This window comes from Arvicola amphibius, chromosome 9 (assembly GCF_903992535.2).
Source record: "Arvicola amphibius chromosome 9, mArvAmp1.2, whole genome shotgun sequence".
Classification (NCBI taxonomy): domain Eukaryota; kingdom Metazoa; phylum Chordata; class Mammalia; order Rodentia; family Cricetidae; genus Arvicola; species Arvicola amphibius.
Genome location: NC_052055.2, coordinates 74,051,224 through 74,195,402, shown reverse-complemented (window position 1 = coordinate 74,195,402; position 144,179 = coordinate 74,051,224). Strand labels below are relative to the sequence as shown.

General features: G+C 43.4%; 3 protein-coding genes and 1 non-coding gene across 6 annotated transcripts; 2 read left to right on the top strand and 2 right to left on the bottom strand.

Annotated features, from left to right (window-relative positions):
* Nucleotides 1-831: 831 nt before the first annotated feature.
* Tdrd6 (tudor domain containing 6) lies at nt 832-16,080 on the bottom strand. The gene is made up of 5 exons (XM_042055757.1): nt 10,035-16,080; nt 7,032-7,159; nt 5,436-5,525; nt 1,145-1,321; nt 832-981 (listed from the first exon to the last, which is right to left on the bottom strand). Exons 1-5 carry the CDS (start codon nt 16,078-16,080, stop codon nt 832-834), a joined length of 6,591 nt encoding a protein of 2,196 aa, XP_041911691.1.
* Nucleotides 16,081-26,047: 9,967 nt separating this feature from the next.
* Slc25a27 (solute carrier family 25 member 27) lies at nt 26,048-52,544 on the bottom strand. Its single transcript, XM_038343521.1, has 9 exons — nt 52,281-52,544; nt 49,515-49,706; nt 47,356-47,440; nt 43,357-43,479; nt 40,420-40,530; nt 36,281-36,367; nt 33,693-33,785; nt 33,004-33,106; nt 26,048-27,751 (listed from the first exon to the last, which is right to left on the bottom strand). Exons 1-9 carry the CDS (start codon nt 52,384-52,386, stop codon nt 27,680-27,682), a joined length of 972 nt encoding a protein of 323 aa, XP_038199449.1. The 5' UTR covers nt 52,387-52,544; the 3' UTR covers nt 26,048-27,679.
* A 242-nt stretch (nt 52,545-52,786) lies between these two features.
* Nucleotides 52,787-140,299, top strand: LOC119823934 (24-hydroxycholesterol 7-alpha-hydroxylase). Of its 3 annotated transcripts, XM_038344068.1 has the most exons (13): nt 52,787-53,150; nt 61,030-61,165; nt 63,013-63,187; nt 64,360-64,509; nt 66,829-66,922; nt 71,370-71,474; nt 80,978-81,068; nt 111,679-111,812; nt 120,479-120,574; nt 121,437-121,525; nt 130,975-131,031; nt 136,439-136,526; nt 139,366-140,299. In XM_038344068.1, the coding sequence occupies exons 1-13, from the start codon at nt 52,974-52,976 to the stop codon at nt 139,435-139,437; spliced, it is 1,464 nt and encodes a 487-aa protein (XP_038199996.1). In that variant the 5' UTR covers nt 52,787-52,973; the 3' UTR covers nt 139,438-140,299. The 3 variants fall into 3 exon arrangements, with proteins under 3 accessions (XP_038199996.1, XP_038199997.1, XP_038199998.1); XM_038344069.1 differs by lacking the exon at nt 130,975-131,031; XM_038344070.1 differs by lacking the exons at nt 130,975-131,031; nt 136,439-136,526; nt 139,366-140,299 and adding an exon at nt 121,908-122,213 and having other exon boundaries at nt 52,959-53,150.
* LOC119824142 lies at nt 77,896-78,084 on the top strand. The gene has a single exon (XR_005287065.1). It is a non-coding gene; the product is annotated as a U2 spliceosomal RNA (small nuclear RNA).
* Nucleotides 140,300-144,179: the final 3,880 nt, after the last annotated feature.

The window sequence follows — 144,179 nt, the reverse complement described above, 5'->3', positions numbered from 1 at the left end:
GACTTGTGAAAGGCAGTCTCTGACTGGCAGGTCTATATATTCAGAGTTGAATCAGCATCACCACCACACTCCTCTGAAACAGAAGAAAGGTCTGAGTCAAGAAAGCATCCCGACAACAGGGCAGGAAGGAAGAAGGATGGCCTAAGGGGTACCCAGAATCAGTATAAAGAAGTAAGGTGTTTTCTTTCTAACACTCCGGCTCTCTGTGCCTCGTACCAACACTTACATAAGACACGATGAAATTAGCTCATTTCATCTCTTTCTAGAATGAGGAGGGCATACAAGGTGACCGATCAGTTTGCGGATTAGCCATTACAGTCACAAGGGGCCGATTTCCTTCTGAATGTGCTGTGATTCTAAGACCTAACATGCTGGCTGGCCTAGTCTGTTTTTACTTTATCTAGTATGTGTGTGTGTGTGTGTGAGCGCGCGCGTGCGTGTGTGTGTGCATGCACACATGTATGGGAATGTGTGGAAGTGGAGACAACTTGGCAGGAGTCAGTTCCTCCTTACACCATGTACTGATTAGGTGGTTTTTTTTTTTTTGTCATGCTGTTTATCAGCGCAATTGAAAGCAAACTGGAATACATCATGTGGGATCCAGGGACAGAACGCAGGTCAGCAGGGCTTGGCATTGGGCCGCTATACCCACTGAACCATATGGCCACCCACCCAGGTACTTGTTTGTGAAAAAGAAATGTGAAGTTCTGGGAATAGCCAACAAACTGAATCTTGTCATGGAGATAAGCTAATGCTAGAAAGAAATTCCAAAGATTGACAGACAGATAAATTCAATATTCTATGTATTGTTTTGCGGGATGAGGAAAATGGCTAGGGTACGTGCACAGCCACGGGTGCACAGCCCACAGGCATGGAGGTCAGAGGACAATTTGCAGATATTTCTCCTTTCACCACATGGGTCCCTAGGTTTGAACTCAAGTGCTTTCCTCCTGCTCGCTGATGCCAGCCATCTTGCTTGCCCTGAGAAAACCAATCCACACTTTTTAAAATGTTAACTTGTCAAGTACAGAAGTTAACTTCCAAGACATATTCAAAACACCAACAAAATTCCCTCGGACATCTTAACAAGTCTTCTTACTGACCCCATCAACTGCATTTAAACATTTTATCACCCCACTCTCACCCCCGCCACCACCTGGTTCCGCTGACACCCACAGACGCTGAGAGATTTAAAGCTAATGCTGTCTGACAAAGGGGTTGTGGCTTTAGACAGATAGGTTAAGACAGACAGGTTACCTGTGACGGCCGTGTCAACCGACGCCACGAAGGAAAGCTCCTTTTCCACTGTTTGGAATGTGGCCTAGCAAATGGAACCTTTGAGTTATTATCATTATTAAAGTTGTAAACATGCACAGAGTAGTTTATAGTCAGAACCTCACCACGGATGATGAGAAATGCTCAGAAATTCCTGATGAGTGGTTGTGGTTTGGTGTCAGAGCCAGGCATCGGGATCATAAACACGCCTCTGTTTGCCAAGCTCTCCCTCCCAGTCCCATCTCTGTGGGAACATTCCACGCAGGCAAGAAAGTTCCTTTTGTGGATGTATGCTCTCCCAACCCTGGTGGCTTTGTCTGATGAAGGAAGAAGAAGGTGTTTGTGCAAATGGGTGTGCTAGTGTGCACCTATAGTCCCAGCACTTGGGGGAGGAGATAGAAGGGTTAGAAGTTCAAGGTCATCCTCCACCACAGGGAGTTCAGGCCAGTCTGGGAAGATGCAGTGTACTTGGCCCTAATGGGAACATTCACACTGTACCCCCTGCACTCCAAACTCAGATCACTGCAGAAGGGAGCAGTAAGAGCAAGAGTAAGAAGGCAGTGCTTGGCTACATGTGTGTTCTCAACCCAGCAGGGCAGCTGCACACACAGAATCGTAAGACAGCATGCACAAGTCCTATGCAAATTCAAGTTTGACCAAGCCCAGCACAGAGATGGGTGTTGAGCCTTAAATCTCACCCCTAGCCATGGGGACACTGGCAACTGGGAGAAGAGGAGATAGTTTTCTCTGGAGCCAAGTGTCTGCTAAGTCAACTCTACCCCAGTGCAAAACACACACTCAGTGCCTGGGCAGCACAAATCCATTTCGAAGGATTCGAGGTTGGGGGGAGGGGAGAGGACCTGGAAAAAGCTGGGAAAAGGGGGGGGGTTCAAGGTTGGGTAGGTGGGGGAGGGGATGGTACCTGGAAAGAGCTGGGGAAAGGGGGTTCAAGATTGGGTGAATGGGGGAGGGCAGTGAGTCTGGGAAGAGCTGGGGAAAGGGGGGATTCAAGGTTGTGTGGGTGGGGGAAGAGGATGGTACCTGGTAAGAGCTGAGGAAAGGTGGTTCAAGGTTGGGTGGGGGGAGGGGAGTGGACTGGAAAGAGCTGGGGGAAGGGAGGTGAATATGATCAAAACACATTGCCTGAAACTCTCAATGAACTGAAAAAAGAAAAAGAAAAAAGAAAAAAAATATAAGCCAAGCTTTGAAAAAAATGGGAAATGGGCCATCACTTTTCAAATAGCTACCACCATTTATGGTAAGACTCAAGTTATTAATGATATGGTCCCTTCAATAACAAATAGCATTATATGCAAGGGAAGCTTATTGGTAAGACATTTTGTGGTAAAACTAAATCAGACAAAAATTCTGAAAAGAAATCAGAAAGACACCTAGACACGAATGGCTTCATGTGTCGTAAAGTAATGCACAGATGACTCATAACACTCGTGTAAGTGGGTATTATCTGAGCTTGCCCACTTTAGAGAGAAGGTCATTTAAGTCCCATCAAACAATGGTGACACTTTTCTCCTAAGTAGTTTCTCAGTATCTGCTAACTGGCTTAGTTAAGGCCACCAGCAATTGTATCTATGAATGTCCCATTCAGGTATTCCTAAGTAGGTCCTCCCGTTCGGCTTTGGCTGCTACAGGCATTTTATCTAACTAGAATTCTACATACCTATATTTGAGTATGAACTCTTCAAAATCCACAGTGAGAGCCAAGCAGAAGGGGAAAGAAGGGGAGTAAAACTGTAACCGGCTGCTGTGGTCCACAAAGGGGGTAAAGAACAAAGCCCACCACGTTAGCAACCACACACTCCGAAGATGCTGCAGGCCCTGTATGTCATACCTTGCTTCCGGTCTTCTGGTTGCAGCCAGTATGGAAGTAAGCTGGCTCCCTAACCTCTCTTTTCAACTCATCACAGCTGTCCCTTCTGGACACAATGAAAACAGGCAAATACTGGGCAGACAATGACAAGAAAACTGGGGCGTGGTAGGTGGGTGTTTTACCCCCCATCCCCACCTGTATTACCTTTGCATTGAGGGTAGGCCTGTGTACGATTATGTCACTATGATTGAGTTAATAAAAAGCTGAATGGCCAATAGCTAGGCAGAATTTCCAGGCACAGAGGATTCTGGAAAGGAAGATGGAGTCAGGAGAAGACACAGAGGAAGCATGCTATGTAGGAGATGAGTTAACAAGCCAGGAGCCATGTAAATGAGTAGAAATGGGTTAATTTAAGTTATAAGAGCTAGAAACAAGCCTAAGCTATTAGCTGAACTTTCATAATAAGTCTCTCTGTAGCGATTGGGAGTTGGCTATCAGGACAGAGAAAGACTCACCACCAACCTGCGTTCGATCAACAACATTCATATAAAAAGCAAGGTATGGCAGAGCATGCTTGTAGTTCCTTTGTAGACAGTGGCAGAGATAGGCAGCAACCTGAAGCTTGGTGTCTGGTCAACACAGCCAAACTGAAGAGCCCCAGTTCCCAGTGAGAGGCCCTGTCTCGAAACCAAACCCATGGGGGGAGGGGGAAATGGCTCCTGTGGAACACGGGGCTCTGCCCTCCATATCCAAAAGGGGACACAACACAGAGGAACCCTCAGGGCTGAGGAAGCACAGGCTTAGCCCTAGCACCAACTATGAGCTATGGTGAAGTTTCAGAACAGCCCTGCGTTGTGCTAGGCCAGTAGCCCAGGAGGTTCTCATGCCTGTCTACCACCGTGTAAGTTCCAGAAATACCCCCAGTAGCTGAAGTACTGAGCACACCTGAACAACAAGGCAAAGGTCTTGGAAACTGAATGGACATGGAAACCATGAGCCATAGACAGTGGCGATCACAGCAGGAACCTCTGTCAATCAACTACTGAAACTACAAAACCCTCAGCCTTCTCCAGGGGATGAGGCTTAAAAGACTCGGAATGTTCAGTACATTACCCAGAATGACCCAGCTCACAAGGAAGTAGGGAAACCGGAACCATTTCTCCAGGGAAAAGCCAACCGACAGAGGTGAAGTGATGACCAGGCGTTGCAGAGAGTTCAAATGCAGCCATCCAAACACACAAACTTCCCCACCCAGGGACACATCCCCGCGGCTGTGGAAATCGCCCACCATTACAGTCCTCACAGACCATGATGCCCAGGCTGCAGCATCACCCGTGTTTGCGTGTGTGAAAGAAATGCTTGAAATTCTGCATGAGCAGTAAATGGTGACGGGAACCAAAGCTCCAGCCTGCTTGGCTTCACAGAGGGCAGACTGCAGAGGCTGCTACCTTTTCATATTTAAATTTTAAAAACAGCTCTTTTGTTTATGTGTATGGGTGAGTCTGTGTGGGTGTGTGCAGGATGAGTGCAGGTGTCCTTGGGGCCAGAAGAGGGCGTCAGATCCCCTGGAGCTGCCCAACCTGGGAGCTGGGAGCCCAGTTCAGGTCCTCTGCAAAGCAGCAGGTGATCTTAGCTCTGAGCTACCTCCAGCAACTTCGATTTAAATTTTGTCCTATTTTTTGTTCTTTTAAGCAAAAAAATACACCATATGAGACATCAATACCATTTTCTTTCTTTCTTTCTTTCTTTCTTTCTTTCTTTCTTTCTTTCTTTCTTTCTTCTTTCCTTTCTTTCCTTTTTTCTTTCTTTCCTCCCTCCCCCTCCCTCCCTCCCTCCCTCCCTCCCTCCCTCCCTCTCTTGATCCCTCCTTCCTCTTCGTTTCTCCTTCCTTCCCTCCCTCCCTCCCTCCCTCCCTTCCTCCCTTTCTACCTTTCTCCCTTTGTTTTTGTGAGACAGGGTTTCTCTGTGTAGTCCTGGCTATCCTAGAACTCACTCTGTAGATGACCAGGCTGGGCTCAAACTCAGATTCTTCTGCCTCTGCCTTCCCAAGTGCTGGGATTAAAGGCAAGGACACCACCACCTGGCTCATTTTCTTTTTCATTCTTTAACCTCAAAGTGAAAATTCAAGGAGTAAACCATGAATGTTTAGTTTCCCAAAGCGTACGTGACCTCCAATCCCAGAGACATTTGATACTGATGTTCTCAACTGTTGTTGATACAGTTTTTTTTCTCCTTCATTTTTCCTAACACCAGGGCTTTGAAAAGTGCTTGTCCAACTGTCTTGAAAAATGAATAACAATGCTTTCATTAGTTAATGCTTACACAGTCATACCTCAGAGGGGTTCTTATCTACCTTGGGGATACCATTCCAGACATTCTCAGGGCTTACTGTCTCCTCCACACCACTTGAAAGGTTCAAAACCTACAAGAGGAAAGAGACCACTTAGTAACAAAACCAGGCAAAACCCACAAACTGGAGGAGTGAAAACAATTTCATCAGCGGCTGGTTCATCAACGGCCCTGTTGGTAGGAAGTTTGCCTCTCATGCAGAGCTCTAGACTCAGCCCCCAGGGGTAGCGATGCATGCCTGTCACCCAGGGCTCGAGAGGTGGGGGGGCTTAGATGCTCAAGGAAACCCTTTCCTACATATAGTTTCAGACCAGCCTGGGTTACATAAGACATTGCCTCAAAAGAAAAGAAAATGGTTATATTAAATTTTACCCTCTATTTTAAATGCACTAGTATAAACACGTTGAATATGTATATTAAGAGATAAAAAATAATTAAAATTTAGACCTTAAGTGTTCCAAATTTGATGGAAAAAGATCTACAGTCAGGCAAAGACAATAGAATGTAGTAATACAGTTCTGCCCCCCCCCCCCCAAAGTCTGCTTCTGCATGCTCAAACACTCAGATATACAGCTTTTTCTTGGGAGTGGAGTTTGAAGCTATAGGGAAATCTACACAGTAACAGCAGAGTGTTTCTCAGAAGAGGAAATGGGTAAAGGAAATATTTAAAGAGAATTTGGAATTAATTACGTGGTGAGCCAGATGTGGTGGTGCACACCTTTAATCCTAGCGCTTTGGAGGCAGAGGCAGGCAAATGCCTGAATTCGAGGCCAGCCAGGGCTACACAGAGAAATCCTGTCTCAAAAAACAAACAAGATAAACAAATCTACAGAAACACTCAGCAGAGTGTTGCCTGCGTAATATTTAAGGAAATCCATGTACATTCTACACACTGGTTCTCCTATTTTAAGATTAGTTTATTTGTGTTTGTGTGTGTGTGTGTGTGTGTGTGTGTGTGTGTGTGTGTGTGTGTCTGCATGTCTGCTTGTCTTTATACGCACCATGCACATGCAGGGCCAATTCATTAAGGTCTTGGATATGCACGTGAAAAAAGGAATACAAGGCATTTTTCTTCTGGGACATACGACTAACATACAGCCAGAAGAGGGTGCCTGTTTTAGTGGAGCTGGAGTTACAGGTGGATGTGAGCTGCCTGACAGTTCTGGGAACCCAGCTGGGTTCCTCCACAAGAGCATAAACGCTCTTAGTCTCTAAGCCATCTCTCAGTCTTAATGGTGTAAAAAAAAAATGTATATTCTTGAATCCCCAGCTCCAGAAATTCAGACTTGGTAGGTCAAGGCAAGGCCCAGGAATTTAAAGAAGCCAACAATTTCAGACTATCTGGTTTTCCAGACTGCAGAAAACAAAACAAAACAATACCACAACCAACTCGAAGTCCCTAAATACCAGTGTTTCCATTAAAAAGTGAGGCAGATTTGATTCTCACAAGCTTCATCAAGGTGCCAGGAGAAATGAGCAGGGATAAATGAGTAGCCCTGGGATCTTAGACAGTCTGGGGACACCAGTAAAGCTCTGACAGCGTGCACCCCTTGAAATAAAGTCCTTTGCCTTCCCTTACCCTTGTTCCTTCTTCGGCCAGTTCCAGAATCTCACACTTAGACCACGTGTTCCTTAAGCTTGACCACACGACGCACTTCGATCCCACAGAGAAGCCTTTCAGAGTGTAGGTATTCTGTAGCTGAACTGCTAAATTGAATACAGGAAGACTCAGTGTGCATAGCCTAGCACCTTAGCGTGAGACATGCAAGAGAAGCGCCTTCCTAGTCTAAGTTTACTGTCCGTGTTTAATCAGTTACATGTAAGGCACATGTTAGTAGACTTTCTAAGTATCTCTTTCCTCAATTATATAGTATATAATATTATATATAATATATATAATACATGTATGTATGTATGTGTGTGTATGTGTATGTATATGGGGCCCCAACTCTATATAATATTAACTATGTCCACAAAACAACAAAACTAAAAACCACCATTAAATTTGACCTCTAACAACTTAGGATTACTACTGAAAGCTGGTACTGTCACTACCAGTGAAAGTGTCCCAGCTTCATGGCCTATGCCCTACCAGATACACATATATGAACCTTAAAGTCTTGGATATGCATGGGAAAAAAAAGGATACAAGGTATTTTTCTTCCCACTCTGGGCTATGTGGCTAACATAATGATCTCCAGTTCCATCCAATTTTCTGCAAATGTCATGATTTCATTTTTCTTTGTGGCTAAATAAGATTCTACAGAGTATGTTTACCACATTTCTGTTGTTGAATCATCTTCTGATGGACAGCCAGATGATTCATTCACAGCTCTTTGTGGATAATACAGCAATAAACACGGATAAGCAAGTGTGCCGGCTAGTTTTATGTCAACACAAGCTAGAGTCATTTGGTAAGAGGGACTCTCAGTTGAGACAATGACTCCCTAAGAGCTGCCTGTGGGCAAGCCTGTGCTGCATTTTTATGACTGATGAGGACATCACAACGGGCCCATCCCATTGCTGGCGAGCCATAGGGAGCAAGCCAGGCAGCAGCACCCACCTGTGGCATCTGTACCAGCTCCTGGCTGGAGATTCCGGCCATGACTTGCCTGGATGAGGGACTACAAGCTAGAAAACAGAACAAACACTTTCCTCCCCAAGTTGCTTTTGGTCAAGGTGTTTTATCATGAAACTCTAATCAAGGCAGCAAGACCGCATGGGAGGACTTAGGAGCCCTTTGGGTACACACCCAGGGATGGCTGTATTTATGACAGTTCCATTTTTAACTTTTTCAGAAATCTCCATACCAATTTTTACAGTGGCTATACCAGTTTCTACTCCCACTAGCGGTGCATAAAGGCTCCTCATTCATCTCATCTAGGCCAATGTTTGCTGTCATTTGTTTTCCTGATGACAGCCCTGGGACGAGGAATTTCAAAGTACTTTTGATTTGCCTTTTCCCTGATGGTCAAGGACATTAAATGTGTTACAATATTTTGTGTCTCTTCTTTTGAGAATTGTCTACTCAGTCAATTGGTCAAGTTATTGTTCAGAAAATTTTGTGGGTTTTAAATGTTTAAATTTTAAAGATCTTTGTATATTTCAAATGTTAGCCATCTGTATGAAATACAGCTGCCAAAGAGTCTCACCCATTCTGAACATCTTTTAAAAGATTGGAGTTTCATTTATATTTGAACCTGGGTATACATATGTGCACACGTGTGGGTACCCAGAAACCAGAAGAGGGGTGGATCTCTTGGATCTGGGTGGTTATGAGCTCGAGTCTTCTGCAAGAGCACTGTGTACTACTGACCGATGAGCCAGCTCGCTACCCCCTGAATGGGCTTTCAGGGCTTAATGCACAGGCTTCAACCCTGGATGACAGTATAAGATGCCTCTAACTTGTAAACTGTTTGCGACAGGGACTAAGACACGGCCAGAGGAGACTGCACCATGGTGTCAACACTGAGGATTTCTTGGTAGTAAGAATCTGTGATTTTCATTCTCCTTAAACTGTTACTTTCTCTAGTTTTGTATCATGGTTAAAATCCAACAATATAAATATAGATATTTGACAAGCGCAGGGTTGATCACAGGAACCATTTAATGTGACTTTCATTGTTTTGTTGTTATTTTCTTGGGACTAGAAAGATGGCCCAGTAGTGAACAATGTATACTGGTTTTTCCAGAAGATTGCTCTTATTATTTAAACTAATAATAATTGTGGGAGTTTTGTTGTTTTCTTAAAATCTTTTTAAGAAGCAAAGGAAAAAAAACAAGTAAGACAGTTAATCTTTATCCATTGCACTCTGAGGTTTCTCCCGACTATTGGCTTTTTTTTTTTTTTTTGATTAAAAGAAGCTCTCTAAATCTAATTTTTGTTTAAAGGTTTCTACATGAATGGCAGAATCAACAGATGATACAGTTAGGTCCAGGAAAAAAACGCAACAGGCAAAGTGATCCCCACTGTAAATTTATTTAGAGGCATCCTTGACTAAAGGAAGGCCATGTTTTTAAAACTTAGCAAGACGTTTACTGTCTTGACTTTAACATATAATTCCTTACAGTTCACATGGGATTGTCCTTTTTTAGACACAGGTTTTAAAGTATTTATTTTGTGTGTAAGGGCCTCAGTGTGTGCATGCAGGAACATGTGGAGGTCTTAAAGCGGGGTCAGATCCCCTGGAACTGGAGATACACCTAAACTCCCAGCCTCTTAGTCATTTTAGTTTTAACCTAGAATGAATATTCTGTCATTTCATTCAGCATTTGTCATTTCACACTGATTTTACAACTGTGTTTTCCATGCTTAAAAATGTCCTTCCTCCTGAGGCACAGTGGTGCAGGCATGTCATCCCGGCACCCAGAGGCTGAGCCAGAAGGCGCAGGAGTTCATGGTTAGTCTGGTGTACAGACAGATACTCACTAAAATCCAGACAAGCAAAATGCAAATCTGAGTACTTTCCTTGAATTTAACATTTCTTGAAAATTATAAGTAACTCATGTAATAGCCACCCTCCATGTTTTGAGAACAAACAAGAACCACTGAAAGACTCCAAGTTGAAAGTGATCAACACACCTGGTACAGCGCTCCCGCACTTACTCCCATCTCTGGCGTCTTCCTCGGAGAACAGCGGGGCCAACGCAGCCGTGTTATCTCTGTTTTCAAATTGCGGAGACTCCTCTTCGAATATGTTCATTTCCTCTTGTGTGGGGGAATCGCTGCTCTTCCCGTGGTGGTCGAGTGGCAGCATGCTCTGGCCGCCATCGGAAGAGGCCACACAGCTGGATTTTCTCTCATCCTCGGCACACCTGGACTTCTGGAAGTCCTGACTGACAGTTGCCGATAAAGGACTTATACTGTCATCCAAAGAAAGCTGGGGTGTGGGGAGTTCCAGTTCTAGCTGCTTCTCAACCTCACAGTCCAGGGGAAGTTGCACCATAAATGGCTCTAGAGTGGCTCCTGCCTCACAGCCTGGGGACAGCGGTGCCCCCGGAGGCCCCAGTCCTAGCTCCTCCTTCTCTTCCTCCCCGATAGGAGAGTGCTGTAACTCAATGGATTCCAATTCTAGGAATTCTTTGCAGTCCTCATCGGGGGAGAGTGGTACCTCTAGTGAATTCAGTTCCGATAACTCCCTCGGCTCACTCGCGTGGGACATTATTGGGTTAAATCCTGAAATGGGGTAGCTGTCTTCAAACCTGGTTCTGTCCACAAAATGGTAATCCATGCTACCTTCCAGCCTCTCAGAACCCATTTTCCCTTGGCGTGAGGTCTCCAGAGCTTCGAAAATGTTATGGGTGCTACGTTCGTAGAATTTACTTGCCTTGGTTTCGATGTTCAAATCCTTTTCAAGTCTCTCCGAGAACTCACCTGCCCGGCCTTCCATATATAATGTCTTCTCGCGTGCCATTTTATGACCTGGTTTCTTAAGGTGAAGGTCAGGGCTGGTGGGCCCAAAGCCTCCCTTTCTGTCTGGGCCATGCTTCTCGTAGTACAGGTCATTCTTGGGAGTGCTCATCTTGGCATATTTCTTCATCTTTTCATTAATGCTCACACCCTTGCTTTTCAGCTCCACAATTGCTAAGGGGATGGCACAAACATCCCTTCTGATCTCCAATATTGTTATTTCCAACACATCTTCTGTAACTATCTCATAAAAATAATCATTTCCCTCTTGAGGGCACACCCCGCCGGAGACGGTGAATCCAGAAAGGCAGCATGGGAAGGCTTGCATGGGGACTGTCAGGAGTTCAGACGGGATGTTCCACAGTGCTTTCGGGTCCACGCAGTCTTCCATGTTCCCGAAATCCACCAGCCTGACGGATACAAGGTGATCTTCACATACGTTAGTGATGAGGGCTCTGTAATAATGGCCGTCTTCTCTGTACCTCACGATACATGGGTCTCCGATTCGGGGACACTGGAGACAGCTTTTCCGGTCCGCCGGCTGCTTTGCAGCACTCTGAACCTCGGTTTCCAAATACTGCAGCTTCTCAGAATCAGCAAACTGACACCAAAAGTACTCGGGTCCGTCTATCACGGTGGCATAGGCTCTTACCGACTTGGCTTTGGGATTATACCAGTTAAGGAACACTGAAGTGTCAATGCTAGGTTTGGCAGTAGACTTTGAAAAGTCCCCTCTCAAGATTTGGGCAGTAAGTCCCATTTGAGATTTTTCCTTGAACGGAAACCTGCTAATCATATCTTCAGCTATGATTCCATGCTCATCCGCAAGAATCACTTCCCAGGTGCCTTGGAATTTAACAAATTCACATCTTATCTGAACCTCATCCGTCCTTTGGGAAAAGTAGTTCACCATCTCCTTGCAGTTCACCATGTCGGGTACCAAAAGCCCCCTTAAGGAGCAATGGAGGCACAGTGCTGGGATCACGGCATCGATGGGGCCAAGCTTACCCGTTTTGTTAGTGTGGACCACAGACATGTTGCCATAATCTATAAACTGTACAGAGAGAAGGTCATTGGGTTGTTGTTCCAGGACCACTGCTCGGTACCACAAGTTATCTTCGGAGAAAATGGCACATATCACATCTCCACTTTGCCAAGGCGGGCCTGTGTGACATGGGGGCCTTGTTCTGACATCATTTAATCTCTCTGAAAGACGATTGATCTCACCTTCATCTTCCATCAGCTGGATGTAAAAATCTGAAGGGTCATTAATGTGCGAGACATACACAGAGGTCTTAAAACCAGGCACTATTGTCTTTTGCGGGAACTCACAGAACTTTGGAGGCAGGTCTTTGCTGCCCGGTTCCCCCATTCTTCTCTCAGGAAGGGCGGAGTCTAGTTTGGGAGCACTCGTGGGTGAGCTGCCAAACAGATCTTCTTTCTTTTCCCTCGCTAATGGAAACCCTCCGTCATTTTTGTTTCCCACAGGGTCCTGATAGGTGACTAGATTGGCCTTTGAGGAGCCCTGTAAATACCTGAGCTCCTTACCTGCGGGACTGATCTTGGGTTTGCACGATTCACCCATTCTCTCTCTACTGCGTGATCTGCTCTCTCCCAGTTTACTCAAATACTCTGTAGGGGATGACTTCACGTTCTCATTTCTATCTTCAGGGGTTTCGGTCACACAGAGGATTTCATTCTCTCTGTCATTTTTTCTTGTGCTGTTTCTGTAACCAAGGAACCCTAGCTTCTCATTAACACTCGCGTTAATTTGGACACTTTCATCATAGAGCTCTATAATCAGTCGTCCGTCTGGGTCTTTGGCGACGACCAAAGCCTTCAACGACTTATCTAAAACAGTCTCCTGAAACCACGCTGTAACCTCTCCTGGGATATGAGGAGGAATGTCAGATAATGAGCATTTAATGGCTTGCATGGGTAAAAGCAGAACGTCATAGGCATCTTGAGGGATTGGGAGCAGATGGTCACTTGCTACATACGTGTTTCCAAAATCAACAAAGAAGATTTTATTTGGCTCTTTGTCTATTACTCCCCTATACCAGTTACCATCGGTATATTTGGCCAGGCACAAAGTTCCAGGGATCAAGGGGGATGCCTTTAAATCCAGCAAGGCTTTACTTAGCTGCATAATGTTGTATGATAGTTGTTCCAAAATATTCGTATTTCGTGCGAGTTGGCAATAAAATGTCCAAGGGTCCTCAACATGTGTTACGTACACCAATTCTTCACTTCCGATTTTTAGGTCATGTGTAGAATAGTAGTAAGAATGGAGCTGAACAGAGGGCTCCAGAGGCTTCTGAAGTTTGACTGGCCTAGCAAGTCTCTTGTCTACTAAAAAATGGCAGGCACTCTGAAAAGGTGTTAGCAAGTCCACAACATTGAACCACTCTTCATCATGCCTTGACGCCAAAGCAAAGATGGTGCATTTTAATTCTAAGTTGTTCTGCCAGGCATCATCTATAAACCCACTAAAAGCCTGCACCGCCTTTTCATCCCACACAAAGGGATTGTCACCAGTTGGCTGAATTAAATTGTAAAGACTGCACCGGAACGCCTGAGCTCTAACCTTGAGAAAGGCATCATTAACGGAGAGTATGTTCTTCACGGAGATCACATCTTTGTCTCCATAGTCTACAAACACCACCCTGACCTGCTCCAGAGACGGCACGCCACTGATCACAGCTCTGGACCATCTCCCGTTTGCTGTTCGTATGGCCAGACAAGCGCGTGTGTCCCCCTCATATGGAGCCGGCTCGCTTTTGCAATAGTCCTCAATATCACACATCAGGGTTTGGAATCCCTGTGCATTCCTCATCAGCTGACACCAGAAGGAGCCAGGGGTTTCGATGTGAGACACCTTCACTTCCACGGTACTGCCCACTTCCAGCTCTCCTTTACCACAGCAGTCTGGCATCGTTTTCAGGTAATTCAGCGTAAGGAGAGAATAATCGGTTGTTACCTTCTCTCTGTCCTGTCCAGTCTGTCCTGTGAGAACATTCGAAAGGCTCACTGTATTGGTGAAAGCTTCAGAAAGAGATACGGGTTTGTTGTCTTTCTTGGCTCTCTGTTCTTCGACATTTTTGGCAGAAGATATTTTGTTGGTCTCTGCAATAAAATGACCTGAACCGTGCCCCGGGGAGTGGGCACTGAGTCTGGCGTTTCCTTTCATTTCAAACTCCTGGTACTTGGCATATCCAGCTTGAGCGATGACTTTGCTAATGTTTTCTTCCCCCGTTCTGGATTCATCAAGAATCTCTATGACATACTGATGATCCTGTTTATCAAGAATGTGGACCACTAATTCTTTGTGGAGTACTGTCTTTTTAAAAAATGAAATCGCCTCCTGGCTCCAACTTTTCCCCAAAGGCCAGATGTCAGCCAAGGAGCACTTCAGAGCCAATATTGGCAGCTGCCTAAATTGGGGGAGCAACATCCTCACGTCACCCCAGTCCATGGTCTCTGAATTACCTCTGTCTACCAAGAACACCTCCACACTCTTGCTGATTAGCCGGGTGACCATGGCGCGGTAGTAGCCATTTTCTTTCCACTTGACACAGCAGGGGTCATCGGGCTCCGGCTTCAGAACGACCCCATCCAACTTACTAGCCGACGAGTAGAAGCTGCACATCCTCTTCAGCAACTTGCTGAAGGTGCTCTTGTGCTTTCTCAGGCGAATCCAGAACTCAGAAGGGCTCTTAACAAACTCCACCTGGGCGTCATAGAAGGCGTTCATCTTCAACCTGATGTGTCTTAAGGAAGGGAGGGAAACTTCCTCTTCCATATCCTCAGCAGGGGACTGAGACTGGAACGTCGTCATCTCCGCTTCCTCCTCCTCTTCCTCCTCTATCCCCTGGCTCTGAAGAAATCGGTCAGCCAAGCAACAGGACTGTACTCCGAAGGCACTGTTAAGGTTAATTCCGTCTTCCCCGTACAGGGTGACATAATACATGTGCTCAAAGGAGCAGTAAAATTCAATCTTCGCATTCACTGCCTGGCCCAGGATCAGAGCTTTCAAGTCACCTACTTGTGACCGGGACCAGCCTCTCCCACAGTCCCAGAGCCCATACAGAGCACAAGGGTAAGTCACCACGGGCATTCGAAAATACTCGGGCAGCAAGTAGCGAAGGCTGCTGCAGCTCACTAGCTCTTTTCTGCCGTAATCGACGTGAAGCACCTGGGCACAGCGCTGAGGCCTGAAAGTCTCAAGCAAGAGAGCCCGGTACCACTGTCCGTCTAAGCCACAGGAGGCACATGGAGACCCCGGCTTGTCTGGGCTCTCCTCCCTCTCCTCCCAGGTGGCACTGCCCGAGTTCTCATCCTCTGTCCCCGTGGGCGCCCGATATACCTGAGCCATGCTCTCCGAGAGGCGGTGGATCTCCTGCGACAGACTCCGAAGTTGGCAGTGAATGCGGTGGGGATGGCACACTTGGGTTACAACCACAGGCTCCGTCACTCCCAACTGCAGTTGGGGATAGAAGTAATCCAAGCCAGGATGCTCTTGTTTGGGGGCGGCTCGCGGGAGAACTGGAGCTCCGGAGCAGCCCAGCCCAGCTGCAGTCAGGTAGCGTTTGAGCAGCGAGCAGAAGAGACTGTCGGGCACGTGCCTGGCCAGGCCCAGCTCTTCCATCTGCTGAGACACAGCGGGCACCTCCAGCAGCACCAGGCGATGGAGGAGCAGCACGTCCAGGACCCGTCCGTGCACCTCCTTACCCTGAAGGTTGCTAAGGAAGTCCACGGCACTGGGGGACCAGTGCTGGGGTTCGCCACCGCCGGTGCCACCGCCGCCCGCGGGCACCAGGCCGGCCAGCACACAGCCCAGAACCTCTGAGGGCAGGTGGAAGAACTCGCTGCGCCCCGGTGCCAGCGAGCCCGCGCCAGCCGTAATGGTGCGGCCCTCATCCAGCAGGAAAACGCGGCTGTCCTGCGCCTGGCGGCTGACCACGCGACAGCGGTGCCACATGAGTCCCACTTGCACTAGGCACAGCTCTCCGGGCGATGCCGAGGCCCCACCCAGAGCCCACGGGCCTCGCGTGGCTGCGGCCTCCTGGATCTCCCGGCTCAGCCGCACGTACTCTTCCCGCCGCTGGCCCACTAGTCCCCAAAGCTGCACCGGGATCACCTCGGGATGCACGTCCACGAAGGACACCCGCAGGGCTAGAGAGGCCCCCGGGGTGGGCAACCCTGGAGTCGAACTCATGTCTGCGGCTGGCACAGAGCTGCCCCGCGCGTCCGGAGACAGTCCCACCTAGCCAGGCTGGGGCCACCGACGCAATGGAAAGGACGCCTGGAGAGGCGACCCTTCGGCCAGGCGCCCAGCGTAGGGCCTCGGGGACTCGTGACTGGTAGCAGCCGGCGGCCGGCCAACCGCCCACCACGCCTCGCTGGCTGGCAGCGCGTGGCTGCTCGCCTTACCGGCGCGGGGGACCTCAACGCTGCCTGGACGGTAGCCTCCCGGCACAAGGGACACCCGGGGTCCGCCAGCAAGCCTGGGGGAGGCAGGATTAGACTGCTGCTTCCTTCTTTCCAGGACGCTTTGACTCGGGGATGCTCAGTGGGAGGGACTGACTGAGATCCACTAGGAGGGCAGGGCCTGGGGGTCACTTCCTTTCGGGTTTTCCTGCAGTGGATGGAGCGCTGCGCGCCTGGCACGGTGCGAGCCATTGAAGTTCCTGAAGAGCCACCGGGAAGGAAAAAAATGGAGGCGCCAACGGTGCCTTCCTGGACGTTGAGGCTGGAATTTTGATTGCTCTAGGCAAGGCCTAGCTGAGGCTCAGCAGTGCGCTTGCGCAGGGCACAGATCAATTTCCCCTTTGTTTGGTGCATTGGAGACCCCGAACAGGTTGCTTTAGCCTCTCTCTAATCTACGACCCTGTTTCATGTATGAATGACGGATTCCTTGGGGTCTTATGATTAAGCCTGAGGTCAATGGTTCCTTCCCAGCACTTTCTCTGGTGTGGCTTCCTTCCCTGTCTTGTTTTTGATGGATTCAGGATCCATCAAAAGAAGATGCGGGATGGGGTGGGGGTGGAGGAGCCAAGTGTACTGAGTTATTTCTTCAACTCTTGCTGTGTCTGCTATATTAGATTTCTTCTCCCCCTCCTACCTCTTAACAAAGAAAATCATAGAAGTCGTTGTCAAAGAGGTGGAAGTGGTGTGGAAAATGCAGGTGTAATGCAGGTATAATGCAGGTATAATGCAGGTATATGCAGGTATAATGCAGGTGAGCCTAGCAGACAACTGCATTCGATTTGTGATGCATTCACAAGGCTGCATATGTCCCTCGGGGACTTTTCAGTTTGTCCATACATCTCATCGCATTGCAGGTTTCAGAATACATAAGAACACAAGACAATACTTAACTGTGGTCCTGGCCCAACTAAACTGCAGCATGTTCCAGATTAGAAGCTACCAGGGTTCTACATCTCCATCTCCCTGAACTCCTTCTTTCCCCATTATGCTGCAGTTTATCACCTGGTTTCCCACTAGCCTGCTTAAAAATGAAATACACCTTAGCTATTGAACGAACAAATTTGATTTCTCAGAACTTTTACTTTTCCATGATGTTCTTATCCTGAAAAAAGTCAGTTCTATTTTTTTCTGTAACTCTTTTTTTTATTATTATGGAAGAAAAGCAAACATTAAATTGAAAAAATAGCAAGGAGCTGGGGAGATGGCTCAGGTTTTGAGTACTCACTGCCCTCACCGAGAACCCAGTTTTCAATCCTGCCACCATGGGTGGCTCATAACTGCCTGTAACTCCAGCTCCAGATAATCCTATGCCCTCTCTGGACTCCATGATCTCTCTCTCTCTCTCTCTCTCTCTCTCTCTCTCTCTCTCTCTCTCTCTCTCTCTCTCTCTCTCTCTCACACACACACACACACACACACACACACACTATCTTGGGGCTGGAGAGATGGGTCAAAGGATCTGGGTACAGCCCTTATCATCTGCATGGCTATTTACAGCTATCTGTAACTCCACTTCCAAGGAATCTGTTGTTCTGCAGGCACTAGGCAAGTACACTGAGCACACACACACATGCAGGCAAAAATATTCATACACATGAGAGTATGAATAAAACATTAAAACAGTATGTAGCAAGAATGTCTCTTCTTGGTGACTCTGTTATTCACCAGACAGAACTGGTTGTTCCTGCCTTTTGCACAGTGCCAATGTTCAGGGAGCCCACCATAGATGACCATCAGACACTGTTTAGAGACAATTGAGTCTTTATTCCAGCTGTTTGGGACTACACTCAGGTATTGCAGACACAGGTGTAGCACCAAGTGTCCAGAGCACAGGGTTTTTGAAGTCAGAAACTCTGGCATTTCCCTTGGGGTAGGGGTGGCAGTGGGAGAGGCAATTTCATGTAAGCAAGTAATATGACAGTAGCTGAGGTTAGTGGTTTGTTGTGGAATGTTATTTTAAGGTGTGTTACGTTTGTTTACGCTGTGGAACATTTGTTTTAATGATGCAAAGTTGTGTTGCATTCTTTTATGTTGCGTTTGTTTAACTCTGTGAAGTTGTAATTCTTTGCCTGTCTAGAACACCTGAGGGTCTAACAGCTGAACCGCCAACAGTGAGGCCAGAGAAAGGATGGGCAGGGCTGGCAGGCAGGGAGTATAAACAGGAGAAATCTGGAAAGAGGAAGGAGCAAGAGAGAACAAGGAGAGGAGGACGCTAGGGGCCAGCCAAGCAGCCACCCGGCTAGCCATGGAGGAAGAGTGAAAGTGGATCACAGAAGTAAGAAAAGGAAAAAGTCCAGAGGCAAAGGGTAGATGGGATACTTTAAGTTAAGAACAGCTGGCAAGAAACAAGCCAAGCTAAGCGCCTGCATTTATAAGAAAGAATAAAACTTGTGTGTAATTTATTTGGGAGCTGGGTGGCAGGTCCCCCCCAAAGTCCAAAGAGTCAAAAGAGTAAAGAGTATGGCAAGAAAAAAGAAAGCAAACCACCACCACCAGCGGTCAGCGGAGGGCTCTGTACACGCAGGCCGTTTAACAGGAGCTAAGTGAGCTAGGGCATCCTTGGGTTCGGTTCCTGGAATAGAGTTGGATAGTGTTCCTTGGGCTGCTCCATCAAAGAGATCAAGTTCTAGTTAAACTTGAAAAGGTCTCAGCAAGAATACAAGATGGAGGAACCTCTGCCCTGTCTTGCCCCATCACACTACGTCAGCTATGATATTCTGAAACTGTTGGCTATGTCTTCTTACTCTCTCATAGTGTGAAGTTCATCAAAGGAGGAACTCTTCTCATTCTGTCGGTATCAGTGCCTCATACAGTGCTGGAATGCTGGCAGCTCCGAGCTAAGAGCTGTGCCATAGAAGTGGGCGGTTCACCCTAAAAAATGGTAACGGAGATTCCAGTACTTCAGGCACAAGCATATATATTAAGTAATACAACCAAATATTGTACACCAGAAACTTATAGATACGAGTTCTTGTTGAAGCACCGATATCATAGGTGCTTGCAGTTTAACCTATGGCCTTACATGGCAAGTACACCATGAGCTGCACCCCAGACCTTTCTTCCCATTTAACCTACCCTCTTGCACCTCTCCATGCCTAGGTGTTATTGAACTTGGGGGTCAAAGACTGTTCCAAGCCAGATTCAGCTACCAGTCCTCAAAAAGACAATATCAAGAGTCAAATCAATAGTGGAAAGAAAAAAAAATATCCAGTTTGGCCAAATTGGGAAGAGGGACAAAGAGATCCAGTGAACCCTGAAAGCCCATCCATCTTTGGGTTCCTGAAGTGAGATTAGAGTTTAAATAGAGGATCAGTAGCTAGCCATAGTGGTGCACGCTTTTAACACAGCACTCAGAAGGCAGAGGCAGGCGCACTCCCATGTGTTTGAGGCCAACCTGGTCTATACACTTGAGTTCCAGAACAGCCAGGGCTACATAGTGAGACCCTGTATCAGAAAACAAAACAAAAAATCAGAGGGCCGGGGATGCACATTTAAGCAGTCCTGGCCAAGTGTGGCCCACTCCAATAAAGACTTGTCAATGCCTGGGCTTCAGTCTCTTCCAGCAAGGTAGCCTGACACATTGTTAGAGCAATGTGAAATCTCTTCAAGGAGGTAAATCACCCCCATCCACTCCCCCTACCCCTGGTTGGGGCCTTTCCTCCTCCTAGCTTGAGACTCCCAGGGAAATTCCCATTTATTTTGAGTCCTTTGTTTCTGATAGTCAAATTAAGAGGTGCAATATCTCCATGTCTTCCAGGCCCCTTACAAGAAGGTCTTAACCCTGCAATGTCAGGGAACAGCCACCATGTGTTGATATCCCATTGAGTATTTCAGTGTTCTTCATCTGTTCCTGGAGTAGGTAGTTTTACATTTTTCTTTTGTCCTATTCTGCTGTAGGAAAGAGAAGTGAATTTTTTTTTTTAAATACTGGTTCCTTTCCACTATTATGATTGAGCTCCAATTAAGTTTTCTCCTTTCTTTATCATACACAATATTTTCAGTTCTATTAAAAAGTCTAAGTTCCCCTCCCTCCTATTAGTCCTGAGAGGCCTCTACCTTCAGGGAAAGGGGATATTTGAATTCTAATCCTATATATAAAAGCCAAAGGGGGAAGGCTAGTTGAAAGTCTTTATTCCATCCAGCTGAGAATATACCCAGGTATTCAGGACCTAAGTGTAGCCCTGACCGTTTAGACCAAAGGGCTTTTTTAAAGGCAAACCCCACATCATGGCATCTCGCTCAGCAGCTGCAGAGAGGGCTGCATAAGCAAGCAGTTAGTTTATCAGAAGCTAAGTTAGCTGGGGCATCTTAACCTCAGGGCTAAGTTAAACCTGAAACTATCTCAGCAAGAACACAAGAATATATATTGGATGCCTATTATGGGTTTGGGATGGTCAGTTCAGTGTAGAAGTCACAGAAACTATGTTCCTTCATAGCAAAAGTGAATGAGCCGTGAAGACCACAGCTTTAAGGGCTGGTGGCTAGGAGAAGTGACAGGGTGGGATGGAGGAACCTCTGAACTCTCATGCTCTGTCACAAACGTCCTTCTTAAATCCCCAACCAAGACCTTTCAGCTAAGAGAGCGAAAATAAAATTCAAAAGACTGCATGCTGTAGATTGTCATTAAGTTGTATTATTAGATCTACAAAATTACAGCAACAGAGAGGTTGGCAAGGATAAAGAAAGCAAGAGTTCACCTACAAAGGGAGGAAGCTGTATGCTGAGATCACTATTCAGACTTGTGGATGTGGCAGTGGCTAATGAGGCCATGCAAAGATGATAGGGTTGCATGGAACAGCCCCTGCATCTTCCCCTCCTGTCTCTCAAACACATGCAAATGCTTGTGAACAGGTGAAATACATACCGGATGCCTACTATGGGCTTGGGATGGCCAGTGCAGTGTAGAAGTTGCAGAAACTGTATTCCTTCATAGTGACAGTGAGCAAGCCCTGAAGACCAAAGCTAGGGTTGGTAGCTAGGAGAGGTGACAAGGACAGAAAATGGCATGCCAACCCCATACGGGATAAGAAAAAGGAAGCCAGGCAGTGCAGGAATCAAAGCAGGGGTGGTGTCAGACTCTCCCATTCTCCAGGTGAATGCTGAATGCCATCCCTCTGCCAGTGAACTTATGCAAAGAGTAACTGGGTGAACTGGGTGTAATGGCCTGTCCTGCCCCTTCAAGAGACAAGCCCCACCCACTCTCTCTCCCAGTCCACTGAGGCAAGCAGATCTTCCTTCTGCTTCCAGTCTGAGCTCCTTCCTTTTCTGTCTCTATCCCGAAGTGGCAGCTTCTGCCTCACTCCCTTCTCCCCACTACTCCACTCCCCTCTCTCTCTCTCTCTCTCTCTCTCTCTCTCTCTCTCTCTCTCTCTCTCTCTCTCTCTCTCTGTCTCTGCCTCTCTCTGCTCTTCTCTGCTCTTTCCCCCTTTCCCCTTTCCTCTTCTCCCTTCCCTTCCATAACCCATTAAATAAATATCCAACCTCACTCTGCATGGCTGCCTTCCCGGCCCACTGTGGTCTCATGGCCTGCTGCCCACTGCTGCCACTCGGGCATTTTACCATCACTGGGAATACTCATAAAACAAAAAGCTATAGCCATGAAATATAACTACCTCTTTGCTAGTATTGAATACTTCAAACCCAACACTCCAAGTCAATTTCAAATTCCACGATGAACAGTAAAATTTACAAAACTCCCTAATTTTTTGTTATCTCGAAGCTATAACTGGGTAGAAAATAACCACTAACTCAATCAGGCATTTAAAAGCATTTATTTTTAAAATTCAGAATAGCACTCTTTATTTACTCACAGGTTCCTGTTTGTTACCAGGTATTTTCAGCAAACAGATCTCTTTAAGCATCTTCAGCTGCTTTAATCAAACCTTCAAAGTGGCTCCCGCTGCTGTTGGCAATCACAGCAGCCTGTCGGGGGTAAAGTGCAAGGAGAGAAAAATTATCTAATGTACGCCTCACAGTTCAGAAATACCAAGACACTTGAGTGGGGCAAACATGCATTTGTCTGTCTGGTTTAAATGGAAGCTGAATTTCCAGACGCGCTCTAAAATGATGTAATCACGTCAGTTTTTTTTAAAGCTATTAGTCAACTAATTAAACGTTGTATTATTTAAAACTACCCAATCCTAGCCTATATGGGAAGCATTTATTTTACTTTTAATGTGTGTGGGGGAATGAGTATGTAACGGTATGTGTATGGAGGTCACAGGGGTCTGTCCTTTTCTACCATGTGGGTTCCAGGATGGAACTCAGATTTTCTATCAGCCTTGGCAGCAGGTGCTGTATGCACAGAGCCATCTTGCCAGTCCATTGTGGAAGGTTTTTAACTGATGAAGATGGAATTTCTAAAAGATTATAATACACTTGACACCAGTATCTTTTCAGTGGGAAGCTGAGCATTCGGTAAATACCTTAATGAAGTTCAGGGTGTTATTCAGCATCATCTTCTGAAGATAGAAGGAAAATAAAATATAATCATCTGTCCATAAATGTTTTTCTTTCCGTTTCATTAAAAAGAGAAAACCCTTCCAATTTAACAAATATCCTCTACAAGGCTCCCAGAGAAGTTTTATAGAGTCCTTGCTTTCGGCAAGCTCTCCGATGTAGGGCACAATGGCACTTTTATCCACTTAGTAGGGGAAGCAATGGGACCCATGGGTGCCACAGTTCTTGAAAGTTTCTGATAGACAAAATCTGGACCTAAATAGCCAACCAGAATGGAGGATGGGCGGGGTGATCAGATGGAAGTTAGGTGCAGGACACCCAATGAGGGCTGCATGATGCACAGGCAGTGGAGCCCGTCTGAAATAAGCAGAGAGCTGAGCATCTGATGGGGAGGAGGTGGAATGCAGGGAGAGCAAAGGTCAGAACAAGTGGGTGGGTTCCACAGAGGACCTGGAACACCAGAGAGTGTAACTATAGTGTAGACACAAAGGAGCGACTGCAGGTTATACTACTTGGTAATGCATCCCAGCTACTGAAAGAAATAACCCCACGATAAACAAAGTTCACGGTGAGACAGACCAGTGCAGGTGCTTATGTTACGAAGTCTGAAAAAAGCATTTCCAGGGCTGGAGAGATGGCTCAGAGGTTAAGAGCACTGGCTGCTTTTCCAGAGGTCCTGAGTTCAATTCCCAGCAACCACATGGTGGCTCACAACCAGCTATGAGATCTGGTGCCCTCTTCTGGCAGGCAGGCATACATGCAGACAGAACATTGTATAAATAATAAATAAATAAATGAAGTAATTAATTAATTAATTAAAAAAAGCATTTCCAACCATGGACTATGAGGAAATAATTACACTCAGGGAAATGCAAATCTATTTTTTTTTAAAAGTAAGATATCGAAATAATGGGTCCTTGGATAATGTAGGACCCAGCCATGAGAAGCTCAATAGTGGCCTGAGTCTCAGTAGTTTACCCTCAGGCAATACCTGGTTGCAAGAAAGATCACAAACTAGACTACCCAGGCACCACCGGGGAACAGACCATCCAAAGGAAATTCCTAACTTACCAACCATTGTAGATAGGATCACCTGCCAGAACACACCCATCGCTTTTCAACAGGATACCCTTAGACAAATGTCAGCCAATCAGGAGTTCTGAACCTTAGAAATCCCTCACCCCCCACCTTTGCTACTACAAAAACCCAACCCTAACTGACCTCAGGGCTGTCCAATCACTCCAATATGTTGGACACATGGAGAGATGGAGTTTGCAAATTTGTGAAAGACAAAAGCTCTTTGCTCTTACATACAGGACTTGGTATCCTAGTTGGTTTTGTGGGGACTCTGTGATCTGGGCATAACAGATACAGACTAGGTAAACATACAAAGAGTAGCAGCTTCTCAAATCTTCCTACAGAGTAGTGACTCCTCCGTGTCTTCATATAAAGAAACAGTAGCCTAGAGATGCAGAGGAGTAGACTACAAAGAGGAGTAGTGTCAAAGTCTGTTCTGTCGAAAGATCCCAGACTTTGAGGGAGGTTCTCAGATTTCAGGGCCAGGCTTCCTTCCGCATCAACTGGCACTCAGTAACAACATGTAGTTGTCTGGTAATCACCAAAGAGGAGCTTTGGTTTAGCAGGGGGAAGAGAATGGCTTACTTCCCAAATATTTTGTTTGTTTGGAGACAAGGTCTTTCATGAGGCCCAGGCTGGCTTTGAACTTACCAAAGAGCCAAGATGATCTTGAACTTCAATCCTCTTATCTCCACCTTCGGAGAACTAGGACGACAGGTGTGTGCCACCATGCCATGTCAAAATCCATATTTGAATAATCAAATATTAAAATTGTGCATTTTCCCCATGAGATGCCTTGAAGAAATCTGCTTGTGTGCATATAGGAACAAAAGTATAACTCTCTCAATTGCAAATAAATATATTTAAAAATTTGAAGGTTCAATAACAAATTTTTCACTTAAATTTCCTACAATTTGATTCCTTTTAAAATTAGCATGGCAAAAGAGACATTTCAGATTCACACGACAGCTGCAGTCTTAAAATAATGAAGGTGAAACTAATACATTATTTGTAGCAAAAAAACTTTTCTGGAGGACAGACAAATAAATACAGCTATAAATGAGGGCAGTGATTCACATAAAAACAGATCTACCTAGTCCTATCCCTGAAGGATTATAATGCAATAGGTCCTGGAGTTCTCTAAAAACATATATTATTCCTAGGGCTGGGAAAATGGCTTAGTGGTTAAGAGTAATGGCTGTTCTTCCAGAAGACCTGGGTTCAACTGCATGGTAGCTCACGACCATTTGTAACTTTAGTTCCAAGGGATTCAATGCCCTCTTCTGACCTCTTCAGGAGCCATATGCAAGTCATACATAAACACACATGCAGGCAAAACACCCAGACATGTAAAATTTTAAAAAAGTAAAATCCTATGTTATTTCTAACTAAAATCAGCCTTAAGAAATTCTATTCCTTTAGTTAGATATACTTGTTGATTTGCTTATAAAGAACGGAGAACTATTGATAACAAAAATATATTGATTTCTCAAGAAGAAAAAGTATTTCATGAGAGAAAAATGTGAAATTTAAAGAAAGAAAACCACGCAGAACCATTAAAACTGAGCTGCAGGAAACTTGAGAAGTGCCAGAGCTACACAGTAGGAAAGTGAGGGAGTAACAGACAGGAATTCTTGGATGTGTTCACTTTTGGAAAGGACCAAGCATATTCCAAGTGGGTACCAAGAACCAACCATGCTAGGAAACCATGGGTGTAATGGGACATCAGTGAGAGACAGCCAGCACCCAGAGGATGCAGGGGCTTAGGGTTCAAGTTCATCTAATCCTGAACTTCATGCTGCAGGCATGAGACAAAACAACACCGAAATAAAACACTAAACAAAAGCCCGGGGATGACTCAAGAATCTGAGGGTTGCCATGGAGCTGGTGCAAGTTGCTTAGGTACCTAATTAGTGTAGAGATGGTCCACTGGAATACCCATAATAATCAGGACCTTCGCGCTTTGCAGCTCACGCAACCTCCTTTCTCTGGGCTTCAGTCTCCAAACTTGTAAAGTGACGGAGTTTGTTCAATCAGATGATCCTGAAGGATAGTGTCAAGAATTCAAGTGGATTAAGAAAGCAAAGAACGTGTCGGTGCCTAAGCGGCATTCCAGTCCCAAGCCCCCCAAAGAATAAAGCTACGCCAATTTTTAATAGTTCAGTTTGCATATAATTATTTAATTCCATCTTTGCTTAGTCATAAACATTACAAAACATAGGAAAACCAAATTTTCTCCAAAGTGATTCAGTTTGTGGAGCAGAATACTTGGGGACTTAAGCACATAATATAGTATAATAGAGACTATATATATTTAGCAACTCAATTACAGATTGACGAATACAATGGAAAGGTAAGCAACCTGAAGACGAAAAGGGATCGATCTCCGCCTTCTGCAAATGAAAAAAATGAGAGGGTTACACACATTGAAAGGTCTGTAGACGTGTGCTTCCTCCTTTAAAATGGCAGTGATTATCCACCCACACAGTCATGCTGACGACAGCATGGATGTCCATCGTGACATCTATCGGTTGGCTCTGAGGTCTACCTTGGGCCTGAGTGGTTGGGGTTTTCCTAGTACCATCTCCAGCCTGTACCCCTAGCTGTAGCCATCCATCCTAAAATGCCCTATGTCTGAGGCTGGGGGAGCAGGTGTGCGCAGGTGAATCTGGAGCAACTGTTCTAAAACAAGCAAAAGGACCAGATGCAAAGATTGAGAGATTAGCATGACCTACAGATGGTACACGCTTGTCACATCTTATGCAAGAATGAGCAAGATTCAAAACGACTAATCCTTGGGCTTCTGAAAGTTCTAAAACGGCATCTGAATTGTCTCTCTTCCTCTCTGTGATAGAGGGGGCAGGTACAGAAAAAGCCACATCAGAGTGAGCTGATTTCACGTCATTCTTGCTCCGAAAACACCCAGGAAGAGCTGATGACGTTATGAGGTGCTTCCTACAACGACCCTGAGAGCTGAATCTCAGTCAAATACATTGTGGTTTCCATTGGTGACGATCCTCTCAGAGTTACTGACAAATGCGAGTTGTCGTGGAGTATGCTACAGGCGGCAAATGCTCTGCTCTCACTGTCAGGGTAAGTACCTGGCTCTAGCTTGTGTGGAGGAGTGACATCCGGTAAGCACACCCGTAAAGGTGGGTCCTGCCAGCAATGGGCCTCTGCCCTTGCAATCCAAACATCACTTCAAGTTCCCTCTTTAGCTTTCCGTCCTCCTTGCCAGAATGGTAAAGCAACTTCTTTCAGCACTAGGGAAACGCAACATGTTTATTCTTGCCCTTTCCTTTGCCTCCTGCAGTTTACGATATGTGCTCTAGTAACAGAAAAGAGAGTTGTCACGCCACAACAAGAGATACTGGCGCACAGGTTAAATGTGTTTCCTAAGCACTACACAGTTTTTCACATCACTGCCGTCTGTCCAGGTCTGAGGGGCTGGCTCCCTCTGGGGCTCCTCTAGGCAGACACTTTTGCAGGGATCAGCAGCTCAAAGTCTTAAACCTTTGGGTCCAAGGTCAAAGTGGTCCAGGTTCCATTCTTTAGGAAATGCCGAGCTGGGTCTCAGTGGTTGGTCTTGAGAGACTGGGACCAGACAGATCCCTCTTAGATAAAGAGTAGAGTCAAAGAGAACTCTGGTTTCCGTAGAAAGAGAAAGTGCTGCCCCCTGTAAATCGTAATCTCTGTGGAGTAAAGTACCTTCCTAAAGAGGTAGAAATAATAGGGGGCGTGTGTTGCAGATGTCCTTGTTCGGCAACGATGAGCACTCTGGCTTTAAGGGCTTAAAACGGACTGACTCCACTCATCTCTCTGATTTTTTCATAGGTGAGCCAGAACACCATTGACCAAGGGGTCTGAAAGATTAACCAAAGAGGTTAGTGCACATTTCAAAGCAATTTTAAATATTCTACATATTACATAAACATCTTTTAATGACAGAGTCATTTTTAATCCACTTGTTAAAAAAGCAAAACAACCCCCCCCACAAGTATCTTACTGTTTACCTTCGTAAATAACCTTGAAATTTAAAAGCATTTTCATGTCATATTGATCACAGATTTCCCTAAAAACAACTTGCAATAGGAAAAAAAAAAAGAGATCTTATCCCCATTTTACAGATGAGAATGCTGAGGCTTAGCAGTCCATTGCCCACTGACATGGTGTGGAATTAGACCACAGGGCTCTTTCTACTGACTGGTTCGGGCTACAAGGCTATAATAGGGGGCATCTTGACTTCTGTACTAAGCTGCTCTCCAATTAGACATTCAGGAAGTGAGGAAGACAAAGACCAGCCTTTAAGGGCTGCGTCATAAAAATCCCAGTCCCAGATGTCTTGCAATCTGCACAACCGAGTTTGTCCTACATAGAAAAAGGGAGCTCTGGGCTCAAAATGGCTTGGCCTTAATCTGAATGACCACACCCACAGGAACCAGGGAGGGCATGGGCTGAAAGGAGGCATATATACTAGCAAGGAGGGATTCTCAGAGAATGGGCGGGCGCTTGGATGGAAGTCCTCTCTAGTTTGGTTCTCACCAGTGCCTAGAGATGATTTCCATTCTATAGCAGTTAAGCAGTTAGAATCTAGACAGTATTTGCTAAATGTGTTTGTAAAGGAATGCATATGCCTGCATGTGGGAATTCTAAACATGTTATATTGGCAGCCTGAGGACTTACTCACTAGTGATGAGCTGATCTGCACAGAAATAGCTGATATCATAACCACAAAGCTGTGAATGTACCATATTCCCGAGCTGTCAGGGCAACTGCAGAGACCAAGGAGCCAGGGATCCTGGTTAAGAAGGACCCTGCGGCAATCTCTAATGGTGTGGTTGTCAGCTTTGCTTTTTTTCATATGAACGCAACAGTACAGGTTCGAAACTGCAGGGGCTGGGTGAAGCAATATGCCTCCTTTGCCTGGGGGAAGGGACTGCGGCAGGGTTTAGGGGAGCTACTGAGTGAGTTCAGGGAGAGATGGTGTAGCCAACGTCTATGGGGAGCTAGTGGGTGGGGCTGACTGAGTCTCTGTGCATGCATGTTGTCTGTACTGAGCTCCCTACCAGCACGGTTATGTCAATAATCCAACTGCATATGGTGCGGTGTTGCTGCCTCTGGTTTATCCTGGGACCGCTGAAGTCCTTACTCTTTCCTGTTTCTGCAGAGCTCTATACTCAAAAGCTCTTTTTGCTTGATATCTTTAAATCTTAAATTTGCAAATAAGCTCCTCCTGCTATGATGCTTGGCAGGTGACCTCCCAATGCTAACCTAGGCTCATACAGGGCTTGAGTTTATGAAGAACATGCTGGCCTGGAGGCAGCAGTTACTTGTATGATTTACCAAATGTGATGTGTGGCGTCAATATCCCAGTTATTCTGACCTAATCAAAAACATCAGAAGTCAGCTGGGTACTTGAAGGCGCTGATGAGTCAGATGTCTGGGTTCAGTCATGCACAGCAACAACCCGCAGGACAATAAACAAGCACCCTGGTGATGTTTGTTGGGTAGGGAGCCTTTCTTTGGCACCAGTCCTCCATCTGTATACACCCCTACTTTCTAGTTTTCCTTATGTGTGTGGTGAGCATGTGTGTGTGTGTGTGTGTGCGTGTGCGCACGTGCACGGGCGTGTGTGTTTGTTTGTAGGTATGCATGTGGGAGGCACCCAAGATTGCTATCAGGAATCATCCTCAGTTGCTCCTCTGCCTTATTTGGTAAGGTAGGGTCTCTCAATCAAACCTAGAGCTCACTTATATGGCTAGTCTGGCTAGCCCACTTGTTCCGAGGATCCCCACCTCTGCCTTCAGAGGCTGGAATTACAGAAGGCCAACACACAGAGATAACGTTTACATGGGTTTTAGGATCTGAAGTTTGGACTGCACACTTATGTTGCAAGCACTTAGCTACCAAGCCATCTCCCCGGCCCCCATTTCTTTATATTCCTTTAAGATTTCTGTCAGCTAGCTAAAGGATCTCAAGGAACTCAGCACACTGAACCAGTAAGGAAAAGGGAGTCAGAGTCAAAAACACCTGGGAGGCAATTCTGCTCTGCCACAACTGTATGATCTTGAGAAAATCTCTTACACACCGAGATCTGGTTTTCCCACCTGGAAATGTGAATGATGGAACCTGCCTTACTGTATTCTCGCGCGAATTTAGAAATGATTCTTGTGCGTGAAGCACTTAGCACACAGTGGGTGCTTTAAGAAATGCCTGTGTCACCTCTACCTCCACACATGATGCTGACGCCCACGTTACTCCCTCCTCCGTCATTTGACAAATGCCTACAGAAACATCACAGCCCAGAACAAATGGCAACTCTCTGCAGCCTTTCGTGGCCCTCAGACAGCTAACGGTTACAGGCATGCTTTCTGCACTACCCATATGCCCCCACAGTATTGTTCATGCCGCTAACAGACACAAGTGACTTAGAAAGATGTCCTCCAACATCACACTGCCTGGGGCTGATGCTAAGAAATAGTAGCTAATGACCTAACTTGGTTACGTCATGCAGATGCTCTGCCCTTATTTCCTCCTCTGTAAAGAGGGACACGACGACAGCTCACTGCGTAGATAGCTGGGGGAACTCAATGGGCTGAGCCACGGTTATAAGGAGGACAGTGCTGCACATGCACCAAGTGATTCGCTGGTGCTCACCACTTTGATAACCTTTAACCACTTACCGAAAAGGACTGTCTTATTCTTGAGTGTGGCCAGTGCCTCTAACAGCTCCTTCTTTGCATAAGCCCAATAAAAAACAAATAAAACAAAAGAAACCCTATAGTTTAAGTGAGAAATATTCAATTTTAAAATGATTTTAGGCTAATCAAGACCACCCAAATAAGGTGGGGCTCTGTTGCTTATTAGTTCTAGTACACTTTGTAACATGGTCTGAATCTACAGTGTAAGATGATGGGATCATGGGAGGCACTGGCCCTATCATTAGACAGTTAATCCATTCATTAGGAGGGAAGGCCTGGTTGGAGAAAGTAGGTCACCAGGGGTGTCATGTGTGTGTGGGTATTGTATGGATGTGTGTGCACATGTGTGTGCACGTGTGCTCAGCAGTTGACTGTGTGTGAGAAGCCAGAGTCAATGCTGGGGATCTCCTGTAGTTGCTTCTCTAACTTATTGAGACATAGTCTCTCAATGAGACCTGGAGCTCAGCATTTCCGCTAGACCAGCCAGCCAGGGAGTTGGCGAGGTATATCTGCTCACGTCCCCCAGTGCTTGGGTTATAGGTGCAAATACCACTGCACTGGCTTTTTACACAAGCGCTGGGGATCCAAACTCTGCTTCACACTTTACCCGTGGATCCATCTCCTCAACCCCTGGACAGGGGGTGTGCGGGGAGTCTGAAGGATCCACCTGTCCCTGGCCCCTTCCTGTAGACAGCTCTCTACTTTGCTCTGCCACATGCTCCTGCCAGGATGGTCTGCCTCACTAGCCCACAAGAGCAATGGAGTCAGCTGACCACAGACTGAACCCTCTGAAACCATGAGAGCAAATGAACTCTCTTTTTCAAGTTGTTTTGTCCAGTATTGGGTATTCTGTTATAGCAAACAAAGGCTGACTGGCATAGTTATGTCAGACACTGCTAAGAGCTTCTGCTGTTAATTTCTTCTTAATAACCAGCTGCTATCCCATAGTGACAGACAGCATATATTCCCAGTTGCCACCTGGGAACGGACATTTCTTACACTCCCTGCATCTCCATCCCATCTGCATCTAAGATTCTGATTCTGATCTAATTCTGATATTAGGGTAATCTTCTGTTTATCTATCCATATGTCCTACAGGCACCTCAAAACTATCTGTGTCAAAAATTAAGTTTATTGCAGCTACAGTTTTCTTGCCCTACAAATGATGCCCATTTGCACAAACTGTTGTCAGCTCCTGTTGCCCAGAGCCTGTTTTTCCCCGTCTTCTCTGGTCATTCTGCTGTCCTCATCCGATCAGGCTTCTATACCCCAAATACCTATTAAAAGGTATCCTCTTCCCTCACTGCCCAATTCGATCTGCTCCACCACCATGCTTCCTCGGTCACCCCAGGCCTTTTCTCAACTCAGGGAAGACAGAATCATCTCAAGTGGCTAAGCTTCGGCCTACCCCAGTGTGCACAGTTCAGCAGGCCCTCTCCAGCTGCTTTCTGCCTCTGCTCTGCTCTTTTCCTGCCTCCTCAATTTCTCCATCTTGGCCTTCCTGCCTTCAGGATCTCAGTCTACCCCAGCCCTCTCCAGAGAATGTTTTCTTGCCATTTTGCAGGATCAAACCTTATTCACTTTTTAAATCTCAGTTCAAAGGTCTCTTCTAGGGAGGCCTTCTCAATTCCCCTTATAAGCTGTACCTACTCGCTGTGTGGCTCCACAGCACTGGCAATTCCTCCTGTGAACTCACCATTTACAGTTTCTCATTCAAGATTAAGTCCTTACTACATGGCATGCATTCAAGCATGGGTAAACAGAGTTATTTATGTCTTATTATATTATGCTGATTTTTGACTCTTTGAGTTTCTAACCTCATAACCCCAGCACATTTTCAAATACTGTTAAGTACTTACAACAGCTCTTTGCATTTAATTCTATTTATTCCATCACTAACTCTACCTAACGCTGTGTCTCAGTGCACTGTAGTCAATGACAGGAGTATTGGCATAGTGCTTTCTCCTAAAGCAGGGTCTCTGATAATACCTGGGAAACTCTGTCATCAAAATAACACGTTCCAAAGCAGCAAAATTTCCTCAGAAGAGCTCCATTCTGGAATCTGTACATCCACCCCAGCCCAGGATATTTTAGATAAGAAGACACACACAGTAAATAGCTAAATAGTAAATAGTATGTCTCTATCTACTTTCATAACAGATTATCAACCTATTTATTAATAAATGTTGACCGGTTCATTTAGTTGTTGTCTGTCAAGAAAGGAAACATGATTCTAAGGAGAGGAGAAAAAAAAACTAAAAAATATTTTTAAAAAGCAAGGATGGATGGGCCTGTTGTGGAGGCAGGGCCAAACCACACACCGGAAGAGAAAATGGAAAATATCTGTAAAATACAAGTAATTTAAATACAAAGAAAACAATAATAAAGGATAAAACAAAAGACAGCTTCTTTACCATTCTCAGCCAGGATGGTAGAAAGCCTTTATACAGGCTCAGGAAGCCTTCCCCTTGGACAGCCTGGATCAAGCAGTCAGTTGATGACTTATATAAAAGTCCCCTGCAAGGACAAAGAGACCCGTGTCACATTTCCTCCTGTGTAAACAGAGGTGAAAATAAAGCCATCTAGGGAAGGTATAGTAAACCAAATGCTTTCTGCTCGTTTAGAACAAACAGTATCAGTCCTCCACTGACATAGGTATCTTCATTTGGGTGTAGGTCTCTCCTTGCTGACTCTTTTTTTCCCCATCACCCCCTTGGTCCTCTCTGAGTTCATTCCAGCAGACCTCTTCCAAAGAGAACACAGGATTTTATACTACATCGCATTCTGTTCCCTGAAAGGCACAGGCTCGGGTCAGAGTGGTCGGTCTGCAGGTTCTCAGCAGAGGAGGCTTTCCAAACCTTGGAAAACAACGACATCACAGTAGCTACTTTGTGTCTAAATAATATGACTGTTCACTCAATTCCTCAAAGGCTCAGTATATTTGCATCAGACAAAGAGAAGGCAATTTCACATGAACGATGGCCCCATCGGACAGGAAAACACACGAAAGCATCTGTGTTGCACAGACCTATAAGAAACCATCTTTGGAACACCAAGACTGCTGCCGACACTCCAGCATGTGGGCACTAAGGGCTTTATCTACCTTCCCTGCTTGTCTCGAGGTTGGTTCATTATTCGGCTCTTAATGACATCAGCCGGGGTCCCCAGAATAGAAGCTACGAGTCCCGAACACAAACTGTAGACACAAAGAAATGAGAGTTAAAGAGAATACTCAAATAGCTCCCGAACTCTAAGAAAAAGCACGTAACATCGAAAAAGAATGCAGTGCAAAATACTATTTGAGATTAAAATTAATGTTTAATTCTGTAAAGAGACAGAAAATATTTAAAGCATAGCAGCCAACAGGTATGTGCCTCCCAGTGCCAGGCTTCCTGTCAAGGAGGGAACAAGAGAGATAAGAGTCTCCCCTTGGAGACAGCTTGGGAAATGAAAGATCTTGTCAGGCAAGCTTGATGACCTGAGTCCTGATTTCAGCCCAGCAGAGGAGAAAGCTGACTCCCGTAAGGTGTCCTCTGACCTCCACAAACGTGCTGTGGCATGCACACACAGGCACGACACACAGTCACACCCCTACCCTCCCACTCACACCCCCCACCCCTACCCACACAGTCACACTCCATACCCTCTCCCCACCCACACAGTCACACCCCATACCCCCTCCCCCAACACACAGTCACACCCCATACCCCCTCCCCACACACAGTCACACCCCATACCCCCTCCCCACCCACACAGTCACACCCCATACCCCCTTCCCACCCACACAGTCACACCCCATAGCCCCTCCCCACACAGTCACACCCCATAGCCCCTCCCCACACAGTCACACCCCACACCCCCTCCCCACCCACAGTCACACCCCATAGCCCCTCCCCACACAGTCACACCCCACACCCCCTCCCCACCCACAGTCATACCCCACACCCTCCCACTCCCACTCCCCGCCCCCACAGTCACACCCCATACCCCCTCCCTACCCAGAGTCACACCCCTAACCTCCTCCCCACCCACACAGTCACACCCCATACCCCCTCCCCACCCACAGTCACACCCCTAACCCCCTCCCCACCCACACAGTCACACCCCATACCCCCTCCCCACCCACAGTCATACCTCACACCCTCCCACTCACACCCCCCACCCCCACCCACACAGTCACACCCCAAACCCCCTTCCCACCCACACAGTCACACCCCAAATCCCCTTCCCACCCACACAGTCACACCCCAAACCCCCTTCCCACCCACACAGTCACACCCCAAACCTCCTCCCCACCCACAGTCACACCCCAAACCCCCTTCCCACCCACAGTCACACTCCAAACCCCCTCCCCACACACACAGTCACACCTCATACCCCCTCCCCACCCACACAGTCACACCCATACTCCCCCACACCCTTACTCCTACTGTTATGCTCCACTCACAGACAGACCAAGGCACATGGCTATCTTCAGATGCTGACCAGTGCCAGGAAAAAGCAAAGTGGGCAAATGTGATAGGTGTGAACCAGTAAATCAAGTGACAGGCAGGTAGGGAAAGGCTCTGGGGGTGGCTGAGTCACCTGTCAGAGCAGATCTGGAGGAGGTGTTACAAGGACAGAGAGTTTCATGTACAAAGAACTATTCTTGGGTCACATACAAATTCATATACACACACACACACACACACACACACACGCACAGAGATAAAGAGGGAGAAAGGGAGGGAGGAGAGAAAAAGAGGGAGGGAAGGAACGGAGAAAGGGAAAGGAGAGAGGGAGGGAGGGGTGTAACTCCATTATCAACTTGAGAATATTAACATTACTCCACATATCTAGGGTCATCTCAATAGCATACAGGGTTTGAGATTCTTTCAGTCTTTGGCAACAAGACCAGGAGCCAGAGGAAACAAATCACTGTGCCATGAAGGACAGCAGACACCAGTCATTCAAGTGGAGAAGCTAGAATTGTGTGTCAAAGGGAAGGACCATCGAAGAGCTGATCTGTGTCCTCTGGGTCCCTTCCCTTTGTTCTTGCTCTTGGTCTCCCCGAGCCACTCCTTTGAAGGTTCTAATAACTCATTTTCCTCCTCTTTATTTACTGCTCATAGTTTTCACACTTGTCTAGTTCTCCCTGTTGGTGAGCTTCCTGGGCAGGGCCACTGCAAAATCCAGACAGACACACGTAGCCCAGAAGGCCATACATATCTGCTGCACCATCAGAAACTGCCCCTGGGGCAGCTGCAAATCAAGAACAAATCTTGGCTGAGTACAGTCTGAAATATGGTGTAATTTTATCTGTCTCTTTCACATTCTAACTGCAACACACTTGAAGAGAGTGATTCTTTCAAAACAGCATCGTCCTTCTCTCAGGGTGACAAATGACATTCTTGACCAAAAGATCCCCAAAGGTAGAATTTATGTCAACTATTCAGGACAGGGTCATATATGTGTTTAGAGAGATGGCGTGGGGCTAAGAGCTCTCACTGCTCTTGTGGAGGCCCAGTGTGTGGTTCCCAGCGCCTGTGCCTCCAGCTACAGGTGACACGACACACTCTTTGGGCCTCAGGAGCCACCTGCACTCAGATCTCCACAAACAGACACAAATGCACACACATAATTAAAAATAAAATTAAGCCCTAAAAAGAAAAGGAAACAGAGAAAACAAAATGCCTCGAAAGAGCCACCTACCTGGATAAGCCGTGAGTGGCGATGTTCTCCTCTAGCTGCGTGTTCAGTACCAGGTAGTGCTTCACCGTATCATAGGTGGTTAGGTCTGGCAAAGGGAGAAGGGTTGAAGTTTCATTCATTCAACAGTCAAGAATACGCTGGGCTTGGGGTTGGACTGTGTGACAATGAAGGACACCATTCTTGTTTTTAAGCAGAGGCAAGCAGAGCTACAAACAGTAGCAGAGGAAGAGTGGAAGGAATGGGCACCCACTGTTTCTAGCTATGTATGTTACTCCCTGGAATGTTTGGTCTTTGGACTAAGATATGTCTATCTGAACCTGTGTTAACACCCTGACAGTTATAATCAACAGATCTGGACTACTGTTATACATTACACTTGTATACCTTTTTTTCTAATGACAAATGAGAGCTATTAAGGGACTTAAACAGGAGAGGTGTACCACAGTGCTGGGGTTTGTATACCACAGTGCTGGGGTTTATGGTGATGACCCACACTGGAGTGGAGAGGCAAATGAATGGTGATATGGCGAGAACAGACAGGCTCCTTTTCTAGAAGTCTGGGAAAGTCGGTAAGATGAGCATCTTTGCTCGCTGACGGCATATGAAACAACAAGCTAAACAAACCACCGGATGTCCAGATGTCAGCAGGTTCCAAAGCCAGTACTCTGCAGACAAGTGGGAAAAGAAAAGGGAGCCCAAAGAACAGACAATGCGATGAAATCTTCAAGTTCGGTGAAAAAGGAAGGTCTCTTGCTAAAATGACACCTACCAGAGACCCAAAGGAAGCACATTAAATGACTGTTTAGATAGCTAAAAGAAACTCTCTCGATGAAAGGAAAGCATTGGCCACAAGGCAGGAGCTGGCTTGGGATAAGAACGATGATGCAGAAGGCTGGGGTGGCAGAGCAAGCAAGGGAGACAGAGAACTGCAGGGCACAGTGCTGGCCCAGGCTATTGTGGAGAGGCTCAGAGGTCGCACCGTAGGAAGACAAGGGGACTACATATGAGACCACAATGCTAATCCTAGTAAGAGATGATGCTGGCTTGGTTATGGTGTTGTGAGCAGCCCTGCTCAGCTTCTGCATAAATTCTGAAAGCAGAAACAGCCAGCATATCTAATACAGAGAAACAAAAAAAAGATGAAAGCATGCTTCTAAGTGTGAACAATTTAAAGGGAATTGAAGATAAAGATAGAAGCAAATATTATTATTATTATTATTATTATTATTATTATTATTATTTACAAGACAACAGCATTGGTCACCTTTGTAAAGCCAGTTCAGGGATGGTGGGGGCAAAGTGGCCATGGGATGTCTAAGGAGGGACCATCAAGGAGGCTTTTGTAGTGGCTACAGAGGATGCGGTAAGTCATCTATGAACCAAGAAGCTCCGGTGATAAAGAGAAGACAGAATTAACCTCACTCAGTGACTAATCGACCCAAAGGACAATGGAAGAGATGAAACTCATACAACAAAATGGCTTGGGGGGTATTTTGACAGAATGGAAAATGGGAAAGAAATGGTTTGATTAAGAGGTCTGATTTAGATACCTTCAAAGTGAGACAGCCAAAGGAAGGCCCTGGGAAAGCACCTGGAACTTGGGACAGAGTTGAGGCAAACTCTGAAGGAACAAATTGAGGAACTACAATCTCAAGGATTTCTGGGGAAAAACATTAGCTACTAATGAGACAGAGCAGACGTGCATGGAGTGACATAGAAAACGGATTTATTCCTTCCACATTTAGGTGGTCTGCTACTGAGATTCCCCAAAACAATTCCTTAGAGACATATTTTCCATCCTAGAAAAATTCTCTCACCGATTAAGCCCTGAACATTTGATGATTCCTATAAAAGATTGGGGGAAAAAGATGGGAAAAACCATGCCACTGCCTTCAGGGGTTCACCATGTAGAGAATGACAGCGATGGCCTCAGAGAACTACAGATATTGAAACGGACATCCAAGGTGACCGGGCATGGGGAGGGCTCGTGAGACCATGAGGGTCAGGAACGATGCCTGGGGAGAGACAACAGATTAGCTGAGTATTAAAGGGATTTACAGATGAAAACTGAGCACAAGAGGGGCAAGACTGAAAGCAGCGGGGAGAAGAACAGCTCTGTGCCTGCAGGGGTGTGGCCTCTAAGCTCATGCTTTCTGCTGTTCTCCTGCCAGCAGGCACAATGAACCGCTCAGGGAGCTGACAGCACCTGGAAAGTTCTGGGGGTTCCTACGTCATGTTCCAAAATTTCCACTTGGTTATCTAGTGAGAGGCCAGTGGAAGGTGACGAGGACACGGTCAGTGACAGGAGAAACCTGTCTGGATAGATCTGTGGACAGCTTAGGGGATGAGCTCAGTTAGGGGATTGAGGCAGGGGCCAAGCTGGGAGTTGGTTTGATGGTTTGCCCTATTGGAAGCTTACAGTGGTGTATGGCCCCTATAGACTCCCGTGTGCTTGTATGTTTGGCATGTAGGGAGTGGCACTATTAGGTGTAGCCTTACAGAAGTAGGTGTGGCCTTGCTGGAGGAAGTGTGTCACTGTCGAGGTGGGCTTTGAGGTCTTATAAGCTCAAGTTTCACCAGTGTGACATACAGTCTCCTGTTGCTGCATGTGGGTCAAGATGTAGAACTCTCAGCTCCTTCTCCAGCACCAAGTCTGCCTGCCTGTGGCCATGCTTCCCACCATGATGATAATGGACGAAACATCTGAACTGTAAGCCAGTTTCAATCACATGTTTTCCTTTATAAGAGTTGTCAATGTCACCCTGGTCTACAAGAGCTAGTTCCAGAACAGGCACCAAAGCTACAGAGAAACCTTGTCTCGAAACAAACAAAACAAAACAAAACAACAACAACAACAACAAAAGAGTTGCTGTAGTCATGGTGTCTCTGCACAGCAACAAAACCCTAAGGTGGTTACTAAAGATACTGAAGTAACAGGTATTGTAATTGGGGGCTTGGCTTCAAATGACAGGACAAGGAAGAGGCTGGTAGCTGTGACATCTAAATTCCAAGGCCGGCTCTGCACACACATGAAACGACTGTCCCTAGAGATAAAAACCTAGGATGACAGGAACACATCTTTCATTTCTACACCCTAAATTCTATATTCTTAACAAGACAGGTAAGCTGCTACTTTACTGTACGCTGTCGCTTGGAATCTTTCCTATCCTCTAATTCTCGTGAAGCTTTCAGGTTCATTTTGGAGAATAAACATGGCTGGCATACCAGTACCCATGGCAGAGACATACCCACTGTACATCTAAAGCACAGATATCATCAACTTCAGGAGCATCTGCCTGGTGGTGGGATGGCCTCTCGATGCTATGAAATGCTATTTTTGTGTATGTTTATAGGCTCTAGATTTTTAAGTTATAAAACTGGGCATATATACTTAAAATAATCTATATTCTTAGGGAAGGCTATACCTAGCTTTTCAATAATGGTATCCGTCAGCACATAGCTTTAAAATGTTCTCCCTCTCATGTTTTCTCTAATAGTGTGAGTGTAGCATGATATTAGCAGTGTTTCCTAAATAGGAATATTCGGCTGTTATGTCTTAATTTTCTTGACACAATAAAAAATTTATTTTATGACTCAGCCTGGCCTTGAACTCACAGCCTTCTGACTCAGCCTTTCAAAAAATGAGTTTTACTCTTTTCTAGAGCTTTACTCTCTTCCTTGATATATAATTGTCCAGTGGAAACTTTATGGTTATGGTATTTAAAAAAGAAAGTAGAAATTAAAAATAAGAGGCAAGGAAGGAGTAGAGGGGAATTGTGGGGGGAGTGTTCACATTCCCAGGCTGCACGCCATGCTGTTCAGGGCAGAGCCACAGCGAGAGAGACCTGGGCGTCTGGGCAGAGTGACTGTCAGGCAGTTCCACACGTCAGTTTCATCTCAGAGGACCATCTGGACTGCGCAGAAGGCCTCAGATAGTTTGGCCTTTTCTGCTTATGGGGACATTGCTTTCTGTCTTTGGTCCTTTTTGTACATCACTGAATGAGGATAAACACTCAGTTATTGTTGCTGATTCCTGTCACTGAAAAGCACTACAATGCCTTCCACACCCTGACGTTGGTAGGCCCGTAACTTGTTGACTACGGCTTTAGAGAGTCAAGAAGCTTGTTACCGGAGAGAGTCCCATGTTCACAAGCGCAGCTCTTTGAATATTGGGCACCCAGCCTGCCCACAGCCCACGAATTCCTCCTTCAGCCAAGATTTTTGCAAACGCATGATGTACTCCACGGAATCTAAGGAAAATAACAAAGAAATATTAGTCTATGTATTCTTGTGTATGGATGGCAGATGTGTAAACTTTACCTTCTGCTGATCTGGTCGGGACACAGGCAAAGGAATGGCTCATGGTGAACAATGCCTGGTGGAGCCATAAGAGAGGCTCCAGGAAAAAAGGCAGAGGCTCTGTCTTTTACCTCAGGTGCATTCTGCTCCCTGGATTGTTCTCAGATGTGATTTCGTGCCTCCTGCAACACATACTTGCATTCAGTTTATAAAGCATGTCTATTCTTGTTGGATGTTGGATCGTAGCTAAGGAGCCCAATCCCGTGAAAGGATATGCCAAGTGCGGTCCTCAGTGTGCCCTGGATCTGAATATGGCCTTCTGCCTTGTTTCTGTGCTTCCCCAGAAAGAATCTATAGTACATGCCAGGTAACTGTGTTTAAACTGGTCTGTCCTCAGAAGGTTCTGGGAAAGGCTGATCTGTTAAGATTTAGTGTGTGCTTGCTGACATGTATGTACATGTTTTCCTGAACTCAATCTTGCTGTCTCTGTTACGTTCATGTGTAAGAGTGCAGTGGAGCTGAAGTAGAGTTGCCTGCAGCGTTAGAAGGTAGGCTTGTCTTCCTACAGATTTCTCAGCCCACAGGATCTTCGGGAGCCTTGCAGGCCCTGTGCTAAACAGCAAAAGGCAAATGTGACCTTCAGCAACCATGGAGGACCCTGAGGAGTAGCTCTGGGTGTCAACCAAGTAAGTTCTCTGTCATTTTTTAATCAATAACTCAAGTAAAATTTTATCCTTCTCAAAGATCTCTGATGCAGTTTGACAGCTGAGAGGTTTTGTTAATTTAAAAGGACAACCTCACCAAACGAATTTCAGTAAAATACAAATCCAAGACCTACAAGTTATAAAGGTGTGAGAACAAACACAAGTTATCAAACTTCTCTCTCATTGTGCCTTCCATAGTCTTAAAAATACTTTTCATTGTGCAAAACTATCTGTCACAGTCATTCTGACAGAAATCTGCTACTGTTTATACCATGTATGTCTAAAACTTCTGTTTTCACAAACCCAAAGAATTCTTGTGAGTTCCAGGGAGCCGAATTGAAGGATCCACCTAAAACAGGTCAGATACATCCCCTTCAATTCCTTGGTCCTAAAATTTTTTTTCCCTTAATTTAACTCTGTTCTGCCAATACCTTAAACAGGTGTAAGACAAACCAGACATTTCCATACCACAAACACTGGAGAGGAGTAAAGAGACCAGCTATGCCAGGATGTGGCCAGCACCCAGCCTTCTCAGGTTCCCCCCAAAAGACGACGCCCACAAAATAAGCAGGAAGAAGGTCTTGAGAATCTGGCCTCCCAATTCCTTTAACCTGGAGGTGCCTAACCTTCCGCCTTTTATTATAAAAATAGAGATGGGAATGTAATAATTATTCTGTCTCTTTAAGAGACAAGCCATGCCCACTCCCTCCCCCATCAGCTGAGGCAGGCAGGTCCTTCCTTCCTTCTTGCTACCCTTAGTCTTGCTCTCTCTTTTCTGACTCCCTCTCGCTGCCAATGGCTCGCTGCCTTCGAAGACTGGCACCGTGGGTCTCGTGCGTCGTACCTGCCATGGATCCACTGGCCCCTGCCTGCCACCACTTGGGGACCTGAAGCATTTCTGCTGCCTGCGGCTGGCCGGGAATCCACAGCAATTCTTATAATTCATTACATAGATGCCCACATGTCCTCCTGGGTTTCTGCTGCGGTTTTCAGAGATTTGAAAGCCTGTCAGAAAAGTGATGGGACTGGGGCCCTGGGACAGTGCCACCCCTTGCTAAGTCAGAGTGCCGTGTTTTTTCTGCCTGCTGTGGAGTCCACTCTAAGGCTGCAGGGAGTCCAGGCTACTGCGGGCAGGCTAGAGAGGGCAGGGGCGCAGTGGTCCATGGTGAACGCTCAAGGAAGGCATCGGCCCCTCCTCATAAAGTCCAGCCTCAGCTGGAGAACTGTTCCCAGGAGGCACACTTCAGACTCAGCTCAGATCTCCTATACCTTCCTCTCTCCTAGGAGGGGTCTGTCTGGCAGAGCTCGCCTTTTCCCAGGAGAAACAGGCTACAAGAATCTAGCAACACTGACCTCACTACTTCTTCCAGGGGAAAATTCAAGATGTTTAGAGACAGTAGTCTTAATCATCAGGAACCATCTTTAAAAATGAAGACACAGGGCTGGGCCACTTGGGAGACAGTGGCAGGCAATCCTCTTTGAGTTTGAGGCCAGCCTGGTCTACAGCGTGAGTTCCAGGACAGCCAGGGCTACACAGAGAAACCCTGTCTTGAAAAAACACAAGACAGACGGACTGTGTGATAAGTGACCTTTAGGAAGCCATTCCACATCGGGTGACATAGGATGATAACGTTAGGGTTCATACCAGGACAGAGGGCAGATGACCAAATTCTCATTCTCTCTCTTTCCTTTTGAAACACAGTATCACCTGTAGACTAGGATAGCCTTGATTTCACTATGTACCCCAGGTTGGCCTCCCATGTGCCGAGATTACAGGCTCGAACGACAATGTCCGACTGCCCAAATGCTTTACAATCGATGTGGAACAGGGTTTTCAATAGGAGGAGGAGCAAGGAGTTATACACAGTCCATCCAATACGGAGCCCACACACATCATGATGCACAAGAAGACCCGGGCTCGCACACCTCTTCACAGTCGTAATTTCAAAAGGAAAGAATCAGTGTTAATTCCTTCAGTAGAGGTTAGATTACAAATGGGAGGCATTAGTTAAATGTCCAAGAAACAGGTGACAGAGAAAGGAGAAGGAAGAGTGAGTTTCCCGGGTGACTCACCTCAAGGGCTTCCCTTCCAGCTTCCGTTTTCCTTCCATCTGCATCTGGACTTTCACCAGGTCGGTGGGGTTGGCCAGAAACTGCCCAATGACCCCAGCCATCATCCCTCCGATGACCGATTTCCTGAGGCAGAGGAGACAGTTGATTTGCTATTTGGCTTTAATTGCCCCTCATTTCACAGATTTTTACCAGGGGAACCACACTGAACTGGCACAGGCCCTGGGTGGAAGGGTAGAGAGAACAGACGAAGGAGAGAAAAGAAGACGGCCTGTTTACTGGTGGGTAGGTCCGGGGAGCAAAAGGCGCTAAAGGGCGAATCTGAAATCCTTCCACCTGAATCAGGAGGGAAGGAAAAATGGGTTTCAGCGGCAGGCACAGACACCTAGACTGATTACTTCTCTGCCCCTGGCATCTGACTGAACAAAACAACAGAGATGCAATCGCCCAAGGGGAAAAGGAAGGGAACCACAATTTCGAGCCCTGACTGAGGCTGGTTTCCCCAAGTGAACGGACCTGACAAGCATTCCTCTCTCTGGAGACACTTGCGGCCAAGCTCCTCTACTCTCCAACAGTGAGCAGGACTCAAGCATGACAATTAGTGTCGCATCCCAAGTCATGCATTAGAAGCTTTAGTAGGCAGTGCATATCATAAAAGGTTCCATTGTTTTACATTTTCACAGCACTTTAAAGGGAGTTTAAATAATTTAATTGCTCCGTTTATTAGTGATGCTACTTGTTTTTTACATGAGTAATGAACATTTATACTTCTTTTGGGAACTGGGTCTCTGCACACCCTTTCCTTAATTTTTCTTGTGTGCTACCTATGGGTTTTTATCTGTCTGTTTTGTTTTAATAGTACCAGTATGTATTATTTATGGTGAACTATTTTAAAAATATTTTTCTTTAATCTCTCTCTGTGTCTCTGTTTCTCTCTGTCTCTCTGTGCGTGTTTGTGGTGCCTGAGGGGTCGTCTAGAAGAAGATCCCTTGGAGCTGGAGTTACAGGTGGTTAGAAACTGCCCATTGGGGTGTTGAGAACTGAAGTCAGGTTCTCTGGAAGAGCAGGAAGTGCTCTTAACTGCTGAGCCTCTCTCCAGCCCCCGTGAACTACTCCTTACATTTCTTGGAACTTGCTTTGTAGACCAGGCTGGCCTCAAACTCACAGAGATCTGTCTGCCTCTGCTTCTCATGGCCGAGCTATACATTTTAAATTTCAAAGCAAGAGGCATTTGTACATTATCTCACCCAAAGGCAGGCGTCGCTGCCGCGGTGAGGAGAGCGGAAGGTGGAAGAGGTGAGGCAGTTTCTCTATGTTCCTCAGTAAGGGACAAAAATGGGATGCAAGCCCATCTCTTCACAACCAGAGCTCTACAAAAGGAAGAACACACATGGCTCTGCGGAGAGGCGGCCACAGGAATTCTGATCCTACAGAGCTGACAGTCTTGGAGGGTGTGTGTGTGTGGTGTGGTGTGGGTGTTGGGTGAGAGAGAGAGAGATATATCCGAGAGAGTGCAGACTATGAGAGAAGAGAGAGAGAGAGGGAGAGAGAGAGCAGAGAATCAGAAGCAGAAGAGTAGAGAGAATCAGAAGAGAGACAGGAATCAAAACGAAGAGATAGAAGGAGAGATGAGAGAGGAAAGAGAGAGAGAGAGAGAGAGAGAGAGAGAGAGAGAGAGAGAGAGAGAGAGAATCAGAAGACAATTTTTGGCTTTTTGGCAGTCAGATCCCCAAGAGTAACTCAGGTCATCAATCCTGACAGCAGGCGCCTTGATCTACCAAGCCATCTCATTGGCCTGCTACTGTGGTTCTTAATAATAAGCAGTGACATGGCGGAAATGTTCATCTTTAGCGTGAACAAAATGAAAGAATGTAGCACCAAACTTGAGTCACAGAGACAACCTGGAAATTGGCATCAACTCTGTGCATGTTGATTCGGTTCTCGGCCTGTATGTGCAGTCAAGGCTACAGGGATGCACGAACACACCAGCATACAGAGAAGAGAGATTACGATTCCTCAACATTCAGGGATAAACACGCATCCTCACAGCATGGGGCTCGTCCTGCGAAACACTGATGACTATGGTTTGGTCTTTGCCTTGGCCCTTAGTCAGCTTGCAGCCCATGGAAGAAGAAAAAAGAGAACCAAAGAGATGTTCAAAGGGTCAAAGAGTGCAGCGTCCAGGAAGCCAAAGAAGTGAGTGACTCAAAAGGACCAGAGGCACCTAACACCCAGGACAATGAGGATCTGGTTTAAAGGACACGAAATGCATTTGTCATTCTTACATCTTGGGAATGGAGTACATTAGTGTATGGGTTCAAGTCCCACAACTGTTAACGCTCTTTTCCAAACTTCTACATTTACAACCTAAAAACAAAAGAAAGAAAAAAACATATAAAAATGAAAAAAAAAATGGACAATAGAAAAAAAATAAGCGACAACCTAAACCCCAGGGAACAAGAAGCTTTGATTATAAAGCCATTTGCTAAACATGGTTTGGCAGAACTGACAAAGGGTGTTTCTTCATTACAATGTCTACCTTCTGTTATAAAAAGGGTCCAAAGAGCACAAAAGAAGTTTCTGCGGGAAGCCTGCTGTCCTTTACAGGACTGAGGAATCTACTTCCTACTACTGAGTACTTCTTTAATAAATTTCACATGATTCCCAAGGGAGGCTGTGCTAGCCAACCATCTGAAAACAAGAGTCATCCAGTGCAGAAGCAGTAGACGTTACTGTCAGCCTCTATTCAGTAGAACTGATACAGAAAATGGGAATCATGGTTTACTTCCTGGACACAGGCTTTACAAACTGAACCACTCAAAAACTCCTAATAATACACAAGCCAGACTCTGAAAAAAAAAGAGAAACAAACATGCATTTAATCACAAGTTGGCCTGCCTCTAGAGAGAGATGGTAGTTTATTCTCGGTGATGTTTTCTGAGGGAGTATTTTTCCATCCCGAAATTTAATTTTGGGATTAATGGTATCTAAATAAAAGGCACATGGGCAAATGCATTAAGATGTAAAGGGTTTGAAGGACTCTATCAGTTATGTGATGCCTCGAATTTACCAAAGCATTTCTGAAAGAGACCGGTGTCTTTTGATTATAATTACAAAAGTACATGATAATGCAGTGATTTAATGTGCTACTTTTATATTCATTAAAACAGACTAGCTATACTGAGGGTCATATATGGCTAGTCCTTTATCAACTTGGCACAAGCTAGAGTCATTTCAGAAGAGGGATTCTCAATTGAGAAAATGTCTCCCATCAGACTGACTCACAGGCAAGTCCGTAGGGGCAATTTTTTGATTAATATCTGATGATCTGAGAGGGCCTATCCCACTGTGGGCAGTGCCATCCCTGAGCAGGTAGTTCTGAGTTATTCAATAAAGTATGCTGAGCTAGTCATTGGGAGCAAGTCAGTAAGCAGCATTCCTCTGTGGTCTCTGCCTCAGGTCCTGCTTCCTGCACTGAGTTCCTGCTCTGAGCGCCCTCTGTAATGGACTGCTACCTGGGACTGTAAGTGGAGTAAACCCTTCACTCTCCAAGTTACTTCTGATCATGGCGTTTTATCACAACAACGGGAAGCTAATTAAGACAATGGCCTTTGAAAAAGGATGTCCCAATAGAAGATGTTCCAATAGAAGTCTTTATTATTATTATTGTTATTACTTGATTTTGAGACACATACAGCAGAGACTGGTCTCAAACTATCTTCTGCCTTCACCTCTTAAGGGTTGGAGTAATAGGCATGTACCCTCAACCCAACCATAAATTTGCTTAGATTAAAATAGTAAATAAATATGAATAATTCACGAATGCATTTCTGTTGTGTCTGTACAGAATACGTACAGAACTCTCAATTTTTTAGATGTCTATTATTTATTAAGTTTGCTACTAAAAGCAATTTTAGTACAAATGGATAGTTTTACGTAAATATAATTGGTAAAATCAAAGTCTTTGTGGTCACAGTGTATTGTTTTCAAAGCAAAACTTACCAGAGGGGATAATGCTTATCTTCACTTTTGCCAAACACAACCTCCCGGAGATGCTCATAGGTGACCATCCGACCTCCCGAATACACTGCATAAAACGCGATGAAAAACAAATTCAGTCTTGTATGTAATGAAGTAAGAGCACCTGTGACCTGGCCTCATTAGTCTTCCAAAGGAGGAATTCTTCCTGCTTCTCTGATCCCTCTAGGAAAGCCTCCCTTCTCGACTTTCTTTACCCCTCTCCATCTTTTAGGACTCAACTCACTATGTTTTTCAGATAGTTGCTCTTTGACCACAGCATCCTTGGCCCACATGGCATGTTCTAACACAGCAACTATCAAATTTACTAGCAATTAATTTCTTCTTATTATCTCCCCTCAGGGCTTCTCCAGGTGGGTTCTCAGTGTTGGTTATATTTTTCCTTTTGACAGACACCGATTCACCAAACATGAGTCCATTTATTGACTTACACACAACTAACCCCATCTAAGTTCAAGGTTGGAAGGGCTTCTGAACGCTAGAGCTTGAAGTAAGGTTAAGGAAGAAGAGCTATTCCTGTCTTCTTGTTTCAGTTCTGACCATCTTGAGCATCACCACAGGAAGGAGAGGAGAAACAGAATGCAAAGGAACCCCACCAAATAGCTCTGTGAGCTGACTAACTCAAACACCAAGTAGGAAGCTTGACATACAGAGGATCTTCTCTTTGAATAAACACATGTAACCGCACTAGAGAATTCATTAACATTTCTTCCCTTCCAGGCTTTAAGCACCCGAGAAAGATCTTAACTGGAGAACAACAAAGTGGCCAACACACGTGAAAGAGATAAAGCACAGAACAATAATGGGGTCCAAAGACAAACAGTTTAAAAGGTAGAAATTGGCATCATTAAAATTAGTACATGATGCCATCCAAGAGAGTTCTTGATGTGAAATACCAAACTTTCAGGAAGTTTGACTTGGTATTTCATAAAAAATAATAACAAATTATAAAACAGTATACGTTTCTGTGCATAATCTGACTCTTAAAGATCCTATGCTAACCTCCTCATGTAAAGAATGGAATATTAACAGCAAGCCAGCACATGATTAAAATGGATGCTTTCTGGGCCAAGGAAACAGCACGAAGGTGGAGGGTGGAGGGGCAGAAGGCCATGCCATCTCAGCATCTCCTGGGGACCAACTTCATGTTCTCCTGTCTACAAGCCGACAGGTCAGTGACCCCCATTCCTGTGAGTGGTGCCCTGGGAGCAGGGTTAGAAAGGTTCTCTCTGTGATGTCACCACTAATAACCCACAGAAATCGTTAGCCTGGGAGCAGAGGCAAGGGCAAGTCCACCTGTGCTCCCTCTACCCTGGATAAGTGCCGCAGCTGGATAAGGCAAGGTTCCTTGCTCGCTGTCACGTCAGCCTCGCTGGGCTCTGATGCACAAGTCAAAGACAATATTTTTTAACCTTTGAAGACCATGAAAACATTTACCTGAAAGCTCATTCAGGACTTTGGATTTAAAACCTACTTCAATTTTTACTGTATTTGTGGTTTCTGAAGTAAGGGGAAAATGACGTAAATTATTCATGTTTCTCTGTCTTATGCCATTAAAGAACTTACAGGGAAAAAAATACCCAAACATACAGCCAAGTAGAAACAACTCTAAATCCCTTTACATCAAGATTAAGTAATAACAGTTGTTTGACTTTGTTCAATTATCTTAAAGCACTTTATAGATATGGTGGTAGTTCTCTGTTTTTCTCCATGTGTGTAGATGTGTGTGGTGTGGTTGGTGTGTAGATATGCTCATGTGTGTAGAACCATTTTAGTGTGTGGGTGCGCATGCACGTGCGTGCACGTGCCAAGGTCTGAAGCTGACATCAGCTGTCTTCCTCCACACTTTCCCCGTTATTTCTGGCTCACCACTTCCAGTTAGCCTGGCTGGCCGGCTTGACCAAGGGTCTCCTGGACCGTCTAAATGCTCCCGTATGCATTCTCAAAACTTAGGGCGCTAACTCCTTAATAACAACTGGAAATATTTTCTTCTACTGATTTATTGAATCAGTGGGAAAAATAAAACAATGTCCTTGCTGGATTTTGGGTACAGCTGAAGAGAAAAGCAAGAATACAGAACAAGAATTCATAGCAAACTTACCAGTTAGAATCAAGATAAATACCTACGTGTCTGTAAATGGCGGGCGTCACTCCTTGCCACAACTTTAGGAAGCCTTCCTCTTGGACAATTCCTAGGGCTGTGCGCACCATGCCCCTATAAGGGGCAGATTCCGTTGCACCATCTCCCAACCTAGCAAGAGCAGCTTCTCCTTGCATCTGGAGTCGGGTTTTGGTGAGATCGAGGGGAAAGGTTGCTAATGAAATGAAAAACAAACGAAGGGGAGGAAAAACCCAAAACATTCAGACAAACCAACAAAACCCCTAAAATCATAGGATTAATACTCTCCCATGATTAGGAGATTCTGAAGTATAAGAATATAGCAGAATTGGCCAGGGAATCTGTTAAGAAAATATACACTTCCTATCCCATTCCCAGGCATTCTGAATTAGTAGATGGGTGATTTAGAAAGTAGATTATCATGTCTTGGCAAATCAAAAACTCACTGCCTAAGAGCATCCCAGAGCATCCCCAGATTAAAAAAAAAGAAAGAAATCAAAATAATCCCACAAAGTAGGACAATCCTTGATCTCTTTTCAATAAAAACGTACAATATTAAATCCGCTTCAATTTTCCCAGTGAGAGATAGCTTATAGTAGTCATATTCTGCTGTGTCTTCTTGACCATAGCCGCTGTCATTTGAGAGCTGCTACAAATTTAGAATAAACTTGAAGCCGAATTCTACGATGTCATGGGTGGTTTTCCAATGCGAATGAATCACAGAACTGATGTTTACCATGCAATGAAGTTAGAATGTCTTCATATACGGAGGTGGCAATGCTCAACATTCTTCAAAGTGAGGCAAATATTTAATTATATTTTTCTGAATTGATAAGCTTTACACAGTGCTTTCATAAGTTCTTTGTAAGTCCCAACTTTATTCATTAGAAAATGGGTTTACATGTCAAATTAGAAACAGACTGTTTTTATCTGAAAGCATATTTTAGCTACTCAACCCACATGAGGAAGATGAGATTTAAAATGTCACAATACAATTTCCCAAATTACTCTAAGAGGGGTATGGAGATGAGCTTATGAACATCACTGACAGTACTTAAGATTTTTCAGTGACCAATACCTGATCCAGAATCCATGAATACGTTTTCTAAGATGGAGGGGATGAGTAGAGGGGGTGTTACATATTTCCCACTAGATTTTGAAAACACTTAGTATATAGCCAATAATTTCCCTAAGCGGGTGTGTCTTGCACATACATACTTTAGGAAGTGTTTTATGGACACATAAAACAAACAAAAAAAATACAAAGAGGGAGGATCTTCTATCCACATACAAATTCTACTTCCCAAAACATATTTTTGTTTTGCTTTGATTCTGGTTATTCCATAGTTCCGGCTCTCCTGCTGAACTGGTCTGTATGCCCCTTCGCCAATGAACTCTGTTTCCCAAGCCTCTGATGCCTAAGCATCTAGCACCTTTCCCAGAAATGCTCCTGGACAGGCCAGGGAGCTGCAGTGAGGAGCCAAACTGCTAACGTATCTATCACTCAGCCATCTGACTTTTGATGTCTGTAAAAGTTGGTGAAGTTTATTTCAGAAAGTAGATGATAAAAAAAATATGTTCCACACTAGCTGTGAGAGAAGAGAGATAGAGACGGGCCAGAGAGCAAGAAGGCAAGAGTCTGAAGGGCAAACAACAGAGAGTGCTGGCAATGCTAGACTAAAGGGAAATAAGCCTGCTAGAAGAAGACTGAGTAACATTTTCAAATGACTAAATACACTAGAGACATCCTCCTTTCTTTCTTTCTTTCTTTCTTTCGTTCTTTCCTTCCTTCCTTCCTTCTTTCTTTCTTTCTTTCTTTCTTTCTTTCTTTCTTTCTTTCTTTCTTTCTTTTTTAATGGACAAGAAAATGTAAGGGCAATCTGAAATCACTTCACAGAGACCACAGTTTGAACTCACCCCACCCCTAACCCTGGCTCATGCCATCAGCTCACGCCAAGGTACCACAATCCACTCTAGGTGGTCTGTCCATTTTTTGTTATTATTTCTTTGGACTCATTTAGATGAATCTTTTTTTTCTATGATGTTCTTGTGACACACAAAAATAGCTTCTCTTGCAACAAGCAGCAGTTGTAAATGTCTCTCTCTGAACGTGCCCCCACTGGCCTGGAAGAAGGCCACACAGGGGTCTTTGCAACTGTATAGCCAGGACCCACTACTGTATCGACTGCATTAATGACCCAGTTAAATAGCTATCTTGCCTTGCATTTACCATTTTTATAAAAATTACTTCTCAGGGTTCCTCCTGTAAGGTAAACAATATAGGGGTCAATATGAGGTGGCCGGCTGACTTTAGACAGGTGTTCAGGAGGAATGGTTAATAACTGAAATCCTCCAGGTGCTCCCTCCCCCAACTCGAATCTTAAAAAATTCTGAGGCTGTATAAGGCTATAAACCATGAAAATAGACGATCCCAGAGATGATGAAATATATGTGGAACAAATGGATTATGATTCCAAAAAGGTCATCCTCACCAAAGGGGAAACGTTTCCTAAAGAGGCAGGAGGGCTCATGAAGAGCCCAAGAGTACTCACTCAGGCATTAGACATCATCCCTCGGGGTGGGAAGACAACCCTGGAAACCTCCAATCCATGCTCCTCCCGAAGCTGGCCTACTGGGCACCTGACCACATCCTTGCGAGAGTGCAACCTCTGAAGATGCTCCAGCCTGGAGCGGGGCTGCCCGCCCATCCCTCCCCCAGCGCGATGCCACGGCCACTCGCTGGGGATACCGAGGCGGGGGCGGCTGGTACCTAGCTCGGCCACGGTTGCGGCGCAGCCGGACAGTAGGAACTTGCTCATCCGAGGCCATCTCTGCGTGAGCGGCAGCAGCGTCTCCTCCTCCTCGGGGACAGACATTCAGCAGCAGGTCAGGACCACTGGGCACTCCTAGTCGCCTGTGCACCTGCCACCCTGCGGGCGCCGCCCCTCTTCAGTTCAAGAACGACCGGGGAAAGACCATATGTGCTTATAAGGTACAGCAAAGTCGCCTCCTGCTTAGTAGCTGGACCGGTCTGGGGGGCCTCAGGTACTGAAAAACAAAGCGGAACCCAAGATGCTTCTGGGAAATGTAGTTCTTGGGACTCCAAGACGCCTCTGATTGGCTGGCAGCTAGGCGCCCTCTGCAAACAACCAGCTACTGGATAGCTAAGGCTTCGGTGTGTGTTCCCGCCCACCCGTCCCAACCCAGGCCAGTAGTTCAACTGATTGCTTTTTTTTTTTTTTTTTTTCCTAAAGCAATGCGAAGGTGGAAGGGAGCCACAATGCAAAAATTGCACAAAAATTGGGGCGGGGCAAAGGAGCTACAGTTGCGCAAGAGAGTTGGTTGCCGAAGTTTCTGCTTAAAGTTTGGAAGACCCGGTGCGTTTTCCTCAGTCTGCAGGGAAGGGGGAATGCTCTGGGAGAAGTACGTTTTCAAACGTCTGTGATTCTGGAAGGCGGGCGTCATGGAGTTCTTTTCACCAGTAGTATTGGCCGTCCTGGGAAGCTGTGTTCTTTTCTTATTCTTTCGGTGGAAGAATTTGCGTGGACCCCCGTGCATCCAGGGCTGGGTGCCCTGGATAGGAGCGGGATTTGAGTTTGGGAAAGCCCCTCTTGAATTTATAGAAAAAGCAAGAATCAAGGTATGTAGCTGTGCCTGGAGGTGGCGGTGGGGTTGGAGGGAGGTAGTATTTTATTTTCAAATTATGTTTTTATTAAGCGCAATGTTAAAACATTGGACATAAGCGTACTTCCGGCAGTTAATCCCGTCGGTTGTTTCTCTACACATGATCTTCAGCTATGTCCTAAGCAAGATATCAAGAAATGAAAGACAACACAGCTTGTTGGAAGGAGAGATGTCTTTTGAGTGTTAGTAACTTCCTTGAGCTAATTCTAAGTGCGTGTTTATTAACATAACACATAAGCGCGTTGTACTTGGGGAAGATAAGTTTACATGACTCCGGTTTGTGAAAATGAGTAATAAATCTGTATCACAAATAGAGGTCACGCTACGATTTTGTAAACTTGTTTTGCTAAGTTGGTCTTTGCAGATTCAAGGTTTGCCACTTTCTTTCTTTTTCGCCGCCCCCCCCCCACTACAAGTTTTATTGATGAGTCCTTTCTTCCCATACACCCCGAGGAGATAACTAAGGGTGCATTTAATAAAGGTTTTTGTCCTTAAAGCAGCTCTTGAATGTTGAGCACTTTAAAAGAGACTCTTTAATTGGCTTTTTAAAAAAATTTTACTTATATTTTAACTGCCAAGATCTTCTTATGCTTGTGGTTGGGATGATGGTTCAGAGGGTGAAGTGCTTTTGCACAGTACGAGGGCCTTAGTTCAGTTTCCATCACCTGTCTTTAAGGTGTGTGTGGGGGGAGGGGTTGGAGAAAGCAAACACGTGGATGGGAGAATGCTCAGCTGTTCAGAGCACATACTGCCCTTGCAGAGAGGACCCAAGTTCTGTTCCCAGCATCCACATTGGGTTGGATCCCAATCGCCTACAGTTTCAGCTTCAGAGGATCTGAAGCCTCTGTCCTCCCATGACATCCATGCACACGCACACACCCATGTATAGAAACATATATACATACAAATAAAATGGATCTTAATTTTAAAAAAAGCCAATGTGGCCAAATTCACCCCAAATTCCAATGCGGGAGAGGCAGAGACAGGAGAATTCGTGGAGCTCACTGATCACCAAGTCTAGGCCAAAGACCGAGCTCCAGGTTAGGAAGAGAACTTGTCTTAGAAAGTAAGGTGGAGGGCTGGCAAGATGGCTCAGTGGGTTAAGGTGCTTGCTACCAAGTCTAACGTCTTGAGATAGATCTCTAGAACCTATCTGGTGGAAGGAGATAACCACGTCCCTCAGGTTGTTCCCAGACTGACATCACGTGGATACATGCCTGTACACATATAAACACAATATATAAGATATAATATTTCTTTATCATTAAGTGTTTCTCTCAGTCTCTGTGTGTGTGTCCACTCGTGTGCAGGTGCTTTTAGTCCATGCAGGAAGGAGCATGTGGAGTTCAAAGACTGATACAGGGTGTCTTCCTAATTCCCTTCTCTTCTAGATCTTGTTAGGACAAGGCCTCTCTCTGGATCTGGAAAGCATTCTTTTGGCTAGACTGGCTGGCTGGAGAGACTCTGCTTGTCTCTCCCACAGTGCTGGGGAGATAGAGATGTGAGCGTCTTATGCCTGGCTTTTTTTTATGGGTTCTGGGGATTTGAACTCTGAACCTCATGTTTGCACAGCCAGCACTTTGTCCACTGAGCCATCTCCAGTCTTTAATGGCTGCATTCATCAAATAAGGATAGGATATTTGACTTAAATCTCAATAGTTTATACAGGTTGTTGCCTACTGCTTTCCATTGTTTCAACCAATACCTCAGTGAATACTCTTAATAGTTTTGGTTGTGAGCCTAGCCTTTAATTTTTGAGCCATCTCTCCAGCTCTCAACGAATAGTTTGTGTGTGTGTGTGTGTGTGTGTGTGTGTAGTTGTACATTTAAAGCTTATTTGACTATTTCCTCAGAACAAACTCCAAAAATAGAGTTGCCTGGGGGCAGATGCACAATTATTGTATTATTGTACTGCTTTGAAAAAGATGTAATATGTACTTTTTAACCTTTCTTTTAGCACATAAATTTGCTTAACATATTCAATTCTGGGCCCTACTGGATAACGTATTTATATGAAACTCTTACTAGTCTTGATACATGAAAGATGAAAAAGAATCTTTCCTAAAACAATATTTCCTTGTTTCCCCACAGCTTCCCATGGTCATATGAGTTTAGTAATTTTTATGGAATGTTGGGCAAAGTTGTCTCAGATGAAGTGTGTGGGAGGCCTCTCTAGAACCAACTGTCAGGTTACGTGACGCAGTGTGTGTGTATAGGCTTTCCCTTGTACTCAAAGACTAAGGCTCCGTTGTCGGATGTTTGAATCCTGAAGCCTACTTTTAAGGGTTATTCTTATCATATGGTCGGGATGATGGATGATAAAAAGTGCACTGGAGACATTTAAACCATGCAAGCTAAAAGGCAGGAATGCTCACCCCTCACCCACTCCTTAGCCAGTGCACACAGTGAGACACAAAAGGAAAACCAAACTGAACCAATGGCTTTGCTTCTTCTTCTTTTTTGTTTGTTTTGTTTTTTTTTGAGACAGGGTTTCTCTGTGTTGCTTTGGAGCCTGTCCTGAAACTCGCTCTGTAGACCAGACTGGCCTCGAACTCACAGAGATGTGCCTGCCTCTGCCTCCCAAGTGCTGGGATTAAAGGCATGTGCCACCATTGCCCGGCCTGGCCTGCTTCTTTGTTTTATACAGGTTCCTGATCACTAAGTAGCCTAGGCTGGCCTTGAACTTGAGTTCTCCAGCCTGAGTCCTCCAGTCTGAGGACTGAGATTCAGGTGTGCACAGCAGGCCTTGCTCCCAGTCATCGGTCTCAGTCTACTTTCTCATTAGTTGCTTTCTCAGAGCAGGCCAGAAAAGCTCCATTGTGCAAAATGCTAAACCTTTTACAACCTCTTTGCATGTTTGTGACGTCTTCACTCTTCGCGTTTGAAAGAAGTTTTGGAAGAGGATGTGATCTGCCTTTTCACAGCATCTGCAGCCAGTTTTAACGCTTTGAAAGGGAGCTGCATTTATCTGGAAACTATGGGAATGCATGGCTTTTTGGACCTTTGAGGAAGGACTTCCAGACATACATGCTGAGCATCTCTTCAGCTCCTGGCTCTGAAGAAGACAGAGAAAGCTTTGGTGGCTGCAAAAGTCTTCCCCGTAGTTTGATTTAATCTTTGAATGGATTCTATATTAATATTGTTTAACATTTTAAACTATTGACTCTTGTGAGAGGCTTAGGAGACAGCTCAGGAAGTGAAATGCCCGATGTGCAAGCACGAGACCCTGACACACACTTGTGATCCCAGGGGAGGAAAGAGGAGCCCTGCGGCTCACTGGCCAACCTCTCTAACCAGCCTCGGAATTCCGGGTTCAGGGAGAGATTGTGATCCCAGGGGAGGAAAGAGGGGCCCTGTGGCTTGCTGGCCAACCTCTCTAGCCAGTCTCTGAATTCCAGGTTCAGGGAGATACTTGGTCTGAAGAAATCAGATGAGAGCAATGGTGGAACAAAAAAATCAATGTTGACCTCTGACCTCTACATGCTCACACCTCTGCAAACATACACACAAACATGTACACAACTATAGTGAAAAATGCTTCTTATTCTGTCTCTATTCCACTCAATTCTCACTTATCACTGCCAAGCTCTATAACATGAGTTCCTTTCTTACCCGTTCCCAGTAGCTGGAAATGGAGTTCGCTGTGGTTGGGAGCGCAGGCTGAGGGGCTCTGGGGGCTGGGGTGGGGCTTTACTCTCTCGGGTGCATCCCCGTTTTTCAAGTGCCCCACTGAGGAAGATTTCAGGGTGATGCAGAATGAAGCAAAACTAGTGAGGCAGTGACGTCAACAGATAAAGCAGAATCAACAAATAACAAATAGTAAAGCAGGAGAGATAAGGCACACTTGAAGAGAGTCACGTGTGGACTTAGGGAAGGAACCAGTTAAATGCGTCAGCAGTGGCTCCAAATCCACACGGTCTGTAACTGAGTTGCGAGATGGGGTGTGCTATGGCTGGTGCAATTTAGTTTTCTTATCCATAAAATTATGACTTTGAAGAAGAAACTTCGAAGGTGCAATGCATAAGCGTCAAGGTAGAGGAGGGAGTGTTAGAAATCAACTGTTGGTCACAGGTCAGGAGGGGGCTGGATTTCAGGTACAGCCCACTAGCTACATTAAACCATCTGGTTGGGATGGTTCTCAGAACTTGGAGTTGTATGGGTGTTCAGAAAGGTCGGCGCACAATTACTGTGTGGCTGCACACGTGCTGGAGCTGCACACGTGTGCTTAAACCTACAATAATGCTTATAATCACTCAAGCAAATATTTTGGTAAAAATATGGCCAGATAGGTTTGATTATTTGCAAAGAACCTCAAAATGCTAATTGAAGATAACAAAGATCCTAAGGGAGAGCTTGCAGTGGTCGGGGAAGTAGGTTGGAAAAGCCCACATAGTCAAGATGTCAGTTGTGTTCAAATTGAAGTCCAGGAGTGCTTTCAGATTCTCCAGGAGCCTTATTTTAGATTTTGTGAAGATTACTGTAAAACTTAGGTAGAAAGGCCAAGAGAATGGAGTCCCTAGAACATGTTGGGAAGGAAAAAATTTACCCAAGAGGAATTATTTCACTCAATTTCAATGCTTATTAGTCATTAAGACTGTGATGCCGACAGAGGCGTGACTACTAAGATGGAGCAGAATTGGGTTCGGGAAGCCACCCACACAGGTGTGCTCAGCTGGCGTGCGACACAGACACAGAAGCAATGCCGTGGAGTAAAGGTGGCTTTTCAAAAGCTGGTGAAGGGGTCCATGCTCATGTGCCCCAAGGAAATAAAAACGTAATAATTTGCAAAACAAAATAAGGAGCCACAACCCAAGATTCACATCTTAGATGAGAAATTAACTCAAGGTGGATCCCAGTCTTCACCAGAAACACAAATAACAAAGTACAAGAAGCAGAGTTTCCCCCTTGTGGGTTTAGGAAACACTTCTTTGATTGGCACTCAAAGTGCAGTCTGTAAAAGAAGAGCAGATCAATTGAATTGTATGAAAATCAGGCATCTCTTCTCTGTGACAAAACCCACAAGGAGGACAAAGAAAAGAACATCAGAATGGAATAAAGTATTTGCAAGCCCTGTACCCCATGGCGGAGCAGTGTGTAGTGTGTAGAAAGAACCATGGACACTCAAAAGCAAAGTACAGTCTGATTAGAAAATGGATATGAGCATCACGCCCATGATGAGAGTTTCCAGACGGCAAACACACAAGGTTAGCGATAGTAACAGCCACTTGTGAAGAGAAACTGAGCCTGAAGATTCCTAATGTCCAACCTCTGTGGAAAATACCACCGCAGTTTATTAACGGAACACAAGGCTAATCGTGTAACTCAGCTCTTATATTTTTAGATATTTCTCCTGCCGAAATGGGAACTCAGGTTTACACTGTAACCTGGCCATGGCTTTAGAATCTCTTTTTACGATATCCTTGAAATAGGACCCCAAATGTCCTTCAATGTTTTGTGGGATTCTGCTCAGAAATGTATAGATGCGAAGCCTAGGCAACACCCAGAATCCAGAGAGTTGACTCTCTGGAGAATGGTAACAATGGGAGAAGTCACTCCGAAGGGTTTGTATGCAGCCTGACACTAAATAAAGACTAGGAGCTCAGAGGACAAACAAAAGAGAAACCCTCTGCTGTAGAGTCTATATCCCTGCCCTGAGTTTCACTATGCAGAATACTACTGTGAGCTCTTTTTAACAACACCAGCATGAGTCGGCAATAATCTCAGTGGCTCCGTATGGCTGAACTTGGCTTCCGCTTGAAGCCCCTAACTAACCATGTTACAAGCCCCTGCTACTGGAAAGGCCACTTTCCTAGTAGAAAGTTAAGAATACACATTTAAACACAACAGTGAGAATTACAATGACCTTAACAATTCTCATAACAATGAGAATGACTCACTCTCTTTTAAGTATTGACTAGCAAACAATTGCCAGTAGGTAATATTGGGATGCAGTGATGACATCTTGGTCATAGATGTGAGAAATAGAACGTAGTTGGTTTGTTGTTGTTATTTGTTTGTTTTTGGTAGTCAGTGATTCTTGAACCTTCAGTTGCCTAGCAGTATCTGTCAGTCTTATCAAGAGTGTAACGCATGCCAGTCTCATGATTAGTGCGAAAACGAGTAACATCGAAGTAGCGATGAGCGGAAATGATGTCTTGAGATACTTATGAGTCTCAAAATGGTCTGCAAATGTGTGGCTCATTTTCATGGTGTACAGTTTGTCGCCAGCGTTCATAATGGATACTAGAGCATAATTAGAACGCTCTGAAAAATGGCATGTATTCGCTCCAATAAGGACATGAAGTCTCTTCTCGTTTCATTTCTGTTGCCATGCTAAAACATCAACTAACAGCAATTTAGAGGAGAAATGGACTTGTTTGGCTTACACTTCCAAATTACTGTTCACCATTGATTGAAGCCACGGCAGGAGCTCACACCATGGAGGAACACTGCTTGTCCATTCTTGTTCATCTTCTCCAGCTTAGCAACACCTGGCCAGGGAATGGTGCTGCCCATATGGTCTGGGCCTTCCTGTATGATTGAAAAATTAGATAGCCCTCTTCCCCCGGCATGCCCACCAGCCATTATGGTCTAAGCAATCCCTCCATTGAGACTTCCTACTCAGTTGACTCTAGGCTGGGTCAAGTCAGCAGTTAAAGCTAACTAGGGCAAATCCCAGAAGGCAAACCTCATGCTAGGCATTATGTGAGAGAGATGGAAAAGAATTGCTACTGCATCAGGAAGGATGGGTGGTTTGTGAATCTGAGCTCTGATGCCAGAAGAGGAGGGTCTCAGGAAGTCAGGCGGATGACGAGAACGCTAGGAGCCCTAGACAGACAAGACATGCATTGTGCACCAGCAAACAGGCTACAAGGCAAGCAGACACTGCCAGCCAGCCAGGCAAATGCTAGCTCATGTAAATGTGTGACAGCTTATGCAGGCACATACCGGCACACATGCACACACACCAGCACGCAGGCTGCAAGTAGGCACGCAGACCTACACAGGGTCTGGTGAAGGCAAAAGGTGGACTTGTCTGTGACCTCAAGGCCATATTTAGGCAGGCTCAGAACAAAGGTGACAATTTTCCAGAAATTTCCAGACTACATTATTACTTGCTGAGGGGGGGGGCTTCTGAACATCCAGTGTCAGTCACTTTTTGCTGACTCATAGACACCTTATATCTAGCATTAGCCATCATGGCTGAGGCCTAGTACCCATGTCAGCACCATGATGTCTAATCATAAACAGGCCCTTCAGCTTCTCTTGAGCTGTGTTTTGCTTATAAGCTTCTTGATATCTTGAATATAAGGTTCCAAGAGCACTATGGTGATATATATATATATATATATATATATATTATTGCTTATTATTTTCTAATAACCAAGAAAGGAAGATAGACTAGGCATCTTATTATGCACATTTTAGGAGAGAATGGAGTAGGATTTATATAATTTAAATGTGACCCACAGAATTTCTAGCAACTACTAGGTGTAACTGTGTTTTCAAAACTGGTATTCTTCTTTTATTCTTAAGTGTGTATATGTGGTTTGTGTGTATTCACACACCTGTATACATGTGCACACATGTGTGCAGGTGCCTCTGAAGGCCAGAAGAGGGCTCCGGATCCTCTGGAGTTATGTATGTATGGCTGTTGAACTGCCCAATCTGGGTGCTTAAAGCTGAACTTTGGTCCTCTGCAAGGACAGTACACACCCTTAGTCACTGAGCCATTGCTCCAATGTCAGCATTGGTGTTCTGGAGGAAAACTGTTAGGCATAATCCACGATTTAGAAATGCTTACTCATATATCTGGGTTTTGTGTTTTATTCTAGTATGGACCAATATTTACCATCTTTGCTATGGGAAACCGAATGACCTTTGTTACCGAAGAAGAAGGAATCGATGTGTTTCTAAAATCTAAACATGTAGATTTTGAACAAGCTGTACAAAATCCTGTCTATAACACAGGTAATCGATATTTTGAATAGTTTCTGAAGTATAACATCGAAACCCAAGAGTAATTTTGAGTAAAATTACATTCCCAGTCCTCTATCAAGAATAGTGAAGGGCAGCTGGGCGGTGGTGGTGGCGCACGCCTTTAATCCCAGCACTTGGGAGGCAGGGGCAGGCTGATCTTTGTGAGTTCGAGGCCAGCCTGGTCTGCAAGAGCTAGCTCCAGGACAGGCTCCAAAGGTACATAGAGAAACACCTGTCTCGAAAAACAAAAACAAAACAAAACAAAAACATAAAACAACAATAACAAAAGAGTAGTGAAGGGCAATTATTTTGTTATTAAAGTAGGGTTAGAAGGAAGGAAAGAGTATATGCATTAGGCTGGGTCATTGGAAAGGAAAAGATTGGCAGTCTAGTACATTTTGGTTTCATTTAGACATGTAAGTGAGATAGGTTTCTGTCACTGGTGCATTTAGGGGGTATTTGGAGTCTCTAGTGTTACAGCACTTAGGTCTTATTAACTACAGCCTTCTGCTGTGAATACAATGTTCTTCAGGCTATAGCTCTTAGTTCAATTGTACTCTGCCTGTCCAAAGTAGAGTTCCCCTGCTTAATAAGCAAGCCATAATTGTGACCTCTCCTGAGAGTGCCCACTGGGGCAATAATGCTAGCTGGGCTGGCTTCTCCTTTCTTACAGTCTCTGTCTGTCTTAGCCTGCTTGCTGTTACTGGAGACTGTGCTCCTGCTCCGCCTATGTCTGTATAGGTCCTGTGCCTATATCATGCATCTTCCCTGAATGCCTGCCTGACTTCTTGCCTAAGGTGCTAAGGTGTCCTTCTTCTATCCCCCATCCCTCTTAGAGTCTTATAATGTTCTCTGTCATGCATTTCTTCATATTAAGACAAAAGTCAGAGATTAAAAGTTTAGCTATTTTAAGATCACAGTATATTGTGTATAATATAATATAAATTATAATATAATATAAATTCACTGCTCTCCAGTGTTTGCTGATATGTAAGCCATGGAGTTTCTGGTCAATGAGTATATTTTGAAGGCTATTGTTTTATATGCTAACATACTTCTTCAGTAAAATAAACTAACTTATCTGCTAGAGGCAAATGGATATTATGGGAAAGTTCACCCCGGGCTCTCCTGTGACCTCTCGTGTGCATTTCTACTGAACAGATAAAATTTGTTAGCATTTCCTCTTCAGCCTCTTATTCCGACCAAACAGCCACTACCATGTTCAAGAGATCAACATTTAATTTAAATCACTTTATACAAAATATAACCCGAACATAGCAGAATCGTAAAATGTAAATTAATTTAAAAAGGGTTTTAAAAGATTCTTTTATTTGGTTAATCAAACTAGATAAACTAGATAATTTTTGTTTTTTAGAAAGTAGTCTAAAAACCAAAACTCTTACCCTTACCCTGACTGAACCTGAGGTGAACCTGTAGAGGGAAGAGGAAGATTTCTAGGAAGAAGTGTTCTGGAGTGGGATCAGAGTTATTCTGCTGGAAGGAATGGTCAAGAAGATAACTAGGAGGGGAATTTGGGGGTGTTGGTGTGTGTGTAGAAATGGGGTTTGGGTGGGAGAGTAGTGAATGTTCTAAGTCTAATTAATAGCTTTCAGAGTGCTGAGAGTTTAAAGACCCTCTGCGTTTTCTACATACCCTGAACGTAGATCTGGAGGAAGAAGGGGCTAAAAGTAGCAGCTCTCTCCCTCATTTATAGAGCGTGTTGAGAACAGATCTACTGATTTCCTGTGCCTGGAGGACTTTGTCAATAGTGGCTCCTGGCCGATTCTGGGCCACAAGGGATTGTCGCTCGTTTTGATACTAGTTTCCTCTGTCTTTAGCACGGATTCCCAAGAGTGTCTTTTTTTCACTGCATGAAAAACTGTATGCCTTGATGAAGGGGAAGATGGGTACTTTCAGCACACATCAGTTTACTGGACAGCTGACTGAGGCGTTCCATGAGCAGCTGGAAGATTTAGGTGCCTGGGGGATAGTAGACTTGAACGACTTTGTAAGGTAAACAGTTGTTTTAATCTTCAAATAAAAACTTGGAGCTAATACATCGGATTTTGAAATTCACCTGGCAAATTAATGTTCTCTATCTAACTAGGCTACTATGATATTTTTTTAAAAAATGCACTTAAATTCTAATTAAAAGGCACTTTCTAGTTTAGCATTCTCACTTTATAGTGAGCAAATAAATCAGAAGTCACTTGGCCGATGAAGAGCCGTAGAGTCTCCACGTGAGAAACTGAGTTACCAAAACACTTTCTCAGCCCAGTAGAACCCTAGGACTGCAAAGGCAGAGAGAGTGACCTAGGAGTGGAATAAGGGTATGAACTCTCAAAGCCCCACCTCACAGTGATGTACTTCCTTCAGCAAGACTCCACCTCCTGGAAATTCCATAACCTTCCCAAGCAGTGCCACTAGTGGAGACCAAGGATTCGAATACAGAAGCCTGTAGGGGACATTCTCATTTCATTCATGCTGAAACAGGTGATGTCAATAGATAACCCAGTCGGCAGTAGTTTGAATATGCAGACTTTTGTGAGAATTTAAGAAATGAATCATTACTGTTACCCCCTTTTATTCCTAGTTTATTTGCCACTACATCCAAAGACCTGAGTGGTGTCCTAGCTGTTACCATTTTCTAAATATATTCCTAATGAATGGCATTCATTCAGCTTATTTCTGTTTATTGTTTTGAATTTTTTATGGGTATAAGGTGCTTCCTTAGAATGGATTTTTACATCTTCAGGGCTGGAGAGAGGCCTCAGTAGTTAAGAGCACACGCGCTCTTCTCAAAGACCCAAGTTTGGTTCCCAGGACATATTTTACACAACTCACCGTTGCCTATAACCCCAGTGCCAGGGAGATCCGACTTCTGATCGTCAGAAGCACCTCCATTCACCCATCCATACAGAGACACTTGTACACACATAATTCAAAACAAAGTTTTTGTTTTTGTCTTGTTTTTAAGAAAGGATTTAAAAAGATCTTCAGATAAACACGGTCACATTTCAGTCATCCTTGAACGGCAGCTTGATTTCCAGCAGCAGACGTTAAAACTTAAGAATGACGTTTCCCCTAAAGTTGTGTCCCATTATCCACTGCTCAGCTGGCATTTTAAGGCAGTTCTGTCTTTATTGGTTACATGGTTGACTTCCTGAGCGTCCTCGTCTTTGCAGGCATCTTCTTTATCCAGCCACGGTCAATACTCTCTTTAAGAAAGGCTTGTTTCCCACAGACGAGAGGAAAATCAAGGAGTTCTACCAGCATTTTCAAACTTACGATGAGAGTTTTGAGTATGGATCCCAGCTACCGGAATGGCTCCTGAGGTAGGGTGGCCTTCTGTAATTGGTTCTTTGATCAGATTTCTCTTTTCAGCAGCATATATCTATAGCTAATCTCCATGTCACTCTCTCTTTGATGTGTGTGTGCACAGGTGTGCCCCGTGAGTGGAGGCCAGAGGATGATATCAGGTGTCTTGCTTTATCATTCTGCACCGTAGGTTTTGACACAAGACTGATCACCAAGAGCTAACCATTTTGTCTAGACTGGCTGATGTCTGAGGCCCAGCATTCCCCATCTCTGCATGGGATTGCACGTGCACGCTGCCGTGCTGGCTTTCACGTGGGCGGTGGTGATCTACGTGCAGGTCCTTGGGCTTGCACAACAAGCATTTTACCCTCTCAACAGCCTTTCTAGCTCCCGTCTCTCTAATTTATTTATTTATTTTATGCTTTATTTTTATTTCATATGCATATATGTGTGTAGGATATAGGTGCGTGTGTTGGGGGTGCAGTGCGCTTGCCATAGCGAATGAGTGTAGGTCAGAGGAAACTGGGCTTTGGTACTTGCTTCCCACCTTGTTTTAGACAGGGCCTAAAACATTCCAGCGTCATTCAGGTTAGTTGGCCGAGCTTCTAGGGTTTCTGTTGTCTCCATCTGGAGCCTCAAACTCCTCTGGTCTTCCAATACTGTGTGGCAAGTGCTTTATCCACTAAGTCGTATTCCAGCCACATTTCTTTTTCTTTAGCAGGATAGCATCAGTTGAGATGGAAGGAAGCTGTTTCTATGACTTTTTTTTTAAAATCGGTGGTGGGAGGCCGTGTGGTGTTTTCACTGTGTAGCCCATGCTGGCCCTGGAACTCATGGCCTCAGCCTCTAGGTTGCTGGCATTGCAGGAGTGCACCTTCACACCAGGCTCTGTAGCCTGCTTATTTTAGTGTGCAAGTGTGAAGTGAAGGAGGAACAAAAGAGATAGACTTCTTCCTTCCTTCTCTCTGTTCTTTCTTCCTCTTCCTGTCTCCCACCGTCCTCATCTTTCCTATCCCTTCCTTTCTGAAAAACTTGTGTGTGTGTGTGTGTGTGTGTGTGTGAGAGAGAGAGAGAGAGAGAGAGAGAGACAGAGAGAGATAAAGAGAGAGAGAGAGAGAGAGAGAGACAGAGACAGAGAGAGATAGAGAGAGAGAGAGAGAGAGAGAGAGAGAATGAGACATACTATGGAGATTGCATCAGAGGCTCTTTTGAAGTACAGTGTATCATTATTGAATCGATTCTGTTTGAATCCTTGCTGAATCAGCCCGCTCCTCTGTAAGGTGTGAGTAGGTGGTGATCAAATGCATTAATGCATTTGTTACCATTTGCTCAGATAAATATTTGTAAAATGCAGTGAGAAGCAACTGAATTTTTAAAAAGTTTTTGGCAGTTGCTCTATGTTTTATTCTGTTTGGACAGTTATGGTGGCATAGATGGGTAACCTATAAACAATAAATTCTTTTCCCCATAGTTTGGAGACTGAGTGAGACAGTAGGTGGTTTCTGAGGAGGGCTTCCTTTCGATGGCAGTCTGTCGACGTCTGACTGAGCCTTCAGAGTGGAAGAGGCAATCAAGTGCTTTCCGGGGTTTTATAAAGACACTAATCCCGTTGACAAAGGGTTCAACCTGTCATGCAGTTATTGTCTTTAATGCCCTGTTCCCTAATGCGATCACCTCCAGGTTGAGAATTTCAGCATTGATTTTGCAGAGCACCCAGATCATTAGCCGTGGATGCTGGTAATGGTCAGACAAGAATAAAATGGTGAGAACCAATGGGCTTTGTTTAGCTGGACCAGCATTTGGCCTCTGTGCTGGGCTTTTACCCATCACTTTTAAGATAGGCACAGTGAAATGAACCAGGCAATTGACACACCTTTTTCTCCTTCAGTGACAGCCCAGTAGGAATCAAAGACACTAAAATTCGTTTTCTTGTCCCCTTAGCTTTACCTGTGAACTCATAATTCAGAAGTGGACCTCTGTGGAAATTCTAACTGGAAACAGAGATGAAATTTGAGGAAATTATTCTACTATAAGAAACATTCTCTAGTTCTTAAAAAGTATATACGTTATTTACTTCATGTGCACTGGTATTTCACCTGCATGCGTGTCTGTGTGAGGGAGTCGGATCCCCCGGAACTGGAGTTATAGACAGGTGTGATCCACCATGTGGATGCTGGGAATTGAAGCTGAGTTTTCTGGAAGAGCAGCCAGTGCTCCTAACTGCTGAGCCGTTCTCCAGCCCCACATTCTCTCCGTTTATGTCATAACCTGTGACGCTAACCCTTGCAAATCACTGATTTTATGTTTTGTTTTGTTTTTTTTTTTTTTTGACGCAGAAACTGGTCAAAGTCCAAAAGGTGGCTCCTCAAACTGTTCGAGAAAAACATTGACGAAATCAAAGCTCACAAGTCAGTAGCAGACCATTCCAGGGTAGGTATCTCTTTCTTCACTAAGAATTGTATAATGAACATGGGAGTAAACAGTGATTATTACAAAACATTTCTTAGCCAGGAAATGTGTGTGATTGGATATAATTTTTATACCAAGTGATACACTAGGCCTGTTTACATACATTATTTTAATATCATGGCATCACAGCCCCAAAGCATTCTGTCCTATAGGATTGCAAAATGGATGCTACAAACAACAAAATAAGATGAAACTCTTGAGTTTTTTTATTTTATTTTGTTTTGTTTTGATTTCACACAGTTGACTGTGTCAAAGGACAGACTTACAATTTAAAGGTCTTCATTGCTTTACAGCGTAGTTCTCGAATTAGGCCACTTATTTTTCCATACAACAAATACAATGTTTTCATAGCCTGAGCTGAGCACCTCGGTTATTATAGAAAAAGGCTAGAGCGGGGATCTCAACCTGTGGGTCATGACCATCAGAAAGCACATATTTCTGATGGTCTTAGGGGAGCCCCCAATCATATATTTATTTTTGTTGCTACTTCATAACTGTAATTTTGCTACTAAGTAGTGTCTCACACTAAGACTGTTGGAAATACCTGCCTTCCAGTGGTCACAACCCACAGGTGGAGAACTGCCGGGTAGAGAACTATGGACATCAGAAAACAGAGTTCCCGTCTAAGACTAAGGACAAGACACCAGAACTCTAACTGATGGGTTGGAATTGGGTGATTCTGGTTACTTAAGGAGGTGAGGAATAAGTGACTCAGGGTTCTTGTCATTGCTTTTGACCTGTTTGGGAAACATCAGCTCCTCACTCGTCCCCTAACTTCTGAGAAATTCACACAGAACGTCTTCAGTCTTAAGTAACTTAGCTTCCATCCAATGCCACAGGACTTTGGTTTGAGCCATGCCATATTGATTTTTTGTTGTTGTTGTTGATTAGTTGCAGGTGACTGTCCTTACTCAGCAGGCCAAGGTCACCTGATATGGCCTAGAGGAATGAAACCAGACCAGTTGAAGGGTCCACAGTAAAACATATATGTATACATACATACATACACACACACAAAACATGTGTGTATACACACGCACACACATATGTGTATATATGTGTGTATGTGCATATATATATATATATATATATACACACACACAAAACATAAACATACACGCAGAGAACACATGGTCACTTAAAAACTAAAGATGTTCAGTCCCAGCTACTTAGGAGGCTGGGGCAGGAGAATGGCAAATTCAAGGCCTGCCTGGACAACCTAGTGAGACTATCTCAAAATAAAGAGAAGTCTGTGGATGTGCTCAGTGGTTTCTTGTCATGCTGGTTTCAAACTTTAGTACCAAAAACAAGCAAACAAAACCCCCCACAGAAAGCTTCTGATTTTAGTTGTATATTAAGTGTCACTAGCAATGCTACTGAACTCTCGAGAGGAAGACAGCAAGACAGCCTGAGGAAAAAGAACTGTGTATATGGTTTGTATCTGTGGTGGTTAGTCTTAATTTTCAAACTGACACAATCTACATCACCTGGGAAGAGAACGGTAATGAGGGATTTTCTGGCGGATGTGTCTCCAAGGGGTTGTCTTGATTGCACAGTGGGTGGCACCATTCCCTCCGCAGAGCATCCTGGATTGTTGAGGAGTGGAGAAAGCCAGCTGGGTACTAGCATGACTTCCTTGCTCTTTATTCTTGACGATGGATGTGGCTAGCCGTTTCAGGTTATCGCTGCATTGGTTTACCCAAAGTGGTGGACTGTAATCTGGAATTAGGAGCTAAAACAGTTCTTTTCTCCCAGTTGCTTTTGGTGGGGTATTTATTTATTTATTTATTTTTCATTTTAATCACAGCTGCAGGGAATGAAGCCAATACAGTCTCTTTGTCCTTGTCTCCTTCCTGTTGCTGTGATAAATATCGCGGCCAAAGGGACTTAGGGGAGGGAAGGGTTTACCTCATTTTGTGCTTCCAGGTCATAATCGATCATTGAGGGAAGTCAGGGAAAGAACTCCAGGCAGGACACTAGAGGCAGGAACCACAGAGGAGCTGCTTAAACTAGCTTAAGACTATGATCATTCACAGGCTTAGGCTTCATCCACGGTGGCCTGGGCCCCCTACAGAAGTTAACTCAGTCAAAACAATCCCTCACAGACAGCTCAACCAGCTAGACATGCTGTAGAGCGGCAGAAAATGAAACCCATAATTAAAACGACCAGTTGTGTTATTCTTCTGGACATGATAGACAACGGCACACCAGCTAATATTCAGAAGGCAGTTATGATGTACACAGTCATTTCTTGTTTCTTGTGACAACTTTAATGCCAAGAAGACGATTGGCAAGGCTAATCTGGAAAACTTGCATGCTTCATTAACAGCAAGTGACACCAGCAACTCCGTTTTCATCCTGCCAACGTGTGCATTTCTTTCATACTAGCTAGGTTGTGCTTTTTCCTCGTGTGTACCGAATGTGAATAATAGTAGCTGCTTCATGGCTAACACATCAACGAGCTGAGCTGAACACCCATGAGGGAGGACGTTAAAATTACACCGTCCCAAGGCAAGTAGGGAATGGATCCTAGAGTCCATCTTGGTTTCCTGTTACCGTACCGAGTTAAGATTAAGAGCACATCCAGCACCTGAGTGTCTGCCCCCTGGCAGAGAAGCAACCATGGGCAAAGGGAAACTGAGAAGCCCCCTGAATGCGGTTAAGTGGGAATAGGTAGATGGTGCTGTGCTCTGAGTTGGTGCCATTTAAGTCAGAACATCTGGGCTTTCCCAGGAGCTTGAACTGAGCTCCTCACATATGCTGGGCAAGTCCTCTGCTTCCCGGATATATCTCTAGCTCTCCTTTTTTACTTTTTATTTTGAGAAAGAATTTTACGAAGTCAACAGAGCTGGTCTTAATCCCACTTTAGAGACCAAGTATACTTTTTTAAAAAAAATATTTATTTATTATGTATACAATAGTCTGTCTGTGTGTATGCCTGCAGGCCAGAAGAGGGCACCAGACCCCATTACAGATGGTTGCGAGCCACCATGTGGTTGCTGGGAATTGAACACAGGACCTTTGGAAGAGCAGGCAATGCTCTTAACCTCTGAGCCATCTCTCTAGCCCCACCAAACATACTTTGAATTTGAAATTCTCCTGCCCCAACCTTCTGCGTTGCTTGATTATAACTCTGTACCACTAGGCCTCGCTACTTAATTTTCTTATGAGCAGAGGTTTGCTTATGTTAAAAGGGTAACATTTGAGTTGAGTATGTCGCTCAGCTAGTAGAATGCTTGCCTGGTATGCAGGAGGATCTGATTTCAATCTCTAACACTGTATAATAATAATAATAATAATAATAATAATAACAACAACAACAACACTAATAACAACAACAATAACAACAACAGGTGGGGGCAGGAAGATTTTTGTGAGTTCAAGGCTAGTCTCAGGTACATACTGAGTTCCAGGTCACCCAGGCCTACATAGTGAGACTCTGTCTCAAAAACCAAACATGGTATTTACGAAAATACAAACATTGCAAGCAACCAAGCAATCCTCAGCAAAAAAGCAAAAACAAAAGCCAATGTTGTGCCTGGGTGTAGTTCAGTTAGAAAGTGCTGGCCTAGCCTGCACAACACCCCAGGTTCATCCCCAGTACTGAATAAACCAGGTGTGCTGGTACATTCTTGCAATCTCAGCTCTAAGGAGGGAGAGGTCGGAGGTCAGGAGCGCAAGGCCATCTTGAGCTACAGAGAACGCTGGTTTTGTTTCAAGTATTTTATCAGCAACTGTACTAATATTCAACTCTCAAAATTTTATGAGGTTGGTACCATATCAAGGCCATCTTGTGGATGAGAAAATTCAATCACTGGAATAGTCAAGTGATTTATACAGGATCATTCCTTTCCCTAATAGTGAAGCCACAAGACAGAAATTCAGCTACGCTCCCCTGGAGTTCCTGTTCCCCACTCTCATACTCCAACCCAGTGTACAGGGCCTTAGCGTGCCTCAGATGCAAGCCTGTGAAGAGCAGACACATCTCTCCTGGATTAAAGACAAATGAACAGTTCCAGGGTCATGACTCAGTCTAGGCAAAGCGCCTCATGAGCAAGTCTGAAGCGCTGAGGTTCAGATCCCCAGAACCCACACAAAAATCTGGGTGTAGTGACACCTGCCAGTAACCCCGACTCTTGGCAAAAAGATAGGTAGATTCCTGATGCTCATTGGCTAGCCCAGCTAGCTGAACTGAGAAGGTTCCGGTTCCATGAGAGACTCTGTCTCAAACATAAAGGTGGAGAGCGATGGAGGAAAGACAGCCAGTGTTGACCTCTGCCCCCCTCGTGCGCGTGTACACACAGCCACACTGTTAGGTACATGCAGCATATGCAGAGGGTGATCTCTTGTTTATGGGCGTCAGTCCTCCTCACATAGCTGGGGTCTCACAGTCATTTCCTTCACACAGACCCTCATGCAGGCCGTTCTGGATGTTGTGGAGACAGAATCATGTCAACATGGTCCAAATTATGGACTTTTGATGCTTTGGGCTTCTCTGGCCAATGCTGCTCCCGTAAGTACATGGAAGACAATGGGGCTCACTTCCGTCTGTTGTTTGTTTTTGTTTGTTTGTTTGTTTGTTCTTTTGCTTTATTGTTTCTTTCTCTTGGTCTTCAGTTCTTCACTTAATTTGACGAACAAAAAGATTATCAGTGGATTGTGATGTAAGATAAAAAGCAAAGTGAATGCTTGATAGAAGCCAATGAGGTGACTCTGTGGAGGAAATGCTTGCCTCACGTGCTACAGGAGCAGAGTTCATAAGTGCTGCTGGGTGTGACAGGCTGTCTAAAATCCCACTGCTAGAGAGGTGGAGACCAGGGGTCCGTGGGGCAAGCTGGCCAGCTAAACTAACCTGATCAGTGAGCTCTGGGTTCAGTGAGAGCCCCTGTCTCAGTCAATAATGCAAAGAAGATAACAGACATCAACCCCTGACCTCTACAGGCATGAGCATCTGCACATATGCCTGTGCACACTTCTACAAAAACATGCATGCATGCATACTAGTGCATGGACGTGTGCATGGGCGTGCACGCACACACACAGCACTCATATAGACATCAAATACCCCACCCCCCAAAAAATTCCTCCCCAAAATACTAAGAAGGTAAAATACCTATATCCAGAGAGAATTCTGCCCCCTGACATGCTTGCCCTTTGGGACCCCGGTGTACCATTTTAAGGGGCTCTGACTCTGTCAGGCTGTGTGCTCTATGTGCTGCACAGCTGAACAAAGCCTAGGTTAGGAGTACGGATACTGATGGTTTTAGATGGAGCTGCTTATCTCAGTCACGGTGACCCTCCCTTAAAATCTCCATGCCTCCATTTCCTCTGCAGGAAGTTAGGGAAGGAAGGGGGAAGGGAGGGAGAGAATATGAATGTAAAATTTCTGACATGATCGTAGTCAGGGGTTGATCATTTCCTACCAAGTCTCTGTGAGATCTAGCCAGATGCTCTAGTCATGTCAGTGCATGTGAGCTTCCCCTCCTCCTGGGTACCAGTGCATCTGAATTTCTTGGCCTGTTGGTTCTCCAGGCTTCTCTGAATGGGGCTTATGACACTGAAATGCACTGCACATCTAAAGATAACAGGGACCCTTAAGGCCCATTTATTTTTATGTACTCGTTTTAATTGATTAATTAATTTAGTTTTTTTGTTTGTTTTGAGGCAGTCTTGCTATGTAGTCTCAGGCTGCCCTTAAACCTCCAATCTCAAGTGCTGAGGTTATAGACATGACACACAGTGATGGGCGACTGTTTCTTCTTATTAATTTTCTTTTACTAAGTGAACAAAATATTGGGTTTCTTTAGGACATCTTTAACCATGTGTGTCATTGAACTTGGCTCATGGTCACCCTCACTACCTCCTTTGTCCTCCCCCACTCCTGCTTATTTCCTTCCTTCTTCCCAAATATAGTCCCTCAACTGCATCCATGGTGTGTGTGTGTGTGTGTGTGTGTGTGTGTGTGTGTGATCTTAAAGTTACTATGAAACTTGGTGAAAGCGAGGAGATTTGTGTGTACGAGTCCCTGTTTGGTCTGCTCTAATTCCCTGGTCAGCACACTGTCTCATTAACCCAAGCTGTTCCTTATGTTGGCTGAAGTGGAGGGACGGCTGTTTATGTATCTCTGATGAAATAGGAATACTTAGCTCTTCTCTGGTAAGTGTGGTCATTTTCTTTTTCTTGAACAACTAGAATTAGTATTATACATTTCTCTGTCTTGTTTTTGAAGGCCTAGGTGGCTAGATGATTTCTCAGTCTCAATAACTTCTTTAAACCTCTTGTAAAGAACAGAGACAGATATTCTGGCCTTTCTGTTCCAACAGATGCCTCCCACGAGAATCTGTGTCATCAGTGCCTATCAAGTGAAGAGCCCCGTGCCCCCCCATTCTCATAGTCTTCCCTGACTCTTCTCAACTAATTGATTGAACCACAGCAAAACTGAAGAGCAACTTCCCAAACATGCACACAGCAGCCACAGTCAGAGCGCTAGTTCTCAGGATCTCTCCAGAAAGGTCCCCTGAAGGAAACCACACAAAGCACTATTGAGCGGACACAGTGGTCAGCTCTTTGTGGTTGATCCTGGCACTGATCCTAAAGGACGTGTCTGATGATGATTGAAAGCTTCATCTTGCTAGATCATCCTTGTTGGCACTTCCAAGAGGCAGTGTGAACCAAGAGCAGAGAGACCTGGGAAAGGCCTTCTCATCAGATCCAAAGCCAGTTCCCATGGCTGGGCAACAGAAGGCTAACAATTCCTTCCACCTCTCCCAGTCTGTGTCTGTGTCCTCATCTGAACTGTCTCCAAGGATGGTAGGGAGGATTTAGCTGGAATTAATGAAAAGTGCCTAACAACTCTGATGCTCAATAAATAATGTGTGTGCCGTACATAAAAGCACCACCCTCATGGAAATCAATGCCTTCTTTCAATGGCCCATTAATAATGAATGTAGACTGCCATGGGTCTCAGATGCCCGACACCTCAATGGCCAGGTTGGGCATGACTCTATTGTTCTGGCTTTTAGGATCACTCATTGCTGACAAAACCCTAAGAGCTGTAAGTGCTGGGCAGGTCGCTCAGGCCCAGATGGAGTCAATACTTTCCTCTTGCCTCCCTTGAAGCCCATGGGACCCAGAATCTGTGCTTTAGATGGGGTTGTTAGCAGCTCACCAGGAGGCTCCGTTGTGGCTGAGGTGTGCTTTGATAGACCACTGCAAGATATTTGCCATACTTCATGAGATTGTTTTGGTGGAAAAATCATTTCCTAGTCCTAAGAAGTTCCTGACTGGCAAATGAACTTTATAGAACAGTTCTCAGCTCTATCAAAGCTGACTTTTGCCATTTTTTAATCTTTATTTTACACATATTTTATTTAAAAGTTTCTTTTTTTCGTTTTGCATACCAACCACAGTTCCCCTCCCTCCCCTCTTCCTGCTCCCCCCCACCCAGCCTTCATCTAGCTGGGGTTTTTCTTGTGGATTCCTGGGAGTTTCCCTAGCACCAGGTTTCTCCCTAACCTATTAATGGCTCACTCAATCAAGATATTTCTTTCCTTGCTCTCCTTCTCTGTTCCTCCCCCCCCAACTCAACCATTCTGTTCCCCCGTGTACTCCTCTCCCTTTTTTACCTCCCTACCCCAGTTTACTCAGGATATCTTATCTATTTCCCCTTCCCAGGGGCATCCATGTGTATCTATTTCTCTTAGGGTCCTTTTTGTTACCTAACTTCTCAGGGGTTGTGGATTGTAGCCTGGTTATCCTTTTCTTTATGTTTAATATCCTCTTATGAGTGAGTGCATGCCATGTTTGTCTTTTTGGGTCTGGTTTATGTCACTCAGGATTTTTTTTTAGTTCCATTCATTTGCTTGCAAATTTCAAGGTGTATATTATTTTCTACTGAGCAGCACTCCATTGTGTAAATGTACCACATTTTCTTTACCCTTTCTTCAGACTAGGGATATCTAGGTTGTCTCCAGGTTCTAGATATTATGAACACAGTTGAGCAAATGTTTTTGTAATATGAATGTGCATCCTTTGAGTATATGCCCAATAATGGAATTGGTTGGTCTTAAGGTAGGTTGATTCCCAATTTTCTGAGAAACTGCCATACAAAAGTACCAGTTTGCATTCCCACCAGAAATGGAGGAGTGTTCCCCCTTACTCCACATCCTCTCCAGCATAAGTTGTCTTCAGTGTTTTTGATGTTGGCCATTCTGACTGTATAAGATGATATCTCAGAGTTGTTTTGATTTGCATTTTCCCGATGACTAAGGATGTTAAGCAATTCTTTAAATGTATTTCAGCCATTGGAGATTCTTCTGTTGAGAATTAGATCTTTACCTCAGTTTTTAAATTGGATTATTTGGTATTTTGATGCATAGTTTCTTGATTTCTTTATATAGTTTGGAGATCAGCCTTCTGTCAGATGTGGGGTTGGTGCAGATCTTTTCCCATTCTTTAGGCTTCCATTTTGTGTTATTGACTGTGTCTTTTGCCTTACAGAAGCTTCTCAGTTTCAGGAGATCCCTTTTATTAATTGTTGCTTTCAGTGTCTGTGCTACTGGTATTGTATTTAGGAAGTGGTCTCCTGTGCCAGTGCAGTCAAGACTACTTCCCACTTTCTTTTCAATCAAGTTCAGTGTAGCTGGATTTATGTTGAGGTCATTGATCTACTTAGACTTGGGTTTTGTGCATGGCAATAGATATGGATCTATTTGTATTCTTCTACATGTGGACATCCAGTTATGCCAGCACCATTTGTTGAAGAAGCTTTCTTTAAGGGATTTATTGATTTTTTCCCCCAATTTTATGTTTGTCTTTTCCTCCATTTCTTTAAGGGAGTTTTTCTTTTCCTATTTTAGGGTGTCTATCATCTTTACAAAATTATTTAAAAAGTTGTTTTCTTCTGCTTCTTCTGGGTTAGGATGTTCAGGTTTTGCTGTTGTAGAGCCACTAGGCTCTGGTGGTATCGTATTCTTACACTGCCTTCTGTCCATCTGGGGTTAGGGTAGTTATAGGTACAGACTTTGGTTTTTTCTCCAGCTGGTGCAGATGGAGCCTGTGCCTCTGGGTAGCCTCTGATGCCACTGAGGATAGTGGTGGTAGTCTTGCCTGCTGACTGGCTTTTGGGGTTCTACTTCTAATCAGTGCAGGTGGGGACTATGCCTCCATGGGCCTCTGATGCTGCTGGAGATGGTGGTGGAGCAGCCTCTTCCTCCAGTCGGTGTAGATGGGGCTGTGCCTCTGGGGCTCTCTGATGCTGCTAGAGATTGCGGTGGAGCAGCCTGGCTGCAGAGGATTTTCCTGCTGACCAGTTGCTGGGGCTGGGATGGTTGTAAGAGGGGCCAACTTTTGCCATTTTTATCTGCTGCTTCTCTGAAGTTGTAACTATGCTGAATGGCCACCATGGCCTTATTCTGCTCAGAGTTATTGTGTACGATGGCACTTGTGTGGCTTTGCATAGTGACCTCTTCCCCCCTTCTCCAGCTGTGTGTATCACAATCTCTGTCTAAATGTGAAGCTCTTTGTCCAGAAATTGCTTTATATGTATTTGCGTTTGCCATGATTGATAGAAGATTATCTGGGATTTTATAGTTTTTTCTTTCTTGTTTGAAAAATGACCTATGATATCCATCACTTGGAGCTTTAAATGAGTATGTTTTTAAAGTATTTAACAAGCCAAAGTAAAACAAGTAATGAATAGATGGATGGATGGATGAATGGATGGATGGATGGATGGATGGATGGATGGATATATCAGGAAACACCATCAATTGGCACACAAAACATCTAGCAGAAATCAACTGGGAAGGTATTTTAAGACAGTTCTAGATCCCCATAGAGAGAGTCTCGACCAGAGCAGTGTCCCCTCTGGTGAGACTTCCAAGTAAAAGAACAAGCAGCAACACAGAGAGATGGCATCACTAAATCAGGCATTAAGAACATTATCAGAAACCAGCTGGGGAAGTTAAGGCAGCGGGCGTTCCCAGTTGAGCTTGCTCTCCCTGGGTGAGCTTGCCATGAGCTTGTCCTTCCCACTGCACAACTTTTACATTTCAGGTTAAACAGTGATAGCATCTGTTGGAAATGGTGTTGCTCCAGGCTGTTCTCAAGGACACAGAGCTGTCTTGAGCTATCTCGTTATCGGTTGTCTTTCTTCCCTGTCACAAAGTAGGGGCTCCCATTTCTCACACAAGAGGGTTTGGAGTCTGAAGTAGGGGGACCAACCCCACTTCCATGCCAGCTACCTCGTGAGCGTAAACAGTACATGGCAATTGGCTTACACACTGCACCTCCCAGACTCCGTCAGCGTCCGTCACATCTCCTTGGATGCTGCTGAAGGATGCAGCCAGCCTCAGAGCCTCCTTCCTCATCTCTTCTCACTTTCTCCTTCCCTCTCCTGCAAGTGGCTTTTTTGTAACTGCCCTGCAGTTTAGTGGGCAGGTTGACTTTCCTTTTTGCACCCTAGACATGGACTTGATCCTTTGCCATAATATTGATTGTTACACTCTTGGGCAGTGCTTTTGAAATCTCTTTCCAAATGTATCAGTGACCACTTTTTTTTTTTTTTTTTTTTTTTTTTTTGGTTTTTCGAGACAGGGTTTCCCTGTAGTTTCTAGAGCCTGTCCTGGAACTAGCTCTTGTAGACCAGGCTGGCCTTGAACTCAGAGATCCGCCTGCCTCTGCCTCCCGAGTGCTGGGATTAAAGGCGTGCGCCACCACCGCCCGGCTTCAGTGACCACTTTTGCTTTTTGATTCAGTATTGCATAGGAACATTTTGTTAACTTTTAATATCTTTTCCTATTTGCATTTTTGATTAATGAGACAGTGTCCCAGGCTAGCCATGATCCTCTTGCTTCAGTTTCCCAGGTAAAGTCCAAGGTTATAGGCACGTGCCGTATTGCCTAGCCCTTTTCTTATTTTTAAGACGTAAAGAAATCACTTCTTGTCCCTTTGCTAAGGTGAAGTATGGTATCTGTTCTTATCAGCTGAGTAGCAGAGACTTCCTCTGTCTGAGGACAACACAGTAAAAATAGACTTTTGGTGCTGGGAGGTGGAACGGGAGCTTGCTCTGCCCACTCCATGCAGTGATCTGTTGCAGCACCTCCAGGAACGGGCCACTCCTCTTGGGGGAGCATCTGAAAGAAATAAGTGCTCCCTAGAAGCGCTCCCTTCTCTTAACTATTGTAGGGGGAGGCAAGGTCTCACAAAATCATGCAGCCCAGACTGGCCTCACACTGGCTATGTCAGGGAGGATGACCTTGAACTCCTTATTCTCTTATACATCCTAGGTGCTGGGACCACTCACCTTCACACCATTGTTGTGTTTTGATTTATTTTATTTTATGCATGAGTATTCTACCTGCACATGTGTGTAGTATGTCTATGCCTGGTGTCTGTGGAGGTCAGAAGGCACCAGATCCCCTGGAACTGTAGTTCTGGGTGGTTGTGAGCTGCTGTATGGGTGCTGGGAACCAATCCCAGGTCCTCTCCAAGAGTAACAGGTGTTGCTAACCACTGAGCTGTCTCACCAGCACTCAGAGGTTCTGTTTTAAAGGTAAAAAACAGCGACTTTAAAAACGAGAACGCTGTTAAGGAAAAAGGCACTTAACACCATCATGCATCTGTATTTACTGAGCTGAATTCTAGAGTTTTTCATAAAAATAAATGGTACCCGATTTAAGTGACTCTCAAAAGCACAGTCAGGCACACAGGACTTTGAGCTCCGCTTGGGTTATTGAAGGTCTGCGATCATCACTGGGATTCTCTGCTCAGTGTGAACTCTGACCTCAAATACAATGAGTATGGAGTGATTATTAATCAATAGATTCACACTTCCATTGATAGCTCATCAGAGGAAGAACCCGAGGAGGGAGACAGGAGAGAGCTCTCTGAGCCGTGTGTGAAGGTGAGCTGGATAATCTCCAGCTAAGTCTCCCTGGATCTGGATGCTGATCTAGGCTGTCTGCACGACAGGGGCCTTGGCCCTGGTCCTCTCGTTCCTCTCTCTGTATCAAGGCTGTAAGTACGTCCTTGCTTTCCCAGCTCAGTGCAGCAGGGAGAAAGCCTGCAGCCTGGGCTTGCCTCCTATCCACACCTCCCTCTGCACTGCTCTTCCTCTTTTGACCACACGAGGGAGGGTTGGGATCGTTCCCAGGGACAGCCTGTTTCACAAAAGCAATAGAGACAAAAGACTTAGGTATACAAAGTGTTACCTGGATCACCTCAGAACTGATTTCAAAATATTTTTTTGTCACTTACCCTTATTTTATTTATATTTTTCATTTTTGAGAAATCTTCATACATCAATACTGTATTTACATAATTTCCACCTCCCTTGACCCTCTCTCAAGCTCTTGATCTCTTCTTTAATACAATGTTAATATTAATTTAGTCCAATGCTTATAGGAAAACAGTAAATAGGAAACCCAAGCTTTTCAGGATCTTAAACATAGCTGTATTGTCTAACCTCCAGAAGCAAAAACTGTCACTTCATCAGGAAGTTCATTTTTAAGATGCACATTTTTATCTTAAACATCTTAAACTCATTTATTTTGATAAATATTAGGAATGGAAAAAATCAATCTTCAAAATATGTTAGCTCTTGAATAAAATGGAAACATGAAGACTGTTCCAGACCATGATTTTGTGGGGGTAGAGGGGAGGCATTAAGGCAAAAGAGACAATTCACAGAAGCATTCAAAGCTGGCTGATTGAATGACCTGGGGTAGAAGCAAGATTCTACACAATCAAAAAGCTGGATGTAGTCTACTTGGTAGGAGACATTTATAATTGATTACAAATTTCAGTAGAGATCTTGACTGTCCAGTCCATATTGGAAGCAGCTCCATTCAACTTAATTTTAAAACCCTGGACTGAGATCTAAAACTCCTACAAATAACAAGTAGGAAATCGCTTATGTATTACCTTGAGTTACCATTGGGCATTGAAAACTGTATTATTAGGTACAAAATGATCCTGCTGGCTGAAAGAGAATTTACTGATGTTCTTGCATACAAAATGGCTATGTTTTTCTTGTGTCAAACTCTCATACTTTTGTTTTACTTTTATTTTATATTAATTTTGAGGAATGCTGGGTTTTGAACCCAGGACTTGCACATTCATACCATACAAATGTCCTACCGTCAAGCCTCACCTCCAGGTCCTCATAACTTACTTAATGAGATTTAAGAATTGTTTCCTGGAATTATTTAAAATTAATATGTTTTATTTGCAAGAAGAAAATTTTTTGGTTCATTTTCTTTCTCTCTCTTGTTCTCAATATAATCTTGCTGCATAGGTCTGGCTGCTATGAAATTCACATGCAAACCAAATTGTCCTTGAACTCACAGGAATCCTCCTGCCTCTACTTCCCAGGTGCCACCACTCCCTGCTGCCTCATTTGTATTTTAAGGAAATTAAATCATGATAATATTTTCATGTTGTATTAACATTCTTAATTATTAACGATTTGTTTAGAAGATTAGTGAATGACTACATGATATTTTATGTTTCTTATTAGTAAACACAATTCCACCTTTCTTGGTTCTGCAAAGATAGTTTGTATAAATGCAATAGCTAAACTACAGCAATAGAATCAACGTATAGATTTGACATCACTCTTATTTGTAAAATCTAGTTATTTTGGAAGATGATACTTAATAGTATATGTTTAAGATTTTTTTTTCTTTATTTTTATTTTATGTGTATGGGTGTTTTGCCTGCATGCACACCTCAGCACCATGTGTGTGCAATGACCACAGAGGCCAGACGGGGGCGTCAGATCCTCCAGGACTGGAATTACAGATGGTTGTGAGCCATGATGTAGATTCTCAGAACTGTGTCCTTTGGAAGGGCAGGCAGTTCTCTTGACTGCTCAGCCATCTTTCCAGCCCCTAGTAGCATGCTTCTGAGGTTGACTAAAACTCCTTGCTTCTTTCAACCGTCTGTGGCTAGCACTGAATCTGCTTTCGTTCACCTCGCGAGAGATTTTATATTGTATGTGTTCCTCCTTTCCAGATTGCATTTTGGACACTAGCATTTGTTCTGGCCCACCCTGAAGTCCACAAGACCGTTTTAGAAGCCATATCTTCTGTGTTCGGCACTACAGGTACTAAGTTAATTTACCTAATTAAGGGCACATTTAGTCCGTATGGTTTGCATCTTGGCTTTCTACCATGTTTTAAAGTCAGGACCAGGGCTTGGGAGATGGCTCAGTTGGTAAAGGGCTGGCTACACGAGCATGAGGTCTTAAGTCCAATTCCCAGCACTGATTAAAAAAGAAAAAACAGGCTGGGTAAGGCGACACACTCTTGCAATCCCAGTACTTAACATGTAAAATTATGGACTGTGATAAGAAAAATGAAAAAATTTGATTTTTCTTGTTCAAAAGTTTAATATCATTGTATAAAATACCATGTGAGTTAAAAGTTGTCCCTCCCTCGCCTCCTCCATGACGACTGAAAATATCATTTTGAAAATACTTTGTTTGGCGATTCTTCCAAACTCAGGCAAACTTGACAAGCATGGGTACCTAAGCAGTGCCCTGCCAGCCCAGAAGGTGAGCCCAGCAGTACCGGGCTTTATCTTGGAGAGATTTGGGCATTGAGTTACTGAGAACTAGGGATGCTCACAGTGGGATTCCAGAAACTCACCGATGAATTTCAGGACAGGCCATTGCTCTATAGAGAGCCCAGCTGCACAGGGCTGATCACAGATGGGCAGAGGCAGTGATTAAACAGCCGGGACCCTCCCTGACTCAAGCTCTTCCCATTTGCTGGGGTGCTCCTTGACTCAGCTCTTCCCCCATTTGCTGGGGTGCTCCCTGACTTCCAGTTCTCCAGATTCCTGGCCTTTGGGAAGTGCAAGGCGGGGAAGAGTGGTGGGGAAAATGTGGAGAGCCCACGTGACTCAGAGGCCACAACTGGAGTGTGACATTAGTCTGAGTGTCTGCGGGGCTTGAATTTGGAGCTCTTAGATGTGGCTCCCATGTAAAGAGACAAAACTCCTTCTTTCTTCTGTACCCTCATTTGTTTTCAGAACCTGCTACTCTCTATTAACAGAAAACCATGCCTTCAAACACTGTTTCATGGTAATAGCTGTACTGTGTCGATGATGTCCATTGTAAGTCATGACTGCAGAATAGAAAACAACTCATAAAAATATAAAACTTAAAAAAAACATATGTATATAGAGGTAACTCAGAGCTCTCTGAGCAAATAAAATATCTCTAGAACTAATTATGCATAAGCTGTTGCAGTGGCTCAGAAATCTAGACGTGGGAGGAGGCCATGAGGCCATGAATCCTGGAGATTGATACTGAGGAAGATATCCCTGAATCTATACAAGGAACATGCCAGAGAAGGAATATTAGGGCATGCTGGATTATCGAGTCTTCTGCAGAAAAATAGACCAATATGAGATGGTTGGAGAGATGGATAGACCATAGGTTATTAGGTCCATAATTAGATAGATATTAAATAGATATATAGTTCTAGAAAGATTTATTTTACATTTTTCAGCTTACTTTTACTTTTAGATTGTGTGGACATTCACATGTCTGCATGTGACTCTAAGCATGTGAGTGTAGGTGCCCACAGATGCCAGAAGATGGAGCCCCATCCCCTGGAGCTGGAGCAACTGGCCCTTGTGAGCCACCTGATGTGGGTGCTGGGAGCTGAACTTTGCAAGAGCAGCCTCATTAGGAGGAGCTGGTGGATGTGATTATAGGTCCTGCTAGCACGGTCTTAGCCATGTGATCCTACTGAAGTCTGTCCAGTGAGGTTAGTGACTTCTCCGGGCCTGGACATAGTTCATCTATACTGAAACGCTATGTGCCTTCTGTTCTTAGCCAAGGGCCTCTATGTGCATAGCAGGTGCTTTCTGCATCCCGTCAGCCATTGAGAACTGCCTTAACTCCTGCCCTCCGCTTGTGCGGAGCCTCATGGCCGGCCACAGCAAGGCTTGGGTGTTTTCAGCGCCTTATCGAGTGTGGAGTGTGAGTGCACAGCCCTGCACGAATGAATGACCTCCAGCTCGTGCAGGATTACAGACCTCTTCAAAGCCACTACCCACACCTGCTTCCCTAGGCTTTGGGTTTCATCTGTGCAGTTTACCTGGTGTTTGTCCATCTACTGTCTACTGCCGCAGGCGGCTGCAAAGGTGAACAAATTACCTTTAAAGATTTTTCTCCCAGCACTCCTCAGGACAAAGCTCCCTGCGTTTCTGCTTCAGAAGTTTGGAAGACATAAACAATGATCACATTCTTCTTGGTGCCTCTATTCTAAGAGGAAAAAAAAAAACCCAATGATCAATTTAATGCATAAATAAATCAAGACAGTGGCTACCATAAGCTGTATACAAAAGAAAACAGACCTGAATGTGGTTAATTACCCAAGCCAGGAGTGGAAGCATGGGTTGAGCAGGTGGATCCGGCTTGGCCTTATCTCAAAGACTTGAAGTGGTTTGGGGTTAGACAGGTAGGAATCTAGAGGCAGGGGGAACAGATGTGAGCCCACAGAATCTGCAGGTCTGTTGAAATGATCCTGTCATTCATTCCACGGCAGAATGTGTAAGGAATGGATTCACCACGTGGAGAGAGGAACTCTAATGCTCCATCTTTCCTGAGGCCTTGCCGTTCCCTGGACAGGCGTACACCCTGCCCTTCCTTGTTTTGTTTTGTTTTTTCCTTATAATTTTTTAAAAAAGAAAACAAACTATCTTTTCTTTTCATTTTACATACCAATTGCAGTTCCCACTCTCTCCCCTTTTCCCACCCCACCTCCATCCAGTCCTCAAAGAGGATAAGGCACATTGCTTTGGGGAAGGCCCAAGGCCCTCCCTACTTTATCTAGGCTGAGCAAGGTATCCATCCAAAGAGAATGGGTTCCCCAGAAGCCAGTTCTAAGCAGTAGGGGTAAATCGTGGTCCCACAGCCATTGGTCCCTCAGTCTTCCCCAGTCATACATCTGTCAGCCACATTTAGAGGGTCTAGTTTGGTCCTATGCTGGTACCTTTTTCCTGTCTGCCTGGAGTTGGTGAGCTCCTATTAACTCAGGTTTACTGTTTCAGTGGGTGTACCCATAATGATCTTGACCTCTTTGTTCATATTCTCACTCCTCCCATGCTTCAACTGGACTTTTGGAGCTCAGTCCAGTGCTCTGTTGCGGGTCTCTGCCTCTGTTTTCGTCAGTTGCTGGATGAAGGTTCTACAGTGACATTTAAGATAGTCATCAGTCTGACTACAGAGCAAGGCCAGTTCAGGCACCCTTTCCTCTATTGCTTAGGGTCTTAGCTGGGGTCATCCTTTTGGATTCCTGGGAATTTTTCTAGTACCAGGCTTTTTGCTAGCTCCATAGTGACTCCCTCAATCAAGATATCTCTTTCCTTGCTCTCTATTTCTGTCCTCCATCTTGACTATCCTGTTCCCTCAAGTTCTCCTCTCCCTCCCCTTCTCTTCTCCTTTCCCCTTCCACCCTCCCTTTTTCCCCTGCCCCCATGCTCCCAATTTTGTCAGGTCATCTTGTCTATTTCCCCTTTCTAGGTGGATCTATGTGTTTTTTTTAGGGTTCACCTTGTTACTTAGCTTCTCTAGGATCATGAACTATAGGCTCAATATCCTTTGCTTTACAGCTGGTAACCACTTATGAGTGAGTACATACCATGTTCATCTTTCTGGGTCTGGGTTACCTCACTCAGGATTTTTTTTTCTAGTTCCATCCATTTGCATGCAAATTTCAAGATGTCATTGTTTTTTACCGCTGAGTAGTATGCCAATGTGTAAACATGCCAAAGAACATGCCTAGTTCATGGCCTTAACTCTCCATTTTACTAGGCCACCTGCTCCCTAATCATTTCTGGACATCTCTAATATAGAGAGTGTGCCATCGGTTGATCACAGCGGACAGTCTGGGGGGCTGTTTCATACCTCATCCCTTTCCCTTGTCTGCTGCAGAGGGCATCCTGCTCTGGGGGGCTGCATCATGCCTCTATAGTTTTCCCTTGTCTGCTGCAGAGGGCATCCTGCTCTGGGGGAGGGGGAGGGCTGCATCATGCCTCTATAGTTTTCCCTTGTCTGCTGCAGAGGGCATCCCTGCTCCTTTCCCTCCTGTGATGCATTCATGTCCCAGTCTCTGCATCTCTCTCCAGATCTTTGCTTCCTGTCTCCATTGCCAGCAGGGTTTCCCAGACTGAGCCCCAGAAGCTCACTCCAGCGGACTGGGGGTGGGTCTTATGTTTGTTTGTTTATTTTCTTTTGTTCTTAATATATCTGTTAAAATGTGGGTTTTCCAGGAGGGCGGGATGAACTGTACCTGCAGGGCAGAGCCAGAGACTGCTCCCAACCAGGCCATGGACTGTCTGCCTGCCCAGTAGATCCACCAATGCCAAGCACACAGTGACACTGGCAGGGGACACTGAATGACATTGTGTCCCTGGGAACTTCAGCCTGTGAAATCTGCAGTTGGTGCCAGGAAAATCACAAGCTCAGTCTCCATTTCTTCCTATCACTAGTTTTCTCTCCCCCCTTTCTTCTTTTATTTTATATTATTTTTTATTCATGTGTAGGTTTGTGTCTGTATTTGTATATTCACAAATGTATATGTGTGTGGGAGTGTGTGTATCTGCTCAGGTGTGTGTGTGTGTGTGTGTGTGCGTGCGTGTCTTTGCATATGTATGAGAAGGCCTGAAGAGAGCATGGCATCTGCTAGAGCTGAGGTTACAGCGGGGACAGCTCCAGGCATGGGTTCTGGGTCCTCTGCAAGAGCAGCAAGTGCTTTTCACTGCTGAGTCAGCTCTCTAGTCCCGGTATCACTAACTCTTACTTCAAGCTATGAGACTGATCTGATCTGGAGCCTTTCTTCATGGTACTGTCTGAGCTTCAGGGGAGACAAGAAAAGCAGGAGTCCTGAGGTTTCTTCTTTGGGGTGCTCAGGCAAGCGTCTGCTGAACCACCAGCCGTAATGGTGATGTTGCTGTGTGTAACTTACTTACACGTGTTATGCATACATGTGAGTGTAAGAAATATGCTTCTATATTTATGAAAATAAATCTTTGTCTGTGAGTGTGGTGTGTCTGTAACATATCCATACACGTGTGTGTGTGTGTGTGTGTGTGTGTACAAGTGGCTGTACAAAGAACACATGCAGGAGGCCAAAGGAGGGTGTCAGGAACTCTATCTCCACCTATTCAATGAAGCAGAGTCCGTCCTTGAGCTTGGAGCTTGTGTTTTTTTCAACTCCCTGGAAGCCTGCTATTCTCAAGTCTCCAACCATTTGGCATTGGCGTACCAGGCCTTCCCTGGACTCCTGGCTTACTGCCTGGGTTCTGGAATCCAAATTCCCATCCTTGTGCTTGCACTGCGAGCTCTCCTAACTCATCAACCCATCCCTCCAGCCCACAACTGGCAATTTCAAACAACACAGTGATTACCTGAAGTCACTGTGTGCTAGCCCAAAACATGGTCAATCTCTTTATTGTTTTTTTAATTAAAAGAATCCACAAACTGATAGTTTAATTTGACTTTGATTCTCTGTTTTAATGAAGAACAATTTCCCCAAATAAAACTTCCTCCTATGAAATGTTGTTTGTTCTCAAAATGGTGAGTGTTGCTGTGCCCATAGAACGGAAGAGGAACATTAAATTACGTGTCTCTTCTCTTTCAATTAAACTACATATTAATTATTATGCCATGTATTAGTTGTTACTTGTTTTTGAAACGTATCATATTTTTGTTGATTTTCAGATGAGGTTTTCTGTTGTCCCAGGCTAACCTTGGACTCATAGATAAGTCCAGGCTCACCTCATATCTATAGGAGTCCTTCCAAGTGCTGGCTGGGTACAGGCTGTGCCACTAGAGAGGCTTTTGATATAAGCAGCCCTGCACTCACCCAGCACTAAGGTGTGCTTTCTTTATCATGAACACTGAAGTTCATGTTTAAATTTCCTTGAAGCATTTATTCCTTTTCCTTTGCTTTGTTTTCTCAATATAACAGTGAGGCAGCACTGAACCACAAACTCCCAGTTCATCCAGCACGTGACTGTGTTAATCCAGTGTGTGCACTCTGTTCATCCCGCATGTGCACTCTGTTCATCCAGCGTGTGCACTCTGTTCATCCAGCACGTGCACTCTGTTCATTCCGCGTGCGCACTCTGTTCATCCAGTGCGTGCACTCTGTTCTTCCCATGTGTGCACTCTGTTCATCCCGCATGTGCACTCTGTTCATCCAGCACGTGCACTCTGTTCATCCAGCGTGTGAACTCTGTTCATTCCGCGTGCGCACTCTGTTCATCCAGTGCGTGCACTCTGTTCTTCCCATGTGTACACTCTGTTCATCTCACGTGTGCACTCTGTTCATCTCGCGTGTGCACTCTGTTCATCCCACATGTGCACTCTGTTCATCCCGCGTGTGCACTCTGTTCATCCCGCGTGTGCACTCTGTTCATCCCGCGTGTGCACTCTGTTCATCCCGCGTGTGCACTCTGTTCATCCCGCGTGTGCACTCTGTTCATCCCGTGTGTGCACTCTGTTCATCCCGCGTGTGCACTCTGTTCAGCCAGCACGTGCACTCTGTTATTTTTATGTTTGCCTTGTTTTTGTTTTGGGCACTGCTGTGTTTGGATAAAACAGCAATCCTGATGGAACATACTGACACTGTAGGGTGTCCAGGTGCAAATACAGAATGACCTTGATTTTGCTAGTAAACATAAACAAGCCTGCCAACTAGCAAAATCGAAACGAAGCCCAGGGTGGCATGCATGGTGAGCATGGCACTGCCCTCACTAACTTCATTAGCTCCCCAGTCCTGTCTCATTGCATTGTGCTGTTTGCAGTAGCTCCAGGTTTGGGTCTCACAGACTGCCATCATTTGTGCTCGTGGCTAACTCACAGCTTCTCCCCACTTGGATGTGCTCTCTGTCCCCTCTTGCCAGCCCATGACAGCATTCTTTAAAGATTCCATCATGCCATCTCAGCTGACCTAGTAATCTCACTCATCACTCCTCCCCAGCTAGCCCGGGCTCTATGGCTAATAACCAGAGTTACGACTCGAGTGGATCTTTGTTGCCTTTTATGGGACAAATTGTCCGAAATAATGAAGTAAAGGATCAAGTAACAGAGCCACAATTTCTCCAATGGAGTTATGGATGCAGAATAGTTAATTTTATTAAAAAACTTCTCCGCTCCCACTTGAAATCTGATAACCTGAATCTAATGTGGGGGGTTAGAGGCTAAGACTAATGTATTATTATTCTGGGAATATTTCATGAGACTCGTTTTCCTTTGTTATCCTGGCCTTTATGAGCTGGCATGGACCTAGGATGCAATAAACTACACAGAAGCATATTGCAACAGTATTTCTCAGTATTCTTGGGAACCGTATCTAACTATTTACAAAATCAAGAGGTTTCATCTGACCTACCCCAAATCTCATCTCTTCCAGCCAAAATCTATAATTTTATCCTCCTCCCATAGCCCTAAGGCCAAGTTAGTGCCATTGGCAACACACAGCCTGTGAACTCCAGCCTGATACCCTAGCCGTGCAGACATCCATGTATGACGATGGGCTGAAAAGACAGTCCCCAGAAGCTGTTTCTAATGCTCGTTGTTTCCTGTATGAACTGCAGGACTTGGTCCTTTTGGTAGCCTAAGTCTGTGAAGTGACCCCTCCATCTCCTGGCTCAGCACACAGCGATTCCTCTGATAGCCATAGGTTATTGACCTCCCAGTCACAGTTATGAGCCAGGAGGGAGGTTCCACCCGGCTGCCTCTCAGTTTAATCATAGTCCATGTCTCACTCCCATGCCACACTCTTCCCCGGCTTGATTAATTCTCGCCCCTTCTCATTCAACCACTCCTTTTTCAGTGTGTTCTGAAGGGGAGTTATCAAGGCATTTGGATAATCTCTTTTTTCCCCCTATAGATGAAATGCTGAGGTGTAAGGTTTATTTTATGTCTTACTTACGGCATATTTTCTCACTTCTGTTTACTATATAAATGGGAGCATGCTCTTGATTCTTTTTTACGAAAGGAGAAGACATCCCAATTTTGAAACAGGCTCCCCTTTGTCTTTTTACACACATAGGAATCGAAAACTACCCCATTAATGTGGGAGGCACTACTTGTAAAAATTAACAGGAGATACAGTTTTTCTCAGAAGAACTGAAGCGGTTGATTTAGCATAGCATTGCTGAACTTGTCTGAAATGACAGAATGGAATATGAGTTGTTTTTATGTGTGTATGCCTGGGTGGAGTAAAGGGCAGAGGGTTAGTCTTTTGGTCCTCCCTGTCTCCCGTCAGCTGTAATTTATCTGTTCTAGCAAACGCCGTAGTCCTTGCTGTCTCTCCCCCACCATCGTCCTCCACTGTCCCCTTCATCTTCTGCATCCCAAGTGTCGGAATGAAGCGGCTGAGCCGAGTCAGCTTCCGAAAGGCTATTGCTTGTATTTCTCCAGAAGGAGCCTGCACCCTTGATAACACAGTTAATCACAAATGCCGGAGATGTTAGGTACCGTGCCGACCTCTGGAAGACTTAGAGAGGACAATGCTTGGAAAGGCTGGTGGCTGGAGCGTAGGAAGGGATTGGAGATGTGGCCTTCCATGCTCCTGCTGTCTTTTCAGCCCCAGTGCAAGAGCCTCGGAGCCGACGGACAGTCCTTTGGTTTCTGGTGTTCATTTACCAGAAATACCTGAAGGGCTGTGTAGGCCTCCCCTCGAATTCTTCAACTCTCCTTATTATTTTCGGTGCATAGAACAATAGGTTAGGGGGTGGGATGTCTCAGCAAGTAAAAGCGCTTGCTGCACAGCTATGAGAGCCTGAGTTCAAATTCCCTGAACCCCCATGAAAAGCTTGGAGAGGTTGTGCCTGTGTCTGTGTGGGAGGCGGAGACAGGAGGATCATTGAGGCTTCAGGATGTGATCTAACCTCAAGGGAACAAGGCAGAGGGTGATAGAGCAGGGCACCGCAGAGTCTCCTCTGGCCTCCATGGGTTCTTATATACATATGTGTGCACCTGCACATGTTTGTGTACACCACACACACGCACACACATGCACACACCTATGCACAGCAAGCCCATGCACACACCAAAACAAACAAAAAAATTCAGGTTGGGATGGACCTATATGGAGGAAATAATAATATTTCATAAAAGTACTTTAAAAAGAAGAGAACATACTATATTCCTGAATGGCAAGGTTTAGTATCATGAAAATGTCAAATTACTTCACGTTTTCAAATTATTGTACATTTAATTAATCATGATGACAGTTACAATGACTTTCTTGAAATTATCCAAATAACTTAAAACATACAAAAATAGCTATGATAACAATGGTAGTAATAATAACTAAATTGTTAGAAATATAAATTACTAAAGCCAGACCCCAATAACAGATGAAAACTGGTCATAAAGTCAGGATAACCAGAACACACAGCATACACAGGAAGCACGGTGAGACATGGGAATTAGTTATCTATCTTTTGTCAATGAAAAATCAAAGAGAGGACAAAACCATCAAGTTAGGTGTGTAGCGATGCGGGGAAGATCTGGAGCAGTTTGGGGAGATCGAAGAATGTAATCAAGATAAATTGTCTGAATGTTTTTTGTTGGAGGAGGGGCCGCTTGTTTGTTCCCAGCTGGCTGGCTAGCTTAGACCTAAAATAATCACACAGAAACTGTATTAATTAAAACACTTCTTGGCCCATTAACTCTCACTTCTTATTGGCTCTTACATCTTAATTTAATTTCTCAATTTCTATTAATCTATGCATCGCCACATGGCAGTGGCTTACTGGCAAAGTTTCAACAAGTCTGACTCTGGCGGCTTCATGTCTTTTTTCGACTCTGCCCTTCTTTCTCCCAGCATACAGCCTAGCTTTTCTTATCTAGTTCTGTTCTTCCCTGCCATAGGCTTAAAGCAGTTCTTTATTTATTAACCAATAAAAGCAACACATAGACAGAAGAACCTCCCACACCAATTTTTTTAAAACAAATTTAAAAATATCAAATCTGTCATGTTTATCTTTAAAGTAAAGAAATAGGGAAAGTTGTGTATCTGTTTCATTTTCACAGTTTGGAGAGAAACATTTCTACGTGACTTGTGTTTTCAAAGAGTTAGTATTCCAAACCCTGCAGTGAATCCAAACAACATGCCCAAAAGAAAGTGTTTGTAGGAGACAGCAGTGAACCCAAAGGTTAACTTCCTGGCCACTGTCTTTGACCCATTCTCATGCTTTCTCCCGTGAACTTTACAAATGTGACTGAATGTATTTTTTACAGGAGTTCTGTCTAGGAAAAGAAGCTAACGGTGCATACATACTGAGGTTGTGCAGAAACAAAATGCTGATGTTTTATAAAAAAAAAAGAAAAACCCAAGTAGCATCTTTTTTTACTGCGGAAGAAATATTTGGGGGATAATGTGGAATATTCATTTTCATATCAAATTTTTGAGTGGCTTCTCTGCCCAGTCAAATGTGTGATTTGCTTAAAACAATAGCACAGGCCATATGTGGTCAAGAAGCCTGGGGGTTGAGTCTCAGTATGCATCTTCTGTCTGGAGTCTCCGGAGTGGGTTTCTTCCGTCATGTTCCACGAGTTCCTGTGAACTCTCTGAACGAGGCGAACAGACACAGCTCACCCCCAAGTACCCATCCACTTCACTCATCAACCAGTTATTGGTCAATTATTTTTGGTGTCAGGAAAACCATTTTTAGTTTCTGTTTTAGATTTCCAACTGTCTTTTTTTAGGGTTTCTATTGCTGTGAAGAGATACCATGACCATGGCAACTCTTACAAAGGCATGTAATTGAGGTGGTGGCTTACAGTTTCAGAGGTTCAGTTCATTAATCATCTTGGCAGGGACCTGGCTGCATACAGGCAAACTTGATGATATGCAGGTAGCAGGAAGTAAACTGTGCCCACATGGGTGTAACTTGAACTGAGTGTTTCACTTTCTAGTGTTCCTTTTCTCCTGTTTGACATTTTGTAATTTACCCTGTTTTGTTTACTCCTTTCCAGTATAAACCTTCATTAGAGTTACCACTAATAACCACACAACAGAGACTACACTAGGCTATTTTGAGATTTCCTCTGCCAAGGGAATTAATTCAAAACTCTTCACTCAGGCAGACTCTTCAGACAAGGGCAAAAGACAGCCAGTCCCCCAAATATTAGCAGAATGATCATGAGTAGGAGTCAGGGGAAGATTACAATTTTTCTAAACTAATAAATAATTTTTTGAAATGAAAGTCTAAGCTCCCTGGACTGGGAAGCCGGCACAGTGCTTAATAACTTACTAGTCCCAATACAAGGACTGAAGTTTGGATTGCCAGAAACCACATAATGCGGAGTGGGTGCGGTGGCCCACCTCAGAGTACATCCTGTGGAACTCAGAGATGGCAAGTCTCCAGAGCAAGCTGCCTGTTAATCCTAGCCATGTTGGTGGCTCTGGTTTTAATTGACAAACCCGGCCTCATTCAATAAGGTGTGATCAAGGATAATTACTGTTTTTAACTTCTGATCTCTATGTGTCATGTGTGACATGTGCCCACAGACAGGTGTGCTCACAAACGTGCATACACATGTGCACACACACAAGTACACAATATGCACATGGGAAAAGTGTATAAAATACTAACATTTTATTCATTACTTTTTCTTTCTAGGGAAATTATTTAGGAAGTAGCTCTCTGGGCCCAGTTTTGGTAAGAATCATAGCTGGATGGTGTCACATCAGGTCCTGTTTGTCAAATTTTTTTTGGCCTGACAAACCTCTCTGCCAATGCAATAATCCAAATCAGACCAAATCAAACCAAATTAGAAAAAGCCCAGGTTTAATGGGTGGCAGTGCTCCTGGGTTGCCCTCCGGCAAAACACAGAGGCGGCGGGGGGGGGGGGGGGGGGGGGGGGGGGGGGGTGGGGGGGGTGGGGGGGGGGGTGGGGGGGGTGGGGGGGGGTGGGGGGGGGTGGGGGGGGGTGGGGGGTGAGGGGAGGAGAACCAGAAAGACCACATGTTTGTTCTCTGGGGGAGGGGCAGTTTAAAGAGCCTGTGGGAGTGGTCTTGACCCTCCCTAGGAAGGGGTCACTGTTTGGTGGGCTTTTTCAGAGGTGGACTGTGACAACTCTGGGGGCAGGGGACCTGGAATGGAAAGTTCCATTTAGACGTTTTAGAATGGATGCCAGGGGCTGGGGTGAAGTGTCCAACCAAACATCCCAACTCCTTGGATATACGGGTGCCAGGGGGCTAGGCTGACACCTGGACCCAAACATTCCAGACTCTCTGGATATAAGGATGTCAGCAGCTGGGGTGACGCTTCCAATCAAACAATGTTGTCAGTTGTTTTTGTCGTCAGCCACTCTTCTACATGAGCACTGACCTTTATGCACACAGCTCAGCTTCACTGATCTTAAGCTGGCCTGTGCGTATGGAATGTTAGCACCTGTGCAGGGGAGTCAGCAGAAGTGAGCACCCAGGATTTCAGAGGTAAAGGAGGACCCTGTGGTCTGTGTAGGAGTGGACGAGTGGGCGCTCTAACTTTACAGGGAATTTGTTATGTGCTTTTCTTCTTCTGCACGTTCTTGGCAGTACAGTCATACCTGTCTTGGAATACAGAGAGCCTGGAGCAGGGAAATATCTCGCTATCCAATCTCACTTTAAAACCCACTTTCTGATTCTGGCTCTTTGAATCATGTCTTAAAAATAAATCGCCAGGTAGTGGTGGCATACACATTTAATCCCAGCACTTGGGACCTTTAATTCCAGTACTAGGAAGACAGAGGCAGGCAGATTTCTGAGTTTGAGGCCAACCTGGTCTACAAGAGCTAGTTTTAAGACAGCTAGGACTATTACACAGAGAACCCTGTCTTGAAAAACATATATATATATATATATATATATATATATATATATATATATATATGAATGACTTATCACTGTCTGCCATTTTCCTTTTGCCAAAACATGAATCCTTTCTTTTGCCAGAGTTATTAGTTAGGGTCTTACAGAATGCTGTTTCAGTGTCATGGGATGCTGTGGAACAATGGTTTGTACTCTGTCACTTGTATTTTATTAAAATACTGATTGGCTAGTAGCCAGGCAGGAAGTATAGTTGGGGCTATGAGAACAAGAGAATTCTGGGGAGAGGTAAGAGTCAATCTGAAGTCATCACCCAGACAGAGAGGAAACAAGATGAGAATGCCTCACTGATGAAAGGTACCAATCAATCCACGTGGCTAACACAGGCAAGAATAATGGATTAATGTAAGATGTAAGAATTAGTTAATAAGAAGCCTGAGCTAATAGGTCAATCAGTTTATGATTAATGTAGACCTCTGTGTGCTTCCTTGGGACTGAAAGGCTGCAGGACCAATGGGGGACAGAAAACCTCAGTCAACAAGGGGAGAATCATAAAGGGTGTTTAAAAACTAAATCAGAAAGAATTTGAGGGCCATTTTTTTATGTCTTGTTGCAGCTCTTTTTTTTTTCATGGTTTATTTTTTTTTATTTAAAAATTTCCATCTCCCTCTCTCCTCCTCCCCCTTCCCTCCCCTCCCCTCCACCCATGTCCCCCCTCCCTCCCTCTCCAGGCCAAGGAGCCATTAGGGTTCCCTACTCTATGTTAAGTCCAAGGTCCTCCCAACTCCCCCCAGGTCCAGGAAGGTGATCAACCAGCTGACAAGGCCCACACAGAGCCCGTCCACACCGTAGAATCCAAGCCCATCGCCATTGTCCTTGGCTTCTCAGTCAGCCTCCACCATCGCTTCTGAATCTGCCTTATTTAGACAAAAAGGGGAGATGTTGGGGCAGCTGGCCCAATCCCTGTGTTCAGGGGCGTGGCTGCCCCAGGGGAGAAAGGTACCTTTTTAAAGGACCGGGTCCCGGAAGGAGGCCCTGTTTTTTTCCCCCATGTTACACTCTGCTTCGCTGGACCCTTGGCTCTGTGAGTTCCCTTATTCTCCTTTTATTAAAACTGATTTATTCTAAAAGGACTATTTTGGTTATTTCCAAACTCCTTCGACCGCCGCTACACTTGGCGCCCATTGGAGCACCGGACTGAGCTCCCAAGGTCCTGATGAGGAGCAGGAGAGAGAACATGAGAAAGAAAGTCAGGACCGTGAGGAAACCTCCACCTGGCGATTGATGAAGAAAATGACCAAGCCCCACATTGGAGCACTGGACTGAGCTCCCAAGGTCCTAATGAGGAGCAGAAGGAGGGAGAACATGAGAAAGAAAGTCAGGACCGTGAGGGGTGCGTTCACCCATGGAGACAGTGGGACAGAACTAAGGGGAGATCACCAACTCCAGTTGGAATGGGAATGATGGAACATGCCACCTAACCGGACTGTCTGAATGTGGCCGATGGTGGAGGCTGACTGAGAAGCCAAGGACAATGGCGATGGGCTTGGATTTTGAGGGCCATTTTATTAGAGTTTGAGAGAAGCAGCAGGCAAGCATTATAGAAGCCATGGCAACAGCCGGGAGGAGGAACATGGGTAAGAGGAAGAAAGCATGTCCTGCCTTCAGGGCTGTGGTCCAGCAGTAGAGCTCTTCAGGCAGCTACAGATGTTGTGAGGTGTTCAAGCAAGATTGGCACAGCTCAGAGTGTCAAGGGATGTGTGCTTCGGACTCAGGTAGTATCTGAAAAGCAGAGAGAAAAAAGTCAGAGGAGAAGTTATTATTTTGCACAGTTAGCAGTAAAGACTTGGAAGCAACTGCCTTGAGATGGTTTCTGGAGGGCATAAGTTTATTTTGTTTTCCTTGAGGGGATAATTATTCCTCCCATTCCATTGGCTTGTCTTCAAGCAAATTTTTTTTTTTTTTTGCCACATGATCTCCTGGCTAGGTGATTGACAGGTGCTGTTGGGTGAGCTTAAGGGAAAGGACAATGATATTTAAAGTGTCTTTGAGATCCATCAGAATAGCATATCTCCATCCATGCCCTTTTTTTGACCAGTAGGAATTAGATTTTCTTCGATAGGCTTCATCAAAGCCCATTTTTTATATGATACTTTAAATTTTAAGGAGGGGAAATGTGATGCTTCCCTTTCTCCTGTTACCTTGGTAACAGGAGGTGGTGTCTAGAGCTGATTATGAGGTAACCCCCCCCATCCTTAATGTCCTCCAAGACTGCTGATGTCTCTTTAGCTGCCTAATATTTGACTAAAGAAACATTCCTTCTACATGTTTATTACATATGTATGTATATCTATTTGTATGAGGAAAGGGGCTTAAAATATAAAAAAACAGTGGAGTTTTCTTTGAAATCCTTTGCTGTTCTAGTTGACTCATTCCATCTTAAGTTTAAGAAATTATAGTTTCATGACTTATTTTAGAATTTGTTATTTTTCCTTCTGGTTGGGTGACTCCTACCCACCCTTCTAGACTTATATAAATTCCAGCCACAGGCGAGAGGGGATGAATTCCATTGATGCCTGAATCCTCTACTCTGAGACTTGTATTATAGTTATTTATATCCTGATAAATTGTCTTGGGCTCGTGTGTCCAAGATCCTTTTAGGCTGTGATTTTTGTCATTTTTATTCCCTGCCTCCTTTGGAAAGCAGTGTGGGATATTAGCATGAGTGCAGCTTCTTGTTAGCCTTAAAGGCTGCTGTGAAGCTGTCAACATGCCTCGCTGTGTTGGAAAAGAATATTAGAATATTTATGATGTTGCAATACAGATATACAAGCAATGCCAAAGTCACTGGGCAAGACAATCATTACTTTTGCAAAATAATGCACAATGATCTGACTTGGGAGAGCAAGCACACCTGGATAGGGAGCTCAATTTAGTGAGCTTATTCTAATGCAGGGTGGGTCCTATGGCCCACTGCATTGTTGGGACCTTGACCTCACAGTCTGATGGGATTAGCTAATTTGTGGTCAACACAAAGGGGAAGGGTCTTAGAGCGTGAAGTTTCAGGGATGTCTGTCATTGGGGTATAGGCAAACAAACGCATGCATGAGGGTTTCACTAGGTGGAAGAGGGCTATAGAAGACACCATCTTTGGCAGAAAAGCCTGTCTCGCACAGTTGAGCACATTAACTTATCTGAGATAGGAGTGTTGGGAGGTATCCATGAAGACTCAATGAAGGAGCTAACATATCTGTGATGTTAGGTAGCCAGTCAGTTATTAACATTGCTCTAGCTCCTCCAGCATCGGTTTGAGCTACATATAACATAGGTATGTTTTGAGTGTGCAATGTCAGAAGTACGGGATCATGTTTGTATCTTCTCTCAATCATTGACTATCAGTAAATTAGAGGCAGTGCCAATTTCCATGGCAGCAATTTTCCAGACTTCCCTTTTCCCTTGGTAGTCTTGGGCTAGGTGACCAAGATTCACTTTTATCTCAGTCTTAATTTCTAATATTAATTCTCCAATCACACATTACATGCCACATAATATCTATACCATCTATAGCTATATTATCTATCTATCTATCTATCTATCTATCTATCTATCTATCTATCTATCTATCTATCTATCTATCATCTTCTATGTGTAGGTCGCAAAATGGTTAAAAGGCTAAAAGGCCATTGCAGAATTCAAGCAATTTCTGAAGTTTTGAGGAGCTAGGAAGCTGATGGAAATGTAACAGTTTGTATTGCTGAGAGAGAACATGAGCTTCCATTGGGAAGTAGTTGCGCTTGTGGGTCAGCCACACTGCAGGCCACCGGCTGGAAGTGAAACTGTATGGTTGTGTTCAGCTGCAGAGCCGACAGAACCGAGTCCAGGTGAAGGAGCCAGCAGACAGATGGGCCACCTGCCAGGTAGACGGTCTTCTTCACATGCCCATCCAGGGGTAGTTATCCTTCATGTCAAAGCTGGGGAAAAGTCTGCTTGTAAAATAGAGTTTCTTGAGGTAAGACATAGTTTGAAAATGAATATTTTACAAAACATAGCATAAGTTTGGGCAGGGTTCAGCCTGATCTCGGCAGATATATAGCATGTTTGTAGTGATGGGAGCGGCGGGCTGCGTTCCCGCACGGCTAGCTTTACACCCAAAATAACAACACACAAATTGTATTCATTTAAACACTGCCTGACCCATTAATTCAGCCTCTTATTGCCTAATTCTCTCATCTTGCTTTAACCCATATTTAGTAATCTGTGTAGCACCATGAGGGGTGGCTTACCAGGAGAGATCTTAACCTGCGTCTGTCTCAGAGAGGAGAGGCATGGCGTCTGCCTGAGGCATCTGCCTGACTCTGCTTTCTTTCTTCCACAATTCTGTTCTACTCCGCCTACCTCTGTCCTATTAAAGGGCCAAGGCAGTTTCTTTAAACCAATGAAAGTAACATATAGACAAATGACCCTCCTCCATCACATGTTTGTAATGTAAGTCAGTACCTGAAATAGCAGCATTTAAATCTCTTATTTATACTTAACAAAAATAGTATGTCATCTTTGTGTAATTAAGACTTTCATCTACAAATTAAATGTGACACATTAAAAATTTCTTCCTTCCTTCCTGTTTTTTTTTTGAAACAGGATTTCTCTGTGTACCTGACTGTTGTGGAACTTGCTCTGTAGACCAGGCTGGCCCAACTCACAGAGCTCTGCCTGCCTTGGCCTCCCGAGTGCTGGCATTAAAGGCATGTACCACCACTGCCAGGCAAAAGTCTCTCTCTCTGTTCCCCCCCCCTCTCTCTCTCTCACACACACACACACACACTATTTCTGAATACAAGAGTCATCATTTCTTTTATTTATTTTCAAATATCCTAAGGTTTGATTTTATTGCATTTATGCCAAACGTTAAGCAGGCGGTTTCTAAATTTTACCCGCGACCGCTTCTGCTCCTTTCCTGGCCTCTCTCGGCAGTGGTCTCCGTCTCTTTGGGGCTCCGGCTCTCCTGGTGATTACCTTGGAATTCTCCCAAGTGGAGCTTTCTAAATGTAGAGCCGCGGGACACAGATGCGTGCTGAAATCCTGACAGTACTGCTGCAGAGCCATTTCTCACAGTTTTGACAAAATGGTCTTTTATCAGAAAGATGTTTGAAAATCTAGGCTATTTCTTTTGTCTTGTTGAAGAATGCTACTTTCTTTTTCCCACATCACACTGTAATTTGAGAAACTAAAAATACATGACTAAAACACTTGTTTTCCATCACATATATTTGTACATCATAGTTTTAGCTATTTCCACTAGAAGCAAGCTTTCATTCAGTTCTGTATTCTGTAATGTGATATAAAATGTTTCTACAGTGCAATTAGTCTAATAGTGATAGTTAAAATTAAAAACTTTTTAGAAAATTCTCTAAAGGAGGTCAGAAACTTCACCATGCCTAAGTTTAAACATCCAAGGTCAGAACTATGCATGTATTAGAACAGGGAGAGTTTAGAACAAGGAGATATGTTATTTTTTTCTCATTAATGTGACAAAATATTAGACAAAAGCAACTTAAGGGACGAAGGTTTGTCCTGGGTGAGGTTTGAAGGGATCTGCTCATCACTCAGGAAAATCATGGTGACAGCAGTGCACAGTGTCTGGTTGTATGTCTGTAGTAACGGGCAGAAATGCACAGTGCCAGTTCATATGTCTGCAGTCACGGGCAGAAATGCACAATGTCTGGTTGTATGTCTGTAGTCATGGGCAGAAGTGCACAGGGACTGGCCATATGTGCAGTCATGGACTGAAGTGCACAGTGACTGGTTGCATGTCTGCACAGGGCTCTGCAGTCGGGGGCAGAGAGGGTTGAATACAGGTGCTCAGCTGGCTTACTTCTTTTTTCTGTTTTTATTTGGTCTGTAACTCCAGTACACAAATGCTGTAATGAGGAGTGGGCCATGTCCTGCTGCGTGGCTAGCTTAATTCCCGAAATAACCACACAGAAATTGTATTAATTAAATTGCTGCCTGGCCCATTAGCTCTAGCCTCTTATCGGCTAACTCTCACATCTTAATTAACCCATTTCTATTAAATCTGTGAATCACCATGTGACTGTGGCTTACCGGCAAGATTCTAACCTATATCCATCTAGGGTTGGAGAATCATGGCGTCTGCCACACTTCCCTTCTTCCCAGCATTCTGTTCTATCTACTCTACCCACCTAAGGGCTGCCCTATCAGAAGGCCAAGGCAGTCTCTTTATTCAACTAATGAAAGCAACACACAAATACAGAAGGAACTCCTACACCAATGCCACCCACATTCATGGCATTTCTTTCCTCCCCAGTTACACCTCTGGAAAATGCTGTCACAGTCTGCCCAGTGATGTGTCTCCTAGGTGATTTCTGTCAGGTTGACAATGAAGATAAATTACCAGAGTGGCTCCCTTTGGAATCCCTCCTATCTGATTGAAGCATTAACCCCAAATGTTGTCACCCCCTATCTTTGGTCTAGTAGAAAAATATTTATTATCTGTATACTATAGCAATAGGGAACTAAAACAGAAAAGGAAAAAGGAAAAAAAAAACAAGAGGAAGGGCTGATTGGTGAATTTGTTCAAAAATAATTTCTGTAAATAGTTATTTTAGGGGAGACCAGTCATTTGGAGAAGTCAGTGATAGAATCTGAATTAGAGGACCTGGTTAACTTAATAGTAATATCTGTTTATGGAGGGTCCTAGCTCATTAGGTCTCCCACGCTTTTAGGATCAAGAAGAAACTGGCTTGAAGCCTGTTTCAGATCTCTGATTTCTAGTACTGATCACCAAATGTTCCACATCCCTGTTTCATTGTGCAGTAGCCATAAGCTTCTGGGTGAGCCTTAGCCTCATAGCCCGTGACTGACAGCCTCACAGCTGGGAGCCCGAACTGCAGACAAGACTTTGCACTGTAGGCTGTTTCCAGCCACAGTATAACATTGCCTTCCCTTGCCTCATAGTTTTAACATTTTGATAAGGTCAACTAACACTTAAAGATGATACTTGGGACTACCATGATCTAGGGGGTGTGCAGTGAGGCAGCCCCATACAGAAAGGGCAGAGAGCAGATACTGAGACCCAGGAACCAGGATTCCAGGGACAATGGGACACCCCTTCTCCAGATGCCTTGTTGGCAGCTGCCACCTTTGTAATGCAACCCAGCAGGCTCAGACCTTTTCCTTTTGGCCACCCCCTCAAGCATCGAATGAATACAACAGGCCTTAGTACACACCCTAAGAAGGCTTTCCTTCCCTCCCTCTTGACCGCTTTCTCTTCCTTCCTCCCTGTGTTTTTAGTCTCTCTGCACATTTTAGTTCAGTTTTCCACACACACTTTCAGGTTGGTGTAGGTCACTTGCCATACCATATTTAACTATTTACCCGTGTTTTCTTGTTCTATATAAAATATCCAGCTAGCAGAAGTTGCAGGTATTTGGTCTATTCAGTTATCAAAAATGGCCGGCCTATCATATACTCCTCCAAACTCGTCCTTATTACCAAAGTTCTCAAACAATCCAATTTATTTATAATAAAAATTTTGTATCTTTATTATTTCCCAGTTCATACGGGTTGCTGTGGCACACGCCTCACAGGAATAAGACACACATGGGAATCGATGGATGGTTCTTCAGCCAGGCTGGCTTGTAGACAAAAGGACACACATCTGCTGTCAGGCTTTCTTTCCAGTGTCTGACCTGAATCCCAAGGGCTTTTCCCCTAGACGTGTTACCAAACTGCCCTTTTGTTTGGTACCCAGGAGATGGTTACACCAGAGGGATAATGGAGCAGATTGAAAAAGTCAGGATGGCTGCGTGGGGAGCACTCTGATAAAGCTGGGAAAAGGCTACTGTGTGGGAGAGGACGGAGGAGGAGGGGGAAGAGAGGGAGGAGGGGAGAGACTTAACTGCAGTGTTTTCTTAGATCTCTTTCAAAAAAGAGTACATGTAGAAACCAAGTGCCGGGAAATAGGTCTCCTTACCACATCTGCGCATGTGCTCTCTGAGTATGTAAGCAAAAGCATCACAGCAACTGTACTCTAAAGAAGCGTGTTTCCTCCCTGGTCCTGTATTATCCGTGGGTTGCTGAGATTAAAATAGTACACTAGACATTGCACACTTGACCTGAGCATAGGAGTGATAAGGTCAGTGACGACCACACAGAATTTATCTTACTTGTAAAATACAGGACCCGGAATAAAAATTGGCCCTTTGAGCAAACCTAATAATAGCTCATTCTCTCCTTGCCTGTGGGCAGTCATAGACTTCTTTCCATATTTTCTGTATTTTAGATTTTATGAAGCATAAAATTTCTGTGGCCTCCTATTATCTTCCATTGAAGAGGAAAGCCAACCACAGACGAGTGTTGATATTTTTATTGGAAGGCAAATCTTTATAAAAATAAAGCAGTGAGCTGTGTTTGGCCTGTTGTCATTGTTGTTGAACCACAGTCTTATCTGTGAGATAAGAAAGAAATGTGAGGTCAAAATAGATAGATGATAGATAGGTAGGTAGATAGTAGATAGGTAGATAGATAGACAGATGATAGAGATAGATAGATAGATAGATAGATAGATAGATAGATAGATAGATAGATAGATAGATAGTAATAGATAGTAGGAAGGCTGCTTGTTCATTCCCGGTTGCCCAGACACAAAATAGTCACTCAGAAACTATATTATTTAAATCACTGCTTGGTCAATCACTTAAGCGTATTGCTAGATAGCTCTTACATCTAGTATTAACCCATGTCCTTTATTTTATATTTTACCATGAAGCTCGTGACTTACCAGCAGGGTTTCGGCTCATCTGTTCCAGGTGGCAGCTATATGGCATCTCTCGAACTCTGCCTACTCTCTGTATATATCTTTTCCAGCCTGACTATATTCTGTTAAACCATTGACCTAAAGCAGCTTCTTTATTTATTAACCAATAAACGCAACACATATACAGAAAGACTTCCCATGCCATTTGGATGCCAATCTGTTGTATAAAGGCTGCTTGTTTGTTCCTGGCTGCCCAGAACCAAAATAATCACACAGAAGCTGTATAAATTACAACACTGCTTGGCCTATTAGCTTATGCATATTTCTAGCTCACTCTTATCTCTTAAATTAACCCATTTCTATTATTTTATATTTACCACAAGACTTGTGGCCTACCAGCAAGGTTCCAACTGGAAGCTTGTGTCTTTCTTGTCTGGTGGCTCCATGGCATCTCCTTGACTCCACCTCCTTTCTCTCAGCATTCAGTTTTGTTTTTCCTGCCTAGCTCTGTTCTGCCCTGCTATATGCTCAGTTTCCTTATTCATTAACCAATAAAAGCAACACATATACAGAAGGACTTCCAACACCATAGATAGGCAGACAGATGATAGATATCTAGGTAGATAGAGACATAAATGTAACAGCTAGGTAGGTAGGTAGATAGATATTAGATGATAGAAAAATAGATATATAGTAGGTAAGTAGATAGATATATAGATAATAGGTAGGTAGATGGATGATAGGTAGATAGCTAGATAAGCATAATAGGTTGGTAGGAATATAAATTATATATGGATGGACGATAGATAGATGATAGATAGATAGATAGATGATAGATAGATGATAGATAGATAGATAGATAGATAGATAGATAGATAGATAAGAAAGCTTGGCCAGTGGTCTCTGATGTGCCAATGCTCAGAGGGAGCTGACAACTTTGTAGTTACAAAAATTACAAAACTAAGGACTGATGATATGGCTCAGAGGATACCTGCACCTACCACGAAGCCTAAAGACCTGGGTCTTATGCCCAGGACCCACGTGGTGTAAGGAGGCAACTGACTCTACTGAGTTACCTTGACCTCTGTGTGTGCACCCTGACACACACTCAACCCCCAACACATATACAAATACAATTAGAATGTAATCTTGAAGTGGGTAGAATTTCTGGATTAAAAGTTATCAGGGTTGATGAATGTATGACCCAGTCTTACGGCTCAGCATGAGAACTAAAAGTCCTTTCTTATACATTGACAGAAATCAAACCCAGGTGAGTGATGGTTGGTGTCAGTATGTGCACTTGGACTTCTGACCTAACTCTGATTTAAGTCATAATTTTCACTCTCTAAATTTATTTATTTTTGTGTTTAAATAGAAGAGATAATTTTAAAATTACTATAGCAATAAGAGCAGTTTTCAAATGAGAATATTTAATGAATAAAACACAAGGGAGTCATTTGTTTGTTTATTAACTGACTGCACTGGGCATTGAACTCAGGACCGTGTACGTCTAAGGCAGTGCTCTCTCACTGAGGGGTATTCATAGCTCCCTTCCTTTTCTTTTAATCCGTTACTGCATTGTGATTAAAGTATGGTCGGTAGACCTGCAGCATAACATCACTGGGGGGATGTCCCAGAACTGTCAGGTCCTGGGTCTAGTACATGCAAGGTTTGCACTAAATTCTAATTAATTTACACATTTTCCCCAATCATCCTCAGAATTGTTTCTAAACGTTTCCCATTGTCTGCACGCACAGCTTTTAAAAATTGATCTTCTCTTCTACTGTTTTAGAATCAGCCCATTTGTCCATTCCTTTATCCCATCAATAATCACGTACAGACTGTTTCCCATGTACGAGACATTGTGTTAGATCATAATCACACATCCATGGGTATTAAATAAGTGAGGTTCAGAAAGAAAAGAGATATTATTACATTTGGGAAATCCTATGGTAATATGATAAGCTGGTTTAATTTCTGTATCAACCCCATGAAGATATAATGGCATGGCGGTGAGTTGGGAGAAAACTGGGATAGTTCAGGGGAGGCTCTGTCAGGGGATGTTTCACCTGTGACCTGAAGGGTGAGTGGGATCCAGCCTTTCAAACAGCTACAAAGGGCAGAGAGACTCATAATGAGGGTGGCACTTGCTGAGGTAATGCCGTTTGACAGTTAGGACTTTGAGAGACTTAGACACATTTCCCTCCACAGCCCTGACAACAGCTCTATAAGGGTAGACACAGTCACTGCCCCTCCTTTATATTAGGTGTGCCAGCTGAGTCAGGTGAACAGGTTGGGTGATGTACAAAGGTCACACAGTCTCCAAGATTCCATGTGGGCCGCAATAAAGGGGTATGTAGGCTGTATTTGCCAAAGAGAAAACATTGGCATTATCTTTCTACACCAAGGCATTTTATACTTCTCTGCAGACACCAACTGGGTGTTGGAGAACTTAGTCCAGTTCCTGTACTAGCTCCCCGAACTTAGGGGAGACCTTGAAATTCAGGGCTAAACCCCTCTTTAGAGCCCCTGCTTTAAATAACCACAGAAAGTAGTAGGCCCCATATCACTCGTTCAAACTCTGTCCATCTTAGCCGCAAATTGGGGTTTCCACAATCCCCCTCAAGCTACAGTGATTTGCTCTAATAACACAGAGCTCAGAGGAACTTACCATCCTAAGAATGAGCTTACCATCACTTATTTATTATGAAGCTTGTTATCACCAATGCAGAGGAGTAGCCAGATAGAGGGAAGCATCTGAACGGGGCCAGCAGTGGGATGTCTTGCCCCTTAGAGCTGGTGTGTGTGACCCTCCCAACACATGGGTGTGTTCAAAAACTCCAGAAGAGATTTTAGGGACTTTGCCCTTCACAGACATGGTTGATTCCATCAAGAAGTTAAGCTCCCCCAGAAGTTGAGGTGTGGGTTGAGGACTCAGAGTTCCAATCTAATGATCCCAAGTTGATTTCTGGGATAACTTTCTTCTGTCCTCCCAGCATCACCTCACTAACGTAAGTTCAAGTGTGGATAAAAGACTCTTCTCACTCCCCTGTCACTCAGTGGTCCCCCGAAGTGTGAGGAGCCAAAGAACCAAGTGTAAATTCCGTATTCTGTCACAGTGTCAGTCAGAGGCAGCAGGGATGACTGATCGAAAGTTCTAGCAACTTGGCAGATTCCAACCATTTTCTGTCATGGCAAGACAACAGAGGCAATTGTAATGGAGGAAGAAAGGGCTCAGTGTTGGCTATTGTGCTCTGAGAAGCCTTTTAGACTCTCTAGCAGAGCCAAGGGAGTGGGAACAAGCTGGGACTTAGGGAAATGTTCAAGACATAATAGGGCTAGGGAGATGGCTCAGTGGGTTAAGTGTGCACTACACAGTTATGGTGGCCACGTGAGCTCCCCAGCACCATGAAAAGCCAGGCATGAGCATACATGTCATTCCTAGGCTTGCAGTGGAGACAGAGATACAGAGGACCCTCTGGCCAAGCCAGTCTAGTCAGAACTCTAAGCTCCAGGTTTAGTGACAAACTCAGAAAATAACAGTGGAGAACAGTAGAGGAACTGCCCAGTGTCAACGTCTGGCTACCACATGTGTGTACAGAGGATCAGGGGCATGCATGTACACACACAGAGACACACATATACAGAGACACACAAACATACACACACAGATATAGAGAGACACACATAGCCACATACATGTGTGCAAGTGTGCGTGCACTCATAACCTGACACCTCTGAGGGAAGGGAGCCTCTTATAATCACTGATGTCAACTGATTTTACTTTTGATAGATTTATTATTTTCATTTTATTTATTTTGATGTTTGATTTTGAGTCTCCCTATGTAGCCCCACTGGCCTGGAACTGTAGACCAGGTTGGTTTCAAACTCACCGAGATCCACCTGCTTCTCTCCTGAGCAGTGCGGGTAAATGCCTGTGCCCCAGGTCCTGATGCACTGATGTTCATCAGCTGTAGTGACAACTGCAGATAAAAGAGAGGACCCACTTTATGTAGCAAAGTCTTCTTGTAGCTCAGGAATCCTTAGGATCTGTCCATGGTCGGCTGGCTCATTGTCTCTGGTCCTGTGGGGAGACAGAGATGGAAGAGGACATGGGGATCTACTTGGGTGCATTGATCACAGTGACTTACTAAATGATGCCGAGACCAGATTGAAAGCAGTGCTATTCCAAGGAATTTTCAAAATGCATCTGTCCTTGAATTGTTTACCATTAAGTGGTATAATCTGACTGAAATTCCATGGCCACACTGAAGATTGAGTAAAGATTGACCTCCGCTCCTTTTTTAGGTATCTCCATCTATTCATCTCAGGAAAGTGTGGTGTGTCTGTGTTCAGAGGGCATGCTCTTCATTCCAGAGAAGCCACCCCTTACCCCACTGTCCCTGTCTTTGGATTCAATAAGAAATAACTAAATAGAAAAGTAAAAGAGCTGGGCATGATGGTGCACGCCTTCAGTCAAAGCTATTAGAAGGATTAAGATTGAGTTCAAGGCCAGACCTGGTTTCCATTTGTAAAACCAAAACCAAACCAACAAAAACAAACAATAATTGTCAGGAAAGATGTCCACATCACTTTTAATATCTCTCTCTCTGTGTCTCTTTGTGTGTCTCTGTACGAGTATCTCTCTGTGTGTGCCTGTGTGTGTTTGTGTGTGTGGCTGTGTGAGTGTTTCTGAGTGTCTGTGTGTACATGTGTGTCTTTTAAAATTAACTTTGTTAACATACAAAGAAATGAGTTTCATTGTGATGTTTTCATATACAAGTGTCTCTATATATACTTTGTTCTTTTTTCTATCTTTTTTAAATTGATTTTATTGAGCTGTACATTTTCCTTATATAGTCTTTGGTCGAGGGGCATTTGGGTTGTTTCCAGGTTCTGGCTATGACAAACAATGCTGCTATGAACATAATTGAGCACATGTTCTTGTGGCACGATTGAGCATCCTTTGGATATATACCCCAAAATGGTATTGCTGAGTCTTGAGGAAGGTTGTTTCCTAATTTTCTGAGAAATCACCATACTGACATCCAAATGGGCTATACCAGCTTGCACTCCCACCAGCAATGGAGGGGTGTTCCCTTTACCCCACAACCTCTCCAGCATAAGTTGTCATAAGTGTTTTTGATCTTGGCCATTCTTACAGGTGTAAAATGGAATCTCAGAGTTGTTTTGATTTGCATTTCTCTGATGGTTAAGGATGTTGAACATTTCCTTAAGTGTCTTTCAGCCATTTTAGATTCCTCTGTAGAGAGTTCTCTGTTTAGGTCTGTACTCCATTCTTTATTGGATTATTTGTTCTTTTGATGACCAATTTCTTGAGTTCTTTGTATATTTTGGAGAACAGTCCTCTGTCTGATGTGGGGTTGGTGAAGATCTTTTCCCATTCTGTAGGCTGCCGTTTTGTCTTGTTGACCATGTCTTTTGCTTTACAGAAGCTTTTCAGTTTTAGGAGGTTCCATTTATTAATTGTTTCTCTCAGTGTCTGTGCCACTGGGGTTGTATTTAAGAAGTGGTCTCCTGTGCTAATGCTTTCAAGTGTACTTCCCACTTTCTCTGCTCTGAGGTTCAGTGTGGCTGGCTTTATGTTGAGGTCTTTGATCCATTTGGACTTGAGTTTTCTCCATGGTGATAGATATGGATCTATTTTCATTTTTCTACATGTTGATATGCAGTTATACCAGCACCATTGGTTAAATTGCTTTCTTTTTTCCATATGATGTTTTTTGCTTCTTTGTTAAAAATCAGGTATTTGAATGTGTGTATATTAATATCTGGGTTTTCGGTTCAGTTCCATTGGTCATCCAGTCTGTTTTTATGCCAATACCAGGCTGTTTTTAGTACTATAGCTTTGTAGTAAAGTTTGAAGTCGAGGATTGTGTTTGGCTATCCTGGGTTTTTTGCTTTTCCGTGTGAAGTTGAGTACCGTTCTTTCAAGGTCTGTGAAGAATTTTGCTGGGATTTTGATAGGCATTGTATTGAATCTGTAGATTGCTTTTGGTAAGATTGCCATTTTTACTATGTTAATTCTGCCTACCCAAGTGCATGGGAGATCTTTCCATTTTCTGGTGTCTTCTTCAGTTTCTTTCTTCAAAGATTTAAAGTTCTTGTCATAGAAGTCTTCTACTTGTTTGGTTAGAGTTACTCTGAGATATTTTATGCTATTTGTGACTATTGTGAAGGGTAATGTTTCTCTGATTTCTTTCTCAGCCCATTTATCATCTGTGGAAAGGAGGGCTACTGGTTTTTTTGTTTGTTTTTAGTTAATCTTATATCTTGTTTGTTTTTAGTTAATCTTATATCCTGCTACATTACTGAAAGTGTTTATGAGTTGTAGAGGTTCCTTGGTAGAATTTTGGGGTTGCTTATGTAAACTATCATATAATCAGCAAACAGTGAGAGTTTGACTTCTCCTTTTCCAATTTGTATCCCCTTGTTCTCCTTTTTGTGTTTATTGCTCTACCTAGGCCCTCAAGAACTATATTGAATAGATATGGAGAGAGTGGGCAACCTTGTCTTGTTCCTGATTTCAGTGGGATCACTGGGAGTTTCTCTCCATTTAGTCTGATGTTGGCTGTTGGCTTGCTTTATATTGCCTTTATTATGTTTAGGTATGTTCCTTGTATCCCTGCTCTCTCCAAGACCTTTATCATGAGGGGATGTTGTATTTTGCCGAAAGCTTTTTTAGCATCTACAGAGATGGTCATGTGGTTTTTATTTTTCAGTTTGTTGATATGGTGGATTACATTGACAGATTTTCGTATGTTAAACCATCCCTGCATCTCTCGGATGAAGCCAACTTGATCATGGAGGATGATGGTTCTGGTGTGTTCTTGGATTCAATTTGCCAGAATTTTATTTAGTATTTTTGCATCAATGTTCATGAGTGAGATTGGTCTATAATTCTCTTTCTTAGTAGTGTCTTTATATGGTTTGGGTATCAAGGTAATTGTAGCTTCATAAAAAGAGTTTGGCAATGTTCTTTCTATTTCTATTCTGTGAAATATTTGAGGAGTATTGATAATAGTTCTTCTTTGAAAATCTTGTAGAAAGCTGAGCTGAAACCATCTGGTTCTGGGCTTTTTTGGTTGGGAGACTTTTGATGACTGTTTCTATTTCTTCAGCAGTTATAGGTCTATTTAATTTGCTTATCTGGTCTTGATTTAATTTTGGTAAGTGATATTTATCCAGAAAGTTGTCCATTTCCTTTAAGTTTTCCAATCTGTAGAATCATTAGGTCATATTTTGAAAACCTGTACTGTGTTCTTATTCACCTCCTTGTTGCCTTTACCCATCTGACCTCCTGTGACTGACTCTTCCCTATAAATATATATTTCATAACACTCTCTTGTTCCCCCAGACTCTTTCTTCCCTCTCCTAATTCCTTACTACAGTCATATATGTATGTGTAACACATACATTTCAATATAGATTCTGAGCTTAAGAGAAAACAGACCACTTATTTCTTTCTCAGTCTGGCTTATTTTGTGCAATATAATGATCTCCAGCACTTAAAAAAAGACTTATTTATTTTTATTTTATGTGTACGTGTGTTTGCCTGCATGCATGGATTTGCTCTATGTGCTTGCCTGGTGCCAGAAAAAGATGTTGAATCTGCCCAGAACTGAAGTCATTGGTTGTTGTAAGTTCTGGGAAGCAAATGCATGCCATCTTCATGAGCAACAAGTACACTTAACTGCTGAGTCACCTTTCAGGTCCAGTGATCTCCAGTTGTATCCATTTTCATTCCTCTTTCCACCTGAATATAATTCCACTGTGTATCTATACCACATTTTCTTTATCCCTTTATCTGCTGTTGGATATCTAGGCTGTTTCTGTTACCTTGACTGTTGAGACCAGAGCAACAGTAAACAGGGATATGCAAGTATCTTTGTATGTACAGCTTAGAGTCCTCTGGGCCCATACCCAGGGGATGTATAGCTGCATCACTTGGAGTTCTGTTTTAGTTTCATCAGGACGTTCCCTGCTGATCTCTGTAGAGGCTGCACCTGTTTACTGTCCCTCTAGCAGTGTAGACAGGCTCTGCTTATTCTATATACATGCCAAGATTTGTTTTCATTTGTTTGTCTGATGATAGCCATTCTTACTAGAATGAGATGCAATCCTAAAGTAGTTTTTGAGTGTATGTGTGTGTATGTTTGTATGTATATAGATATATGTATATATGTTTGCATATGTGTGTATGTATATGGATATATGTAAGTGCATATGAGAACAAGGTGATTTTATCTTCCACAGTTGGGTTTATTTTGCAATGTAATGATCTCCAGAACTTAAAAACATTATTTTTAATATATGAGTGCTTTTATCTACACGTATATATGTGCACCGTGTACATGCAATGCAGTGCCTCTGAAGGCTAAAAGAGAGCATCAGATCCCTGGAACACTCTGTACATCAGCTTGTGGTTGGTAGTAGTGGATGGTAGATGTCTTCTACAATGCTTTTCTACCTTATTTTTCAAGACAGGTGTTTCAGTGACCCTGGAGTTTACTGATTCTGCTAGACTCGCTGGCCTGTAAGCGCAGGGACCTCTGTCTCTACTTTTTAATGCTGACATTCAGCCCCACCTAGCTTCTTCTGTAGGTGCTGGGGATTCAAACTCAGTTCCCTATGCTTGCATGGCAAATCTTTACCAATTGAGCCATTTTCTAGCCCCTTAAGGCAATGTTGATTTGCATCCCACAATGGCTAAGGCTGCCCAGCACTTTTTGGAAACTTTTACTTTACTGGCCTGTTGTATTTCCCCTTGTGCTGCCAATCTTTTACTGCTGTTTTGTTAAGTGCAATGGGGGTTTTGACAAGGAAGAATGAGATGAGGAAAAAACTGAACCGCTTTCTAGACAGGCACCATCTTAGCCATTTTGTAGCCAAAGGACTGTTACAGCTAGGGTTAGGTGCCAGTCCATCTGGCACAGGAAGGAGACAAAATCAATACATCCCAGCAGCACTTTCCTCGGTGAGCTTATCCTGCATTGCTGAGCTTGCTCAAAATCACCTTCTGCTCTCTCTAGTACATCTTTTCTTTAATCTTTAAACAATTCTCTTTACAGGGAAAGATAAGATTAAAGTGTCTGACGATGACTTGAAGAAGCTCCTTCTAATTAAGTGGTGTGTTCTGGAAGCCATCCGCTTGAGAGCCCCTGGTATCATTACAAGAAAAGTAGTGAAGCCAATTAAAATTCTGGTAAGCTTTGGTTTTGTTTGGAAGTTTTGAGTCTTCTTGAAAAAGTATGTGTTTTGTTAATGTTTCCTAGATTGATATATTATTGATGTACATGTTTTGTAATGGCCAGACCAAGTCATTGACCTGTATATTATTTCACATAATTAATCATTCTTGTGTGAAAATATTTATGCACTCTGAGAACATTTAGTACTCTATTTCTTACACCATATCTCTTTAACATATTCTACTGTTTATATAGTTTATATTTTGTATTATTTGACCAACATTCCTCAAGTCTCCTACCACCCAGTCCCCAAGAACTACATTTCTAAACACTAGTTCTGTGAGCCGAATTTTTACTTTTGAGATTTCCAGCCTCTTGTCCTTCTGGGCCTGGCTTATTTGTCCTCAAGCTTCTTCTGTGCTGTTGGAGAATTTCCATCTTTTGAAAATCTGAATATTTCATCATGCATTTGCATATCGCATTCTCCTCATTCATCTGCAGACCGGCACACTTTGATTCCATGTCATGGTCACTGTAAAGCGTGCTGCTGTGAACATGAAGGAGAAGTTATCTTTTTGACATGTTAATTTCACATCCTTGGGCTGTTAATTCGGTAGTTGGATAGCTTGATCACACAGTAGTTCTACTATTAATCTTTATTTTCTACATGGTTATACTAATGTGCATTTAGGAAAAACAGTCTCCAGTGGTTCCCTTTTTGTCTTTGTCCTCTGACCCTTCTGTTTAATTTGATAATACAACTCTAACAAGATTGAGATAATATCCTATGAGGTTTGGTTTTCCATTTCCCTGACAATGATAGTACAAGTTGTTTTTATAAACTTGTTGAATGTTTTGTAGGTCTTCTTTAGTAAATATGTTTATGTTTATGCATGTGTGTGTTGGGCGTAGTGGTGATGTACATAAGTTCAGAAGAGGGTGATGGACTCCCCGAAAGTGGAGTTATAGGCAGATGCAAGCTTCTCAGTGTTGGTGCTGGGAATCAAACTGGGGTCCTCTGGAAGTACAACTTCCTGAGTCTTCTCTCCAGCCAGTACAATGAGCACTCCAAACTGCTGAGTCATCTCTCTAGCCAGTACAATGAGCCCTCTAAACTGCTGAGTCATCTCTCCAGCCAGTACAATGAGCCCTCCAAACTGCTGAGTCATCTCTCCAGCCAGTGCAATGAGCCCTCCAAACTGCTGAGTCATCTCTCCAGTCAGTACAATGAGCCCTCCAAACTGCTGAGTCATCTCTTAGTCAGTTCTTGAGTCTTCTTTTAAGAACTGTGTGCTTAGATCTTTGTATATTTTGTAGATCTACTTTTTTTCTTACTAAGGAGTTGTTTGAGCTGCTTGTACTGGAAACTAACCTTTTATCAAATGTGCGCTTCAGACCCATCTCATCCTATCCCCTAGGTTGTCTGTCCACTTAGCTGTGTCTTCCTTACTAATATGGAAGAGTTTTAGTTTAGAGCCATCTAGTTTGTGTGATTTCACTTTTGTTGTCTGAGCATTTGGATTCTTCAAATCCTCATTTCCCAGATCAATATCAGGGGCTTTTTCCTCCAGGCTTTGTCTAGCAGTTTCACACACACAAGTTTAATCCATTTGAGTTTATTTTATACACTGTATGAGATAAGAACCTAATTTCTTCATTTGCATATTGATACCCAATTAACCCAACACCACTGCTTAAGAAAACTGGTATCTGTATAAGAAGTCATAAATGAGTGGATCAATTTTAGGGCTCTCTTCTATTCTTTTGGTTTGTGTAATTGGTTTTGTGCTCTTTTGACTATTGTGGCTTTTTAGTACCTTTTAGGTCATGTGGTACACTGACTCTAGCTTTGTTGATTTGGTTAAGATTCCTACGACTATTTGGAACCTTTTGCAATTCCATGTGAATTTTAGGATTTCATTTTTCCAGTGGAAAATGTCATTGGGTTATAATAGTGTACTTAAGTTCCCATGAGTCCCAAGTGACCCTAGAACAGTTTCAAACAGTAAGGTAAGTGACACCATCTCATTCAGAGAGAGATTTGTCTTTTGGAAAATATTGTCACTAACATATAAACTTTCAAGTAGAAATTTGGCCATGTGATCCTATACCAGTTATATAATGTTGTTTAAGCCAAGCAGGTGGACTTTTGTCAGCTGACTCAATGGTATTTATTTTTAAAAATGTTATTTCGAGAATTCTATATGTGCATATGGTGATTTTCAGTAACATTCACTGTTCCTCTCCCCCCAGCTCTTTTCAGATTGTTTCCCCTGTTTTCTTCCAAACTTGGTGTTGTCTTTTTTAGTTAACACACACTGAATATAGTTAGTGCTGCTCATATAGCCATGAATGTAGAGCCTGGATAACCCATCAGAGGCTACACCTTAGAGAAAATAGATTTCTCCTCCCCTGGCAGCCATCAACTGTACATAGCTCCTCAGCTATGGGTGGGGACCTGTGTGCCCCTCCCCCATCCATGTTGACTTGAGCCTGGGCATATCATGAGCATGCAACTACAGGAGCTCATGAATGCACAGCTCTGCCACATCCAGAAGACATGCTATTTCTTCCCAGTCTCTTAGAATTCTCCACTCGTTCTTGTAAGCAGACATTTCTCTCCCACCTGCAAGTTCCCGAATGACCACTCTGAGGCTTAATATTAATTGCAAACATTTTAGCCTATTAGTTCAAGCTAATTATGAACTAGGTCTTACAACTTAAATTAACCCATTTCTATTATTCTCTATTTACCCTGAGGTCTGTGGCTTTTTACCTCATATCTTGCTTCTGCTGGTGTCTCCCTGAATCTACCGTCTTTCTTTTTATGTCTGTTTTGATTTTCCTCCTGGCTCTATTCTGCCTGGCTATTGGCCAGATCAGCTTCTTTATTAACCAATGATAATAAGACATATTCACAGCATACAGAAGGGCATCCAACATAATCTCCCTTTTATGTCTCATTAAAAAAGAAGGTTTTAACTTTAACATAATAAAAATTCCTATAACAAAATGGTTATCAAGAAAGAATTACAGTTACAATATTTAGTCTATTTGTATTTGATAAAATTAAGTAAAATATTATATCATCTGTTTCATCTCTTTGGGTCAACATTTCATATCTATTTTTTCTTTTATCATAATTAAGGAAAATTATAATTATAACTATCTAGTCTTTAACTCCATCAAAGACCCCTGAAGGATATGATGTTACCTAAGTAACCAGAGAGTGCATTGTAAACAACTTCCAAAACTCTAGAAATGACAGAGATATCTGGCTTCCTGGACAGTTACCCAAAGTTCTTTTGTAATGGTGGGGCATCCATCTTTAGCCTATAAGCCAAAAATGTCTGGCAGATTTGTCAGAGAGGCAGGAAATCTTAAGGACTGTCCCGCCTATTTTGGCAAAATTCGTCAGTCACTTTCTTCTGTGTCCTGCAGAATGTCTGGCAAACTCTTCCATGAAGCAGGAACCCTAAAGGACTGCCCCACCTTGTTCAGCAGTCATTTTTTCTGTCCATTCAACATGTCCATTTCATACAGTATATTATCAAGCAGTCCAGGCAAGAACTTTTTTTTTGCACAAATGGCTAATCTTGACACACTGAAAGCAAAGTCCTTAAAGAGCTTCTTTGATGCCCATTATCCTCTTGAAGTAATTGATGCTTCCAGGAGCAGACATCTCTCACTCAACATCACTGTTGAGAAATGTCTAAGTTCTTAAAACATTTTAAATGTCATATTCTGTAAGTCTTTGAAGTGTTTGAAGATTACCTATCTATTTGAAATATATCTCTGCATATCTAGAAAACCTAACTAATATAAGTTTGACTATTATAGATGACTATTAATTTGTATTTTTAACTATACATTACATTTTTCAATGAGCTACATCTTTAAGATAATACCTTAAACCAGAGTAGAAACATACATATAGTATAACAAAATTAACCTTAAATTTATATCTGTAAACCAAAATCCATACCAGTATTAAGTAGTTTGAGATTGACAGTTGTTTGTTGGATTAAAGTAGATTCAATAATCTGCGTTTTTATTATTCGTATATCATATCCCCCTTTTTTCTTTAGAAAGAGATTTGCTATGACCATTAATAATTTATAGCCAACCCCGTTTAAATGAAAATGCACATTTATAAACAATATTTTTGGATTTTGGATATAGTTTTCTATAATAATTCCTGTTTATTGGGTGTGCTGTTAATCATATGGGAATCCTGAGAAAAATTAGAATTATGGTTAAAACTTGGTTGTAGCAATCTGTGAAACTGGATACTCTTATCCAGTTGCTGTGAAGCTGTTTTGGATATTGGATCGCCTGGGTCATTGCTCCCATGGAAACCTCTCAGGGAGTCTTCCTTGATCAAGCCACTTTAGCCAGAAGAATTCACAGCTCTTCATCTTCTGTGGAAACAAAAGCAGAACCTCTTTTCCAAAGCAACATATCCTTACACCCAAATCTTGAAGTCAAGATACCATCTGTTGGTTTAGCTTAGCAGCTCCACAATCGTTTGATTGTCTCTGCAGTTGTTCTTCCTTTCTTATTAGCATTTAGAAAATTAGGTTACTACGGCATTATGTAGTCTATCTCTGGACGGTATTTATTACCGCCTTTCTTTTAAAGTGCAATTAGATATTTCTAAATCTGCTTGTCCTGTAGGATTATATGGTATACCTATAATATGCTTTATATTATAATATGCAAAAATCTGTTTTATTTTACTAGTGATATATGATGGAGCATTGTCAGTCTTAATTTATGTAGGTATTACCATGATGGCCATGACTTTTGATAGGTGTATAATTACAGAATCAGCCTTTTCAGAACTCAAAGCAGTTGCCCATTGGAATCCTGAATATGTATCTATTATATAGTATACATATTTTAATTTTTCTATTTATGAAAAATGAAGCACATCCATTTGCCAAATTTCATTTCTTTGCATACCTTTAGGGTTATTTCCTGCAGGTCGTGGAGTTTGACTATACAAGGAACAAGTAGGATATTTTTTCACAATTTCCTTGGGTTGTTGCCAAGTGATGGAAAAATCCTTTTTCGAAACTTTGCTATTTACATAGTGTTTTTTTATTGAATTCTGAGGCCTCCAGCACATTTTCTATTAATAACTAATCAATTTCATCATTACCCTGTGCTAGAGCATCTGGTAGACCCATATACACAGAAAAAGGGAAATGTTGTGGGCTATCTTTTTGTATGCTGTGAATATGTTTTATTACCATTGGTTTATTTCTTTATTAAAAGAAACTGATTTGGCCAATAGCCAGGCAGAATAGAACCAGGCAGGAAATCCAAACAGAGATATAGGAAGAAAAAGGGCAGAATCAGGGAGACGCCAGCAGCCACTGGAGAAGCAAGATGTGAGTTCATACTATAGCCATGTGGCAATACATAGATTAATAGAAATGGGTTAATATAAAATGTAAAAGCTAGTTAGTAATAAGCCTGAGCCATTGGCCAAGCAGTTTGTAATTAATATTAATTCTCAGAATGGATATTCAGGAACTGGTGGGAAGGAGAGAAGCTTCCAGTTACACCCTCTTCTTGCTATTCCCTGAGCCTTGCAGCAAGGAGATGTAATATAGACTTATGGACATACCATCTCTAGGTGTATCCTCCATTGACACCTATTTCTTGCTCTCTGATTCTCAACAAGTATCTTTTAGCAGGACATGAGAGAAGTACCTCTGAGTGCCTGGGAGAAGTTTCTAGACACAGGTGAACATGTGTGAGAAGAGAACAATAAGGGCTTGGATCAGCTCGGCACAGGGATGGCAGTGGAGTGAGGGCAAGTTGGGGAAGCTTCTCCAGGTCATCATGGAGAGTCAGTGCATGTGGGAGACTGCAGTGAGCTATCTGTGACTCAATCACCAGAACCAAAATCTCACCAGAACGATCTGGCTCAAGGGCCTTCCATACCCAGGAAGACCACATCAGTTCTCTCCATTCTCTTGTTTACCTTTCTTTATCCACAGACTGAAAACTTTTGGATTGATACCAGGGGATTTTGGTAGACCACAAAAGAGATAAAAATCTCAATTTGTAAAAATCCCAGTTAAAATGTTTACATCCCCAGGAAGACAAAGTTAGTTTCATTGATCTTACATAAACTATAGCATTTTGTTTTACTGGGATTTGGATAGTTTTACTTTTAATTAATCTATTGATTACACTATGAATGTGCTCTGAGAGGTAATTGTCTGCCTGTCGCAGTGAAGCAGAGGAATGTGTTGTTCCTCTGAGTGTTAGTATAATCCCGTTTGAGCTTTCACTAAGCACCATTTGTACTCTGGTTCAAAAGATAATTCACAGGTTTAATATAGATGTCTCTGTGTTAGTGTATCTGTGTCAATGTCCTGATAGCTTTTTCAAGCAAACAGATTTCTAAAAAACTATGTATTCCTATTATTTCATTTATTTTAGAAATTTTGTGAGTGGTAATTTGGGGTAGGGTGTTGGGGGCTTATTCTGAGGGGGACACATGTGTACCTCAACCTGGCCTCGAACTTGTGATGACTTTCCTGCCTCGGTCTCTAAAAGTACTAGGGTTGTAAGTTATTATCCACTTTGTCTGGCATATTTATGGTCTTTTGCTGTTGTTTAAAGTTTGGTTTTCAGTTTTATGCAACTTATTTTCAGAAATACGATTGCTCTTTGTTTCTTTCTGGGGTAACAGGAATAGAACCCAGGACCTTGTGCATGTTTGGCAAGCACTCGACTACCAAACTGTATTCCCAGCCAATAGCTAGGAATGTTTGTAGATTTTGGTGATTTCTTTGATGTAAGCATTATTTTTATTTCTGCCCTTTGGTTTTCTTATAATCACACTGGCTGTAGTTTGCAGCACTCTGTTGACAATGGAAAGTGTCCAGCAGGCCTTTCTCCTGGTCTCAAGGGCTTTCATTTACAAGGTGGTTTCATTTTCACCATTAAGTGCCATGCTGGGTATAGAAGTTTTATAGATGCTCTTTGTCAAATTCAAGACATTTTATTTCTTTTTTGCTGAGAATTTTGTTAATCATGATAAATCCGTGCTAAATTTTCTTTCTTGCCTTTCTATATCAATTGACAGAACCATATGCTTTCCCATGTTTGTCCTATTGATATTGGTTACATTGATTAATAATCAAATATTAAATCGGCTTTCACTTCCCTTATAAATCACTTGATTATAGAATGTGTGGTATGTGCTGTGTATATGTTTTGTACGTTCTGTGCATATGCCTCTGGAGGATAGAGGTCCACAGGGATTGACAAAGGGTGCCTCCTCAGCCTCTCTGTACTGATTCTTTTTACATATTATTGAATTTGATTTGTTGATTTTTGAAAGTTTGAACATTTATATTTAAAAAATTATCACAAGTGAAAACAATGACTGCTTAATTAATTATACTAATTATTAATAATAATAAAGAGTGGTGATCAGTCTTTTTGTATATTCACCATTCTGTATATACACATGGATATATACACATGTATGTATATACACACACACACATGTGTGTGTATATACACATAGACACATACATATGTATACATACACATATGTGTGTATTTGTGTGTATATGTGCATCCCTTGCCTGCCTAGTTTTGTGCCCAGTACCCAAGCTGGGTGGCTCACAGTTGCCTGCAATGCCAGGCCTAGAGGATCTGACACCCTCTTGAAGCATCTGTAGTCACTAGCATGCATATTCATATATACTCACATACACATCATATTAAAAAATTAGATTTGGGGAGATGGCTCAGTGGTTAAGAGCATGTACTGCTTTTTTAAAAGCCCCAGATTTGGCTCCCAGTACCCACATGGCAGCTCACAACTGGCTAAAACTCCCACTCCAGGGGAATTCAGTGCCCTCTTCTAGACTCCCCATGTACATAGACAAACACGTAATCAAAATAAAATAAATCTTTAAGAAAATAAAATGCTGACATTTAACTAATATCTACCTCTGTATAGTCAAACATGTACAAGTGACTAGCAATCAGAATTGGAAACTAGTCATCTTCTAATTGGACCATAGAAATGATCTATCCTGGGAAAAGGGGAGATTGCTTGGTTTGTGAAAGGACTTGTCTTGCAAGAATGAAGTTCAGGTCCCCAACAAAAGCCAGGTGTGGCAGTGAGCACTCATTATTACAGTACTGGGGAAAGAGACAGGCAGATCCCAGGGACTTGGGGGACAACAAGTGCAACTTGGAATGATTGGCTCCAGGTTCAGCCAGAGACCCTGAATCTAAAACATTGGGGCTGGTGAGATGTCTCAAGCCTGACACCTAAATTCAGTTCCCATAATCCAACAACCACAAGTTGTCCTCTGTCTGCTACACATATGCCATGGCATGCATGTGCACGCGTGCGCACGCGCGCGCGCGCACACACACACACACACACACACACACACACACACACACACACACACAAAGAGAGAGAGACACAGAGAGAGAGAAAGAGAGAGAAAGAGAGAGAGACAGAGAGAGAGACAGAGACAGATTGACGTAGCTAGGAAAGTTGGGTTTTTCTCACACTTACTATAAAATGTCTCTTTTTCACAGTATAGCTGTAGCTTTGTTTTTAATGATCCAAACTCTCCTTAAAACTTATTTCAAAATAAGTTATTTGAAGCTGATTTTTCTACTTTAGAGTCATACGGTTCCTCCTGGTGATCTATTGATGGTGTCTCCGTTCTGGCTACATAGAAATCCAAAATACTTTCCTGAACCTGACTCATTCAAACCTGTAAGTGTTCTCTTTCAATATGTATTATCCTTTGTAATTTCTGTTGTTTCTCGATAAGAATTTAAATATATAAATTAACTGAGTATGTCTCAGTAAGTAGCCATATTTTTTGGCAACCGTGTCCAAAGTTGGCTGTGATGGACCAATAGCATTTTCAATGTAGATGTCACACCATTGACAGGTCAAGTGGAGTGTGGAATGAGCATCCTCAAAGATGGACTTTTATACAAAATTAGGAAAGAATATGAAAGTCAGTAGCCCTGGCTTTGCTGGAAGGAAGTCTTATTTTGTGTTTCTTGGGCAACTGCTTCTGTTACTGGTTTCCAAGGAGCCTACAAAATAAAAACACAGCAAATTAAAATGGTGATCTGTTGCTTCATCTGCTTGGGGAATCACAGGCCCGCGCCGTTCCAAGAGTTCATCTAGTTCATGCCTTGCCCTTAGGAAAGTCTGGGAGCACTGGCACCCAGATGTATTTATTCCACGTCCCAGGCTTCCTCCAGGCAAGCAGTCTTGTCGCTGCCTTGCTGTTAAATTTATTATTATGATTAATTTTATGATAAAGCCTGAGACCGTGTTATAAATAGCCTTCCTCCCCTGAGGTCAATTCTGTAGGTGATTTACGTTGTCATTTACATCTGCCACTTAATAGGATTCTTGTTAAGTCTTTCTTGTTTATAAGTTCGTGTTCCAAAACCACAATTGTGTCTGATATTAATAACAGGTTGGAAAAAATGACCCACAACGCCGTAACTTTGTATGCAAGGATTAGCTGTACAGCATCATTTTTAGCCCAGAGAAGTAGAGTTAAGCTTATTTATATAAGGCTGGTTTAGGAAAAAAAAGTATTTTCTTCCCACAGGAACGCTGGAAAGAGGCAAATTTAGATAAGAATGCTTTCTTGGACGGCTTCATGGCCTTTGGAGGCGGGAAGTTCCAGTGTCCCGGAAGGTTAGTGCAACAGCTGGACAGCGTGGATGCAGAAAGTGTACAAAAAGACAGTGGCTGGGGGGGGGGGAGCGTGACACCCAGTCCCCTTATGATTGAGCTACAGGGAAATCTAGGAGGGCACATTTGGCTTGTTTGGGCAGTGGCGGGGTGGGGTGTCTATGGGAATGTCTGCGGTGACTTCTGACGAGAGACCTCAGGAGACGACACTACACTAGCTGGTACCAGGGGATATTGGGGCCTCCACAGTTCATGGACGGGCAATCTCAAGCACTACCTGCCCACGTGTGCATATCATCAGAGGGTATGTGAAGCATGTGTGCAAATGCATTTGCACACACATGTCTGTGCAGATGAAAGTACACGCTTAGATGTTCTTCCTCAGGTACTCCACACATTTTCTTTGTGACGGGGTCTTTTGCTGTCTGTCTTCAACTGGCCAAGTAGACTATGCTGGCAGGCCAGGTAGGCCCAAGAATCTGCCTGTGCCCACCTCTGCAGCCCTGGGATTAAAGGTGCATGCCTTTATGCCTGAGTTTTGCTTGTTTGGTGTGTGTGTTTGTATTTGTGTGCGTGCGTGTGTGTCTCTCTGTGTGTGTGCATGCATGTGTGTTTAATGTAAGCTTTGGGAATAAACGTGGGTCCTTGTGCTGGCCTTGCAGTTATCTTCCAAGCAGATAACCACATTTTAAAGAGCAAAGGAGTACATTTGCTTGGCTACAGTGCTGTCATAGACGTTGGCTAGGGTTCTGGACATTGCTGGCTTGTACGTAGGCAGCAATTGATATGTGGTCCTTTATCTGGTTCCTTTGCCTTGCAGAGCCTTCCCCTCGGCACTCTGTATAGTTCAGTGCATCTGCGGTCAGTGCACTCGGCACCTGTTATGATAGCATAAGTCTCTATCATTTAATGGACTGTTTATATTATTTATCCAAACAGGAAAACAGTAACTGTTTCCTTTTGCCCAGCATAGGCACTGGGGAAGGTGGACATGATCTGTGCCTCGTGAGATTCACACTCTACATTAGGTAACTCCCATTTCTTCATTGAAGAAGATCAAGATGGAGAAATATTGTCATTTATTTGTAATTCTCCCACTCAGGAAATCATTACAGGTTCTTTAAAAAAGTATGTTTAACAAACTTTAATTTCTTAATTTAAAAAGTCATTCATTGTCATCTCAATAGTAATTTGAGATCATATTCACAATCATCCTGAAAAGCATTAACTCTATTCCTCTTTCTGTGTGTTTTAGAGTATCAATATGATTTTTATAGTTACATCTCTCCCTAAATGATTTTAATTCAGTCTTAGCCAGCCATGAAAATTCTGACCTCCCCTTTAGAACTGATTTCAGGGACCTAAATCTGAGCAGCTTGGTACGTGGTGTTTCCCTGCAGACAGGTGTTAATTCTACACTAGGTAGTTGACATAAAATGACCCAATCAAAGCAAAAGGGGACTTTTATTTACATAATTAGGAAAAGAGGTTCACTTTACCCCTTACACCCCAAGAAAATATTGTTATCGTCAACAACAACAAAGACAAATCAGCTAGGGTTTAGAGCAGCCACCTTTATGACAGGCTGGAGCCTGTGGATGAGAGAGCAGTGATATGGAAAGATCCTGGGTCTGTGTGATAGACACCGCTGTGTCACGTATGGAAGCATCCTGAAGAGCTTGTCTAGTTCCTGTTTTATTTGATGATCAATGTCCACATTTTAAAGACAGTTTTGGGGAGAGGTTCCATGCTGGATACCTGCTCACAGGTCCACCTCACTGACAGGAGCCAGACACTATAAATGCCTGCCAGACAGTGCATAAGGAAAGTTTAAACAGTACAACAGCAGCAACACTCACCTCTTTCATTCTGCCTCTCATGATTGCCACTTTAGAAAACCAGTTCATTAAAGAGAAAAAGATTTATCTTACTTTTTAATTTATGTCTGTGTGTGGGTATCTCTGTGTGAGTATGTACACATGTGTAGGTGCCCACCAGGGCCAGAAGAGGGCATCGGAACACGTAGATCTGGTGTTACCAGCCATTATGACATGGTGATGTGCGTGCTTGAACTTGTGTACTTTGCAAGAGCAGCCATTTCTCCAGTCCCAGAGAAGCAGTTCTTATCCCAATGAGAAGTCCATCATTCTTGTCACTTAGTGAGTCATTATTTTAGTTGTAATTCTTTTGAAAACAGTAGATGCTACTTTTTCAGGTCTCTTCATATAAATACTTAATAACACCTTATGAGTTTCTTTTACTCATCTTTGGCTTTGAGCCTGTTACCTAAACCAAGTACTACAGTATTTACAGTGACACTTGTAGTAGGAGCTGGTGGAGAACAATTGCCTGGTAAGTATTGTTCCCTAGAGGAACTATCATCACTCTCCCTGGGAGCTCTTAAGGCTAAGAGACATCTATTTGAGTATAAAGTTAATGGGTACAATGAAGACCACGAAACTATAGCTCAACCAGTAGTATCTTATTTGGACAAAAATCATATTTTCAGTATATGTTGCATCCTTCCCATATGCAAGGTAGTGTCCTCTGTACCTCAGGAGATTTGAATATGAGAGAGAGCCATATTCTCCACTGTCATGAGGTGAACACTTGCTGTTGACAAGGACACTGGATTTGTAAATAGCTTCAAGGAATAGAGACTAGCAATGCTGCACACCATACTATTCAAGACAGAGGTGTAGCTGCTTAGGGGGATCTTGGTGACTTCACAGGAAAAGTGGCCTTTGAAGGGAAAAAAGAACTGTTAGGTTGAGGAAATAGAGTGACCAAAAGGGATACCAGCACAGAGGAGCTTGAGCTTATGTTTTTACTGATGCTTGAGCCAGATTGGATAAGGATTGGTTGAGAAAGATTGACTATGAACATTGGCTTGGTGTGCTGGCTAATCTTGATTGTCAATGTGACACATCTGGGGAGTTCTCAAAGAGGAATTGCCTCCATCAGATTGGCTAATGGATGCCTCTAGGCATTTTTGTGATTGCTGATTTATGTGGGAAGGCCCAATCCACTGTGGGCAATACTACCACTAGGCAGGTGGCTCTGGGCTGTATAGGAAACGTAGCTGAGCCAGCTGTGCGGAGCAAGCCAGTAAAAAATGTTCCTCCATGTTCTCTGCTTCAGTTACTGCCTCCAGATTCCTGCCTGGACTTCCCTCAATGATGGACTGTAAACTGTAAGATGCAATAAACTTCTACCTCCCCATGTTACTTCTGAAAACCAAAATTTGAATTCTTTGAACATATGTGGCTATTACAGATGGTGCAAATAGCTAAATTAGTAGCACAGGGGGTTGGAGGAAGATATTAAAGTATTCATTTGGGCCGGGCGGCGGTGGCGCATGCCTTTAATCCCAGCACTCGGGAGGCAGAGGCAGGCGGATCTTTGTGAGTTCGAGACCAGCCTGGTCTACAAGAGCTAGTTCCAGGACAGGCTCCAAAGCTACAGAGAAACCCTGTCTCAAAAAACCAAAAAAAAAAAAAAAGTATTCATTTGGAAATTCTGACTATGAAACATGGCAAAAATATCCCTTGTATAATCAGACTCTACAAGGTGAACACAAACATTGGCTGTGTCTTACCTGCTTTTAAAAATCTTTTTGTCTTTTTGTTTGTTTTTATTGAGCTATATATTTTTCTCTACTTCCTTCTCTTTCTGCTCCCTCCCTTTCTACCCTCTCCCATGATCCTCCATGCTAGCCATTTACTAAGTCGATCTTGTCTTTTTTTACTCCCCATCTAGATTAGATCCATGTATGTCTCTCCTAGGGTCCTCTTTGTTGTCTAGGTTCTCTGGGGTTGTGCAAGTCTAGTTTTCTACTAAGTTTCTGTTTCAAAATATCACTTTTTTTCTGTCACTTATTTTAGACAGGTTACTCATGAAGCATTTTGTTTTTAAAGAGAGATAAAATAAAAATTGTTTAGGCAAGCAAATGACTTCATTTGGGCAGTGTACACCAAGAGAACTTTCCACTGGGAATTTAATCCTATAAATCCTTAGTATAAACACCAGCAAATGACAGCCATTCCTAATGGGTATATCAGAGGCCAACTTATTTTCTCATGCACAAAACACTCAGTGAGTCAAAGAAAGTCTCCTGCAATGTAGCTAACCATTAAATTCCATCATAAACAGAGACTTATGGCCGTCCAGCCATTGGGGTTCCATGAGAGTCCCTCTCTTGGGTAAACACAGAAAGTTTTGCTGATGTAGCTAAGTGAGTACTTGTTACAGCCATCAACAACCAACAGACACAATGGCAGAGCTGGAGCACCTCTTAGAAATAGTGGCATTTTCCTGGATTTGGACTTTCTTTGGACCACAAGCTCCCAAATAATGACACAGAAACCAATTATTAAATATGAAAGCTTGGCCTTAGCTTAGGCTTATTCCTGACCAGCTATTAAAACTTTAATTAACCCATTTATAGTAATCTATGTTCTACCATGGGGCTTGTTACCTTTTCTCCATAATGTATGTCTGATGTCCTCTGCATCTTGCTGGCAATCTCTGCCTGTCTGATTCCTCTGCCTAGTTCCTCTTTCTCCCAAAAAGTCCCACCTATCCTCTCCTGCTTAGTCATGAACTAATCAAATCTTTATTAAACCAGTCAGAAGGTACCTTAGGCAGGTGAGGTAAAACAGAGACACATCTTATAGTATACAAAAAGATTATCTGATAACATTTTCCCCTTTTTGCCTAAATAAAAGGAAAGGTTTTAACTCTAACACAGTAATACTATACACAATAAGAATTACCAGATAAGAAAATTACATTCACAATGTCTAGCCCATTTGTATCTGGAAAATTAAAAAAAAAAGTACTCTAATATCTATCCTATCTTAGTGAGTCCAAAATTCTATACCTAGACCACTTTTTATTATAACTAGTATTACCTTCCTAAAAATATTTTTTATACCTTAAAATATTTTCTCAGATAAACAAGTTTTTATGTCTCTTAACCTTTATAAAGTTTACATCTCTTTTATGAGTCTCTTTTTTGAATTTGAAAATAGTGAAACTATAACTAATCATAAAATCCATCAGGTATCTGAGAAGGATAAAATATTACCTGAATAAACAGGAGTGAAGAACAAGAACATTCCAAAACTATAGAAATGACAGAGACAGCTGACTGCCTAGACAGTCACCCAAGGTTCCTCTACAATGTTGGAATGCAGAGGCCTATAATATATGACAGACTTTGAAGGACTGGCCTATTTGGTCTTGGCAAAATTTGGCAGTTGACTTTCTTTGTGTCCTGCTCATCCAGTTTGGACAGCATACTATCAGCAGTTGAGGCAAAGGCAGTTTCTTGCCCAGTGGCTAGCTTTGTCACATTTAGAGCAAATTCCACATGGAGATTTGATGCTCATCATCTTTTCTGAAGGAGATTGTTGCTGCTAAAAGCAGATATATGTCACTGTCATGAAAAGCTTTATGTTATTAAAACATCTTCAATGTCATAATCTGTAGATCTCTGAAGTGTTTGAAGACCACCTGTCTATCTAAAATACCTTTCTGTTAAACCATGAACATACCTAACATGATGACAAGTTTAACTGTCATAAATAATTACTAACTTACATTTCTTAATTATCCCAAACAGTTTGTAATAATAGCTTTCAAGGACTAGAATGTTTACATTATTAAATAAGCTGCCTTCTAAGTACAATACCTTAAATAAGAGTAGAAACATATAAACAGTATATTATACAAAAAATAACCTTAAATTTGTATCAATATAAAAAATTCCATACCAATATAAATATTTGAGACTAGTAGTTGCCTTTTAATTTAAAAGTAGATTCAATAATCGATCCTTTAACACAACATAGCACAACACAACTATGGTATAGGCAGTGTGAGCAAATCACCTAAAGATGATTCTCTGCTGTATGTTTGAGCAGTTAAAAGACATCTGTCAACATTATAAATCTCTTTGGACTGCATAACCAAACTGTAATATAAATCTCCATCCATGCTATATGAGCAGATGGCATATAATAATGTCACGAGGACTCTGTAACCAAGAAGATTTATTATGTCTCATCCAGGTTCATCCAGGTTCAGAGTTGTTCCCATGTCGACAGATCAGCTTATACAGCAGCTAAGATTTTCAGGAGGTCTCCCCAGTCAATTCTGATCTTTATTAATTTGATCGAATCCATAGTTTTGTTTCCACAGGAAACAAAGGTATAACCACTCCCCCAACATAACACATTTCCTGAATTCCATTCCGAAGTTAAGACATCCTTAAAACATACGGGTTGGCTTAATTTAGTAGTTTTTTCCACAATCCAGTGTCTCTCAGCAGCTGTTGTTTTTTGCTTATTAGCATTTAAAAATTAAGTATTAATTAAGCATTATATAGGGTCCAAATTCCTTGTGTTATATTTTTCATCCTTATATGGTTTATTCTTTTTAGATTACTTTGCTCTCTCTTTAAAGACTATTATTTTTAAGCTGTTTATTTTTTTGACTGTCTATTTCTATTTTCTTTCCTTTCTTCCATACCTAAGTACATTTTCAAACATAATGTCCCTATTCAGAGGTCTTCTCAGTCTGGACCTAGCTCTTTTACACAGCCCTCTCGATCAAATGAGCAAGCTTTTAGAGGGGCCAGGCTACTGTTGTGACTGACCTAGCAGGAAGGACTAGATGCACATGAGCATTTACAGGCTTCCCAGAGAAACTCGGAGAAAATTTAAAAATGTTTGCAAAGCCTTTATGTGTATCTTGCAGGCTATTTCAAAGGCTCTGTTTAGCACATGGCACTGGTGGCTGGCTCTGTCCTGCTTGGGTCCATGAGAGCTGAGCCTTATGCCCATGGGCACTGGCTGGGAGCCATGGCCACCCACTCCAGTTCTGGCAAATTGCTGGCCTGAGCTCTGGTAGGCACTTCTATATATTCTCACATGGAATAGCATGCCATCTGCTCACAGACCCTAGCTTAGATATACAGGCCTCCACATTGGACACCAATGTACCAATGTAATCTGGTCTTTCTTTGGACTGCCAACTCCCAAATAATGACACGGAGAATTATTATTAAGTGTGAAAGTTTGGCCTTAGCTTAGGATTATTCCCAAGTAGCTCTTAAAACTTAAATTTATATACATTGATTATATTAATCAATTTTCTGTCATGTGGCTTGTACTTTTCCTTGAGTATGATATGTTCAACTTCCTCGCATTCTTTGGCAAATCTCTGCCTCTTTGATTCTTCGCAGAGTTTCTATCTCTACCGGGAAGTCCTGCCTATCCTCTCCTACTTAGCTCTTAGCCATTTAGATCTGATTTAACCAATCAGAAGGTGCCTTAGGCAGGCAAGGAAGGACAGAGGCACATCTTCACATCATGTGATCAAACTCCCTGTAGCACTATTTTATAACATCATAGGAAGGGAAGAAAAAAATATCATGTAACCATCCTCTACGAATTGAACAAAAATGCTGAGTATGTCTGATCTATTTTTAAAAGCCTCACTAATTAAAAACTCCACTTATTCTATTGCTAATGAAGGCCAGACCTCCAGATATAAACAAGCAGGAGGAAGTATTGTGAGTTATCAGACTTCTTAATGATAATAGGATGCAAATGAATGAGCCCCATGATAGTAGACAGACTCATATTTAGCTATGAGATTCAAGTGGGAGAAAAGCTGGGATTATGTGTGAAGAATTTTCTTGCATGGGACTCTCTGAGAGCGGGTTATCATGCTTTCCCTATCTGTCCCCTGTGATGTCCATCAAAAGCAAGCTGCCTTTATTTGGTTCCCACCCTTATAAGAGAATATCTGCTTGGCTCTAGCAGATGCTATGGGTTAAATTCCAGGGTAAAATAACAACTCTGGAACTGGGGAGTTGGCTTAGCAGTTAAGAGTGTCTATTGCTTTTGCAGAGAATATAGGTTCAGTTCTAAGCACCTGCCTCAGGTGGTTTACAGCTGCCTATAACCTTAGTTTTCTGAGATCTGGGTTATATAAACTGTGACACATATAAACTCATGAAAACACCCACACATAAATAAATGAATATTTTTAAAGACCCTCATCCTTAGCAAGGTTGACAGTGATCTATACCAAGAAATAAATGCTTCGATAAGATGGTGTGATAAGAATGAGGCTTCAATATTTGAAATATGACAAAGAAATTTATCTTGTAAGAGTAAAAAATGGTTCTCTCTCTCTCTCTCTCTGTGTGTGTGTGTGTGTGTGTGTGTGTGTGTTGCATGCAGGTGGAGTGGTATTCATGTATCCCAAGGCAATGCTAAGCTACAAAGTCATTAATGTGTCTTGCATTACCAATGGAAAAGGTATCGAAAAATACCTTAAAAGCGTGGACTCAGCTAATATAGATTAATAGTAGTCAGTCAACCAATTAAATGGTTCTCGAGCAATGATTACTCACTGATTCAGTGACGACTTGGATGTATGCTACATCTCATAGCATACATTCGGACATTACCTGAAATGTTCAGAATGATTTGAAAACAAATCAGATGAACCCCCTTCCTCCACAAAGCTTGTGTTCTAACTCAGGTCATGTTAAAAACTGCAGATTCTAAGATACCAAATGTTTCCAAAAAGCTTACTGTGTTTGGGGAGATTAGATGTGGCAGGATAGAAAACTAGCCCTGGTCTAGAAACTCTAGAAACATGGCTCAGCAGGTAAAGGCACTTGCTGTGCCAGCCTGGTGGTCTGAGCTCAATCCCAAGGATCCACACAAAGGCAGAAGGGCAGGACTGGCTGCCAAAGGTTGTCCTCTGATCTTTGCATGACTTTTCCCTCCTATATGCATGCATGTAATACAAACATTTAATAAAACACTAGCTCTACTTAAAGGAAGATGGCACATGGTAAGTAATAGGGGACTTATATGTAGAACAACTTCTATAGCATTGTGGAGACATAGGAGCTCAAAAAGGCTTTTAGACTACATGGGAATAATCAATATAAAAACATTCAAGAAAATCTGTCTTCCTGGGGTATGGTCCTGTTTATCTGCAAAGAAAAAAACTCCCATAGGAATGCAGCGTACATATTTGTTAGTATTAAAGCTACTACAATTTGGGATTTGTGAGCTTTCAGAACATTCATTCCTGTATCTTTATCATGCAGATAAAATAATTCTTATGGTTATAATATTAGTAAATTATTTTTGTATAATTTTGCATTTGAGAAGGGTCAGGAATAGTTTTTACACTTTAATGCAGAGAAACAGCACATTGCTTTTGAAGAGTGAGCAAATTTTAAACCCCGGGGACTTAATGGTCCTTGAATGAAATAACGTGTTATTCTGAGGAATGTGTTTGGTAAATAGTTGTGTCCCTTAAATTCCATTAGTTAAATATAATTAAATGAAAGCATTTGTTTATATAACAATTTCAGCATTTCTAAACATTTAGAAATGCATTCTAATATTTTCTCACAGCATGGACATGACTGCCAGGGTCTATAAAAGGGGATTAGGGATGAGATCAGATGGTGGGTAAGTATCATTAGGTCAAAGACTCCCAGCCAAGCTGCCAGAACCCCTTATTAATTTTTACCCACATTTATCTTTTCCTAGTGCCCTGGTAACCATCTGTGACTCATTTAGAAGATGACTCAAAAGCCACTAAAAGAATGGCAGTCCTTGTTCTCCTAGCCACTTAATTCTGGTCTTCATTATCAGGCTAAGATTTAAGTCTGTTTACTGAACAGCAGCCCAGGGATAATGTCTAGCACTTTGGTCTTTTCTGGGCAAAATTTTCAGAAAAGGAGTTTTTTTTTTTTTCCCCGTTTCATGTGTTGAATACAAACTCAAGCCCTTTGTGATGCACAGGATCCTGGGATAGGGTATTTTTCTGTGGCGAGAAAAGGAGACATTTCCAGAGGGGTTTGCCCTCTTTTAACCCCTTCCTGTGGATGTCTCTCACATCACCCAACTGAGCTACTGATGGCTCTTTTGGTATTTCCATCTCTCCCCTGTTCAGAAAGAGGATTTCAGAGACAGGCATGGTGGTGCATGTCTGTAATCCTTGCACTTGGGAGATGGCAGGAGGAGGATCAGGAGTTCAAGGCCCGCCTGAGCCATGTGAGACCCTGTCTCAAAATACAAGCAGAGAGTTTCTTTCCTCAGAAAATGGGGCTGGAACTAAAGTGTACTAGGTCCCAGTGTCAGCCGTTGGCTGCTGTCTTGCCATGACTTCGCTCCCCCTCCTTTTCTCATAGTCTTAATTTTCACACGAAGAGCCATATTGTTCTGTGGCTTTCTTTACTGATGTGGGTCACTGCACCTTCAGTGAACCAGCGCATTCAAACCCAGATCCCTCTTTTCCTTCCTATAGTTGTTAGTTTAGGGGATGGCGAGTGTTTGAAGCAAGAAAGTTAGGTGTTAGGATTCTTACTGAGACTTCTAGAGTAGTCATTTCCTGCCAGATAAATAAAGAGGAACTTAGACAGAGAAACTGATAGTATCTGTCATTTTCTGTTGTGATTGTTCATTTCAATATTTTATTTAACAGTCGTACTTACACATAATGTTGGATCATATCCACTCCTCATTCCCTCCAATCTCTCTTCTACCATCTCACCACTTCTCCCTTCCAACTTCGTATCTTCCCTCCCCTCTCCCTCTCTCCCTCCTTCCCTCTACCCTCCTCTCTCTCTCTCTCTCTCTCTCTCTCTCTCTCTCTCTCTCTCTCTCTCTCTCTCTCATTAAAAAATACCACTGAGTTACATAGGGCTGCCTGTATGTGCATGGCTATTGGTGCATTTCCTGGATCACATCCCTGAAGAAAACTGACTCTACTCTCTCTCTCCCTTTCCAAGTAGCCATCAGTTACCAATAGCTCTCACAGAGGGCTGGGACTTCATGGGTCCCTCCAGAACCCTTGCTGGGATTTTTGTGCAGATCTTGGCATTCAGCCCCAGCCACTGTGAGTCTGTGTATGCGGTTGTGCTGCATGTATAATCCTCTGGTGAATCCATCTGGCCCTTGACTCTTGTTGGTCAGGAGATTAACTACTGCTATCTCATTGGTTGTTAGTGCCTAAGTTACTTATTTCATCGTGATTAACTTTGGTAGGTCATATACATTTAGAAATTAGTTTTGATTTTAGCTTCTCCATAGTGACATGTGACATTTTTTTTCTTTCAAAATTGGAGAGCAGTATTATAAATATATCTTTTCCCCTTTTACAAAATGCCATGAACTTACTTTTACATTTAAAATGAGTTTTGTCAGCTATTAGAACAGTCGTGGTTATAGATAAGTAGAAAAAAGAAAAATATCTGTACAGTAAATTCACCATCTCTCAGTACCCACCAAAGTTTTGGTGTATTACTTTTATGTTCTTAATTGTGTATATTGTAGTTACCTGATGTTATTTTGTGAACAAAGTTTGTCCTTAAGATTTTCTGAATGTCCCCAATGTCTGTTGTAATGACTTGCTTTTCATTTCAGATTTTATAAATTTTGGTCTTTCCTCTTTAATTTGGCTAAAGGTTTATTGATCTTTTTAAAGACTCAACTTTTCATAGAATTGATTATTTGTATTTTCCTTGTCTTTTTTTTTTATTACTGTCATCATTCCTGATTTTGAATATCTCTTCCCATCTACTCTTTTTAGGTGTTGTATTTTCCCTGTCTTTTTTATTAATTTTATCATTCCTGATTTTGAATATCTCTTCCCATCTACTCTTTTTAGGTGTTTTTTGCTTTACCCAAAGCCTTTGGGTGCATTTCTGAGGAATCTTAACCCTTCTCAAACTTGTTCAAAACATGGAGCGAGAATTTCCTAATTTATTTGCTGAGGTCAGCACTACCACACTCAACTCCGCCCAGAAACGCTACAAAGCAAACAACAGACAGATCGACATTTCCTATGAACAACTGATGCAGAAACCCTGAAGAGGTGGCTCGGGGGTGAAGAGGACTTGTTACTCCTGAGGGCCCCGATTCAGTGCCCAGCCCCCAACTGGTAGCCAACAACTTAGCTAACAACTCTAGTTCCAGAGGATCCTATGCCTTCTTCTGGCCTCAGCTGCCACTGCACACATGTGATGCAGGCATAAATTCAACCAAAACAGAAACTTCCATACTTAAAAAATAAAAATTAAATGATTTTTTTTTAAAAAAAATCACATTCTTAAAATAAAACTCAGCAAATGCCAGAACTGAATCCAGCAGCATTCTTTGGGGGTGGGCTGGACATGGTGGTGCATGGCTTTAACTCTGGCATTTGGGAAGCAGAGACAGACAGACCTCTGTGATTTGGAGGCCAGACTGAGAACGTGTCTCAAAAAAGAAGAAGGAGAAGGAAGAAGAGGAGGAAGAGGAGGAGGAGGAGGAGGAGAGACAGACAGACAGACAGAGAGAGAGAGAGAGGAGAGAGAGAGAGAGAGAGAGGAAGAGAGAGAGGAGAGAGAGGAGAGGAGAGAGAGATTAGGGTCAGGAAGATGGCTCAGAGCCAAGGCAACATCCTTGTTGGACCAAACTGTGGTCCTCCGAAAGAACAACAACCCTCTTCTCTGAACCATTTCCTCACCCCACCTCACTCCGACACCATCCTTGATCTCCATATCTTCTTCCCTTTGGTTTTTCTCACTCAGCACAAAGTGTTTACCTTTCATCTTCCTCTTTATACTTACTGTTATCCTCAGTCAAAAGTTTGGTGCCTCAGCCAAACTGTTTCATGTATTCTTTGTCATGTGGACACTGGGCACTAAAGTTAAAAGGAACGATAAACTTACACCTCCCAGCATGCATTCCTCGCTTCTCTTCACTAAGTTCCTCTAGATGATCAATTTCCATGTTGTGGGCGCCGCCACACCACCAGTGGAAGTACTATCTAGAAATCTGCACAAAACACAGGTCTTTTGTCTTGTCCCACATCTTTGGAGTCAGAAACCCAGAGGGTAAGGTGTGGAGAGTTCTGCCATCCCAATTCTCCCAGGAAATTCTGGCGGATGCTAATATTGGAGAACCATTGACTCAGGGTTATTTTGCCTCCTGCCACAGACTTGATTTTTATTTTCCTCCAAGATTCTTTAAGAGATTCTTTAAGATGAGGCTGGGGAGACACCTCTCCTTGACTAGCTATGCTTCAGTGCATGATGCCTCTGTAACTATGCCTGCCTGCTGCCATCTCCGAATTCCAGGGCAAGAGCATTCTATTTTCATGAGCTGCAGCTGGTAGCAACCAGGAATACACGGAACAGCTCCTGCTCCTGGCAACAGAGACAGTTTTCCAGCCCTAGCTGGCATCGCTTGCAGTGACTTCTAGGAGGGAAGAAGGGAGAGAGGTTTTCCTTTCGAAAAGTCAGAGAGAAGCCAGACGTTGGTGGCGCCACACCTGTAATCCAAGTCCTCAGGAAAACTGAGGAGGTTTGAGGACAGCCTTGGATTGCATATGGGGTTCTAGGACCTCTTGGCCTTGAAACCAGCAGTGACAGAAACAACAGCAACAATAAAAGTTCACTCCAAATCAGAGCATCTGAACTGGAAATAGTTCCAGCTGGTCCTAGCACTCCGTAAGCATTCTGTTTCTTTGATATACATTGCTCTCTTCCAAGAAATCCAGGATGGCGCTGTCCTTTTACTCAACTTCACCCCACCTCTGGCGCCCCACCTGTGTTCTCTCCCGTGGACCCCAGGTCCGCAAGTGATAGTTTATTGTCACCTAACCTGGCTCCCCACCACTCTCTTGTTTCATCCATCTTTAGCGTGCACTGATGAATTCTGGAATGTCTGTGAACACCACTCTGGTTAGGAGCCTGAACCACAGCTGTAAATCACACCCTTATCCTGTCAGGACTTGTGGCCCTCTAATCTGAACTCAGCTGTACCTTTGTAAGCCCCTGGTTACCCTTGCCCAGGGCTTGCCCAGCTGTCTCCAGGCCCCCATGATCCCTCTCTTGGTGCCCTGGCTCTGAAATACTATTAGTCACCATGCCTGCTTATGTCCTTCCTGAAGGTCAATCTCAAGGTTTGCCTGCATGAATATCCATGTCCCTGTTCCCTCCAGACCCCGGATCCCTGCAGCATCTTTGTGCCCACCTTTGCCATATCCCCTTGGCCTGGTTGTTGCCGTTACCTCTTACCCCAGTCTTGGCAGTGCTGGGTTTGCTAGGAACTCATTTTCCACAAAGCCCCTGCAGCTGTGTCCAGACAAGTATTGACAAATGGGGAAACCCTGCAAGTGCTAAGTATTTGAGGAATTTTCATCATGTTTGTATATGAGTGAGCTGTCATCCTAGATGTGCACTCCTGTCTCTGTAAGTGTGAAAGCCAAATCTGTTATAAATAGCACACCTCATTATTTCACTATTTGACTGGAAGTGTTGGAAAACATTCTTTAGCATGAACATATCTCAGCTGGCTTCTGAAGGACTCTGAAAAAAAAATACAGAGTGTCACCGATGGCCAGATTCTAGTGTTAGCCACGGAAGAAAACTCAACATAGTAGTAAATGCCTAAAACTTTTATTTTGCCATTGCCAAAAGTTTACCTTCATTGGGTACTAGAGAAAATACTACTAGAATGTCCAAATATTTAAATTTGGGTAAATCATATCTTTTCCTTTAGCTAAGATACAGTTGTAAAATTTGGGTTTCCTTTTGGTTTATATATATGTGCATGTGCCTAGTTATCTTCTGGCCTCTGAGGATGCATGCATACTTTGTGCACACGCACATGCACACACAGACATACCTACCTATGTACTCAAAGATAAATACATCTTAAAAAGCAGATTTTTCTTATTGTGTTTGCCTAATAACTAAGCATTTTATACATCATCTAAAGCAACTGAGCCATCCCCAACCACTCCATGGGAATATGTGGTATTAAGAAGAGTTACGTATTCATGCATCTTTTAGAGACAAGTAATTGTCTTATGTTTTTCCTTCAGGTGGTTTGCTCTGCTAGAGATCCAAATATGTATTATTTTAGTGCTTTATAAATATGACTGCAGCCTTCTGGACCCATTACCAAAGCAGGTAAGTGCTTTTAGAATTACTAGCATTATTATGGACTTGTAATATTACAATTTGATAGCAACATGTGGCTTTCAGTACTAGCCATGTGTTGAGGGAATCCCTTAAATTTGACCTTGGCTCCATATAAAGGTCTTCAGTAGTTTATACATGAACTCTTTGCTTTGAATGTGTAGTAGTCCTTGGTCCATTCAGAAGGGGACCAGATGCAGAAAACCCAAACCCGCCTGTAAAGATAGTAAGCACAAAGCTCTGCTGAGCTGTCCAGGAGAGGTGCAGGGCCAGTTCGCCCGAGTGCTGGCAGTTGGTTGAGAACCAGGACCAGTTCTCCCACCTGCCACGGGTGGCAAAGGGTGGAGCTAGGAGGGGGGCACCTCGCCATCACCCACTCCACCATATGGCCGATGAGGGGAGTGTGGCCAGATCTCTCATACAGCTTTGTGGGACAAAGCCACCTATGCCCCTGACAAACAGGATCAGCTCTGGTTTTGCTGCACAGGTGAGGTACAGGGCCATTCTGTCACCCTTGTGACCCCACGACCATATATTTCCTTTTAAAAAATAAATATAATTTTATTCCTTTCTCATTATGAACCAAATAACAAGGAAATGCAGCAAAACTTTATTTAAGCTGTATGCCACACCAGTGGCCTGATGTTGGCAGCCTGGCATCCATCCATGAAACCACTCCAGTGTCAGGCATGTATTTTACTGGTTCAGGTGGTTTTGTTCCATTGTAGCATTTTAGGGTTGCAAATCTTTAGTGTGGGTCCCCTTCCTCTCCCCAAAGCCAGTTGGCCACCTGGCCAAGGAGGCCAAAGGAACCAAGGGGGGTAGAAGTGACAAGAAGGACCTTGTCCAACCTGTGAGTATGACAGAGATAGCCCTCCAAGAGATAACATCAGTGAATTATCTACGCTTTAGTCCAGAGTATAGGGGATATATAGTATTGGGGACAGTAGTTGAGGAATTTACCTAATTTACACTAAACAGCACGTTCCTATCATAGAAAGCTAGTACAAGTCTTAGTTATCATCTGTGCCCAATTGTCTAATTACAATAAGGGCAGCAGGGAGAAAGCTTCTGCTGGGGAACTGTATCCAGGGTTCACACTAGAGATAATTCAGGCACCAGGCCTCTAGAGACATTCTCCAGATAAGGTCAGCTAAGAGAACAAGGTGCCCTTCGCCAGAGGGAGGGAGTTGCCGTGTTGCCAAGCTTGGAGAGAGCTCACAGGCCATATAGCCTGCAACCTCCAGCCAGTGACTAGCAGGACATCCAGCACCTTAGAAAACAAATCCTGCTCATCTCTCATTAGAGAAGCACATAGGTCTTCATGTGTAACTATGGGTTCAACTTCACTCGGCTTCATGAACTATGCAATTTATTCTGTCAATAGATTGGTTCGTTTAAGGGGATCCGTTCTGTGTCCTTGAAAATAAAAAGGCTGATTACCTAAATTGTGTCTCCCTCCTTTATCAGTCTTCATTGACCCCCACAAAGCTCAAGACTTGACCGAGCCTTTTATATCTCTAAACCTTAGAATCCTTTCTGTGGTTTTAGCAGTAGCTGATACTCCTCACCTTACCCTACAAACTCAGACGTTCCTCTTCCATAGCAAAACAAATCCACACATGATGTCATATTAACAGTGTGGCTGTGTCCCCTGCCCACCAGCTCCAAGTCGTTTCCAAGTAACCTATGCAGGTGCCAACTTTTCACTCAGTGACTGAGTATAGCCAGATGTGAGGTCCAAGCTCCAGAGTCGAGGAAAGGGGGGCTATAGAAGGCTGGGAGGCTGAAAAAAATATAAGGAACCATGTAGAGACAAGACATAATTACTGGCACACAGGTTGACATGCAAAGGCCACACGCAGAGGCACAGGCACACAAGCAGACTCCCACATAGAGCTCAGGTAGGAAGGCATATTAGCTACTTTTCTGTCTCTGCCTTAGAACACCACAATCAAGGCAACTCATAAAAGGGGGTGTTTGTTTGGGCTTATAGTTCTGAAGGGATAAGGGTCCATGATGGTTTGGAGAGACATGGCAGCAAGCAGCAGGCATGGCGGCAGGAAAAGGGAGCTGAGAGTTATATCTTGACCCACAAGCAGAAAGCAGAAAGAGTAACCTGGAATTGGCCAGGCTTTCTGAACCCAGAGCCCACCTCCAGTGATACACTTCTGTGTATATCAGAAGCACAGCTACCTGGGGATCAAGTGTCCCAATACTGAGGCTGTGGGGGACTTTTCTTAGTCAAACCACCACAGAAGAGGAAGGCAAAGGCATTCCCCTCCAACCCCAAGGTCATGTTTCTGTAGAGTCACACAAAGTGGCATTCTCTCGGCAGCAGCCATCTATCCTTGCAACTCTGTTTTCCGTTGGGGCTCCCCAGGCATCTACCGTCAGCCATCATTAGCTGACCCAGTCCCCTTGGTATTGGGTGTCAGCTGTATTTCAGCTGACTCATGCCAGATCCCCGTATCCGAGTCACGTTGTCCTCTTTCCTACACAAGGTGTCATAGCTTTTGAGCCCAGGATGTAGAAAGCGCCTTCAGCCTGCTAAGGAGAAGGGCAGGCAGCAGGCAGGCAGGCAGGCCTGTGGGCCCAGGTGAATGTATGTGGAGCTGAGAGATTATTAAAATAAATCCGCTTTCTCTTCCCTACACCTCCAACGGTAAAGTTGATGCTCGATGTTTCGAAACTCAGCAGTACGAGCATTTCCCAGCCTTTCCAGCCTCTGCTCCGTACCTTTTAGAAATCACAGCCGGGGAAGACAGAAGTAAAGCTGTTGACTTCCATCTCTTCGTTTCTGTATCTCTTCTACATTTCTGTTCTCTAGAGTTGTCTGCATTTGGTGGGTGTCCCCCAGCCAGAAGGGAGATGCCGAATCGAATATAAACAAAGAACATGATGTCCGTCGGGGCTCAAGAGGGTCAGAACCTTCTGGAAAAGTGAAGCTACCCAGCTACTGCCCTCATAGCATCCTGACCCGAAGACATCCTAGTGACACGCGTGTTTCAGATCTGAAGACCATGAGTCTGATTTCACTGTCAGGAACACAAAGACCCCCAATTCAAGGTTTAGAGAAAGGGTTCGAATGATTTTTTTTTAAAGTTGATAAAAAGTTGGAATTTGGCTTCATATATAACCATATCAAACTTCAAGTAGAAATGTCATTTGAATGGAAATATTGGTACATTAAATTCACTGTGAAGGCGACATACTTAAAATTCTATTTTACAAAAAAAGGAAAGAAGGAAGGAAAGAAAGAAAAGAAAAGAAAAGTTTTAGACACCGAAAAATTAAATAATGACTTCTAGGCATTTTCTATTTTTAAAAATGATTCTAACTAGAAGTTGGAAATCTTAGGCTTCTTAATGTCAAACACTGCAGCAGTGCCTCACACTGGGAAGTGTGGAGGAAACGGTGGCTTTATGACATGTGTGGGGATGGGTTCCTGTGCTACCCTCATCCTGCATAGACAGCACCATCTTCTCTGCAGGGGACAATCAGTGCGCATAGATTGTGGTGTCGACTCGTACTTTAATCAAGGGAGAAGCACTCTTTTGACTCACAGAGTCTTTAATTATAGTTCAGCAGCAAAGATGCATGGTCTTGCTGCATCTTGTTATGCCATGCTCAGTTGCTATCTCTGGGAAGCGTGCTCTTTTCTGAAGGGAAATGGAGGACCCCTGGATGCGGTGGTGGGGGGGGGTGCTGAGAGGAAACCGGTTGGGATGGATGTATTGCATGAGAGATGAATAAATAAAAAGAAAAAGATCTCATATTGTGTCAGATACATAACTGCACATGAAGTCTTGGAACAGCGGGATGTTTGCCGTTAAGTTCTGGAGAGAAAACCCAGAATGTCCACAGGAGCATATGATTCTCCTAACAACAAACAATGGTGTCATCATTTATACTCCGGATTCCAATAAAAATTCTCTTCATCTCCTCTGTTTCACTGTGGCTTCGTGGTGCTTGCCAGTCTCCTGGCCGCTTTCCTTCCCTGTCCTGGCCCCAGCTCCTGAAGTTGGGAGCTTACCAACTTCACTTGCATCTCTAGAAGACAAGTGAGTGCTTTCGAGAATGTTCGCTCTTTACAGCGAGTCATTGATGTTGAAGCTGAGCTGGCTGCTCAGGGCTTCTCTTAGCAGGGTTGGTGGTCTGAAGGAGGCCGTGTAGACGTCCACAGTGGCTCAGAGTGTTGCAGCCACAGCCCGTTGGGTTCTGCTATAACAGCTGTGTTCTAATGGAAGGTGTATTCCTCCCACAGCCAAGGTCCACAATGAAATGCTTGTATTTACATACATTTGCATACAGTTGAAGTAAAATGCAGAGGCACTTCATAATGGTTAATGTTAGCTAACACATCTATACTTTAAGAACTACTGCAGATAAGGAAATATATTTGTGTTTGGAATAATGAAGAGTTAATATTTGGAGGCCCCGTGTTTCTTTTATATCTCACTGGGGATTTGCATCATATTCTTGTATTAATTGGATTTTACAGAAGCCAGAGCCTGAGACAGAATTTTATGAAGATAGTTTACTTGGGAAGCAAAAGACAGGGCAGGGAGATAAGAAGCCCGAGAGCTGTTTTAGCAGACTGTGTGTTATAACATCAAGGGTCTGAGAGGCAGGAGTGACTGAGTACTTTGGAGAAATTAACCCATGCTGAGTTCAGGATCGAGTGAGTTCTGCAGCTTTGCATGGTCAGAGAAGCTCCCGCGCAGTGAGCAGGTTGCGTCTAAGTTTGTCTGGATTTGCTGAACTCTGAACTGAGGTTGGGCTGTGGAGACCTGGCATGGGGGCACAGTGACATAGGATGCACTCTCTGATCTCTGACAGTAGATATCTACACTGCCTCCTCCAGACCACCTTTGTTGAAATCCACCACACCATCTTCAAAATGGTGGCTGCCAAAGACTTGTTGGGTTGGCTAAAGCTGCCTTCATAACATTTCAAAAATGTGCCTAAGTGTTTTCTCCACTCATGATAAACCCAGAACTGTAGGCTACTTCATAACCCGCCCTTAGAATGCTTTACTGCATCTCAGCCAATCCTTAAGTGGCTGGATAAGACAAGTGTGAACTGTAACCAATCAGGTTCTATACCTCCCTTCCATTTTCTGCACGTAGTTTTCTTTTCTTTGGCTACAAATGTGATCTGCTGTGAAGTGGTGGGGTACAGCAGTGTCCAGACTGCTATCCAATTCTAGTGCTGCAAGTCAAACCAAGAGCTACAAAATCCCAGTTGTAATTTTCTAACAACTTCAGAGCTCTTAGAGAAAATGAGGGGCCAACAAGAAAGTACTGATAACTCCTATGAGTCATTGAGGAATGGAAGAGAGGCTCTATTGGCCCCTTTGGGGGTTCCTCTGTCTTCTAGACTTGGTTCCATCTTGGTATCGGTGCACTGCATTGAGCACCAAACGTTTTTGGCTTCTGTTTTGACTTTTGACAGTGCTCGTTCGCACTGGGAAGAGATGGTGTAGACCATCAGAAGCCCTTGCAAAAACTGGAATAGTTCCAAGATGTCTTGAGTCCCACAGGTAATTGAATTGGATCCCCTTGCAGACCTCTGATGCCTGACTGGATGAGACAGAAACTGGTAGTTAAGTGCACTTCCTAATGGAGGGAAATGCAAACCCGGGTCTTCCAGATGTTGCAGGGAATTCATGTTGTAGCCTCTTCATGTTTCTCTTGAATATGAAGGAATATGACAGACTTTAAACCCTGGCAAACTACAAATGTTAATGAGCACTCTCAGGTCTGCTTGTGTCTGCATGGGGTGTGTATGCATAAGTCTACTAAAATACACGAAGGAGCTTATATTAGTCTTTTCTATAGCTGTGATAAAAACACTGGCCAAAACAACTCATAGAAGGAAAGTTTAATTTGGCTTATGGTTCCAGAGGGATGAGAATCCATCATGGCTAGGAAGTCTGACTGCAGGACCAGGAAGCTGAGGGATCATATCTTTACTAGCAAACACAAAGCAGAGAGGATGAACTGAAAGGAGGATGAGGTTATGAACTCTCAAGCCCACCCCAAGTGATACAGTTCCTCCACCAAATGCTGTACCACTTCCCAAACAGTGCCACAAACTGGTGACTGTGTTCAAGTGTTTGAATCTAGTTATTAATTATAGACTTTAAAGTTAGGTTTACTAGTTAAACAAGCTTTACTATATGCTAGATATAGCAGGCCACCAAGATGAGGGTTTAGCCAAGGAGAAAAATGTATGAGAATGAGTTGTTTCATACGTATGGGATTTGTGTCTGACTGTTGGATCTGAGCGTCTTTTTACCTCTGTGATGTTTGAATTTGATCATTTTTAGATGGGGTCTTCTGTAGTCCAGGCTGGCTTAGAACTCACTATTTAATAATTCTTGCTTTGAGCTTCTGATCCTCTTGTGTCCATATCCCAAATCCAGGGATTACAGGAATACACAAACATGCCTGACTCCATTTATGATGTTTTTGATATTTGCTTGATTTGCCAATAAGCTGAGACTATGGGACCAGCGACAGGGCTTCCTTAGTCCTTGGATTATTTATATTTGGCTGGGTTCAAAATGGAAGTCAAAAATACATTGTGTTGGAGAAGAAGTTATGCTTTTATTTTCACAGAAAATGAAAGGCTGTGGATTCATTGAAGGTTGACAGAGATCAGATTTGATCGCAGGTGAACCCTGAAAGTCCTGGCTGCAGACATAAAACAATAAACCTAGTAGAAAAGCTACAAGACAGGTGACATATGTTTTACACAGAACAAATTATCTTGGACTGGATTGCGTACAATGCACAGTCCATTCTTGTGTTAATGCAGATATGTATGTTACCTTTGAAAGCTTATGTGTTTTCAGAGCAAGGGAACCAGAAACCAATGAAACAGGTGGCCCAGGTGATCCAGCCTCTCAGATGCCTCTGTTGCAGTTTCCTCAGAGTTCTGCTTTCAGAACAGCTCCACGGCTGCTGGCTGAGATGGTCCAACTTCACAGACTATTCTAGTCAAGACTTAACTATTATCCTAATTTTCTCAAGGATCTCCAAAATGTCAACCCTCCTCCCCAAGACAACAGGAATCAGTCTAAAGAACCAACACCCACCTTCTCAAGAGATGGGGTGGGTGGTTTTTGGTCATTCATGGGTTATGGATATTTGTCATTGTTTAGGAAGGGTTGGTTAAAAGTTGTTATTGGTCTTGGTCAGAAAAAAAGATTAATTAGTGAGATTAGATTCAGGGATCTCTTTCTGAAGAAGAAAGGAGGATATAGTATGCAAATGATAGGATAAAAGGGTAGGTTATTGAGTCTACTTTTAAACTAAAATACTAATCTTAAATATTTTACATTAGTATGGATTTTTATATATTGATACAAATTTTAGGTTATTTTGTTATACTGTATATTTTTCTACTCTTGTTTAAGGTATTTTTATACATTGATACAAATTTAAGGTCATTTTTCTTAGAACATACTATACATAGGTTTCTACTCTTGTTTAAGGTGTTGTACCTGTGAAGCTCATTTAACAAGGTAATGTAAATTTCTAGTCCTTGAAAGTTATTTTTAGAAACTATTTAGGATAAAAAAGAAATGCAGGTTAATAGTTTGCTATCTATATCAATCAAACTTGTAGTCATGTT

Excerpts from the sequence above, each read along its gene's own strand:
- Tdrd6 (XM_042055757.1), bottom strand. The coding sequence starts at position 16,080 with ATGAGTTCGACTCCAGGGTTGCCCACCCCGGGGGCCTCTCTAGCCCTG. Across the intron at positions 7,160-10,034 it reads GTGCGGGAGCGCTGTACCAG|CAGTTCAGCTACAGAATACC; the intron begins GTGTGTTGATCA and ends TATTCAATTTAG. Across the intron at positions 5,526-7,031 it reads TGGCCGAAGAAGGAACAAGG|GTTTTGAACCTTTCAAGTGG; the intron begins GTAAGGGAAGGC and ends TTCCTCTTGTAG.
- Slc25a27 (XM_038343521.1), bottom strand. The coding sequence starts at position 52,386 with ATGTCTGTCCCCGAGGAGGAGGAGACGCTGCTGCCGCTCACGCAGAGA. Across the intron at positions 36,368-40,419 it reads GCTGCGCTTGTGAACATGGG|AGACCTAACCACCTATGATA; the intron begins ACTCTCTCCGGT and ends TCTCCCTTTGCC. Across the intron at positions 33,107-33,692 it reads CCTCGAGACAAGCAGGGAAG|GGGACTTTTATATAAGTCAT; the intron begins GTAGATAAAGCC and ends TTGTCCTTGCAG.
- LOC119823934 (XM_038344070.1), top strand. The coding sequence starts at position 52,974 with ATGGAGTTCTTTTCACCAGTAGTATTGGCCGTCCTGGGAAGCTGTGTT. Across the intron at positions 120,575-121,436 it reads AACCTGACTCATTCAAACCT|GAACGCTGGAAAGAGGCAAA; the intron begins GTAAGTGTTCTC and ends TTCTTCCCACAG. Across the intron at positions 121,526-121,907 it reads AAGTTCCAGTGTCCCGGAAG|GTACTCCACACATTTTCTTT; the intron begins GTTAGTGCAACA and ends GTTCTTCCTCAG.